This window comes from Pithys albifrons, chromosome 6 (assembly GCF_047495875.1).
Source record: "Pithys albifrons albifrons isolate INPA30051 chromosome 6, PitAlb_v1, whole genome shotgun sequence".
Lineage (NCBI taxonomy): Eukaryota > Metazoa > Chordata > Aves > Passeriformes > Thamnophilidae > Pithys > Pithys albifrons.
Genome location: NC_092463.1, coordinates 11,244,886 through 11,366,781, shown reverse-complemented (window position 1 = coordinate 11,366,781; position 121,896 = coordinate 11,244,886). Strand labels below are relative to the sequence as shown.

At 45.2% G+C, this 121,896-nt stretch overlaps 1 protein-coding gene across 1 annotated transcript; it reads left to right on the top strand.

Moving 5' to 3' along the window:
- Positions 1–1,222: 1,222 nt before the first annotated feature.
- Positions 1,223–92,259, top strand: RCOR1 (REST corepressor 1). The gene is made up of 12 exons (XM_071557479.1): positions 1,223–1,615; positions 1,711–1,770; positions 43,778–43,861; positions 61,000–61,052; positions 65,086–65,247; positions 67,837–67,955; positions 77,982–78,060; positions 82,547–82,741; positions 83,695–83,772; positions 84,463–84,520; positions 85,065–85,294; positions 87,868–92,259. The coding sequence occupies exons 1-12, from the start codon at positions 1,429–1,431 to the stop codon at positions 87,907–87,909; spliced, it is 1,347 nt and encodes a 448-aa protein (XP_071413580.1). The 5' UTR covers positions 1,223–1,428; the 3' UTR covers positions 87,910–92,259.
- The last annotated feature ends 29,637 nt before the right edge of the window (positions 92,260–121,896 follow it).

The window sequence follows — 121,896 nt, the reverse complement described above, 5'->3', positions numbered from 1 at the left end:
TGCATTGTGTTGCCTTACTCTGATGCACAGTCCGCGTCGCAAACAGCGGCGAGCGCTCGGTCTGCCCGTACTTTGGTTGCCCATTTAGCCAGGGCGGGGCTGAATCCGCCGCTCCCGCCCGTCCCTCCGCCCCCAGCAGCTCTCCCGGCCGCGTGCGGGTTTTCCCGGCAGGAGCCTCATGTGCCGAGGGAAGGGAAAGCGGTGCCGCTGCCCCTTTTGTTCCGTCGCTCGCCCCCTCCCGCTCCCGGGGCGCTGCCGGCGGCGGGGCAGCCGCTCGCTGCCGGGACAGCCCGGGGAACCTCCGGCCGTGGGACGCGGCCGCCCCCGGGAGGGATCCCTGATCCTCGATCCCCGCCGGCTCCTCCTCCGCGGCCGCGTGGGGACCGGGCGCGCCGCTGGGAATGGGGGCGCGGATCTGTTGCTCGGCCGAACCCTGAGCTCAGCACAGGAGAGCGAACTCGGAGTTCCTTAGCGGACCTCGGGCGCGGCCCGGAGCGGGGGCGGCAGCGGCTCCTGGGCGCCGTGCCAGCCCCCCGGAGGACAGTCCTGCCCCGGGACAGCGCCCTGCGGTGGGGCTGCACCGCCGCGCCCCTCCGTGCGGAGCCGCTTCCCGGCGGGCGGCCCTGCCCTGGGGGCAGCGGCAGCGCCCCCGGCCCCGTCCCGCAACCTCGGCACCGCTCCGGCCCGGCCGCCCCCTCCGCCCCTCTCAGGCCGCTCCCGGCCGCCGGGACGCCGCTGCCTCGGTGGGCTGCGGGTGCCGGCATGAGCCGTCCCGGACAAACACACGGACCCAGACCGGGCCGGGCTGCCCCGAGCTTTGTACGGCATCCCATTCAAACCACGCCGTAACCTTCCGCCGCGGGGGGAGGCGGTGTAGGGGGGTAAAGTAGTCCCTCGCCACGCTCCTCACGGAGCTGAGTGCGCGGCGGGGCCGGGCCGGGGGAGCCGCCGAGGAGCGGCCGCCCAGCGAAGACTGCGGGCCCGCCTCTGTCCCGCTCGCTCGGAGCACAGGAGCGGGGAGCAGGAGGTATCGCTGGGCGGAGAGATCACGGCTCCCGCACACGCACGGCCCAGCGAACGGAAGCGCCGAGCTGCCGCGATGGACAGGCGGCGGCGGCCAATGGGCGGGCGGGATGGCCTCCCAAAATGTAGGTTCAGCCAATGGGAGCGGGCGGAGGCGGGGCGGGCCGCGGGCAGCAGCGCAGGTTGAACGGAGTCCCAGCGCAGGGCTGGGATGAGCCTCAAAGTTCGGGGCGATCGCGGTGGGGGATGTAGCAGCGCCGCCACCGCCGCGCACCGGCCCGGCCCGCCCCGGCTCCCGCCCGCCCTTGGCGCCTCCCACAGCCCCCCCCCCCGCAGTTTTTAAACTCTGATCCCCCCCCCCCTTCCCTTCTTCTCCACACCCCCCCCCTCCCCTTCCTCCCCTAAATGCCAGCCATGATCGAGAAGGGCCCGGAGGTCTCGGGGAAACGGCGGGGCAGGAACCACAACGCCGCCGGGGCGAATAATAACAACAACGGCGGCAGTAAAAGTTTATCCGCCGCCCCCAACGGCAACAGCAGCGGGAACTCCTGGGAGGAGGGGAGCTCGGGGTCCTCCAGCGATGAGGAGCACGGTGAGGAGCGGGAGGGGGGGTGGTTTTTTTGGGGGGGTGGGTGCAGGGGCCGCCTGGGCCCACGCGGATAACGCCTCTCCCTCTGCCTCCCTCAGCTGGCGGCGGAATGAGGGTCGGGCCGCAGTACCAGGCGGTGGTCCCTGATTTCGACCCCGGTAAGTCTTTATTACATTTTATGGGGGGCAACTCCTCCCCCTCATCCAGTGCTCTGGACCCCTCCCGAGGAGCGGAGCCCTGGAGGGCGGTGGGGAGGGTACCCGGGGCTCCGCTCCTCGGGAGGGGTCCAGAAATAATCCTTTTAATTCTAGTCTCAAACACCCGGAGCAAGAACAAGGACCCCCCCCTTCCTCCCCCCTTCCCCAGCGCACACGGTTGATAAAAGAAGTCTCGATGCTTTCCAGAGGGCGCTTTGCAGGCAGGGAGGAACAGGGAAGCTGGCAGGGCTGGAGGAGGCAGGAGATGGCAGTTGGGTGGGTTTTTTTTCTTCTTCTTCTTTCTTTCTTTCTTCCCTCCTGCCTTTTTTTCTGTTTTTTTCTCTTTCCTTTTTTTTTTTTTTTGTTCTATCCTCTCCTGAACTCGTGTTTCTGTGGTCTCAGTGATAGGGGTGGAACTAGAAGACATCAAGTTACAAATATAATTTTTTTCGAATGTATTTAGAAGTGACTTGAGTCTGTATTTTAATTATCTCTCTTCTTAAGAAGCTGCTCGACCCCCTCCTCCAAAAAAATTATTGTTTCACGTTCCAGCTATTCCGCTGCGGTTCTTTGTAAGCTAATTTAAAGTGGTATGGAAGCAAATTTTGAGCAAACAAAGGAATTGGGGCTGTGCTGAAAGGCAGGTGCTGGAAGCACGTTAGTACTGATGTATCCCCGTGAATAAAAAGACAGGCTGTTGACCTCCTTAGTTTGAAATCTAAGCTTTTTTTTTTTTTTTTTTTTTGGTATTGTTCCTTTGTAAGTAGAGGCTGAAGCGAAAACCCTCCTCCAGTCTGGAGATACTGGCGCTTGGAGTTGTCCCTTTGCCCAGCCCAAACTTAATTGAATCCTCTGTACCTCTTGCCTTAAAACAAAAAGATTAGTGTGGAAAGCCACGGTGTCTTCTTATCGAATAATCCTGAGAGTTGCTATTGTATGGGTTCGGGAAAAAGGTTTCTTGTGGGTGATCCTCAGACTGTGCACCAATGTTGGATACCTTTTTTATTATTAAATATGTTTGTTCTTAACTGTTCATGTCTCAGGGTGGGGGAAGGGTGAACAGGATTTTTTTTTCTTAAGTTCAGTATTACTTGTATTTATTTACAGTATAATTTTTCCCCATCCCTTCCCCCATTCGTTTTCTTGACAAAATAACATACAAGGTCTTGGCACATGGGAGCTCCATTTCTTGGTTGACCAGGAGGAAAAAGGGGGCGGGCAGGGGAGGGTGGGGGGAGGAGGAGGAGAACTGGGGGAGGAGGGAGGGGGAGCTGTTAGTTAGGCAGCAGTTGACACTGGTTTTCAATCTGTAGGTCAAACGCAACATTTCTGTAACATAACGTGCATCACACTGGCCATCGGCCACATATCACAAACAATACTTGGGCTTTTCGGTCATCCTGGAGAATTATGCTCTTTTGTGCAATTCATTTCTCTTAATATAATAGATGGAGGGGAAAAAACCCTGCAAGCCCCTTCCTCAGTTCTGTGCTCAGCTGCACATTGTTCTGGTTTAAACTTAGAGACATACAGTGACCTATACAGAGGTGATTGCTTCATGTGCTGTGTTGAGTGGGAGGGAGGGGGAAGTATGTGATGTGAAGAAACAAATTTTTTTCTGAGTAATATGTACCCTAACACAGAATCAGCAGACACTTGTGTTTGAGTACCCAGTGTAATACAGCAAGCTCAAAGTAGGTTCAGCTGAAGTAAATGACCAGTCTTCTGATGACCTGAATGGACATCAGATCCTCTTGTACTGGTATCTATTTTTTTCCCGTTTCTTAAAAGTATATTTGCTAGTTAAGAAGTTTGGGGTGAACTTTTGTGTGCTTGTGTACTGAAGAGTTGATTTGCTGGCTTGTGGAATTACCCAGGAATGATTTTGCAATGCCAGGTTGTTCCCTGAATTTTGTCATCTCTTCTTCGTCCTAAAGGCTACATTGTGTTCATCTGTTAATGTGTGTTTGGTTTCTCTCTTAAAGAAAGAAAACCCTAAATAAGCTAACATGCTGTGCAAAGCCTGTTTGACTGACACTGTTACATTGTCCTGTCTCGCTGGTAATTTCCAAAGTCAGATCCATGGAATGTTGTTGTAAGAGTGCACAGGCTGTGTCTATTTCTCACTAGAAATTTTAGGGCCTGGTTGACCAAAGCATCCCAAGACTTTTGAAGATTGATTGTTCTTGAGTTGTGGAGGCTTTCACCTTCAGGTTATCTGGCTGGGAAAATGTGGTGTGCTCATGCCTCTCTAGCTGTGTCTGAGGAGAAAATAACACAGACCAGGCCTTGTGTGTATTTCTTTTTTTAAAACTTAATATTCAGCTTTACTTTGGGTTTGGCTGAGGTGCATCTGTAACTGCTGGTTCTGACGTGGGTGTTCCTCTGTCCCCATGCAGAGGGACAGAGAAAGCATTTAATGTTGTTTCACTTCTCAGCCACATGTGAGCTGCTGCAAAGAGCAATGAAATTAGGAAAGCTTTTCTGAAATCCTTTTCTGTGAAGTTACATGAGAAAAGAGAGGTAGAGCAAGGCAGGCTGTTGATCTGGGTTTCATGAGTGAAATAGCCAGATAAGAGCAAAAAAGTACTATGTAGTATGGCCTGAAAGTGGAGTGTGTTCTCAGTGATTGCTTAAGTTTAGAGTTAGCATGGAGAAGGATGGAAAGTGCTTGTCTTTCTCTTGTTTGAGCAGGGTAAGAGGAAAATGGTCAAGTGTTGGACTTCTTTGTTTTTGCTTTATCCTTGGAACCAGAAAATGACAAATTCACATTCTGGATTAAAATGCCTTGGTGTGAGTTTTTATTATTCCTTGTGGCTAAAACTTGCTGTGGCAGTGGCTTGATGTGATTCTTTGACTGTAAAAATGCTTGTGGCTGGAATGCTCTCTAAGAGGTGGTTCTTACTTGCAGCTCCCTTAGTAAATGTCTTTACAGTGGTAAGGCCTATTCCATGTGCTGGCAGAGCCTGTAGGTTCTTTGCCAAAGTTAATGTTGCTGTCTTTTTTACCTATCCAAGTTTCTCCTTACTTTGGGAGAGTAAATTCTGACTGCATTGATCCCATGTCTTCTGGTCTCTCAAAAACTTACACCTTTATTACTATTCTTACAATACTTACACCTCTGTTATTATTTGTATAATAAGAATAGCTGTGATGTAAAGACAGGGCTTTTGTAGAGGCAATGTGTATATTAAACAAGCCAATTCAACTTGAGAGAAGATCAGGCAAAACTTTTTGGGCTGAAAATCCCATGCTCACTAAACTCAGTAAAACTTGCACTTCTGCTGTGTTTCACTGTTTGGCCTTGAGTTCACATATGTGATGTGAAAAATTGTTGTTTTGTCTGCTATTTCTTTTCTTTTTAGAGCTCAGAGTCAAATACTTGCCAGCCGAAAATTCTGTGTGTTAAACAAAGGCTGATATTGGTAGGTCAGCATTTCTTGGGAGTTCTGAAACTGAGACACAGAAGGTTTTGAAGGGGGAAAACTATTATGATTCTTTTAATCCATACAAATGAAACCCACATGTCCTGTTAATGGAAAAACTCAGTGAAAGGAAACATTGTATATCCTAAAGCTAAAAAAATATCTTTTGTATAGGGAAGCTCTGATATTGTTGTACTTGGCCGTTTTATTTGTTGCTTATTAATTTATGCTATTGAAACACTGAAAATAGGAGGAAGAAAGCATTAGTGAGCACTTGAACACAGCCAGTAAATTTAACTAAAGATTAAAGCTGCCATAATTTTGAGGAGTGTTAAGTAATTCCCTTAAGAGAACAGTTACTCCTAAATTTTCACTTGTGTTGAAGGAAGATCAGCTTTTTTTCCTCAGTTGTAGCATTACAACTTCACATTTCCTTATTTGTTGCAATAGCAGTAAAAATACGTGCCACATCTCATATCTTTGGACATGGGTTGTGTGGGTCATTTTTGGAAAGCATCTTCTGGGTCTCTTTCCAGTGGAAATAGATGAGGAGAAGCAGGTTTGACTCAACAACATCTTGTAGAAATGCAAATTTGGGATGTGTGTCAGTTGGGAGACTTCAATCCCTCGTTTGCCATGCTGCTGTTTTCCCACTTTTTTGTACTTGTTGTTGTACCATAAGAATTAAAGTAAATTGGTGAAAGGAAGTACTCTGTAGTGCTTTCACCTCTCAGTTCAGGAAAGCTCACTGGAAGGTGCTCACTGCCAGAAGGTCACTAATCCTTGAGGAGCTCATGTTTGGGTGCTCACTGTTAGCTGTACTCTGTGTGCTCCTGGACCAACAGTGGATATTCCAGGCCTTTCATGGCCAAGACTGTGTTGTTTCAGGGTTACCAAAAAATGAAGGGGAAAAAAAAAGGAAACCAGCAACCCTTTTCAATGTAGTGAGAAACTCTGTCAGTGCAGTTGTGTCAAAGAAGGGTTAAAAGAACCCCTTCAACATAGTCTTCTGTCTCTGATGTGGAGTGCTTGATCACTGTGGGGAAGTGGTGGCATGGCCATGTCCTACAGGAGGAAGCTCATCCATCCATCCATCCATCCATCCATCCATCCATCCATCCATCCATCCATCCATCCATCCATCCATCCATCCATCCATCTCTGGATGTTAAAATGTGCCCTTGCTCTGCCTATTTAGGATGAAAAGTTGAAAGCTATAGTACTGGGACAGTCCCCTGGGTGGCTGATTCCCCTGGAGTTGTTGTATTGCTCTGGTGGTTACAAAGGCCATGTTTTGTTAGGTTGTATCATCAGCTACTTCACGGGGTTCTGGGCAGAAGCACCTGTTGGCCTAAGCCATTGGCACTGTAGCCCTTTAACAAGGGGTTTTTAAAATCCACCTTATGACTTCCTCTTGACAAGTCCAGCAGCTTATTCTGTTTTCAGCTAGTCCTGTTCCTCACAGTCCTAATAGTTTGTGAATAGTCTGAGTACCCAATGGCTGTAAGAGAAAATGATGTTTATTTGAATAGACTCAGAAAGGGAATGAGAGGGAAAAAAAGTGCTTTTCAGGTAAGACTTTGGGATTTCCATGTAAGTGAGTGGAAGAGTCAAAACCAAACTCCTGAAACTGGAAATACTGGTATCCTGGAAAGCTATCTCATCTCCTCAAATGACTGTGCTTTAAACACAACAGGCAGGAACTCCCTTAGTGCAACAGTCCCTTTGGAAAAGAAGGAAGAGTTATGAGGATGTTTGATCTAATCAGAAATACCAAACCATAACATACTAATGCCTAATGTGCTTGGGCTGACAGAGGCTGCCTGGTGTCTTTGGTAAGCTCATGTGCACCTCGAGTCTTTCCCTGTTGTTTGAGATATGCGTCATCCCCAACAAGAGTGTGTTTTCAAAATTAGGTGGTGGAAAATCCTGCAGGATTTCTCTTAAACTGGTGGGAGAGGAGGAGTTTTCCCCCCGAGCTGTAGTCTGCTCAGCCCCATACTTCCTCATGGACTATATTTGTCTTGCTGTCCTTCCCAGAGGTCGCAGCCTCTCTGTATGTGCTGCTGGGAAGGTTCTCAACAGGCACTCCACTGGAAGCTGTTGCCAAACCCTTGGTTCTTCATCTTAACCCCATAGGCATTTTGGTACAGTTGAAGGGGTTTCTCAAGGTCAGGCTGGTCCCCAGCAGCCTTGGGGAAGGGGGAAGGTGACTCCTGCTGCCTCCTTACTGTGCTGGCAACTGTGCTGGTGTGTGGGTGAGTCTGTCTCATCTCGTTCTGTCAGTGGCACGTGCTGCTGGTCCAGTCACCGTGGCAGGAGGGGGTGCGCTCCCGCTACTACGTTAGGAGAGCGGAGCTGACATGGAGATGCTGACACTTCAGCTCATTCTCTGTTTTTCAAATCCACCCTGGAGAAAAAGAAGAGTACTGCTCAAGTTGGAAACTTTATTATCCATATCCCTGGCACCTCAGCAGGAGTATAGCTGTTGATTTGGTGCCGTATCTTTTTTCCCTCTGGGCTGCTCACCTGAGGGATACCATTTTTAAGCCTATGTTATTCTGTAGTCAGCTTTCACCCAGCCTGTTCACTCATGGTCTGAAGGGATGCAGAGGCTGCTGGTGGTGAGCACAGCTCCCACTCCAGCATATTTCAAGGCATGGCTTTGGAGCTTCTCATTATTCAAATAGTACCAAGAACATCCTTCTCAAACCTTAATGCTGTAGTAAACAAACAAGTCTTGATGTAGCCAAAGCCTGTGGCTTCCTTCCCTGCCTGGCACATGCAGTGTTTGTATGTGGAGGTAATAGCTGTCTCATGTACTGACAAATGTATTAATGGCTGGACTGGAATTAATACTAGGTAGAGTGACTGCTTTGTTTTTCATAGCTGGTTCCTGCTGCTTAATGAGGTGCTCTTAAAACTCTTGTTTTCAGTCCTGGTTAGGTCTGTGACTTGGCCAAGTGAAGGCTTAGAGCTCCCTGTGATTAGTCATTATAATTAGCTCGGAAATCTTTGCCTGTGTGATCAAGGCACACTGTATAATGCGGCTTATAGTGTGCTCTAGTCCTGTCACATACCTTCAGAGTATAGATGGCAATGCTTTGTTGGACATCTGGATGTGTTTGACTGTGTTGTAAATTTAATATGTAATTTTTTAATATGTGCCAGGCATATATGCCAGGCATATGTCTGAAGTAACTGGCTCCTCAGACACTTGTGGTTAGTGCCAGTGCCTGCTTGCCTCACACAGGACAGTTTCTGGTTGTGGCCAAGGCTTACCATACCCATTCCAAGTGTAGGTAAGATTGAGATAGGGTGACTTGTAGCTGATTGAGTCTAGTGACACAATTAAAAAGAAAATTTTGGTGTAGTTAGAGCATGCCCCATTCCTAGGAAGTCTGTACCTCTTTCTGCACTGGATGACCTTGTCTTCTGGGGCTTTGACTTGACACTGTAACAAGATGAGCAATCAATCCCACATTAAGTGTTTAAACTTGAAACAGCAGTTTGAAATTCAGTTCTTAAAAATATAAAGTTGATTTGTAAACTAAACTTGATCTTAATACTTTTTAAGAAATGCTGGATAAGGTGTCTCTTTCTTTAAACTTTAGAAGCTTTTAATTTATTGTTCCATATGAAACTTTTGACGACTTGGTGCTCTTTGAAAGTGCAAGAGGATGTGTTCAGCCTTAGTGAAGGCAGTGAAAGTTTCTCCAGCATATTGGAGAACTGGGCTGCTTTTGTGGTCCTTGCACTGTTTGTTTTGAAATGCAACAGATTGTGATGGGATTGCCTTTAAGTATTGTAGGTCAAATTCAATAAATTTACTTCTCTTGTAAGGTTTCGAGGTGAAAGAAGTGAATTTAACCTACCTTTCCCAGTATTTTCAGTAATTCAGCTCTATGCAGCAACTTGCTCTTTGAACTTCATAAAGGAAGTATTGGTAAATGTTGCCTCTCTGGGGGGAGGAGGCTGCAGCAGTGTGATAAAATTGCAAAAATCCCCTTCTGGGAGGAAATTCTAATGTATGCTTCCCCCTTCAGCCTTGTCCTTGTATCATGCAGGTGTGTCTAGGGGACATCAGTAGGGTCTCAAGGTACTTTGTGTGTGCAGCCAGGTGTGTCTCTAGAAAAATATCCCCCTGGCCCATTACAGGCAGGAGTTCAGGGTTGTGACATTTTGGCCTTAAAGTTATTTTGTCTTCCTTGCTGCCTCCCTTATCTCTGTACTCTTCACCTGAGTGGATTTTACAAAACCTGAGAGAGCCAACACTTGTTTTTGCAGTGCTGTTTTCTAATTAGAGGGGTCTAACCACGTGGCTGTCCATTGCAGCTTTTCAGTTCTGCTGTCTGTGATAACCTGTCATGATCACCTGTGAATGTACTTTCAGATGACTGGATGTCTTACCAAGTTGGGCTTTAGGTCATATAGAGACTTTGATTTGAAAGTTTGGTATTGAGTATAACTTTTAGCATACATGACCTTGAACTGATGTCCTTCTAGGCTTTATAACCCTGGTGTGAATGCACAATGTAACAAATGTGTAATTGTAGTTGTGGCTTCTGGGTTTGGAAATCCCTAAAGAAGAATCCACACAAACAAGGCTTGCACGCAGGGGTGCAGTGCCTGCCCTCCCTTTTAACTGGTCCCTCGGGAGGGCACAGAGAGATTCTAGTAACACTGGGGGATTGGGGATGTGTAAAAACTAAGAAAAGCCTTTCTTGAGTAGGAAATTATCTTCCCTTCAGAAGAACTAAAGTGTCAGGACTAGAAAAATCTGGTCTACATTAGAGCATTGCTTTTGAAACAGCTTTTTACTTGTGGTGTGCATGGAAATGTGGAGTTTTTTCTCTTCCCTCTGACTTCCCACCTTTGGGTGCCTAAACTCATTCCTCTGTTCCCCCCAGTAACATTGGTTTGAGTTTGGGCTGCGTGAGTGGGGACAGGGGGGCATTTTTCAGCCACTCCCTGCCCTGTGTTGAGAGCTTGCTACTCCGTGTAGCTGGCGCTGTTGGCTGGACTTGCGCATGGTTTGCATTTAGGTTGCTGACAGCTGTGTGAGAAGCTAAAAGTGCCGCATCTGTAACCCAAGCTTTTTTGTTCCAAACAGTGTAAAATGATCAGCAGATACCAGTGTGCACATCTATGCCTATGGCTAACATCCCTCCATCCTTAGGAGGGAGCTGGTGTGGGTGCTTTGGGGAGGAGTAAAGGGCTGTAAAGGCAGGCAGGCATACCAGGTGTAGTACTTTCTTGGTATTGTTTTCTGTCTGGGAATCTTAAAGATGTCCCTCCTGGGACCCTTGTGCTGATTTGTGCAGCTGCCACCACACTGTTCATGACAGTAGCCATGGGAACACAAGTAGGATGATACAAGTTTAAAACTCTAACTTGTTGCTAGGCAGACCCAGCTCAGTGTGTGGATTAAGTAGTCTTAACAACAAAAAACCTCACTGTAGATATTTACTTTTGTGAGGGAAGACAACTTGGCTGGCCCCAAATTCTGAGTCTTTGTCTTTAGGCTGGCAGAATGAAACCAGCCCCAAAAGAGTCACCAGCCAACCTTGGGGGAAAATCCCTCTTGCATATCTGATTCATGAACACGTGGTGTCTGGGGGGTGGGAGTTTCAGCAGGTAGGTTTGGAAACAACCTTTTCTAAAAAAACAGGTGCTGCTAGTAAAGTGATGTGCCCCTCAATGCAAAATGGTTGTGCCACTCAGACTAAAAGTTTTAGCCTGCATTAAAATAGATACTGCTCAAAGTGACATACACTCTAAACAAAGGTCACGGGCTTAAAATATCACAAGATCCCTTCTAAACTCTGGCTGTAAAAACTTAAAATTATGACGAAGGCAAGGTAAACACCTTCAAAAGTTGCACTGCTTTTGCCTACTCTTGGTGTGGCTGCTAAGGTGTGCTGGATGAACTGGTGTAGGTGTTTTAACTTGTTGATAAGTCGCTTTGTCCCAAGCTTGTGTTCTGGCAGTTGGTGCTCAAGAAACAAGGGCAGCCCGTTCCCTCATGTTGTTTTTGTTGTTGATGCCTGACAAGAGATGTGTGGCAAATTATAGGAGCTGGAAGGGAACTAGACTCCCAAACTTTTAAGGGAGGGATGGGCCCGGTTTGCTTCTTGAGGGCTGAGCTCCAGAGTGCCTTTGTCCCTGCAGCCTTTGCTTCCTGTGTCACAGCAGTGATCAGTTATGCTCTGGCCACTCGTTTAATCAGATCTTTTTTATTTTATAAACATTTGCTGTGCAGTAACTGTCATTCCTGTTGTAATAAGGCCATTTATAGAGATGCTCCCAATTACCACCTGCTCTTTTTCTTTCTAAGCAAAATACACTCTTACCTAACTTAACCTCCCACAGAAACTGCTTTGAAGTTGTTTTCTCTTTGCACTGTGGCTCACTGCTATCTGTTTTCCCTCTGACCACCCTAACAAACTGCAGTTGTCCCTGCTTGTCCTTTCAAAAATTACCTACTTCTGGGGAGAAAGCCTAATTGCTTGGTTTGCCCCAAATGTTTTTGTAGTCAACTCTTAACAAGAAAAGATTTTTTTTCCTGTAGTATGGCTCAGCCCTTTTTTTATTTCCTAAGTTGCTGTTTGTGGTTCTCCCACTTTCATTAGAGTTTTGGTACAGTTTCTACATCCTATCTGTCCACGCTCTTACGAAACCAGGCCTGCTTGGATTTCTATGCTCCTGAGCCCTCTTTTTTAGTACTTTGTCCCTCCACAAGAGACACCTGTGTCTGAACTTCATTGTAGTTGTTGTCTCAAGTTCCCTCTCGTGTTGGAAGAAAGTAGTCATGATTTTCACTTTGCTACAATTTTACTCTAAAAGAGCAGAAAATGTATCAGAACTCTGTCCCTTAAACTCTTTTACAACTTGCATACCTCTCAGGATACGGTGTTTGCCTGCTCTTCAGCATTTTTGTAGCAGTAATGTTTTTGTCTTTTCAGGCTCTTTAAGGCCTTTTTTTCTTTTGCATCACTGAAGAATTTCTGCCTCAGCTTCTCTTATGGAGCCCTCAAGGTGCTGCTTGCTCTTGTAGGAGCTGTTGTTCCCCCCACTTCAGCTGGTAGAGCGTGTCTCTCTGGACAGTAGTGTTACTCTTCTGACCTGTTGCTGCTGTGAGCAAACAGATGTTGAGAAAGGTGAGAGAGCTGATCTTCCCTGCAGCCAGGGCTAACCTGGGAATAGGCTGAATGCTTGTCTGGAACCTCTATCCGGCCCATGCCTGCTGGGCACTGAGACTGAGTTGCTGAGAGTAGCTCTGAAGTCTCTCCTGTGAATTTGGAGAGGATAGAGGGGAGGTCTCCTTGCCTGTTTTGTGAATAAAGCAAACCTTGAGTTTGCTGCTGACTTAAATCTGCAAACAGTGAGCTTTGATGCAGTGAGGACATGCAAGTGCTCTGAAGAGCTTTTTGCTGTAGTCTCAGCTTTGGGCTCATTGCTGTGTGTGCTGAGGGGAGCTGGGAGGGGGTACAGCTGGATCTCATCTGAAGCTCTCATCCCTTCTCTTCTCCTGTTAAACTTTACACAACTATCAAACCTGGGAGAGGGACTTCCTGGTGGGACTTTGGTGGCAAGGGGGTGATTTTTCAGAGCTGTTCTCTGGATTTCAGCCCAAGAGCTGAGTTGCTTGGCAAATTGTTCCCTCCTGTGTGTACTGGCTCTGAGAAGTGGGTCTGCTCTCTGGGAAACTGCTGCATTGTGTTCTAGCTCTTTCCTGTGGGTTTGTAGTCCTCTTGGTTTGGTTCTTAAGATAATTTCCCCTGAGATTTGCTTGGGATTGTGAGTGCATGGGGTCAGTTTCTTTTCTTGGGCAATTTCAGGTGAAACAGCAAGCTGTCCTCCACATGCAGGTCAGGCACAGTCCTTGTGGTGCAAACAGGGCAGGCACAAATCCAACCATCCTGCCAGCAGGCTGAAAATTGGCACGGGTTTAGTAGTGTACTTGTAGATTCGGGTGAAAAATGACTTTTTCTACTGGAGCAGAAGCAAAGGTGATTGAAATTGGGAGATCTTGCAGTTTGCTCTGGTGAAGCTGGTGACTGAGGAACATCCATGTGCTGGTCCAGTGTGGAAATGGGCAGCATTTGTTTTCCCTGATGGTCTGAGTCCAGATGCTGCTGGTTTGAAAGGGTGGATGTAGATTGAGAAGGCCTTTATAAATGTTGAAGCTGTTTAAAGTGTGTGTGCGAGTAGTTACATCAGGCAGATTGATGTCTTCTGTTGTACTCACCTTGCTGAAGTTATTTTGAAGGAGGGAGGAGAAATAAAGACAGAACCTCTTAAACCCCAAATAATATTTGCAGAGATCATAAAAACAAACAAATGAGGTGTTGGGGAATTGGGCTTGGAAGCAGTCCCTATTGCTCTGAAGCGTGCTGGAAAGGGGGCTGTTTCATGCCCCCTTACCTGAGCCCGTGTGAAAGAGGCTCTGGGAGCAGACACCAGGCTCCTCTTGGAACCAGCCATCTCCAGCTCAGTTCCATGGAATGCTGCCCTGTCTGGTTATTGGTCACTGCTGTGGCTGCTCTGTTGTCCACAGCAGTACCTCTGTAGCAGCAGCTTGTCCTTTTGTTTCAGCTCAAGAGAAGGAAACTACTGGGTGCAGAAATTATTTCAGTGTCTGCTGGTGAGGAGGTGGGAGGAGATACAGTCGGGGCTCTGAGAGAGTTTGGTATGGGAAACCTTCCCAGTGACTATGTAGCACCTATATTAATACAGGCAGCAGATCTAATTCCTGCTGCCAGGGCTGGGACAAAGCTTAGAGCAGGTGTGCACCCAGAGCTTGCTTAAGTTGAATAGATGCCTGCTGAAATGTTTATCAAACATGAGAATAAAAGGAAAAAGGTTGTATTTATCCTTTTTGTGATGATGCATTTTAAAAATAGCTTAGGTTTCTCAAGTCAGCAGCAGTTACAACTGGGGTTTGAAAAATGGCCTTGACACTTGCCAGCCACAGTGGAAACACCTGTGCCACACCACGCCCTGCAGCAGGAAGGGATAACATGGCTGGGTGCAGCTCGTGTGCTGTGGTGTTTGTTGGCTGTTGCAGCGGGGCTGTCCTTGTGTGCTATGGTTGCCTTCACTCTTACTGCTACTCTTCTTGCACTTTCATCAGTAGAAAGAATTTGGCTGGGTACTGATATTCACTGCTGTAGAAGTGATTCTGAGCCTCTGGAGTAGAAAAGAAGGCATCTAGTTAGTCTTAGCTCAGGTTTAGCCCTATGGCATGCAGTTGAGGCACTGATGCTGCATCCAAACTAAGGAAGACACTACTGCACTAATGTGCTAATTTTATACTCTTACTTGGCAGGTTGCCTTTGTAATCAAAGGGCTGGAAATTTTTCACTTTGAACAAAATGTTCTAAGTAGCTGTGCTCTAGGTGGAAACGAATTTGATAGGGGATACTGCCTTCAAAAGAAATCCATCTTTCCATATCTTTCTGGGCATAATCATTCTAAGTAAAATTTGATTTCCTAACTAAGTGAAGCCGTAGCCAAGACCTGAGTAAGGCTTACCTGTCTTAGCAGTCTCTGCATCTCATGGGAATGGGGAGAAGTGAATGTTTTCAGAAAGTACATGGAAGCTTTAGGAATGACAGTTGCAACGAATTTCAACAGAACTATCCTGTTGAATGTAATTTTCTCCCTGTTTTGGTAATAACTTTTTTGTGGGCTTGATGGAGAACATGCCCAAAATACAAAAGCATTTTTGAGGAAGTTTAAAAGAGAATTTTGTGGTGAGTTGTACAGTATTTGATACATGGAGATTATGTATTAGGGAGTAAATACCTGATTCTTACCAATAGTGGGAAGTAATTAGAAGCATCTTTTGATGCCCTTGGGTTTTTTGACCCCTTTTTTTTAGACAATCAGTGAGCACTTAGAGAACATACGTATTCAGACTTACTTAGTTTTTCCAACAAAAATGTCCACAGAAGCAGAACAATCACAGAGCAGTCATATATTTCTAAAGTGGTTTGAAATGAAATGTTAACTCAAAGGCCATGTTATGATACTGAAGAGCTTAAAACAAATGGCAGAATTGCTTTCAGGCTGTATGAAATATGCCTCTCTCTTGCCTTTGATATCTTTTTGAAAAGTAGCTTCCAGTGTTCATTAATCTAATACAGAAATTTTCATACACTATTTTCTAATGAGTCTAACATTTCTCCTTCTGCAATACTGTAATGAGAGCTGGCTGCTAAACTTTGCTGCTTTGAGTTTAAGATGAAACAAAACTCTGTGTACCATATGTTAAAAGGACAAGCTGACTTGACAACAAGAATGTGTTTTATCTTCTGCGTTTTGGCAAGACACTGTAGTCTTGGAAGGCAACTGTAAGGAGAGAGGAATCAGTGAGGATTCAAGAATGATGTGAGAAGGACTTGGGAGGTCAGCAGAGCTGGAAGCTGAGTGTCATAGATGGGAGGCGGGGAATAGGAAGAAAACCAACCAAGAACAGCTAGAAAGTGGCAGTGGGCAAAATCTTAACCAAAAAAATCTCATGCTTTTAGTGTCCTTTTCTAAAGATACTTGGCTAGTCTTTCTGTTGTTTTGCCATTTGATGAATTAAACATATAGTTATTAGTTCAAGTGAGTGCAAATCTTCTCTTCCTACGCTTTGGGGAATATGGTCTTGAATGGAATTCCTGAGACTGGGAGACAGCCAGACTGGTGGGGCAGTGGTGGAAGGGAAACTACATTCATGACAGTATCAAACTAGGCAAAGGCTGCTATGTCTGAGGGCCTGACACATCCACATTGAGCTGAGCTACTGCTTCTGCCCACAGCAGCTGTTCTTGTCTGTGTTAGGGGCTTACGTACGTGGCTGGGTACTGCTCTGGCATCCTGGGCAGATATGCAGCGTGGCTGGTGATGGGAGAGCCAGAGCAGGCCTGTCCTTCCTTTCTCTCCTCGGGATGCAGAGCTGTGGCTTTCTCTGCTCACATGCTCTCTGCCAGACCTGCAGCTGCTCAGGCCATTCAGCTCAAACTCCTCCTTGCTGTGACTTTTGTTCTACCCTTCGCAGAAGCAGCTTGCTTGGAAGTTGAGGACTTAACACAGGGGGATTCACGTTGTGTTCAGCACCTGCTGTTGTTGCTGTCACTTGCGATTTCCTGTGACCATCAGCAAAGTGTGATGTCACCACAGCACTGTTTACTTGGCCCTGCTGTGCTGGGCTTAGTCACCATGGAGCTGATGACTTGCTTACCATAACCTGCAATGAAGGTGTGTGTGGGATTGCAAGTGTGTGTTTGTGCTGTCCTGTGTCAGTGTATTTTACTCTACTGTTGGTTGTCCTGCTGCCCTTTGAAGCCAGGGAGCATCTCTTTGTGCTGCTCTCAGGGATTGGGGACTTCATGTATGATTATCTGACTGTATCAAGCTGCTGGAAGTGTGAGCGAACCAGTGAACTGCTGCTCTGGGGAATGTGCCCGAGCCAGATGCACCAAGAGCCAGGCTAGCTCTTGGCAGAATATTCATCTGAGTGTAGTTGCAAGGCATGTGCTCTGCAGGGTCTGAAGTCTGAATTCAACTCTGAGTGGTTTTTCTAAAGTCTTCTTACTTCTGTTCAGGCTCGAGCTTTGCCATACAGGTCTTGTTCCTCCATCTCTGTGTTTTACTCCATATATATTCTTGGATAGATACTTGTTTGAGTTAAGGGGCCCTTATGGCTTTCTCTCTTTCCACCTCATACCTCCCTTCTTTCCAGGCTCCTCCCTTCATCCCTGTGCCGCACAAAGCACCGTATCATTTTCAGAGGTGGAAATATCTTTACTACCTGCATTCTTAGACCTCTCAGAGGCTGGGACAGACATTGTCTAACTCGAATCTTGTAGGTCATGCCAGTTCCTGTTCCTTGTGCTTTGTGACAGCTGCACTTCCACCTCCTGAAAAACAAGCAGTATTGCAGTCACTCATCCACAGTTCTGTGCCACATCTTCAGAGCAGAACCCTCTTCTGCCATTGGGCTGTCCTTGCTCCAGCAGGTGGTTATTCCGGTGCTGAATTTTGGTCAGGCATGCCCAGGGCCCTGTTCATTAAGAGCAGGCTTTGTGCTGGTGCTGTGGTTATACAGGCAGGAGACCCCTGTTGTACAGGGATCACAGAACGCTTACACCCTGTTGTTTCACAGACCCGCTCATGTCACACAGCTGTAGAATGACAAAGGTCTTCCTGCCAGAGCAGATGTTTAAGTGGCTATTTAAGTTACATTGTAATGCACTATCTTCTTGGAACTACAAGTGAGTGGAGTAGGTGTATGGGCTGGCATTGAGGGAGGTGGTGGGAACACTGCCTCCAAATAGCCATAAATTAGTAGTCTTTGGTTGTGGCCAAGCACAGCTAGAATGTTAGTGAGGGAGTGAAGTAATGATGGTGGACAGACCCGGAATGAATTGGATGGGGTAAGCTGTCAGCACACCAGAAATGGCCCTTCTGTGCAGATGTCTGACTAATTGGCAGTGATGGGAGAAAGAGCACGTAGAGTGCTGGGATTTGACACGAGCCTCTGAAGGCTCTCAGGCATATCTGACCACTGGAAGTGGCTTGTGAAGCTGACGGATAGGTTCCTTCCAGGGTTTGGATGCGTAGTGACAAGGGGTGGGCAGTGACAAGGGAAAAAAAACTTGTTCCCCTCTTCCAGCCATTTGATCTGTAAGAGTACGAGCTTGTGCTGGGGTTGGGAAAATGAATGTTATTGCCTGCAGTGTTTGTGGCTCTTGGTACTTACTTCCATTCACACGGAAGAGCTTGGGACATTTGTGTGCCGCAAGAAATGCAGAAACTGTTCCTGTTCAGGAAAGAACCTTCAGTGCACAGTTAATCCAGGCAGTAGGATCAGTAATTAGCACCTCTACTCTGCATTTATGTTCTCCATAGCTAAGCCTTCATCAAGTTCTTAAGTTTTGCATTCTGCCAGCCCCCAGCTGGTCACCTCTCTTTTCACAGTGGAGGCTGGACTTGAACGAATGAGAAACCAGTCAGGAGGTGAGCCAACCTAGTATGCAGATAATGTGGTGATATTTCTTCCCCCTTTTGGCCCATGGCTCAAACATTGATCTGAAAAAGAATCCTTCAGTTGATTTTTCAAATGGAGGAACAGACAAGTCTCCCTCTAATAATGGATGATAAGCTTGGTTTAGGGTGCACTGTTCTGCAGCAAAGAATACTGACATCAGAAGGTAAGAGGTGGTAGTGGGGAGAAGACTCCAAAAAGAATTTGGTTTCATTAAGCAAAGTAATCTAAAATCCTGACATGTGAGAATCATTTCCACTTGATGTAGATTGTGACAGGTGTTTCACCATAGGAAACTCATTGCTTGACTTCCAGTATGACCTTGGACAGAAAGCTGAACCTTTTAGCTTTCTCTGTTTTATGTTGAAGCTACCTGTGTTGTTCAATATGGGGATGAGAGTGGAGTGGACAAATGTGTGTGAATCTAGAAACATCAGAGAAGAAATCAGCAGCCTGAGAAGAGCTGGTGCATTATGAGGCAGGGCTGGAATCCCCCTTGTCTGATCTGGTGACAAGTGAGATGGGAAGAGGAGATTTCAGTGACTGTGGTCTGTCGTATTAACAGAATTGATGCATCTGAAGTCTGGTCTGACCACAACAGACTAATTCATGTTCTGGAGGTAGAACAGGAAGAAATCTTCCTTTTTAATCTGTCTTCCAAAAGTCAAAAGTGTTTCTGGCTGCAGGGTAACTGAGGTGCATTAACTATTCCACTGTGAATTCCTTTTGGAGACAGTGTGCTTCCTCTGGCTTTACTGCAAAGCAAAGCAGGTGCAGCCAGTGCTCGGCTTGCCTGGCCATCTCGGGGAGGAGCCTGCGTTTCTGCACTGATGGGGAAGGAGAGATGTCTAACAGGGAAGGCAGAAGCTAAATTTACACATTTCTCTTTAGGCTGCCTGGATGAAAGAGAAATATATAGTAAATAAATGTGTGTTGGGGTTAGACTCTGATGTGCCAGACCTGTTCTGTGCCTCATGAGTAGCTTTGACATGTCTCAACATTTAACTCCTTCCCCTCTGCCTGTAATGGACTGATGAGGCACTGGAAGGTTTTCTGGACTGTCCAGTGCTGCTCCTGTAAGGCCACATTTCTCTGAGTTACCTTAACTTTCTAGTTCATAGTGCTGCCTCTCTTGCTTGCTCATGCAGGGAAAACTGCTCCCAGGGACCACTGGAGTTGGGGAGTTCTCTGCTCTTGACTGCTTTGGCGTTGTCCCTCTTTCTGAATGTCACTTTAGTGGGTGAAGCCTGGCATGGTGAAGCAGCCACAACCCTGGGTCAGGTGGATTTCACTGACTCAGGAGAAACCATCTCACCCGTTACACAAAGGTTTGAGAGGTGTTTCTTGGCAGTTTCTGTTTTATATTTTTTTCTGCCACTGTTTCAACAAAGAGTTTGTGAGAATCTGGAGGCCTGTACCCTGAAAATCTGTAAGGGGAATAAAAGACACCAGAGAAGGTAGGATGACTCTTGAGACAGTGTGTTCTAGCATGATGGATTGAAGCAAGTGCCTGAAGCCCAGAATTTCTGATACTCAGAGGCCTCATCTACTGTAAAAGCTGGAAAAGGGAATGTCAAGTGATGCTAATAGAAGCATGTTCAGTTCTTTCGGACTTCTCTCTAGCTGCCTGCTTAAATAAACACCCTCTACACCAGTCACACCATTCATTGTCTTATGCCTCTGAGCTATCCTACTTTTCCCCATGATGATGTAAAACAGGAAACAAATTCAAAATCTTTATTAAATGACAACTACAGAACTATTACCTGCTAAGTGATGAGAGGACAGCTGCAGAGTCACCACAGCATTTGTCACTTGGCCATGTGCAAGGTAGCCAGAGGGTGCTGAGTGTCTGCCACATCTATCAAAAGCCCCTGGTAGTGGAGCTCAGGTTTGTTCCAGCCCACTCTGTGCAAGGTGTGTCAGCACAACATGCCTGTTATTTGGAAATGTTAACAGAACATGTGTTCAGTTGGCTCATGGAAGGGGAGAGATTAAAAGGAGGTCCTAAATATGTCTGCTGTGGTCTGTGAAAACCACGGTCTGTTGGATAGTGAAATTATCTTCTTGGACTCAGTTATAATGGAGCCTTAGGGCATCCTGAGGGGAATAAGCTCTTGTTACTCTGATGCGGAGGCATAATTTAAGGAGGCCCCTCTCAAGGTTCAAGGCCTCCTGGGGACCTGCTTTACCATGAAGAGATGCTACTGTAACATGGACAAGCAGGAGCTGGTCCAAGGCTATGACCAAGTACACCAGGCTGCAGTTTTGACACGTGTGTTTTGACAGATGGGCACACAGGTGAGCCAAGAAGAGGGCAAGAGGTCAGAGTAGCTAGAAGAGCTTCTCTTGGATCTTGCAGCCAAACAGACCTTGTCCTAATCAGCACCTTGTGAGAATGGCTTGTAGAGAGAAGGATGAAACAAACACTGGCTCATCAACCTCCCTGCTAGTGTGCACCTGGGCGTCTTGAAAATGTGTTTCTGTAGGGTGTGTTGCCAGCTCTGTGTCTCAGACAAATTGGTTTGTAGCTGTTCCTTGGCTATCATAAGACTTTTTGCTGGGTATGTTTATCATGCAAAGATAAATCATCCATCCATCTAGTGACAAAATTCCTTGCTACTTATTCCTGGAATCTTGCTTTTGAATTGTCAGAGTGTGAACCCTTTGCTGGGCTAAGCAGTAAGTCTGAAGTGTGTCGTGCTGGCTTGGTCCCTGCTTGGTGCAGTATGTGCAGAGGAATGCACACGGAGCCTCTGGGTGCAGGAGCAGTTTCTGGAAGCCTGGCTGCCTGCTACTTGTGTCTTCTCAGCTCTGTGAAATTTTAGACTTTAAAGTGAATGATCTTTCTCAGTAATTGGTCCAGGGGCTTGGAAGAAAGAAGTGTGCGGCACAATGTTCTGCGGTAGAGCTGCTTGCAGGGGAGCACAGAGCAATGTTGCTGGTATTTTGAGAGCAGTCCTTGAGGCCCATCGTTCTTAAGTACACTGTGACTGGCTCTGATGAAGGGCTTGCAGGCTGGCTCCGTCACTATGCAAAGCTCTTTCCTCATGGTTTCATTTAAAAATAAACTTGGAATTATTGGCTGTGTGCAGGCTTGGGATGATGGGATCTGCTGTAGGTTCATCTTTGAGATGGAGGTGTGGTCAGCTAGTGGCAGGCAGAAATCTCTGATGCAGGTCCTGTGTGACCAGCAAATGCACCCTTCTACGGCAGAACTTCCTGGGACTTGATTTGGTGTGATGGTACAAAGCACAGCTCTGCCGATGTAGCAGGATACACACTGGGAATGCTTTAGGGATGCTTTTGTGCTTAACTGCTATGGAGTGAATCCATGAACTCCAGAGTGCAAATACCATGAATCAAAGCCCAGCTAGGTCAGTGGAACAAGTCCCTCTGGGTTGGGGGACTGCAGGCTGCGCCTTGTATTGCTATTTATCCTCTTCCCCAATGTATCATGGGAAAGAATTGGGGTTTCCCCCCCCTTATATCACTTTTATGTAGTTGGTTTTAATCCACAGTGTTGTCTTACCCTGTCACCTGTGATTCTCCTCAACTGCAATTCAGCAAGAGACTTGATTAAAGCTTAACAATATATTAAAATATTTTTTAGTACTTCAGGAGCTTTTACAATAAGAACAAGAAGGTGCCTAGAACCTAAACGTTGTCTTCATTTGTTTAGCTTTTTACTAGCTGTCTCCAGTGATCATTTTTAGGCAGTTCACTTGGTGCTGAGGTAAGACTTGCTGTTCTGAACTTTTCAGAATCATTTCTGCCCACCTGCCTCCCAAAGGTGTTCTGCACTTGGCTCCGCGGTGTTGCAGGGCCTGGTTAGAATAAGCTGATGTGGCACATAAGGAAGAATGGACTGGGGAAGCAGTGGAGAAGACTTGTGTCTGAAACTGCAGAGGCATAGATAGCCTCCTTTGTTATGGCTAGTAGCTTGCTTTTCTTTCTAGTTCATTAACTTATTACTTCATTTTCCTGCACATTAGTCTTTGAAATACTGCTAGAAAAGAATAGGCATAGATGCAGTTTCCTCTGTTCTGAAGTCTTAACAGAGATAGATCATTAGCTTCTCTGTAACTAACTTATCCTCCTTAACTACTGCTCTTTGTTCCTGGGTTTTCCAGAAGAACTTGCTGACTTGCATCAAAACAGGAAGTCTGCAATGCTGTAAATAACTGGGTGGTTCAGTCTGATTTTTTTCCATCCAACACTTTACCAGAGTTAAAATTCCTTTTTATTGGCATCAATCATCCTGAGCTAGGGCTGGACTTTCTCTTGGTATGTAATAACCTATCATGTTTCGTTATGGAGAAGTGTGGGATTTGAGGGAGAGTGGGGTTGGTCCTGCCTTGCCCTTCTGTTGTATTTTGGCAATATTTCCTACAAAGGTACTGTATGTGAAGACATTGCAGAATGTCAGAGCATCCTTGGACTCGGCCTGAAGGCTGTGATTTGTCTTAACCTGACTGCAGGAAAAGAAGGTTTACTTCAGCAGCCTCTGAGAAGTGCACCAGATGGGCACAGAGGATTTTGGCTTCCTGGGGAAGTTCTGCTGCTGAATTGATACAATCATACCAGTATAACCATGGAGCAACCTCCCTCCACTGCAGGAGTGGGCATGATGTGGTGCAACTCCCTTTTGAGTGATAGCTGCTCAGTTTAACTTGCTCTCATCTTCCATATTTGTACAGGGATTTGCATTATGTCATGACTGCCCCTTCTTGGGGTAGCAGCTCTGGGTAGATTAAGCTGCTGTAGCACATCTCTGACTACAGATATGCACAGGGTTCTGCCTTACTCTTTGTCCATACTAAAAAGCTTTTTCTGTATGAGCTGAACTAGGGTATGAATTTAATCTGCTGTTGTTAAGGCTTTATAACCCTTACAGAGGAACTCCACTCACTTTTTATTATCTTGCTTTCCCCTTCCTTTCTTCTTTCCCAGTGCGGTCTCCTGTTTAGAAAGGGGTCTTGTGAAACCTTTAAATGTTATTTAGGAAGTTGCAGACTTTCCTAGGTAGGCAAGGCATCTCAAATCCTACTAGATTTCATTCTGAGGTCTGTGAGCCCAAAGACACTTTTTCTTTGTCTTGCTGGAGTGAATGGTTTCTGCTCTTGCTTTTCTGCCTCAGGCCAGGAACCATTTTATGTTGCTCTCTGATATCTCGATTCCTGGAAAGGCCTGTGTCTGAAGCAAAAGGAACAAAGCTACCAAGAGACTTGCCCAGGTAACTGGCCCGACACTGGTGTCTGCTCTCATTAGCACTGGAACTGGATGTGCAACTGCTGGTGGTGTCTGCACTGGAAAAGTTAGGACATAATTGGGGATGTGAGTGCAAAGTGTGGTGGCTCTCCTGCAGGACTCTACTTTTCTTGGATTTTTTTTTCTTCTTTCTCCTCAGAAAAGACATTTTTATAGTTCAGTCTACTGTGGAAGTTGTTCTTCAGCAGGCACAGTAATCTGCCTGTGCTGATAAGCTGCTACCAGTGGGCGATTCATTCTCTGGGTGTGATGGATGCTGTGGCCACCAGGAGGTAACTTGAATTGACTTTCTGTGGTCTTCTCACTTTGAACTGCATTGTGGTAAAAATTCCCCCAACGTCAGTCCTTGTCTGGCTCGTGCATGTGCAGCAATTCTGTCTGCCATGGAGTGTGGGACACTGTCCTGATCATGGGCTTTAGACTTTCTATCCATCTGCATGTAGTCTGCAAAGTGCTGAATGTCACTGTGCACTGAAGGCAGGAGCAAATTGAGGCACTGAGGTAAAATGACTTACTTCTGCTCCAGGGAACAAAACATGGTTTTCCAATAGCATCCCTGTTCCATGTTCAGTCACTTTCTGTGGCAGTCAGAGATAAATCCGTTTTTATACAGCTCCTTCTTCAGAACTGCAATCCATAAGCATTCTAGTAGGCAATCTAAGCTTTTATAGTGGTGCTTGAGAGGGGAAAGCGTGGGGCTTCTGGCTGCAAAGCAACTCAGCGGGGTAAGGTCTTCATGAATCAGTAATGAAATGCAGGGAGTCCCATTCCAAGGATCAGATCTTTTAGGCCTATAAGAAGAAAATAATACCTTCAGGTTTTTTGTTTGTTTTAATAAATGAATAAAGTGATTTTATGAGTGTCTTGCGAACTCTGGGCTCAAAGTCAGAAGGTCAGATTAACACATATCCTCATAACTAGAAGTAGATGATACCTAGGGCTGGTTCATGGAGGATAGTGTTGTGGCTCATGAAGGCCAGATAGTTCTCTAGGGCAAGATTCAGTGCATGAAATAACTCCTAATCTCTGTGGAAGAGTCATGGATGCAATGTACTCAATGTAAGCACTTGATGGGGAAAAAGAGTAAGTCATTAGCTCTCAGAGTCCACTTTCCCCTCCCCAAGTCTAGTGTGGAAAAATCAGAAGAGATATTCTTCAGATTTATTTAATTTTAAAAGTCAAAAGCTTTAAATTAAAATGACCCCTGTAATTAAGTTATTCTAAATGTTTTCTGTCACTAATGAATTTGAACATTTGCTTCATTAAAAAAAAGAAAATTGGTACCTATGAATTTAATTAGTGATAACACAGGATCAGATTTATTTTTTGTCCTTGCTGTTTTCATGTCACAGTGAAGGACACTTTTGTGTAGACTGGGATGTTGTATTTGTTTCTTTATGTTTACATTATGACACTAGGTCTTTATTTACTACCGTTTCAGAACCCCCAGGATATTTAACCTTCTGTTTGAGTTAACAGTATTGATACTTCCTATTTCTGACACTTTTCCTCCCTCCTTTGTCTCATTTTCGAGATATACCAACTGGCAAAAATACACTTACTACTGTGGTGTGCTGTGATGTTCTGTTCTCTCTTCTGAACAGTGATAAATGTACCCTGTATTAAAGAGCTTTATTTGAAAGCATACCTGGTGGAAGCATGACATGTTCCTAGTTGAGGAAATGAAATTCCAAGTTCCTACAGCTGACTTCTCTGAAAATTTCTAGGAAAGGTAGAAAGAAAAAGGTAGTTTTCACTCCCCATGTTTCAAAACTTCAGGAAACATTGCACTTCTGGGTGATGCATGAGGTGAACAAGACTGATCATCTTTGCATTAGGAAGTAATGAGATGGGATATGGCATGAACATTTTCTTCTATCCCCTGCACATATACCTTGTTCTACCAGGGTTTAGATGGCTGGGGAAGTTCCCCTTCCAATTCACAAATGTTATTTTTAGTGGCAGTGCTGAGAATGATACTGAAATCACCCAAACAAAAGAAATGGGAGGAACAAGGGAACCTCGCCATGTTTTTTGAACAATGGCAGAAGTGGTAGGGTTGTGTGATGGTTTCAACCGAGTTTTATACAGAAGAGCCAAGAAGCCTAGAAATAGATTGTTAGGATAGCTAAATGGCAAACCCAGGGATGATAATTGCTGCTTCTATTTATAAATAAAAAAGAAGGTATTTTTCCCCTTGTGTCATCGTTTCTAGTGGCCAAAATTGATGGGTTCTGTAGGAACAGCAGAGGAAGTGCTTCTGAAAGCACAAAAATCCGCTTTCCTAGCAATGTTGGTTGCATGTCCTTGGCTGATATATTTGAATTGAAAGCTCTGTTTAGGAAGGTTACAGGGCAAAGTTGGACATGACCAATCATAAACTTGATGAGGGAGCAACAACTGACCAGCCAGCATGTGTACATATGGGGAGATCTACTCGGCAGGATTCTGTGAGGAGGTGGCTGTAAGAGACAAAAGCTTGCATTATGTTTCTATACACCAATGCCTGATATGTTTCCTGTTACTGTTGTCTCTTCCCTACTCCTGCAGGGGAAATTTCATGTGCAGTGGGGCAGCAGAGCAAAGGCACAGTGCTCTTGCCTTACAGTGTAAGCTGCAGGGCACTGGCTGACCCTGCTGCCATCTGACTTGCAGTTTCAGGAATCAAGAAGCAACCTTAGAAGCTCGTTGTGAAAGCTTTAGTTTTCCAGTAGTATCAGCTCAGCAGAATGAGGCTGTGGGAAAAAGGTGTAGTTACTCTTCCTGTAGGTCAGTGGGTGTGATCTTCAGCAGGGCTTTGCTCTCTTCAGGCTGCGAGGGAGGGAAGTTGCATCACCAGTGTCAGACAGAAACCAGTTTTCAGCCCTACTGACTCTGCACAGAAAGAACTGTTCAAGGGCAGTAAGCCAGAGATGTGGAAACTGTGGTGCTCTGGTGTCATCTTTCCTAGAAATTGCTGCAGAGTTCTCTACTGGAGCCAGCACAGATATTTAAACAAACTGTGTAGAGGGAGTGATGTTTTTTTTGGTGTACTGCTATAGTGTCAAGGGAGCAAGGATTCTCAAACAGATAGAGCCCAGGAATCCGATTAGGCATTGCTTAATTATCACTCCTTTTTCTTGTGCAGGAATAACTTTAAACCTGCTCTCCCAGCATCTGTGCTAGTCTCATGTGACTCTTCTGCATACAGACTGGGCAGTTGCATAAGGAGATGCTGAGGATGTCAAACATGCCAAAATTCTGGAACTTGTTACTGGACTGTTCCTGGACTGATCCTGTATTTTGGTGAACCTGTTTAGCCTGTGTAGTTGAATTGTTGTGTTCAGGGAGGGAGGAGGGGGGAGAAGGGAGAAACAGAGGCTTTTGAAGGAAACTCTGCAGATTTAGACTCAGCTCAGCAGCAACAATCATCTACACTTTCCTGCGTGTAAGCTGATGTCTGTGGTTCAGGACAGGATCAGATGCAATAGGATTGTCTTGTTCTGCAAGTCTGGAACAGCTGGCAATGGATCTGGAGCACTACTATGAGAAAGTGATCTTTTAAGGAGTCTTGTAAGCCACTTCATCCTATCTTTTTCAGTGGGGGCAGGGAAACAAGTAAGGCCATGCAGTCAGTAGCTTGGCATTATGAGGTACTGTGCCAAAGGTGGCTACAGGTGTAAAACTGATATTGTTAGGACTGGTTTCTGGAGGCCATATGAGTTGATCTAGCATGTACCTTACCAGCCTGGACAGAATGCTTGGTACCTGTGATAATCTTGACTTTGAAGAAAAGAACACCCCAAATTTCAAAGACTTGCAAGCACTGCTGGTGTTCAGGCCTAACTGGAGCAGAAGAGCTGATGTTTGTAGTTTATGCTGGATATACCAGAAAAATATACTCGCTGGGGTGTGAAGATCCAGCATTCAGCTGTTGAAAAAGCTTGGACTGTATTCCTGCCGAATGACTGTGAAGATGGGACTTGTTTCAGGCTTCAAGGAGTCTCATTTGGCTGCTGCTTCTGTGTCTTGCACAGCAGGACTTGTTCACTGCTCCTGCAGGAAGCTCCCACAGCTGTTGCAGTACAATGGAGGAGTCTAAGGAGGTGTAAGAGGGTGGAGCATGTCAGTGCTGCAGCAGGATGCCCTCACAGAGGGCTCTGCAGGTGGAGATATGTTGACAAGAGTGAGCTTGGAGTCTTGCACTTGGGTCCAGTACAGCCTTCTGTGGGCATTGCTTTGGTGGGATCTTAGAAATGAGTAGAGTAAGACATTCTTGTTGTTCTGCCCAGTAAATGCATGCTGCAGAAATCTGCTATTGAAAAGAGCTTTAGTTGTCTTGTTCAGTGAAGCTGATTTAGTCTTGAGTGTTTTTAAGTGAAGCTGGGTATCTTTTACAGGCTGTGGGCTCTTCTTCCTTTGCTGTAATATATTCAGTCTAGGTATTAGTAGTTATACCAAGAATCACTGCCAGCATCATGAATATCTGACTACAAATAGCTTTATCATTAGAAAGTCAGACCAATCGGAGCATGTCTTCAGGAAGCTGAGGCTCTCAGCAGGGTCCCTGGCCATGCTAACAAGTATTGGTTTAATGTGTGCAAAGCTCTTGCCGAGGGGCTGTGTGTGTGCAAGGGGGGAGGTGAGACTGAGGGATTTTCTGAGATAGAAGGAAGAGAGAAGCCTGTGGAGTCAGTGTACCCTGAATTATTTTAACAGTTGTTCTTTCCACATAGTTATAACTGGACTTGTAGCAGCAATTTGTATCTGAGTGGTGGCACAGAGCAGAAGACTTAAGACTTCTGTATGTGCGCAAGGTTGCAGCAGTACCTATAGCCCCTAGTTGCCCATCAGAGCTCAGTTGCAGTAAGAATAGTGGTTGTTACTCTGTTTCATGGTACCATCTTGTAGTCTATTCTTTAAAGTAACAAACATTTATTGAAATAGCCTGTGAAAATTCAGTTGTCAGGGAAAATGGTTGTCTTTCAGTAAATGCAATACATTGTTCTGGGGAAGTTATAAAAGGGTATGCAGGCCAGGATAGAAGTGAAGAGGATATGCAGCTTTTCTGCTGAGGAAGATACAAGTGTCTCAAAATGCCTGAGAGAGCCTCTCACAGGTAAATGGTATGGATTCTCTGTCCTGTCTTGCCTTGTAGTTTTCTTTGACAGTCTGTTTTCCTCTCTGGTGCCAGCATGTCTCAGCTTTTTTTCTGCTCCAGCGTGTACATGCACCTGTAAGGGTGTTCTGTTCTCCAAGATGCTCTGCATGTTTTGTCCCCCTCTTTTGAAGCATGGTTTAGCTTCTCAGTCTCTAATAACTCTGCTCTTCTAAATACTGTCCCTCCCCTGAGGCTCCCTGTCCTCTTTATGTCCCTGTGTGTTTTGTTTCCCTTGCTGCCTTGTTCTTTTTGCTGCTCCCTTTTTTTAACTTCTGTATGGATATGTACAAGGCCCATTAAGCACTTCTCTACAAGACAGGGAGCTGAGGTTGGGAGTTGAATAACCTGGTGGCAGAACTGGACACTGCTTTGGGTCAGTGATGCTCCAAGGGTGATAGTGTGGAGACACTGTTCCAGAGTGGCCAAGGTGATGCTACTGCATGTAGGAGGACAGAGACAATTGCTTAACTCCTCTTCGGGTGTCTGGAGCTCATTATGATGGCTTGTGGAGAGCTGTTCTTTGCTTTTATAGAGTTATCCAGTAGTCACTGGATAAACACAATGAACTTGGAAGCCATGTTTGGAATTTTTCCAGAGCAGTGTGGGGCAGCATAATTGATGTACAAGGAGGCACATCTGTATTCCTATCAAACAACTACCAGGGGATGGCCGCTGCCTTTTTTTTTTCCATTATATAATTTGTGGGAAGGGAAAACAAGACCTCTGGGCTCTTAATTCATGCAGGGTCGCTCTGGTTGCTTTCACGATGATGAAGGTTTTTTGGAAAGAAAGGAAGGAGGGGATGTTTTGCCCTGAGCATGAATTATGCCTAAAAGATATTCCCCCTGCCCCCCAAACTGGAGAAAACAGAAGAATTTTCAGCCTCAATAACGAGGCATTTATGTGCCGAATAGGATCTTATTCTTCAAATTGGAAAGACTAATGGCCCTGAACACGGTAAAATTAAGTTAATTTTGTAGCTGTGTATCTGTGTGAGGAGGGCTGTGCTGCAGCATGTGCGGTGAGAGGGGACGTGCTACAGGGCAGGTGAGTGCTGTGCAAACTGCCCTCCTCTGCCTCGCCAGGCAGCGCCTCCTCCTTCCTCTCCCGGGGCAGTGCCAAGCCGGGTTCCTCCCTCAGCTCTCTACCAAACCACACTCTTCTCCTTCCAGCAGGATCTTGGCTCCTCAGTTTATCTGCACTGCCAGGCTGGCATTCTCCTTATCAGCTTGGCCTCGCTGTCCCCTTTGTGCTTGCTTCCTCGTGGCGTTGGCTGGAGAATAAGGCTGGGTCTCCCCTTCCCCCGTCTCCCGGCTGCCGAGGCTTTCCCAGCCTTCTCCCCAGGCTCCTGCTGCTTCCCGGCTCTTTGTGTGAGCTCTGCTCCTGATGCTCGCCACGTGGTGGTTGCGTTTGAGAGCTGTAGAGGCCCCGCGCCTGCAAACTTCTGTCCCCTTTGTTAAACGGGGTGGGGAAGGGAATCGTGTTGGAGACGTGGATAAGCCGTAACCGGTTTGCTTTCCCCTGAAGCATCTGAGCAGAAAGCCACGAGCTTTTCTGCAGGGTGCCCCAAAGTGCTACCGGCCTCTTCTGCGTGTTCACCTCCAGGCTTGTGTCCCGATTGATTTCTTTGTAAATATGCTGTGGTATGCAAATGCTGGCACTGCAGAAAGAGCATTTGTAATCCTAAAGCAGAGGCAGCTCAGGAAAATCCAACATCTTTGCAGGGCTCTGCCCCTGTTTAGTCCCTCTGGGCTGCAAGTGTACTTGGTGCTGCTTATTGCTGAGAGCCTGTCTCTCCAGGGCTGGGTTCCCTGTTCCTCAGCATCTTTTAGGGTCAGTTATTTTCAGTAGGAAGTGGGAATGTGGGCACAACAGCTGTGCAGAGTGAGTGCAGGGCAGTGCTTGGTGTGCAACACTGATGAATGTTTAGCCTCTCTGGTAGTTACCATACTACGTTCTTGCTCTGAAACTATTAATGTAGATGCAAGACAAACTAGTTCTGAAATTCTTTGAAGGCAGGAGAAGTAGAGAAGCCAGATAACTTGTTTTGGATAGCCTTGTAATAAAAGTTGAATGTTAAAATCAAACTGTTAAGATTTGCTGTGATTGTTAGCTGCATTTTAAATATAGTCCTTACTGTACGTCTGAGTTTGACAGAAATGGGGAAAAAACTAAGTTGTGAAATCTGTCGGAAAATTGTGAACCAGGAGCTGCCTGCATTTTTCAAGGGCATGTTAATCTGACTGTGTGTTTTTGGGTATGGTTATTATCCTAACAGCACCCTGTTGAGCTGGGCCCTGTGCAGGCAGAAGGAGGACTGTCTGTACCTTGGGGAATTTGTGAGATAATGAATGCACCAGTCATCTGCAAGGAGAACTGGAAGCAGCCTTGAGTTTTCAAGATCTGATCTGAAATATTAGAAATGTGTTATTTATGGATTCCCATTTGATTTCAGAATTTCTGAGAGTGGGGTGATGAGGAAGGATGACCCATAGTCAGGGCTCTAACATGGGATCTGGGAAACCTCAACCCCTGCAAAGCCTGGCAGTCAGCGCCTTGCATGTGTGTGTGTTGATAAAAGCTCTCATCTGCTGGTAGGGGTGCTGTGAGGATAAGGACCTGGAAGACTGTCATGGATGGGGGTGAGAGGAGGATATGCAACTGTCGCAGACGTTGAGAAGTCGGATTTGTGTGGGTTAAACTGGGCATGCTCGCAGCCTGTTGATTGCAGTTGCACACCACATCGGTGCATGACTCAGTGCTGGGTGGGATTTGATATATAAGCTTCTTGTGCACTCGGTTGGCCTGAGGACAGGTGTCGCTGCTGGAGATGGCTGTGCTGGGAGAGGAAGCTGTGCCCTCTTTTCAGAACCTGCTGTCCCTGCAGCTCTGCCAGCCAGGCCACTCTTGTAACCTCTGTGAAACCAGCTTTGGGTAGAAGTGGCTGAGTTAGTTTAGGTGACTTTGGCACAGAGGTGAGGCCTCTCCTGAACACACTGGCAGGGCCTATTTCTGCTGCTGTTGGAGGGCACTGCCTCTAGCAGGGAGGTGTCATGGTGGTACCTTTCTTGGATGTTCAGCCTGTTTAAAGCATCCATCTGGGTTTGGAAGGTGTGTCTGCCACTGCTATATGATGGTCTTTTCCATTTATGGCCTTGAAAAGTGTTGGTGTTGACTCAGGTTTTAAAGAATATCAATGTGACAAAGCTTTCCTGTCTTTCAGAGCTGACTGTGCTTGATTGATTCATTCGACTGTGTAAAATTATTTGGTACTGCAAGAGTAGAGTAACATGGAATTTCTCACTCACTTGACCTTTTTAGTGGGCTCTTGTCTGAATGGGGACACCAGTGTGTCGTGTCTCCAAGCCCCTCACGGTACTACCTTGCCAAGCAGTAACACATTTGCCCAGCAGCCTTAGTTTGTAAGCCATGGAACATTAGCTGATTATTTTACTTATTCTGATCTCCTGAGATGTGGGGTGAGAAGTGCCCACATCCCATCCTCTTTGGAGACTGAGTTCTAGTTAGTCAGATTTGTTCCTGACTCTTGGCAAGGGTTTTTGAAGCCTGGTGTCAAAAATAAGCCAGTTATTCTCTGTTAACCAAGAATCTACATTTTATATCACTGGTGCTATCTAAGCTCTTGTACTTCCACTAATCACTTTAAGCTTTCTCAAAAGGATGCTGTTGTGAACTTTTGATGGGTGGGAAGAGGTGTTGCTAAAAATACCAAAAAGTAATCTCTGCTTAGTGAACACTTGAGATTGACTTTTGTTCTTTCTTCTTGCATTGGGCAATAGAAACAGGCCAGCTGGTCCTTAGTGTGTGGGAAAGATGAGTAAAATGCTGCTTGTTTGGGTTGCCAGGGAATGAAGAAAGTGCACTGGAGCTGAGGAGTGGTGGCTGCTTGGATGGGTGGTCTGAGCAGCATTGCTGTTCAACACGAAAGGGAATAGAGGAAGCTCCAAGGTCTGAGAAATGCTCTGTTGTCTTCTTGCTCCTTGTGTCGCTTCTCCTGGGGGAAGAAGCCTGGGGAAGCCAGAAGTGTCCTGCAGCTGAGGGCTGGACAGGAGTCACTGTGCACTTCTCACTCTCCAATTTACGCAGCACTTGAGTATTCCCCATTTCAAATTGCACACCTTTTGTTTATCACCTTTTTTTATTACTGACAGGTGGATTGTCCTTTTGTCAGTAAAAGACAGTATGTGAATAGGAGGAAGGGGCAGCAAGGGGAGTGCAGACATCTGCTGAATGGAGGGAATGGGCAACCTGTTCAGTCTTGTGACAGGTGAAACTTGTTATGTGCTGACAAATATTGAGGGGGGTAGGGTGGAACAGCCCTTAACTGTATGTGTGCAGTAGTGGTCTCTAAATAAGGTGTTACCTTCCCAGATAAAGATCTTGGGGAGTCATAGTTTTTCATCAGCTTAAGGATAATAATGAAAAGGCAAGTGTATTGTTAAAAGCTGTTATGAAAGCCTCTGAGAACAAAATAGAACCTCATTATGGCATGTTTTATAAATCCTGTGGTGTACCCTCTCTTCGAACTCCACATTCAGTTCTGGTTGTGCCCCATTCTCATCCCTCCCTGGTGAATACATGCTGCTCAGAGCTGTAAGATAACTAGATAAAATAAAGGAATTATTCTTGTTTCCCATCTCCATAAGCAGAGAAGCAGAAAGGCCCAGACTGTTCAGCTTGGAAAGGAGATGACTGAGAGGAGTGTAGTAGAAGATCTGTAAAACAGCAAGAGACATGGAGGAGGTGAACAGGGTGCAGTTATTCTCTGCTCCTCCTAAGGCAGGAAATGGGGCCACCAAATGAAATGCCTGGGTAGCAGCTTTGGAGTAGAGAAGGGAGTGTGTGCAGGGGCTTTCTTTGTTCTCCTTCAGACAACAAACATATAATTAGATTGAAGCAGTCTGCCACAGGATATTGTAGATGCCAAAATTACAAATGGGTTCAAAAAGGATTAGACTATTTGATGGATTTTTTTTTCTTCATTCCCTTCTCCCATGAAGGGCCATTAAATCCAATGATGCAGATACAGTACCAGGCTCAGGAAGTCTGTCTGCTGGTCCTGGTCTTGTTATTCCTGAGTGCTGCCTGTGAATAATGGGCAGGACTGGGCCCAAGCACCTGCTCCTGTGCTTAAGGGAACACAACAGAGGACCCCATTCAATGGGTGGGAAGAGCTGAGGGCTGGCTTAGTAAAGAAATGAAAGGCTGTATGAATGTGAATCTGTGCATGTAGGAGTTGCTGATTGTCAAAGATCAGGGGAGGCAGCAGAATCAAGATCTGTGATGGAAAGAGAGGATGTGTTCGCTTATCTTTGCTTCCTCATCAGTAGGTTGTTTGGCTTCACATAGATTTGGCAGAGTCTAGATATTTGTCAGCAGAACGAGACCTGGCACTTGAGGGAACTGTGCAATGTTATTGTTGTTTCTTTTCTGTGTAATAAATTCTATATGTGGATCTTACACGCTTGTGTGTAGGCATGCCTGTGTGACTTTTTGGTCACTGGAATGGAAGTGAAAGGAAAATAGTGTGGAGGGAAAGAAGGAAGGAAGGAAGGAAGTGTCATCTTGTTAGGGCAGTGTTTGGGGAGGTTGAACAGAAAGGTTATTGTAGCTTGGCTGTCGGAACCAACTGCATACATTTACCTATTTTTAACAAACTCTAAAATAGTTCACTGTGGCTCTGTGGAGATCCTGCATTGTTGTTTTTTTTAATAGGGTTGTGAATGTGCTGGGGTTCCCAAGGTTACTGGCAGGATGTGGGTCCCAGTATGGCAGCCATGGGTTATGGGGTGGTATCCGTAGGGTGCAAGGGCCTCCTGAGGCCCGGTGTGTGGTGCTTGCTTTTGTTGGTACTGACTGGTGCAGTGGAACAGGTCCAGTCCCATCCCAGCCCTCCTGATGGAGCTTTGGAGCTGCTGGTGCTCTGAAATGCAGCTGGGGAGGCCAGGGATGCTCTCTGGGATGTGGAGGTGGGAGAAGTGTGCTTGGGAGGGCAGGTGAGCCTCGTTGGTCCAACTGGAGGCGTGTGCTGAAAGTTTTGGCTTTGTCTGGTTGCCTGCTGTCTGGGTGTGAATTCAGGATCTCTGTGCTGTATTTACCAGCCCCTCTCCTTTAAAAAACAAGTGGATAATGTTTTGAAAAGGCTTGCAGGTAATCTGTATTATAACCTTGATCAAATGTGCATTTTCTCATCTTAATTTTATACTTAGCTCTCTCTTTAAACAAACTCTAGCCCTCTCATGTTTCAGTACAAAACCCCAGCCATGTCTGAACAAAAGCCTGTTGTGATTAGCAGAGGTGTGCTGGTCCATGCTGAGCGAGCATGGGGGTATATTTGTGTTTCTGATGTGGTAATGTATTTCCTGCCCCTGGATCTCAGGGGTCGTGGATGCAGAACTCGCCCAAGAGCTCAGGCTGGAATTGCACGTGTGTAAAGAATTTTACACACTCAGAGTGTATATTGAAAGGCTGTTTGCTTGTATAGTTATTCAGACCCTCATCTATGGCTGCACATTGGTGCCACCTGCTTGTAGGAGAGAATGAGCAGACGCGTATTATTCAGGAAAAAAAAATACAAGGCGAGGAGGCCTCAACATCTGTTCTGCCTTTTTTGTTTGGTCTGGCCTGGGCTGTGGGCAAAATGTAGGCCACAGCTTTTGTGTTGCTGCTGCTCTTAAACTGAAAAGGCATCTTGAATCAGATGTATTCTTAAAATGTTAAAAAAATAAAATACAAAGACGTGAAGTTCAAACTTATAGTGGGATTGAACTTGATTACTTTAAAGCAAAGGGAACTGTATTGCCATCTATGCTTTTTCTGGTTTTCTCTTTCAGTTCTTCTAATGGTAATAATTTTTATCACTGCAAAGTGACCTTTGTAATCATTGCTGGATGATTAATCTTTAACTGGGTAATTTTTAAAGCAATATCTTGCACACTCTTGTAATGTGTGAAACTGTGGGGTTTTGTATCGCAGCACCTACAGTTATTTTGAGGCAGTAGGGCCCTTTCAGCCTGCATTTCCAGTGGTGCTGCTCTGTACAGAAACCCAAATAGTCACCTTTGTTTCCCCAGGCAGATACAAAATTGCCCTCAGAACTTTATTTGCATATAGATTACAGTGGTGCCCTGGTGTAGTCATGTATAGGAAGAGCTAACTACTGCTTAATTTATAACTTTTTAATTAAAAAGTGTTCATCAGCTTTTAGGATTCCAGTCTAAAACCTTCTGCTGCATTTAATGCTGCTGTAGTGTGTACAAAGATGGTATTTCTGTGAGGTGCCAGCTGCTATAACTGGGTAGTCCTTGGAAAACACAAATGAAAGGGGATCACACACGTTATCTGCTGACTCAGGGAGAAGTCACATGCAGAAGGAAGTGGAGATGAGCAGCAAAGTTCTTCAAATGTCTTTGAGTTGTTGCTTGGGACATCAGTGTCAGCAGTGGGGAAGGAAGGTGAATGAAGCTTCTCTTCTGACTCTCGATTATGTTTGAAGTCTCTTGTGCCACAAAGGTGTTGTGCTATTGTATCGCAGCTGTGCATTTACAATGACACCATGAGCCTGAGTAATATCCATGAGCCCCTGAGAGAGAGTTTGTTATACTATGGGAGCCTGTGCCTCCCTTGTCTTATTTTGTTTAACAGTCATCATGGGTACAGTAAATGGGATTTTACCCTATGCAATAAATTGAAGGTCTATATTTATAAAAAAAAAAAAACAAACAACCAACAGGGTTGGGAATGGAAGCACTTGTTTAATCTCACTTCATTAGAAATCAATACATTTAGGCTTGGTCCAAAACTGCTTTAAGAGGCATTCAACAACTAAGTTATTAAATGGCAGCTCCAGCTTTTCCTAAACAATAAAAACACCTGTTGACCTTTGGATATTATGCAATGCATATTTTATGTTTAATGCATATTGAAAGGAAGAGATGTTTCTTACTCTTTAAACCTGCAATGTGTCTTTTAAAAATGAGTTAGTATCAGATGAGGGGGATTGGCAAATGCTGTTAGAAAAGCAGTAGCTTTGCCATCCTGTACCTTGGGGATTTCAGTTGCTGTCGTGTAAACTTTATTAACTTTTTGAAATACATTGTTCAGATCTGGAAATCTCTTCTTACCTATTGTTTTGCAAAAGATCAGTACCTGAAGAACTCCCTGTAGTTCTATGGCTTTTTTTAAACTTTGGTTTAAGGCTCTTGTTTGCTTTCCAGGGAAGGTACAGAAGTATGTAACTGTATACCTGACAGTGTGCCTACTTTTCTGAGTTACTTTTTGTGGATTCTAAGTAGCAAAAGAAGCAGACTATCTTCAGGGTCACACTCTGGTGTGTTGCAGTGCTCTCACATGTGTTGGTGTGCTTTGCTTTGAAATCCAGAGGGTTTCAATAGCTCTGAAATGCCTTGTGCAAACACTAAAACCATCAGAGATTATTGAAAGGGATATGGAGAATGGAAAATGCTGGAGGCCTCCTGGCAGAGCCTCACTCGGATTTGGGCATAATGGAACTGGGAGCAAAGTGTGTTTTGGCTTGTGCAGGAGATGAGTATCATCTCTCGCAGGGGTCAGTACAGGTGGCAAAAGCAAAGTGTAAAGCTCTCAAATGGATCACAGCTGTGTCTGGATAGTGCAGCATCCTTGGGGAGAGCTGTCAGATGGAGCAGGTCCCTGAAGTGCAGGGACTCAAGTGGGAACTGGCACTGCTGCCTTGCACAGAAGCAAAATAACAGACAACAGAGTGATTGGTGGCTCTTTGAGAGGCCTCGGCCCCCACTGAGTTTATTCTGGTGTGTTTCTTCTCTAACTTGGAGAAGAAAAACAAAACATGATGTGTCGGGCTGGAGCTGAGCAGTGCTGTGCTCCTGCTGGCTGCAGGCTCTGCCTTTCTGCATGCTCTTTGTGCAAGGTGTCCATTCCACTAGTGGTCCTTAAGGCAGTCCAGACTGGTGCTGTGATTGAGGGAGGTGTCCTGGCTGTGCCTGCTTCCTTACTCTCCTTCCTTGTTTCTTAGGATATGTGGTAAAAAAATAGGACTGGTGTTGAGTTAAAACTAACAGCTTTTTTGTTGGATTTCTTTCTAAAAAAAACCCAAAAACCCAAACCTAAACAAAAACTTGGATAGATCCCCTACTTTGGTTTGTCAGGTAGGTGGTGATGGTGTGGAAGGGGAAAAAACTTTCCACCTTCTCTTTTGCAGTGGTGCTGCTGAACCACTGTGTTGGGGTGAAGGCAGAGTTCCCCATCCACATGGATCTGCCACTCCCAATGCACCCTCTCAGCTGATTTGAATTAATAGCTGGGGAAAATGCTGTTTGCTTCCTATTTTGCCAGGTTACTTTTAGCAATTGTGGTTGGCTTGGAGGGATAAATACCAGAGTCAACATAGGATGGGGGAAGGGGAGGCAGAGAATGCGTCAGGAGGGCAGAGAAATGCTGGCTGAGCAGGATCTCCTTTACCTTCAGAGAGATGGGGGATCATGGACTCAAGCTGTGAGGTGCAAGTTTCACCCTTTGACCTTTTGACACGGCTCTTCAGGGGCTTGTAGTTCATCTCACCAAAAGGAGAATTAGGTGGGATGAAGGGAGTGGTGTTACTGCCAGGCACAACTTTCCTTCTGTACTGATGCCAGTTACTCTGTGGCTGATTTGAAATTGGGGAAGGGTCAGAAGAACAGGGAGGGCACTCTCTGACCTGTAGAGGGGACATGATGTGTGCAGTACAGCGACCTTTGGTAGTTTCTGTTTGGAGACACGCCCGTTTCCCTTTCCCTATCAGGTGTCCTGACTTCAGAGCACCCAGGTAGAGGTGGGATGAGAAGCAGCCCCTTGTTTCTCTCAGCCCTACTTTTTGGTCCCTTTGCAGCAACTCTGCCAAGCGTGGTGGCTGAGGAGATTGCAGGACACATGTGCATGTCTTGACTCTCTTGGAACATTCTGAAGAGAGCCAGAGCAGAGATCTGTGGTCTCATGTCCCCATTATTCATGATGACAAACTCTGTGGCGTGTTCCAACACTGAGCTCCTTAATACAGTCCTCATTCCAACACTGGTGCAACTTTGGTTTGCCTAAGAGCAAATATGAAGTTACAATATCTGCAGAAGAATTCCCAGGATGTGAGGAGATAAAATGCATATTTCTTGGTGTAGGAGGGGATCTAGATCCAGGGTTTATGTTAATAGACACATCTGGGGACTTGCAAGGGTAGTTATGGCTAGGTGTCCTTTAAGAAGTTCCTTTCAAGAAACTTGGAAATTCCACCTTTCTCCTCTGTTTCTGCAGAGGGTCCTGGCAGAGCTGACCATCTGCCCTCTGATTTGGAGTAAATTCGGCAGAAGAGGGGGGCTCTGGGAGGAAGGGAGTAGGTTTTTAGAGTTTTGGTTCTATTTTTCTTTTGTGTGTGTGTGTGTTGGTTTTTTGTTTGTTTTTCTTTGGTATTGACAAAAAATAATTTTGCTTTCACTTCCACCTTTGTTCTTTCCTTTATGAGCTGAGATAGATCCTTTATGGTCTGACATGGATTTACCCCTGAGAATTTAAACTTTGTAGGTGATAGAGGGAGAGCAGGACCTACATCTTTCTGTATGCAAGTGAAAATTGGACAGATAGACACTGGAGAGTGAGACTGCCCTATGTAGTAACCTTCACAGCAGGGAAAACATGTAGACACAAAATACCTTTTTTTTTTTTAAATCAGCCTAATGTCAGTTGGAGTCTGAACTGACTACTTGTGCTGTTTGGAGCCTCATCTTGTTTCTCTGTGCAGCAGTCTTGTAGCAGCTTTCCAAAAGCTGGGGAAGAGCCTTAGCTACTGTGGATCAGGGTTGCACATCTTGGAAGGTGCTGGTCTGGTAACATGCCAGGACTGGGCCTTAGCTCAGGGAACCCCCAGGGATGGAAACCCTCAGCTTAGCGCCAGAAATGATGAGAACTTCAGTGGTGGTATTGTTTGTCTGCTGTGCAAATCAGTGTATTTCTACACACTGGTGTTGAGATGTGTCCTCACAGCTTCAGGGGAAAGACAAAAAAAGCTCCCACAAGTTTTAGAATGATGTTGGTATGTGGGAGTTCTGCCCTGCCTCATCTCACCTCCCTTGCACTGTAGAACTGTTCAGGCTTTTGCAGTAAACTACTATAAAAATAACATTTTCTTCACAAAGTGAGTTTTATGCTAGGTTGGTCCTCTCCTGTGTTTCAGCATTAGTCTGTGGAGCAGGGAATATATTCTAGAGGTGAGAGAAGAGAAGGGGATGGGAACTGCTGTGGAAAAAGCAACATGATACTGTGCCTGGTTGGGACTGCACTTCTGTGCTTGGGTAAAAGCAATGGCAGTTTGCATCCCATGTGAATTTTGGCAGTGAAAAGAAATTTAGTGTGTGCTGCTTTGTAGTAGAAATTCTTCCTCTTGGGGATGGAGGAAACATCCCTGATTCCTGACAGACTTGGGGCAAGTGGGAAAGTGCTTAAAGTGTTTGCTCTCACAACAGTTGTGATAGGGAACTAATGGCTGTGGCAGAGACTTTACAAATATCTGGTGGGTAGCCTAGATGAAAGTGCAGGATTACCTGAAATGTCAGATCATCTTATCTGCCGTTGTACAGCTTCTTTAAATGCAGGTTGCACTGGTTTAACTGCAGCTGCTTAAACAAGCAAACTCCATTGATCCTAAATTGATCTGTTCCCCTAAAAAAGAGTAACCCTTGCCCTTCTTACGTGGCTATTTTTATATGATGGATGTAACAGATTAAATTGAATTATCTTTTTGGCTTTGTCACTGAAGTGCAGAGTGTTAGCATTCCCCCTGGAACGCTGTGTCAGAAGCAGGGGACAGGGGAAGGAATGCCACTGTGATGGTAAGTCTTGCAGCTGTGCTTGGAGTGGTGCAGGAAAGGGATATTACAGCCGCTCTGCTCTAAGCCCTGTCTTCTGCTCTTAGGGCTGCTGCTCTGAAGAAATCATTTCACTGTGCTTCCAAATTCTGAGCAAGCCCTTAAATTGCTCCTTGTTACATCACTTAAGAAGAGTGCCTATGCTGTTTGTATTTATGATTGGGCTGACACTGGACTCAGAAGAATGCCTGTCATGCCTGCCTTGTGTGTGAGGGACAGTAATTGTGGGGGGCTCCTGGGCTTGAGAAGGGTATTGGGGAGGATGTGGTGCTGAAAGATGAAGGAGCTGGGTGACCAGTACCTGGGATGTTAGGGAGGGAATCTCGGCCTCTGTGGGTGTTTGAGGAACATGCCCACCCCACCCTCCTATGTGTGTTGGCCTTTAGGTGCCTCTGACCTTTGCAGAGAAGCACGAGTTTTGCCCTGACCCTACTGTGTGTGCCTTGAACTGGCCTGTACATCTGTCAAGGAACAAGGCCTGAGGGTGGGTAGGTGTGGGCTTGGGTAAGGAGGCAGCAGGAGGTGTGTTTGGGAATAGTGGAGCTGCTGCTGGGCACCCATTCACATGTGCAGTATAACTTGGCTGGTTGTTGCCACTGAGGGGCTGGAGGGGGCAGAGGGGAAGAAGCTGGGCTGTGGCACTCCCTCTGCAATGCTCCAAAGCGTAACTTGGGGTTTTAACTTCTGACTGTGAGCGAGTTGAGCTAGTGGTGCTCTGCTCCTGACAGGGGCAGCCGGGCTTGGACACGTGCCTGACGTGTTGGGGTGGGGAGGTGAGGCAAGGAGAGAAGGTTCAGCCTGCAAAACTAGGAGGAAACTTTTTTCTTTTCCTGAGTTAGGTGGGTTTCCCAGTTCACCCAGTGACATTGTGGTAAAGCCCAGCTGACATTGCCTAATGTTACACCACCTCCCTGGCAGAGTTTGGGCATCAGGCTCCTGAGTGAACTGCAGGGGGTTACTGGAGGTGCATTGGTATTTGGGTGAAACGTGTTTAAATTCCTGTAGACCTGATTGTTTCTGTCTTCGAGAATGTGCTTTTCAGTGTAGTGCAAAGTGAGGAGAGAGACTTTTTTCCCCTTTCTGTGTTTTGAACCCTGTGCTAGACTCTAGTAGGACAGGGCCATTCTGGATTGGGAGAGTGAGGAGCAAAATCTGAGAAAAGGGAGGTTTAAGGTTGCCTCTCTTTGCATTCCTGACCTAGACCTAAAATGAGGGAGAAAGTAAAATTTAATGCCTGATGTTTCAGGACTTGTAATTTTAATTTCAGACACTCTTTGTGTTCTGCCCTGGTGACCAACCCCTGTCTCTTGCCACCAGAGGCTGTTGTCTCACTCCTTTTTTGCCTGGTATAAAAAGTAATGAACACGCAGTGTCTGCAAAATATCTTCGATGTGCAGTTGCTAACCTTATTTTAAAAAGCTCAACAAACTGTGTGAAAGATAATCATGGTGTTTGTCATGAAAAAGCCTGTTAGTTCAGTGTAAATATGTTGCTGACAGCTGGTTGTTTTTAAGACATGCTCTTTGTGCTTTAAATTGAATGTTCAAGTATTTTTGTTATCTAAACCATGACTGTTCTTAGTTGAGCAGATTTCAGGTTAAAAACAGTAGTCAAGCCATGACTGTTCGTAGCACTGTAATGTAATTTTGTGTTACTAGTTTTTTTCTGACCTGTTTTAATGCATCATGAAGTGGCGGTTATATGTCTAATTGCACAGCACAGAGAAAACAAAATTGTGTTGAAATACTGCATAAAACTTGAGTGTTACATTGTTTTGTAGTGGAAGAGCTACTGTAGGCACTCATTCATAACAAGACCTGCAAGTTTCTTCCTCCCAGGGCGGGTGGTTGAGCTGGCTGTGCTGACTCAACAGAGTGAGTTTCTCTTCTCATCCTCTTCTTCCTCCTCCTCCTCCTCCTCTTTTGACTGCTTGTGACTGAACATCAGCAGATTCACAAGAGCGCACTCTTGAAACATACCTTAGTTTGAGGTTGCTTTTTGAAACTGTGCAGCTGTGGGTCTTCACTTGAGACTCTCAGAGCTTTCATGCCAGCCAGGTGTTCAGCTGGTTAAAAACAGACTTGCCTTCTGAGCGTGGATATGTGTGCGCAGTGTGGCTGTGAATGCACATGGGTTTCTCTGGAGCAGCTGAGGAGAGAGAGGGCCTCATTCTGATCTGGAGGACCCAGTGTCACCTGGGTGGGCATTGCTGACTCGGGGTGGAGGCAGAGATGGGCTGCCTGGGCAGGGCAGGAGGTGCTCAGAAGTGAAATCTGAGAGGCTTGTGCATGTGTGTACCCTGAAATGTTAATGCAGTTTGGGTCACTGCAATATAAGAAAGGTATTGAGCTGCTAAGAGAGTGTCCAAAGGAGGGCAGTGAGGATGGTGAAGGGCCTTGAGGAGGAGCCACATGAGGAGCAGTTGGGAGCACTTGGTCTGTTCTGCCTGGAGGAAACTGAGGGGAGACTTCATTGCAGTGTACAACTTCCTCATGAAGGAACAGACTCTACAGACTCTTTTCCATGGTGATCAGTGACAAAACCTGAGGGAATGGCCTGAAGTTTTGTCAAGAGAAGTTTAGGTTGGGTATTGAAAAGAGGTTCTTCACCCACAGTGTGACGGGGCACTCACTGGAATAGGCTCCCCAGGAGAGTGGTCAGAGCACCAAGGCTGACAGAGTTCAAGAAGCATTTGAACAGCACTCTTGGGCACATGGTAGGACTCTTAAGGATGGTCCTGTGTGGGGCCTCAATGATTTTTGTATGTCACTTCCAACTCATCATGTTCTGTGGTTCTGTAGCTGCTCAGTACAGTCTCATGATGTCCAGGGCTTGGAGCCTGAGTCTAACTCCTCCCTTTTTCATTTAGCGATGGCTGGAAGAAAAATAATCAAGTATGCTGGAAGAGAAACATTAATTAACTTTTAATTTAGATCTAATGTGTGCTGCTTAGTGCACTACAGGAAAGAGTGAGAGTGCCGGATCTGTCATGTTATATAGAGGGTGATGCATTGAAGAAACAAGGAAAAGCCTCAGGTCTGAATGGGAAGATGAGGTTTTAACTCTGTGGATGGGTTTTGTATCTTGATTAAAAGCTGCAGATGTGTGATAAGTTGCTTTTGTATCCATTTTGCATCTGAAATTACTTTCTCTGTAACGTGGTTTGTATCTGTTTTCTCTTCAGCCAAACTTGCAAGGAGAAGTCAGGAGAGAGAGAATCTCGGCATGCTGGTCTGGTCACCTAACCAGAATCTGTCTGAAGCAAAATGTAAGTCTCTTCAAATACTGTTATTCCCTTCTTTCCTTACATGTGTCACTTCAAGAATGCAAAGTTGCCACTTTTAGTAGAGAGGTTATGTCTGTACCTTTCCATTATGATAAAATATATATTTGAAAAAGAGAAGCCTACAAAGAAATCCCCCAGATCATCTTTGTTCCCCACTGGGCAGCTGCTCAGGGCATCAAATCCACGGAGGCAGGGAAAGCAAGAGAAATGTGATACACATTCTGCCATGATATGAATTCTTTAAGGTACTTATCCTTGGGCCTACACAAGCTGCTTTTTTGCTGTTGGTGCTGTAGAAGATGACTGGGGAGAGCAAAATGAAAAGTATTGGGAGGGGGATAATGAAATATTTGGTAATTAGTAGTACCTTTTTCTCCACAAAGGCGCAAATAAAACCCACATCTGGAGCCCACGGAGGTTTTAAATGCCAGAACAATTGCAGTGCCTTGGAATTCCACGTGAGGGCAATTAACAGCACTCTGTATGTGTCTGGGAACAAGTCTCAGTGCTGCTGCCAGATGGCAGAACTAGTATTTGAAAGGTTTGTCTAGCTACAGTTCTCCTCATGAATAAGTAGGACTCCTTGATTAAAGGGCTGCTGTTTGAATGCAGTAACTAAACCTAAGTGCTTTTGGGGGAGGGAGGGAGCTGAAAAGTGCTATTTTTGACTTTGTGCTCGTACTTTTTTTTTTTAATCCTTTCTGATTCTGGGACCAAGAATGAGAATCTGGTATTCCTGTTCCTCTACAGTTTATATGGTGGCACTATTGATACCTGGTTTTTCCCTAGATCCAAGGGCTAGGATGCATCACAAGGCACTTTGTGAGGATGTGGTGGCATTTGCAAATTAAGGCACCAGAGATTGTGCACAAACTGGCTCTGTCATAAAAGGCCTGTGCTCTGCCCTGGGGCGTTGGTCCCACTGAGCAAAGTTGCCCCTTAAATTACAGAAGGAAGATGGTACTGCGATCTACAGATAAAAAGGGCTTTGCAAGGATCATGTCTGCCTTCTCTCCTTCCTACCAGCAGTGTCTTGTCTGCCTCTTGTTGGCTATTGCATCCTGAACTAAATAAGACTGAGGAGAAGAGGAATATGTTTGACAGTTATGTACAGCTAGAAACCTCTTAAAAGGTACAAGAACAAGAAATTGTTGCTGCCACCAAAAGGAATGACTGTTCGTGGGCTGCCTGTAACACAGAGGATTCCTCTCAAGTCTGAGTGTCTTGAATCTCAGCTCAGCTTTGGAACATTTAACTCCTGCCTGATAGGAAACAAGTCTCTTTAAGAGGGAAGAGAGAATGGAGGAGGAAAAGGAGGGAAGATATGTGGAATTAACAAATATGATCTGTGACTGAGTATTTTGTGGCAATTGGCACAAAAATATGCTCATATTATAGAGCATAGCAAGGGTATATCACCTACCTAAGAGGTAATTAAAAAAGTGGGATGACATTGATGAATAAAAACAGAGAGTTTGTTGGTCATTGCTTTGTCTTATGTCAATTTGAGCTGATCCTGCTGAAAGGTATCAGTTATCCCTGTCTCTGTCTGGCATTACTTAAAAATGAACTGTGAAAAGCAAATTCTGCTGTAGGGTAGGTGCTTTTGTTTTTTGGAAACTAGAAATGGATTGATTGGTAGAAATAAGTTTATTGCTCTAATGTATTCAAGCCAGCTATTAGGCACTGATTGCCTGAAAGCTGATTCAGTCCCCCTTCCTTTCAAAAGATGGGAACCTCCTCCAAAACACCAGTGCTCTGCAATGGCTGTAGAGCACTTACTAAATATATTACAAGCAGAGTTCCCTAATCTTCTGTATGGTTTATGATGAAAGAACATCAGGGAACAGGAGGGTCACTTCAGCATCTCTTGAATTCACTGACAGGTCTTGGCATCATTCATAGTGAATCCTAATTAAATGGGGTCCGTGGGGATGTGTGAGAGGACCAGTGATCAACATTTCCATCAGTGACGTGGGAATTGATATGAAATTGTGGATGACCCATAGTCTGACAGGATGGTAAATAAAATTCATGCTACCAGCAGTCTTGTAGAGTGCTTTGGGTCTTTTCCTAACTTGGACTGCTGCCAATGCAATGGGCTCTTAATGACCCAACTGCAGGGTTGTGAATCTCAGTACTGAAAGCCCTGGCCTTCTGTATCAGGGCTGTGTACTGAAAGAAATGGCTTAGAGAGCAATTTTGGGGAAACAGTGGGCAGATAATTCAGCAAAGGTTTGTGCGGTCCTGGTTGACCCAGAGGATGATGTGGGTGTAAAGAGTGAAATCGTCACGGATATAGTTTGCTGCCTTTGCACCCCGCAGCTTTCAGGAAAATGAACCTCAGAATAGTGGTGTTAGTTTAAAAACTGGGAAAAGGATGGAGACAGGAGATACTGAAACATTTTGGAATCTGAAGATGAAGCAAACTCCATCCATTTAGCTTACTGAGAAGAGGCTGAAAGGGGACTATTGTCAATTATTCTCTGAAATGGAAAATTTGACATAGTAAGAGACATGCATAATAGAAATAGATGACTGCAAAATAAGTCAGCATAGACTAAAGTTAAATGCCTGAGTGTGAGGGGGTTTTTTTGTGATTGACTACTGGAAGTTATTCAGGGAAGTGATGGATTGTCTGTTTCTTGATGCCTTTTTAAACAATGGATTTTTGTGATGTATGTATTATTCTTGGTGAGAGAGATCATTCATTGGCAGTGTGAAATTGCAAGTGGAAGGAGGGGTGGTCTCCAGGAGGTTGGTGTAGCCCCTTGGGCAGTAAGTATTGTGAGTCCTATGTAGCACATCCATTCTTAATTCAGGTTGAAGTGTGGGTGAGCAAATCCTTCCAATCAGCAGCGTGTTGGTACCTGTGATTATTTTGGAGTGTACTCCAAAGCCTTTAATCCATTCAATGCCTGTAGGTCACAGGACTCTTCTCTGTTCCTGTGGCTGGGGCACAGTGAACTGGTAGCTCTTGTGAGCAGGAGAGTTCAGTGCAATCACTGGAATTCGTGGAAGCCATCTCGGTAAAAGGTGAATTTGTGCTAAAACCCACAGCAGATTCTGTGATAATGCTCAGAGCAGTGCACTTTATGGGTTTGGCAGAAGGCTGGCCAAACTGGTGGAGGTTATGGGAGGGTCTGTGTAAGCTGCTCAAAGGAACCCCAGAAAGACCAGTGTGTCGGCCAAGACCTGGTGGATATCTGCATACCTGATTCTCCAGGCTCACAGTTAAAGCTTGTTTGGGTCCCATGCCCCTGTGTGCTGAAGCAATGTTTTAATCACAATGGAGAAACCTTTTGCCTGGATGCCTTGAAATGATGGATGTAACATAGAAGAGAAAACCAAAAGTATGTGTTGGCACATTGTTAATTTATTTTATCCTGTGTCTTGTTAACCATTAACCCTGGACACAAACCACTTACTGCCTTGCCCATATTAACATCAAAGTTGAATGCTGCCAGCATGGTTCATATCCACTGCCAGAATTCTGCCTTTGAGGGGTCACTTGCACAGCAGTGCCAACATTACTGAGTAGGTCACAAAGTTAGCTCAAAGCTAGAAGTTTGTCCTATGTCTTTTGAAGAAGAAAGAAAGAAGGAACATTGTGAAGTAACTGAACATTTGGACTTAAAATAACTGTGCTGCCCTTCCAGCTCTGCTCCAAATGCCCTATGGCTGGTGTCACACCTCTTACAGAGAGCTTGCTCTCCAAGTGAGACTCCTGAGGGGCTGTCTGTAGACTTGGTGTTGTGGAGGGCAACTCTTCTGGCTGTGGTGGGACTCTGTCCAAGGGGATGAGGAAGGAGACAGGGAGAAGAGGAAGAATGATGCCTTGAGCAAGGTGACATTGAGGAGTAGGAACAGCTAGGTGGAAGACAGACATCTGCTCTCTGAGTGGCACGTGGTGAAGGAGGAGGGGGAATAGTAAAAAATGCATTGTAACGATGCTGTGGAAGCCCTGCACAGGGTAGAGCTGGGCCAGCATGAAGCTATTAATAAAACAGCAGTGTCTTTCTCTGTGCCAAGCCCGCCAGTGAGTGGAACCATAGAGATGACTTTGAGTTAGTTTAGAAAGGAGCAAGTGCTGGCATGGTGCTGCTGCCTGGGAGTGAGGGATGGACACCAGGCGAGAGGGTAGGATGCAATGATTGCTTTCATGCATCTGTAGTTCAAAGGTGAACTACAAGAGGGAAATATGCATTGTTTTGCCAGTGATAAGCTCTACTTTGGAAGTAATTATTCTGCTCTCTTTCTGACAGAATACGTGTGCTGCTAGGTGGGAGTTTTGTTTTCTCACTGATGTCTTGGTGGATGTTTCCAGTGGATTTGCAGGTGGCGCCACTGAACAGGCTTGCACTGTCCCTGATGCCCATGGGACAATGGTCTGTGGATGGCAGCTGGGTCTTCTGGTCTTGCAGTGCTGCTTCTGCTTGACCTGATAGTTGGTTGGCAGTGCCAACTTTGAACATTCACCAGTCCCTTTCTCCATTACTCTGTAGCACCTCTTCAAGGCTGCAGCTGGCTCCCTGCTTTACATCATACCTGCCTTGGTGCAATGGAGAGAATTCATATACCCTTCTTCCCCCTATGGAGGGGAAGTAGAAAAGCCCAGGGGACATGGGAATAGAGAAATTCCAGAATTGAGTGAAACAGCTGAGTGCTCTGACATTCCCTAATGTGCTTGGCCAAATCTTGTGGCTGGGGGAAAGTGAAGGGTCCCTAAATGTGCTGCAAAAGCTGATGCTGGGAAGGCAGTAATGTGCCAGATGAGGCTCTGATGGAGGAAAAAGTGCTGGTTGCTATGGTTACTAAGGATCTTAACCCTGTGGTGTTTGGCAAGGATTAGGTAACTGTGCCACAGGCTGGGTAACTGTTTGGGAGTGTGTGCTGCTCCACCCTAAGAAGCTCTGAGTTGGCATTCAGGATCTCAAAAGCCGTGTTTCTGATTCTTAGTGTCTTAACAGCCTTATTTGGGTGAGTGAGTTTTGCTAGCTGTCCTCTGTTGTGATGGTGAGGTGAATCCCAAAATATCTGAGGGCAGGTTGCAATTTTAAGTGGCCGGAGTCCATCTCCAGCTCTAGTCCAAAGGATAATTTTTTGCGTAAAATGGATTCTGAATTACTCTTTAATTTTTCTTCTAAAAGGAAAATTAAACAAACTTGGAATTCTATTTTCTCTGAATTTTCTAACTCAAAGTGACTGCCAGAGAAAAGGACATGAAAATGTCTTCTAAGGTTGCTGCATGTGCCTGATCATGATTTGTATGGCTGGTCTCTGGTTTTGGTGTGTAACTGAGTCATAGCTGTTTTACAAAGAGCTTTTGCTTTGATATAACCTTTCCCCCTTGGCTCACTTATTTTGGCCTGTGAGTTCTGTGGACATGGATCTCCATCAACTATCATCATTAGCTCTCATTTTCCATGGGTTGTAGAGTGCCCTAACAATAAATAAATGTGAACAGAAAACCACAAATTGGAGAGAGTAGACTGGAGAAAGTGTTGATCTTAAAATCTCCCTTTTAGAAAACGAAGCCCTTATTTAACAGGATGCATTTGAAATGGAAGGCATTAACACTTCAGAGCTATTGGGGAGCCACCCTCTCCCCGGCACACAGGCACCCCTCTGCAGGGAGCAGCACTGAGACAGAGGATATAGTCTGGTGTGTAGTCAGCTGCTTTATAAGTCTCTCCTCTCTATCATGCTCTAAACAGGATCCTTGAAACACTTGGAATTGTTGTTTTATTTTTAGTCCCCTCTCCCCTCCAACCCCCGTTGTCTCTGTGACCTGGTTTATAACATAACTCTACAAAACATTGTGGTGATGCTCAGTAAGAGTGTGCAGCCACCTTGGTCAGGGATGGGACAGTGGGAGCTGCTTAGGCTTTGTCACCAGAAAGAAAAAAGTATTGTTGAGCTCTTAGCTGAGCTCCTCCTTGGGTTTTTTGTTGGCTGGCTAAGTGCTGGGTGAGGTTGTGAAAGAAGCACACATATTGTGCTTCTCTTGTTTGGAGTTCTTCTGCTTGGTTGTGTCCAAGGTATTGCTTGTTGAGGTGCTGAGGATTTTTTAGTAGTAGTAGAAGTATTAGCTTTCAAAAAGAGCTGTCAGGTAGAGCCAAGCCTTCCAGGTCTCTGAGGGCTGAACTTCAGGGGTTGTGATTGTCTCCTGAAGGTAGGTGCTGACCTTTTGTGTCTCAAGTGAAGATAGAAAAAACCCCAAACTTAGATTCATGCTGTTTGTATATGCTCCTTCCCTAGAAATACCAGTTTGTTGTCTGTCCCAACGACAGCAAAAAGGATTAATGGAAAAGCAGAATTGGATTTTTGTGTATCCCTAATCCAAATTTGGTATTATGCAGTGAACCTGGCAGCTGTGAAGCTTGGATGCAAATACAGGAGCTGAAGAATGCAACTCCATGAATTTAGAAATGAGAGAACAAGTGTTTAATTTAAGATTCTGCTTGAGTTTAGCTGTAGAAATAATAGTCATGGCCACTTCTCCCAGCAGCTGCAGTTGCTGCACTTCAGAAAATGCTCAAAAGACAAAGGTGAAGGAATGCAGTGTTTCATTTTCACTAAGGCAACTTTTGATGCTGATAGTAGCGATATTGTGAACAGCAAAAAGAAGATACCAGGCTTCAAAGGCTATGGGTGTATCCCAGAAATGGCTGAGTTGCCTCAAACTTAGCTGCAGTTTCCCCTTTGTTTGTCATCTGCTGTGCTAGTTGCTGTTGCAATGCTGTGTGGAAATCTCAGAGCAGCTCTTTCATCATTATTGCTGCAGGTTGATATTTCTGGATTCTGAATGCATATTTAAATTAAGATGAAATTTTAACCCTTTCACAGTAGTGGAGTCAGGAAAGCCATTTAGTTTCAGAGAACTAGGTTATGTGTTTATGATGGATTTTACCCAAGGTACAGTGGGTTGTGGCCTGTGGGCTTTTTTGTGTTGTCGTGTTTGTTTTGGGTTTTTTTTTAAAGCTTCCAAACAAACAAAAAAACCCAGACCTGAAGGAGAGAGAATGTGCTGGAGAGTATCCAGGAAAAGGATGTCTTATCTAAGGTAGCTGTGTTCTCCTGAAGGAATTTTTGCTGCTGTACTGGGAGGGGGAGTAGTCACTGGTTTCTTCATGTGCCTTGTTCTCTCCTGCCACCTGTTTGTTCCTCCTTTTCACTGCACTGTGATCCAGGCCTTCTCCAAACGTGTCAGGATGACCCACTTTGAAGACGCTGACTGGCACTACTGTGGCTGCTGCGGGATTGAACTGGTGCTGGCACTAGGGAGAAGCTTTTTTCCTAAGAGAAGTTTAGAGACAAGATGAGGTGGATGTAATGGAGTGATGATAGCTGCGTTGAGAGTTACTCTGGCAGTGAGCCTTGATCTGAAATGCGTTTGGAAGCAGCCTTAGCCAGCCTCGTCGGCGCTGTGTGAGTTGTAGGACCAGTATGACAAGAACTAGCAGGCTGCAGCTCCTTCGTGCTGCTTGGGCCCAGCCCTGGGACAGGCTGAGTGTGCTCCAGTCTTGCTGGTCTTGGTGAGAACGGTAGGGTTGGGGTGTTTTTGGAGGACTAGGTCCTTTTTTCTAGCCTCTTGTCTCTTACTGTAGCTGTGAGTGAAAATAAGAAGGGTCAGGGAACTGGAGGGTAATCTTCTAAATTTTTTTTTTGTTTTAATTTTTCCTTAAAGCAAAGTTAGTCAGCAAGTACATGTTTGTAGGTATGTGATGGGAGCTGTGGACAGGCAGGGAGGAGCTCTAGTGGGGGATGGTTCCACTGAGGAATGCTTGAGGAGGTCATGGCCATAACAGCTTGCTATGATGCCAAGTGTGACCTTTACAGAGGTGCTAGTACAGGAGGCAGAGCAGCCAAGTTTTCTCAAGGACATGTGCCAGAGCTTCCCTCATCATAATGTGCTTGTTGTGGTATTGTTTGCTCTAGTTACGAACCACTCCCACTGGTTAATTTTCCCGTACTCTTGTTTTTGCACTCCATGTGAAGTTACTTTCCTGATCATGTGCTTGCTGTGCAGATTCATATTATGGTAGGATAGTAGTGAATTTTCTAGCACTCCAAGGATTTGTAGTAATACATAATAACTTCTCAGTAAGGGCTAGGCTTCTAAATCCTGGCTAAAAGTGTGACCACCCACCACTGATACTCCAGGGTCTATTTAGTGACATTGAGCAGAAAAGCCTATGATAAACCAGTCTCTTTAGCTTGGTCTTGAAGGCTGAGGGCCTGTATGTAATCCATGCTTCAGCAGGTGCTGCATGAAATTGTAACTTAATTTTTTTCTAAATTGACTTAATTTTATGGGGTTTTTAATACTTTAATATAAGTAAACATAACACATACTTTGGTTTGGAGGCCACTGTAAGGATGATGCTGTCCAAGATCTGGAAACTTGCTGTCTCTGCATGGACTTCTTGGAGAGGTCAGAAACATCTTCACACTTCTTTTTTTTTCGAAGCCTACGGCAAGTGAGCAAGTGCAAGAATGGATGCATTGGGTGTTAGTGTCTCCTGAAGGCTGACCTGTCTGTAGTAGGGTGATCCACATCTGCTGAGGGCAGCAACTCCATGTGACTCACACTTGTCACCTCCCTTTTGCTGCCTGCTGGCTTGTCCGATGCTTCCTTTCTGCCCAAGTGACATCCCTCAAGGATGTAGCTGGGGGACAAATTGAGCATTTCTTTTGCTTTTGTGTCCAATATAAAGGGAGTCAGCGTGGCTTCTACTCTCTTGTCACAGGCTTTATTATTGGTAACAATAATAATGAGCTGTAATTTAACCTGATGGCTATTCTACTCCTGCATACCCCTTGTGTGTGTGCCCTCGTGCTGCACAAAGACCCTGCGTTGTGGGGAAGGGGAGTCACACATGCTGTTCAGGACGCCTGGCTCTGCCACGGGGCCTTCATTAGTCTGCATTCCTCCAACAGTGGAGAATGAAACAGTTCTGGTATTAGACAGGACCTTTCAAAATCTTACTGAGAGTTGGAATATGGATCTCGTGGAAGATTTCACTGTCTTTAGAGGGTTTGGGGTCTGGATACTCCTTTGTGGCTTTTGAAGCTGTTTAGCAGCAGGTTGCTTGTCGAAGCTTAATGGTAGTCTTGCTGTTTTGCAGACCAAGAATTTCAGCGTATACAGCATGATGTGGATGAAGAGCTGAGAATGTGCCCAGGCAGGGTACTGAAACCTTGTATTGGACTGCTAGTACTCTGAATCTGTGATCTTCCATATTGATTCTGTCATTAGTGTGTGCCAAACTTTTTTTCCAACTAGTGAATCTGGCTTTTGGAAAGGATGCACTGGATCAGGCATTCTCAAGGAGTGAGAATAGTAATTTCCACAAGATCATCTTTGTGAGGGAGGTTTCTTCTGACCCAAGTTAGTATCCCCTACACTGAACAATATGATGAATTTTCTTTTTCAATAATCTACCTCTTGTTGCAACTGTATTGATAATGTGGCTACTTGCATTGCTTGGGCATGTTGCTGCCTGTACTTGAAGTGTATAATCCAAAGCTATAACCTCCCAGTAGAATGAACTCAAGCCATAGTTTGACAGCAGAATAAATCTGGCTTTAGGGCTTCTCAGACTGAATTGAGAGCACTGTACTGAATAATGCAAAAAGCTGTTCTGCTATAAACTTGCTTTGTTGTTTAGGAGTGTGCTGTGTGACTTTATCTTGTCTGTAACTTCCTGTCTGTCTCTTGGAAGGTCATACATTGGAACAAGCATTCCCTCCCTGCCAGCAGCTAGTGTGTGCTGGTTTTGTGTCCTTACATGGGCTCTAAACCCAGTATCAGTTGTTCTGGCTAATTACATGTAATACAGTCCAGTGTCTGTGTCTGATTGGGGCTCAGGTTTTCACTGCTAAATGATGGGCTTGCTCAGATCCTGTATGATCACACTTTGGGTCCCTGGGTGATCTGATGTGGCACTCCCTGTTCTGTGCTGGGTGCTAGACATGGTGTTTCCTCTGTTATTGCCTAGTCAGATCTCCCTCAGCCTCTTCTGTGCAATGGTTTATGTAGCAATCTCTGGACTCATGGTACCCAGGCTCTGTAGATACTTAAACCTGTGCCATCCCTCCAGTAGAATTGTGTTCAGTGCCACAGTGGAGCCAGTTTATAACTGAACGTTGAACATGATGGATGTATAAGAAGCAGTCTTTCTTCTCAGAGGGTCCTCCATGGATGTCCTTAAAATGGGCATCCACATGGCCTTTCTGAGGGAGAACAGCAGCAGAGAGCAAGAGAGCATCAGCCGTTTGGCCTTTCCTTATTAATGATCCTCATTAATACACCACTCCATGGATATACACGGTGTCTTAGGCCTTTCTTTGATGTGGTGGTGTCAGCTGAGGAACGAACACATGTTGGTAAAAGCTTTAAAAGTAGCACATGTCTATTAGAGGAAGGCCTTTCCTGATAAAGAGTTTAATATAGTTTTGGTGATAAACAAAAACCCTGGTAATTTGTCAGTACACCTGTGTCTGTAGTACAGCCTGCTAGCTGCAAAATATAAAGGCAGATGAGCTGATCTTTACCCATCACTGGGGTTTCAATTTTAACTTGCCCTTGGATGCATACTATGGAAAGAGAGGTATGAAAGTAATTAAAATTGGGAGTAGGAAATATGATGCTTCTTTTTAGCTTATTAGTTGGGCACTGCCTGGGGATTTGGTTGCCTTTGTGTGGACAGAGGAAGCTTTTTGTTAGGTGTATTAGACCTTTTAAAAGGTATTAGATTTCCTAGCAGTGGAACACTCCATTTTATTCCTTGATATTTTTTCTCGAGGGCTGCACTTTCCAGACTCCAGGTGCAGTTTTGTGAGCAACTTTTTCCTTACCAGTGCAAATTTACATAGCCATGCCTGTTCCTACCCACCTGCTCATCCCTGCCACTGTGCTGGGGCAGGGAATGCATTGCACTTTTGGCTTGTCCCAGCCTCATCCCTTGCTGGAACTAAGGGGGCTCATCTCTTCTCAGGCTTGTATCATCTCCCAACAAAGTGATTTGTATGTGGTCTGCAACATGGTATAAACTTATAAAGAGTGTAAAGCACTGGAGCTGGTGCAGAACAAGAGGGCAGCCTGGGTAGGTAGGGCTGATGACATGAGGGTCTGGGACTCTCTTCTGGGAGGTGAGAGCATCTCCCTGCTTTCAGCTACCCCTCAATGCTTTTACGGCTTCTACTGCTGCCTGAGTGAGGAAACTGATGTGCTGGGAGTGGGTTTTTCAGGTGGAATAGTTTGCCAGTCTGGTTCCCTGGGAGTGCAGATGAGTGTTTGTGCTCCCAGGTGGAAAGAGTTGGATGGAGGACAGGGGTGCTTAATCTGGCCCTACTGCCAAAGGAGACTTCTGATGTCACCCTGTGGTCCTTCATGTGTGGACAGGAGGTGCTGTACAAGTGAAATCTGAGCAACAGGGAGGTAAGTGGGTGGGAGGTTGGTACATCCTGTGCAATTGTCATGCCTTGCTACGGATATTATCTCTTGCTCCTATTCGAGTAAGCTTTTCCAGGTAAGGTAGGTTTTCCTTTGCCTTGTAGTTGCCTCCAGACTTTTTCCTCACCTGCTGCTGATGTAGTGGAGTTGAGGCCTAAATCCTCTTGTACCTTCAGTTGCATGAAGTGATTTTTATGTTGCCCTTGTGTCTGTAACTAGCACTCTTGTGTTCTTAGCCACAGTGTGAAAGAAGGCTGTGTGCCTGCCCAAGGGGTGCAGCACAGGACACAAAGCACGTCTGTGCTTTGTCTCTCTGCTCCTCTCCTGCCTGTTACACACATCATATCGTACCAAGAAGAGGAAATAGTTTTTCCAAGGCAAAAACCCTTTTTGAATAGACGTGTAGAATGAATAAGGTTAGAAAGACTTCTAGGATCAGGTGGCTTTGTTTTCTTTTGTGTGATTTTGTTCATTCTTTCATCTCTGCCTGCTTTCTCTGCTCCCAGTTGCAGCTAACTTTAGGGAGACAGTTGTCCAAACTCGTGTGCTTTTGGCAGCTTCCTCTCCTGAGCTGAGACCACAAGGTGGCAGGAGTGTTCCACCAGTGCGGCCAGGGCAGCGGGACGGCAATGCAGCTGCTCATTTTTTATAGTCAAGGCAAAAACTGTGCTTACTTGTTTGTGTACCAATGTAATTGTGTTTTGAAATGTGAAAAAATTTCACATGTGTGTCTACATGTCCTTATTTTCTTTATATAGTATTGTTTTGGTTTGGGTCTTGACTTTTTTGCTTTTTTTAAATGCTTTTCTTTTTTGTGTGTGTTTCTGTTCTCAGGGGAGATGGAGGGGAGGGAGAGATGTATAGCAACATCCAGAATTCCTTGCAGGTTCCAACATTGATCAAACCCTGTGAAGCACACTAGTGAGGCTGCGAAGGATGCTGCTTTTGTCCTCATTTCACCCTGTTCTGTCAGGGTATTGCATCACGTAATATGCAAAGTGTTCACAGCTCCTGCAGTACCCTAGTAATGGGGGTGAACTGAGGTTGCAGCAACAGCCCTACCTCTGCATTCCTGTTGCTTTCTATAAGCTTTAGCACACTCACTTATGCTACAAACCCTCCTTGGGGTCACTGAGTCCACTGAACATGATGTGATCCTTGTGGGGCCATTAAGAAGCAATTTGGGTGTGGGGGGAGAAATTCTTCAGTAAGATCCACTCAGAAAAATTGTAATGTGATCAAATGGTGATGAGTAGAGTCATTATTTTGAGGCATTTATCTTTTCAGAGTTCAGCTACCCCGTGAAATTAATGTTCCTGTTTTACACATCTCTCAATTCACTGTTCAAGGATGCGGGACTGAAAATCAGCAATGCAGTTGTTTGCTCTTGTTCCTCCTTCCCTCTGTCATCCAAGCCAGTCCTCTTTCTTTTGCCTCTGGTGAGAAATTCTTTCAGTGAGATGGTTAGCAGAAGAGAAGTGTTTGTGAGAAAGGTGGCTGGAAACAGGAACAAAAAATTCAGGGAGTTGGTGCCACTATTTTGGTCAAACTCTCCTCTCTGGATGGCAGGGGAGTGGAAACATCTTTCTCTGCTTCCTTTCCCACTCTCTTCCATTTCCCTTATCTCTTCGACTACGTCAGTACTACACCCAGGGTCCTTTGGTCATCTCATATGTTTGGGAGAGGTGTGTTTTAGCATCTGAGCACTCTGTGCCTCTTTGCTGGTCAGAGTGTGTATGTGAGGCTCTGTTCCCTTTGTGTCCCTGCCTTTTGTGCCTCTGCTGCCTCCCTGAGCGTGACTGGCTGTAGGAAAGGGCTCTTTGGGCCAGTGCGTGCTCCATTTTGGGTGTGGGCTGGACAGGGGGATGCTGCTCTCTCCCACACAGCTAAAATGCATGCAAGAGAAGAAATGTAGCCAAGTAGGTAAAGAAATACCAGTTTATGGTTCTTTCTGTCCCTCCCCTCATCTGGTTTCTAGTAGCAACAAGAGCCTTCACAGGAGGCAATGCATCTCCCGTGTCACATAACTGTTTCTATTCAAGTATCATTGTATTTTTGGCCTGGTCTGTTGAAATATCTTTCTGGCATAGGGACATGAGTTGGATGGAAGGAAAAATACTCCTGTCTGCCCTGTTTGGGGAAAAGTTATGCTGGTAGAAAGAATGCATAGGGATGTATTTTGTGCTGGGGAAATGGGATGGGGTTACTTTGCTGCTCTAGCTTTTTCTGGTTTGGAAAGCACTGAAGAGCTGTGCTGGCAAACTGTCTCTTCTGGTGTAAGCAGGGCTCTGCCCCAGGCTCCTCTGGCTCTGAACCGTGGTGTCTAAACAGATTGCTGGGTTGCACACTGAGCGTGACTGAATGCCACTGAAATGCAGCAGAGCAGAATTTCATGTGCCTGCTGCCCTGTGCTTGCTAGAGGTGCGTGGGGAAGGCAGAGATGGAAGAGGGCACTTGTTTATCTGGTGTGGCATGTAAAACATTAAGCTGTGACAATTCCAGGCTCTACTGGTATGGGAGACTAAAGAGATCTTGTGACTCAGATGGTGCCATGCTCTTCCTTGCTTACTTCATACGGAGGGGGTTGGTAAAGAAAGAGCAATCAGAAGGATTGCTCAAGGGTCTGTCATACCTCTCAGATGGTGCAAGCATCAAAGTAAGTGAGCCCACAATTAGCCAAGAAAGGTCAAGCAGAATGGACTATATTGTCAGTAGGTAGGCAGAAAACAAGCCAAGAGGAGAATACAATGGTGTACTCCTTGTCCTTCCTTCACCCACACTCACTCTCCTGGTGTATAGAAAGATCGTTGCTGTGTGCTCTTGGTCAATTTGCTGTCTCATTGCCTTTTTCTTATTTTTCTTTTCTCTTCTTCCACTGTAACAATGAGATCTAATACTGATGTGTTACAGAACCTACTGGGACAGAAAAAGCACCTTGCCTCCTTTCATGGTGGCCAGTCACTCATAATCTACTGTTTGGCTCAGTGGTGTATTGACTTGATTGTAGAGAAATCCTATTGATATTTGGGCACCTTGCTAATATTCTTGCTCACTTAGGAGAGAAAATGCTGTAATGATTTTCTGGGGGGCTGAAGAGCAAGTATGTTTCCATTACTTGCAACATCTGGCATAAAAATGGTAATATGCTGGAAAGGAGAACGACCTCATCTCTTCTCTGTATATATTAAAGGATAAGATGCTGAAGTCAAATGAGGAACCGTAGATCTTGCCATGGTGAAAGCGAGGTAGTTAATGCAGCAGTACTTAGCATTCAGGAGCTTAATTCAGCCTTGGACTTCAGAGAATTCAGCTCCTTTCCCTCCTTCTCTCACCTCCTTAGAGAAAATATGTTACACTGCATGTGCAATATCTGTTTTAAGGAAGCTGAGAGCATTTAGCTGAAGTACAGGGAAATGCTGCACGGAGGGTTTCCTGGCAGCCTCTGTTTTCGTTGTGATTTTATAACCATCTATAACTCCAGAAGCACCTGAAATTGCTCTTCTGCTCACATCTTACTGATGTTCCCTGCTGTATTTGGCATATGGAGGGAAGGGATGGTGTGTATCTGAGGCAGTTCCCCTCTCTGTCCCTGTTTACCCTGTGTGGCCTTCCTGGATCATGTTCGCCCCATTGGGATGTGGTTTTGCAAGTTGGTTTTTTTTCCCCGTGGCAAAGCTGATTTCAAGGTTTGTCCTAGCTTTTGATAGCCCTCAGGATGTTCTATTAGGCAACGCAGCACATTCAGCCTAGGATGTTTCTGTTACTGTCCCAATCACCTCCACTGCCTCTGCAACTATTTTATTATGTTTGCCTTATGCAAGAAACAGTTGTTTGCAATAAGGGATGGTTTTCATCCCAGCTCAGCATGGTCCTTAGAAACAATTTGACTTGAAGAAACAGATGTGTTTGTGCTGCAGCAGTGCAAATGAATTGTTGTGGCTACACCTTTTTCCAAAGGGCTGATAAAACTTTTGCTGAATCTATCCAGATCATGGACCAACAAACAAGTTCATCAGCCCTGTGGGAATTGCCATTTGGTGCAGGTGGCAGCTTAGAAGAACAAGAACCTCATGGAGTGTCCTTGCTGATGTGGAACTGTGCCTGTGTTTATTGCATCCCACAATGTGGGACTGTATCAATACTCTCACATCCTTTTCCATGGCACTTAACAAAGCCCTCTTGTGAAAGTTAATAAATGCTTTTCCTTTCTTTATGAAGGTCTGGCACTGTTACCACATGTTATTGACTAGTCTAAAGATGGGATGTCTACTTTTAAGTACCTAGATTTTAAGTCTTAATGACAAGCTGAAAATAAGAGGCTACAGCTCTCCTGCTGTGTTTTTCTGATGTATCCTTTCTATTTTGCAAGTTCTTTTTGAGTTTATTGGTTAGTTTGCATAGCTGAAGGAAGAATTGAGGACTGTCTCAGCTTGAAGGAAAAGCTCTTAGAAGTGCCATCCTATTCCATGAGAGTGGAAATCAGAAAAAATCAGAAAACATGGGAGAAGCTCATTTGAGAGCTGAAGTTAATTGTGAGGCCCAAGCCATGTGGCTTCCTTAGCTGCAGAGTGCACAGAATCTTTCCTTCTGGAGTGCTTTGCATGCTATCCATGAGTTTGGTGCTCAGTACAGGAATTTGCTTCCATCCCTCCCTGGGTATCTGTATGAAAGGAAGGGAGAATGATTTTTGAGTTCATTGTGACCCATCATGAAGTCCAAAATTTGTAGAAGAATGAGAACTCTGGCTGAGTGTATTTGTTGCAAATCAGAGTGCTAACACATTGCAGATCTACAGACAACTATTATCTTTCACTCCATTAGGTAAAGTAGGAGTCTCACCTTTCAGACTCAGTTTTTATTTTCAAGGGTGTTATCATTACAGTGTGGTTAATAATGACCAAGCACAAGGGCGCAGACTTCAGAACACCACCTCTGGTACTGACTTTCACCCAGTCCTCTCAAGTGGCTTCTGTGGGATATAACGTAAGCTCAATCACTGACAGTGAAAGAGATATTGGGGGTTTAGTCCCATCTATACAGAATATGATTCCTCAGGGCATCTTCACATTGTAAAGGTTAAAAGTTTTTGGGAGCCTAATAAGACCTAGAGGTGGGATTTGGTCCAAGGTGAAAATTGCTGAGGCCTGGGAGTTGAAAAATTTTCCAAGATACCTGCAGTGGTTGTGCATCACTAGGGAGTCTGGCAGTACTGGAAGGTATGGATTGTGTTTGGGGATATTTTTCCTTAAGAAAACAACTACTTTTGGGGTTTAAAAATCCCCACAAACCAATCAACAAAAAACCCACAACAAAACAAACACCCCCCCCTCCCAAAAGTGGCTGATGCAGTCATGTCTACAGTTTTGGTGAACAAGTTCTGAAATAGGTGTGCTGTGTTTCAGAAGTACTGGAATTGGATTGGATATCAAGCATCATTTAGACTTGTTAAGGAAAATATGTAGTAGTTTGTTTGGTGACTGGTTTTTTTTCTTTTGTTTCCTTTCTTTCCTGAAGTGTTGGAAACAGCAGCTGTTCTTGAGAGTTCTCTGTTGAGGACTGAAATCAGAGCTGCAAATATGGGTTTTAGACTGGGAAGGGCAAGGGAAGAGGAGATGAGATCATTATATGAAATGTTTTTTTTACTTTCTCTGTTTTTCAGTGGATGAATATATTGCCATTGCTAAAGAGAAGCATGGATACAACATGGAGCAGGTAACAACCCTTTGAATACTTACTTAATTTTAAAATGTTTTTCAGCTTGTATTATAACATTACTTGAAGTGACTGCCTACACTGCTACTTCCATACTGACTGTGTTTTCTCCCCTCCTACTTGTCCCCAAACTGACTGTTCCTAATAGCAACTGTGCTCTGGGGATACGGAGTTCACCTGTAGTTTTTTCTGGGGATGTGGAGTTCCCCCCTAGTTTTACATGAAGAGTCAAAAGAAGAGAAGCAAAACCATTGTAGTTTCTAACAGTCTGGCCATAAGTGTTATGCTTCCTCTGGTGAATACCTCTTGAACACTTTCTGAACCCCTAAACAGCATTAAAAAGATTGGCTTGTCTTTGGACAGCTGCCTGATTGCATTGCAGTTTCCAGCTGACTGCTTCATCTCTGCTTCATGGATGTCTTGGCAGTTATTAATGACCTATTGAACCATCATAGGCTTTTCTGAGGCAAACCAATATCCACAGTTATTTACCTTAAAACTGTGTGGCAAATCATTTTGTATTTCATAGATGAGCACCTTGGCTGTTGGTGCAATAACGGTGGATTAACTTTCCCAGCTGTCGCTGACTTAGCCAGTAGCTGTAGCCTAGGGGTGGGAAACTGGTCTGAGGAACAGACCTCCCCTTTACTCCCTGTGGTCTAGGGTTGTGTACTAATCTTTTCTTTGTTAAGTAACGTTGATTTCAACACATTTTGGGGAGATGAGTAGATCTGTGCCTGGGAAACTTTTCTGAATTCTCTGGAGTTTCCTTATGCACTAATACTTGCCCGGAAAGGGAAGGCAGGGGATCTCATGACTTACTGTCTTGTCAAATCACATACTGTCTCTATGGTAAAGGGATTCTATGAAAACTTGAAAGTTTGTGAAATTGTTCAATCAGAGACCATGAGCATAGAAACTAATGATTTGGATGGGTAAGGGCTTCTGTTTGAATGATTCTGCTGTCATCTTTGAGTCAGACTTTCAGTGGTTGATACTCATACTCAAAAAGACTTCTTGCTGAACAAGAACATCAAAATTGAGCTAGCCAGTAAAATTTCCAGCAAACCCAGGAATGATTAGACTTGATAATTGTAGTTTTTAAGAGCAGAAAATAGCAATAAGAGGAACATGAAGGCATCAAAAAGCTGTGAACTTTAAATGAACATAGAGATGGTAACTCTCTTCTGCCGATATGGGTATACTCTAATATTGGATATTGTGAGTAATATTTGCCAAGAGGGATGGTCTTGAAGTAATAGAGATGGGTTTCATTATTTTAGTGGAGAAGTAATGTTTGGAATGTATAGACTGATACAAAAGGCTGATCAAAATGAAGCTTGAAAATTTTAAAAAACCCCACTGAATTCTTGTCATTTGGAAAACTTAAATTTAGCTAGCAGAGATTTGTGTTCATTTTGATGTTGGAAATACAGACTTCCCACTTGTTCCTTGAAGTATTTTTCTCCGTTTTTCTCTTCTCTATGTACAGAAGTGGAAGTTGCAGGACTTGCCACACCAGGATGTAAAGTGGCTGAACAACTTGTAAAAATGTCCCTACTTTAAAAATTTCTTCGTTCCTTCTACAGTACTCTCACATAATACTCTTGAGTTAAACATGTTTCCCAGGTCCTTTGGGATTTCCTAGACAGCTACACTAGACACTTTCAGGAAATAACTAGAGAGGATCTATCTTGTATTGCTCTGGAAGGCAGGTATTCATTTTGTATTATAGGGTCAAGTGTCCAATGCTTTCAAATCAGGATGATTTGTTGTGTCACCATGGGACACACAATCTTCAGCAGGTATCATCAGAGTTGCTGTTGACTGGATAACTGTGGGCAAGCTGATACAGATTCCCTTGAAGCCAGTCAGAGCTTGCTTTAGCCATTGGTCAGTCTCTGGGCTTTACTGGCCAAGGCAGCTCTCTCCCACGTGCACATCCCCCCAACAGCCAGTCTCTTTGGACCTCTGTCCGGGTGGCTTGGCTGACAGTCATTACTCAGAGATTCCCATTCTTCCACCTGTGCCCACTGCCCAAAGCCTCCCTTTGCGGACTGGGAGGTGCCAGTCAGCTGAAGGGCATGGTGAGCTGCTGGCAGAGGGTGCTGAGGTGTGTGCTGGCCCTCCCCTCCCAGCAGTGTTCCCGTCCAGCTGGCCACATCTGCCCCACGTGCAGCTCCTGGCGCTGTTCCTTCCCTCCCCTTGCCTGTGGCCCAGTGCCCTGTTGTTGGCTCTGCTGCTGTTGGATGATGGCTGGAGGCTCAGGGGTGTGCTGGTGGGAGTCCCTGCAGCCTGGCCAGTGGAAGGACAGGCAAAGGACAGGCTACCACAGGCCAGCGAGCTCTGGGAGGGCAAGACCACGTCATCTGGTGGTGCAAACAGCTGTTGGGGGTTGTGCTGAGCTGTAGCAGTCACTGGCTTTTGAAAGCACTACAGTAGGTCTGACTGTGAGCTGTGCTTTCCTGCCGGCCTGGGACAAAGGAGTCTGGGAAAGCTGTGTACTCACCTGTGCACGAGTGCAGACTTCTTCTAGGGCAATACAGGATGAAGGAGGAATATTGCTCTCCTGTTAAAACAAGCCTGTAAAGAAAATCTTTTTGTTTACCTTTTGCTTTGTGTAAGCAGCTGTCCTCTTAGCCCTTGCTAGCATCTCAGTGCTATTTAATGCTACTCTGCCTTCCCAAAATGTCTTGCTCTTTAGTTTTTTTCTTGCTTCCTCACAGGGATATTTGGTACAGTTTGTGTCTGAAGCTGAAAAGTATGGCAGGGGAGAGAAACCTCAGTCCTTCATGATTGCAAAATACTTTCTTTGGCCCCCTGCTTACTGGAGTGGTTGTGTGGCTCCTGTGACATCTCGAGTGCCTGTGATGCAGTCAAGACTACTCCTTGTTCTGCATGATGGCAAAAGGGAGGAGAGGGTGTCTGGGAAGCACTGAGTGGCCAGTAAGGTCCAGGCAAGACCTTGGATAACACTAACATTTATATGCATGCTCTCTGCAAAATCTCAAGGGTGCAAGATCCCATAAAGGAACTGCTTTTTGCATAGCAAACCATAATGGGGAAACCCCAGATCTGCAGGGATTTTGTAATGCTGAGCAGCCAGGGCGAAACTACTAGAAGAGGGTAACTATGGCTGTGAAACCTGAACTGAGTTTGCATATGATGAGCAGGTTACTCTTATGTTTTACTCAGCATGTTAGGGATTGTTTTCACTTCACAGCCATTGTGAAAGGCTGTTTTTTAGCTCTGCAGAGTCAGGCCTTCCCAAAATGACTCGCAGTGGTTGCTGGCATGCCAGAGGTAGTGATGTGTCATAAAACACAGGGGCTGTGCACCCCTGGGAGCTGTGGGGGGTGCACATGAGCCTCTTGGAGGCAGCAGAAGGAGAATGGTTTGCAGGTGCTGAAGTGCAGGACATGCACTTTGTCTCTGGAACTGACATGAGATTACAGCAGTGAAACAAGGTGTCTTGCAAGGGGAAAAATGAACAGCCCCCCAAATTGAGTGGAATTTACTCCTTTGGGCCAGGGGCACTTTAGCAGCAAGTCAGGGTTGTGCCTTTCCTTCTTCCAGTTCTCCCATCCTCTTCCCCTTTTCCCTGTGCCCCTCAGAAAGAATTCCCTAAGCAACCATAAAAACCCCATGTCAACTAAACCATCCTCCTGATTGCCAGGAAATAAGAGTTCAGCACTGGCAAGAAACTGCCTTTTGTCCTGCTTGGTTTTTAGGTAGACATCTCAAGTCTTTGCCTAGCTTTTATGTGCATACCATGATCAGTCAAGTTGGAGTAATTTCTTTTCTTCTTCCATCTTTCTGTTGCTGCTCTCCTATGATTACCTGTGTAGTCTTCACAGCCTAGGTGGGGGTCAGATTGCAGGTTTCTTGTACTCCCAAAAGCGTCTGATGTAGCTGAGAATTAAAATTAAGCCTAATATATTGCCTGATAAAAATGTTGTAGCTCTCCCTTTCCATTTTCCAGTAATCTTTCTTTTGATTACAGTTGTCCTCTTGGTGTCTGTGTTATTTCTAGGCTCTTGGGATGCTGTTTTGGCACAAGCACAACATTGAGAAGTCTTTGGCAGATCTGCCAAACTTCACTCCGTTCCCAGATGAGTGGACAGTGGAAGACAAGGTCTTGTTTGAACAGGCCTTCAGTTTCCATGGGAAAACCTTTCACAGGATCCAGCAGATGGTAAGTGGTGTCACAGAGTTGAACAGTAGAACAGACGGCTGAACCATCATCTTCAGTGCTGATTGTACTGAAGGCACGTCTAATGCTCCTGGGAGAGGCCAAAGGGGTTGTTAGAGGGAAGATACTACTGTGAACAAGGAGAAACAATATTGTTTCCAGAGTCTCTGTAGAAGTGTTTTCCTGAAGTGCTTTACTGGTACAGAATAAACTTTGACTGTGCATTTTTTTTGGTTGGAAATTATGGAAATTACAGTTTTCAGTTCCCTGTGTGCTATGGTAGTGTTTGTCTCAGCTGGAGCTCAGGCACGGTCTATACACACGTGCCCACACACACACACAGAGTAAAGATCATCTCTGTGCAAAGTTGATTACCTTTCTTACAGCCTGCTTTTTAGGAACTAATTTTATTTAACTATGAAGTCTGTGCTTAATGTGATTTGGGACTATCAGTGGATGCTGTGGTGGAGGTTGATACATCATTGCAAGCATTCAGTCCCTTGCTTTTGGTTGGTAGGGATATTGTTTTAAACTGTGATTGAAAACTTCAGGGGTAGGTTTCTGCCTGAAAGGGAGGTACTAGGATGTGTGCAATTTTCTTTTGAAAAAGGGAGAGTATAGGATGTAAAAAGTTTTTTATTAATTGTATCTTGAGAGTGTCTTCAAGTTCATCACCTGGGTGAGAACCAGACTTTGTTCTTTGCTCTCCTTCAGTAAAGTGCCTCTCAAGTGTTCCAGCAGGACCCAGTTACATTGGCTGTAACACTTTGAAGTGAGTGTATGCTGTTGCAGTCTGGCTGTTCAGCCTCTTTGAAAGCACACCTGAAGGTCCATGTTGCTGATCCTGCTGAGAAGCGAAAGGTGACTTGCCTTCCAAGGATGAAGGAAAATTGCCATGTCCCTTTTCAAGAGGGTGACAGGATGAGACTCATTCTCCTCATGCCCTCCTTCACTGACATTAATTTCCAAAAGTTCTTTGAGTCCTAGGGTCTCCCTCTCCCTTTGGTTAGATGACATGGCTTGCCCAGACTATAGGCAGTCTGGAGAATTGTGGAACTGCTGAAGAATGAAGCTTCTTTATCCCTCTTTGTTTATATAGCGGAGAGGGGAAAGAGGGGAGGAATGTCCTTGGGGAAAAAAAGAACTTGAAGCCCATCCTGTTGCTTGGTTAAATGGTAAACCAAGAAATTTGCCATTCAGTTTATGTGCAGGAGCGTGACTGTCCCTGAGTGAAATGCATTCAAGTACAGGGATGGCAAGTTAATGCACTGTTCCTGAGGTAATGATACTTTTTCACTGTTGCTCCCAGGAAAGCCATCTTGCATGAAAGGAATTAAAGGGCATGAAGCTTTGTGTTTAGCAGGGGACAGGAATCAATGGCTTGGGAGCACGTTAGTTGTTAGTTTATGTATGGTGTCCCATTAGCACCAGGACAGTTTTGAACTGAGGGAAGAAATCATCAAAGCCAGAGAATGAAGAGCAAGTTACGTTACTTACTGAAGCTGATTCTGATATTTTTGGCACACTCAGCATGGGTTTGTAGCCAAATGGATGTCAGCCTTTTCCCTGAGTTTGTTCTGTGGAACTCTTAATTTCAGCATACAGCCTGTTGCATGGCTATTGGCAACACTTCGACACAGCACCTGTGCTTTGCCAGCACAGATGGATTTCTGCCTGTGTGCAGCTGTGGGCCGGGAGGGGTGGTTCTGGTGTGATCCATTATTAGGGCATAAAGTCAATCTGCAGTTTGAGAACCAGGCTTATCACAAGTGAAGACTTAAACTGCAGTATCTGAACAAGAGACATCTGGCTCTTGCTCACAGTTTTAAGCCCCACCCATTCTGCCCTCCAAGCTGAATCGGACACTTAACTAAAACATATTTTATTCAGCAAAGAAATGTTGGACTTTTACCTTTTAGAAGTCCTCTGTAAGAACATCCCTGCAGAGTACTTCAGAAGTAGAGAATTAGTCATAATGTTGTTTTATGCTTTTTGGAGGCAGACTTTTTATTCATAGCTACAGGGTAATGGCATTAGTGTAAGAGGACAAAAAACCGTAATTCTGAGACTTGTGTTTTTCTGTATCCTCAGTATCACCATCCAGTAACAATTCACCTTTTGAGAACATCCTTTGTTGAGACCTTTGAACAGACTTCATCATGTGAATGGTGTGAATAAACCTATTTAATCAAACATCAAAGATATGCTTGGGACTGCAATTCAGCAGTTCCTGTGGTTGTTTGCATGTGTCTGTGTTGGCTTTTAAAACTGTTATCTCAGTTTCAAGGCCTCATTTTGGATTTGCTCTTCCTATGTTCCTCTGTTTTGAAGGGAACCAGCTCCTTGGCTGGTGAGTGGAGGCTTGCTGAGATGCTCTTCAGAGATTTTGATGTCCTGAAAAGTAGGCACTAACCTGAAACACTCCTCTATAGCTCGTTTTTGGAAAGGCTGCAGAATTGCCTTGCCTGAGCCTTTGAGACAATCCAACATGGAGAGATCAGATGTTCCTTGACAAAACCAGACCAATTGTATGTGAACTTCTGGGGTTACTTTACATATAAACATATAAAAGGATACATGTTTAATTTACAGCTTCCTGACAAATCAATAGCCAGCCTGGTGAAATTTTACTACTCCTGGAAGAAGACAAGGACTAAAACTAGTGTGATGGACCGTCATGCTCGTAAACAAAAAAGGGAACGTGAGGAAAGGTAGGTTTGCAAGCAGAAAGGCTGTGTATTGCCACACACTCATTTCTTTAGATTATCCCAGAGATTCCTGTTAGCTTGTAAAAAACTAGATGTAGGATTTTCCCCAAAATGTTTCCTGGTGCCACACCTTTCCCCACCCCTCTTCCCTGCTGTGCATGTTTTGTTTTGCTTAAAGCCAAAAGGAATCTGCTGGTAATTAGGTGTGCTCCCTTTTTCAACACTGCAATTTCTGATTGTCTCTGATGCACTGGTTACCATCCCATCATTCTAGAACCTTTTCTCTGATACTGCTTGAGGGTGGAGAAAATGAAATTAAAACTGTTTACAGTCTGATTGGCACTGTTGTCAGCAGCACCAGAAAAGCTGATAAGCAGGACAGTAAAAGGAAGTAATGAAAGAGCTAGAAATCTGCCTTTATTTCCTCCCTGTGATGCTCAGTAGAGTGAGAATGTGCACCTGATATGGGGAACAGGCTCCAGTGCAGGACCCCTCAGCCTGTATGTATATGCACATAGACCCTTCCCTTGCCTCTTAGAAAACTCTAACCAGGGTAAGGCTGTCAGGCCAAGCTCTGTTCCCTGAGAAAGATGAAGTTATGGCTCTGTTTTGAGTGATTGAGACGAGGGTAGCACAGGGAACTTAGGATGAGGTCAGTGGCAGAGGTGTCCCAAGGAGTGCTGGGTGCATTAAGATTTGGGTGAGTCAGGTGGTGTTCAGGAGGTCATCAGCTACTGAGCTTTAACAGATGAGCTTGACTCCTGCTTTTTCTGAAACTCCACCCTCCTGGATAACCATGGAAGCTCTTGAAGGTAAGGCAGCCAGTGGCCCTGTGTGTAATTGCTGTAAATATCTGTACAGTTGGAACTGCCACTTGGTGACTTTGCCTAGTTCTGGAGCTGACAGAGCCTCAGAAATGCAGAGGCCTGAGGTGTCTATGGGGGAAATAACCCTCTGAACAGCAGCAACTCCATCTGCTCAATGTGAGTGCTTCTCAACCTGCTCTAAAATGCTGCTGATGTCTTTGCAGACCAAACTTGAGGTGTACCTGCCTTTGGAAGACTTTAACATAATTGGTCAAAATTCTGCAAAACCTTTTCCCTCAAAGGAGCTGCTGCACTTCCCAAGGAGCCACTTGCTGGCCCCAGTTTGTATGAACAAACTCTGTTTGGGAAGGGGGAACAAATTTGTTTCTAGGGTTGAGCTGTTCTACACCGATGACTCACTCAACCTCTCCCAATCTCTCCATTGGGTCAACAATACTTGCTTAACAGGCAGGGCCAGGGAGAATACTGCCAGCCAGTTTGTCCAGTACTTGGTTGTCTTTCTTTGGCTTGAGTCTCTTTTTCCACTCTGTTGCTTTCTCTTCTCTGCAACGACTGTCTCTTTTTCTTCTCCCCATTGTGGTGGTATTTATTTATTTAGAATCGAATCATAGAATCGATCGATTGGGCTGGAAAAGACCTCCAAGATCATCGAGTCCAACCCTTGGTCCAACTCTAGCTCATTTACTAGATCATGGCACCCAGCGCCACGTCCAATCTGCATTTAAAGATCTCTAGGGATGGTGAATCCACCACCTCTCCGGGCAGCCCATTCCAATGCCTGATTACTCTCTCTGTAAAAAATTTTTTCTGATATCCAACTTAAATTTCCCCTGGCAGAGCTTAAGCCCATGCCCCCTTGTTCTATTGCTGAGTGCCTGGGAGAAGAGACCAGCCCCCACCTGGCTATAACTTCCCTTCAGGTAGTTATAGACAGTGATGAGGTCACCTCTGAGCCTCCTCTTCTCCAGGCTAAACAACCCCAGCTCCCTCAGCCTCTCCCCATAGGACTTGTGCTCCAGTCCCTTCACCAGCCTTGTTGCTCTTCTCTGGACCCGCTCCAGCATCTCAATATCCTTTCTGAACTGAGGGGCCCAGAACTGAACACAGTACTCAAGGTGTGGCCTCACCAATGCAGAGTACAGGGGAAGGATCACTTCCCTGGTCCTGCTGGCCACACTATTTTTGATACAGGACAGGATCCCATTGGCCTTCTTGGCCACCTGGGCACACTGTTGACTCATGTTGAGCTTCCTGTCAATTAGTACTCCAAGGTCCTTTTCTGCCTGGCTGCTCTCCAGCCACTCTGTGCCCAGCCTGTAGCGCTGCAGGGGGTTGTTGTGGCCAAAGTGCAGGACCCGGCACTTGGCCTTGTTGAACTTCATCCCATTGGAATCAGCCCATCTCTCAAGTCTATCCAGATCCCTCTGCAGAGCCCTCCTGCCTTCCAGCAGGTCGACACTCCCTCCCAACTTGGTGTCATCAGCAAATTTGCTGATGATGGACTCAATCCCCTCATCTAAATCATCAATAAAGATGTTAAACAGGACTGGACCCAACACAGACCCCTGGGGAACACCACTGGTGACTGGCCGCCAGCTGGATGCAGCTCCGTTCACCAGCACTCTCTGGGCCCGACCCTCCAGCCAGCTCTTAATCCAGGAGAGGCTACACTTGTCTAAGCCATGGGCTACCAGCTTTTTCAGGAGTATATTATGGGAGACCGTGTCAAAGGCCTTGCTGAAGTCCAGATAGACCACATCCACAGCCTTCCCCTCATCCACCAGGTGGGTCACCTGATCGTAGAAAGAGATCAGGTTGGTCAGACAGGACCTGCCCCTCCTAAACCCATGCTGGCTGGGTCTAATCCCTTGTCCACCCTGAAGGTGCTGTGTGATTGCACTCAGGATGAACTGCTCCATAACCCTGCCAGGCACAGAGGTCAGGCTGACAGGCCTGTAGTTGCCAGGGTCCTGCTTGCAGCCCTTTTTGTGGATTGGGGTGACATTGGCCAACCTCCAATCATCTGGGACCTCCCCAGAGAGCCAGGACTGTTGGAAGATGATGGAGAGCGGTTTGGCAAGCTCTTCTGCCAGCTCCTTCATCACCCTGGGATGGATCCCGTCTGGTCCCATAGACTTGTTAGGATCCAGCTGGCTCAGTAAGTCGGTCACTATTTCCTCCTGGAATACAGGAGGGGTATTCAGCTCCCTCTCCCTGTCTACCAGCTCCAGAGGCCAGTTGTCTTGAGGGCCACCTGTCTTACTGGTGAAAACTGAGGCAAAGTAGGTGTTAAGTACCTCAGCCTTCTCCTCATCTTCCTTAACTATATTTCCCTCCAAGTCCAACAGAGAATGGAGGTTTTCCTTGCCCCTCTTTTTGTTATTAATGTATTTATAAAAGGACTTTTTGTTATCCCTAACTGAAATAGCCAAATTTACTTCAAATTCCACTTTTCTTTCCCTAATTTTTTTCCTGCATGACCTAGCTCTATCTGTAAATTCTTCATAAGTAGCCAGCCCTTTTTTCCATAGTCTGTAAACTTTCTTTTTATCCCTGATTTCTTGCAGAATCTCCCTATTTAACCAAGCTGGCTGTCTTCCCCTCCGGCTGGCCTTTCGGCACACTGGGACAGCCTGTTGCTGTGCATTCAAAATCTCCCTCTTAAAACATGTCCATCCCTCCTGGACCCCCTTACCTTTAAGGGTTGTTTCCCAGGGTATGCTCTGAATCAGTTCTTTGAATAGGCCAAAATCTGCTCTCCGAAAGTCCAAGGTAGAGGTTTTAATGGTGACTCTCCTTACATCCCTGAGGACTGAAAATTCTATTATTTCATGGTCACTATGCCCCAGGCGGCCTCCAACCACTACATCATCTACCAGCCCCTCTCTGTTTGTAAACAGTAGGTCTAGCAGGGCCTTCCCCCTGGTAGGCTCATTTACCAGTTGATGAAGGAAATTGTCCTCTATACACTCCAGGAACCTCCTTGACTGCCTCTTCTCTGCAGTATGAAGCTCCCAGCAGATATCTGGCAGGTTAAAGTCACCCACAAGAACAAGGGCTGGAGATTTTGAGACATCTGCCAGCTGCTTGTAGAATAATTCATCCCCTTCATCATCCTGGTTGGGTGGTCTGTAACAGACACCCACAAGGGTGTCAGCCTTGTTGGCCTTGCCCCTGATTCTGGCCCACAGGCACTCAACCTTGTCACTGCTGACCTCAACTTCAACAGAGTCAAGAGACTCTCTAACATATAAAGCCACCCCTCCACCTCTCCTTCCCTGCCTGTCTTTTCTGAAGAGCTTGTAGCCCCCCATAGCAGCACTCCAGTCATGTGATTCATCCCACCACGTTTCTGTGACAGCAACTATGTCATAGTTTTCCTGCTGCACTATGGCTTCCAGCTCCTCTTGTTTGTTTCCCATACTGCGCGCATTGGTGTACATGCACTTCAGCTGGGCCATTGATTTCATTCTCAACTCAGGCTCTATGCTCTTAGGCCTGTCTCTGGAGAGCCCAGTTGCCGTCCCTTTCCCCTTCAAACCTAGTTTAAAGCCCTCCTAACTAACCCTGCCAACTTATGGGCTACAGTTCTTTTGCCCTCCCTAGATAAATGAAGCCCATCTGCTTTGATGAGACTGGGCAACACGGAGTTCGCGCCATGATCAAAAAACCCAAAATTTTGACGATAGCACCATCCCCTAAGCCACCTGTTGGTAAGCTGGGCTTTCCTAAACCTCTCCTCATTCATCCCAGCTAGCACAGGAACTGAGGCAATTACTACCTGTGCTCCTGTCCCCTGAAGAGATCGGGCCAGTGCCTTGAAATCTTTTTTAATTACTCTGGTACTCCTTTTATTAATGTCATCACTTCCAACCTGGACAACCAACAGTGGGTAATAGTCTGAGGGTTGGATAAGTTTAGGAAGTTTTTTGGTAATATCCCTCACCCTGGCCCCAGGAAGGCAGCAAACTTCCCTGTGGGACGGGTCTGGCCGACATATAGGGCCCTCAGTTCCTCTCAGAAGGGAGTCACCTATTACAACAACCCTTCTCTTTTTTCTCTTACCTGTAGTCGTAACCCGTCCGGTAGGCTGGGGGTAACCAGAAGATCTTGTAGATAGATCCTCCTCCTGACTGTCCTCCAACAGACTGCCCGAGTCCAGGGCCATATACCTGTTTTTTAAGGGCACCCTGGCAGGTGAAAGGGGTCGAGAGGGGGTGTTTTTGCCTCTCTGACCAGGCACCTGTTTCCATTCATCCCCAACCCTATGGTTTGTTCCGTCTGCCTGATGGCAGGAGGGGCTGGGCTTCACCACCTCCTGCTGGGCTTCCTTAGGGGTGGAAAGGGTGTGACTCCACCAGTCAATTTCCCTTTCACTCTCCCTTATGTTTCTGAGCCTATCAACCTCTTCCTTTAGCTCTGCCACCAGACCCAGCAAATCGTTCACCTGCTCACATCGTATGCAGGCACTTCTCATACTGTCCTCTGGTAGTAGGTCCAGGCTCAGACAGTCTATGCAGCCGGAGGCCTGAGTGGCTGCATCCTTTTTAGAGGGTTCTGTCTGTATTGACACCCCTCTACTGGTAACAGGAGCAACAGCTTTCACTTTTCTGGGAGGCATGACTGCCTTAAGCTGGGGGGAAAGGTAGAAAGAGACAAAGAAACAAATGAACAGAGGAGAGAAAAGAAAAGAAAAAAAAAAAAAAAAAAAAAAAAAAAAAGCTGCAGAAATACCTAGGCTTCTGCCCTGCCTGTTTGCCCTGCCTGTGCGAACTGCCGTGCAAACTGCCGTGCCACGCCCTCACAGACGTGCCACGCCCCTGTTTGCCCGCTCCTGTTCGCCGCGCTCCGGGTCGCTTGCGCTCCCTAGAGATGTTCTTAAAGCCTTCTCACTCTCCTGCTAACGAGCAAGCCCCGCCTCCAACTCCCCTCTGAGTCACCTGCTGATAGCTGAAGGAGCAGCAAACAAAGCCTGCCAGGGAATGAGCCAAGCAGCTCCCTTCCCTCCCTTTAAAGCCTTCTCACTCTCCTGCTAACGAGCAAGCCCCGCCTCCAACTCCCCTCTGAGTCACCTGCTGATAGCTGAAGGAGCAGCAAACAAAGCCTGCCAGGGAATGAGCCAAGCAGCTCCCTTCCCTCCCTTTAAAGCCTTCTCACTCTCCTGCTAACGAGCAAGCCCCGCCTCCAACTCCCCTCTGAGTCACCTGCTGATAGCTGAAGGAGCAGCAAACAAAGCCTGCCAGGGAATGAGCCAAGCAGCTCCCTTCCCTCCCTTTAAAGCCTTCTCACTCTCCTGCTAACGAGCAAGCCCCGCCTCCAACTCCCCTCTGAGTCACCTGCTGATAGCTGAAGGAGCAGCAAACAAAGCCTGCCAGGGAATGAGCCAAGCAGCTCCCTTCCCTCCCTTTAAAGCCTTCTCACTCTCCTGCTAACGAGCAAGCCCCGCCTCCAACTCCCCTCTGAGTCACCTGCTGATAGCTGAAGGAGCAGCAAACAAAGCCTGCCAGGGAATGAGCCAAGCAGCTCCCTTCCCTCCCTTTAAAGCCTTCTCACTCTCCTGCTAACGAGCAAGCCCCGCCTCCAACTCCCCTCTGAGTCACCTGCTGATAGCTGAAGGAGCAGCAAACAAAGCCTGCCAGGGAATGAGCCAAGCAGCTCCCTTCCCTCCCTTTAAAGCCTTCTCACTCTCCTGCTAACGAGCAAGCACCGCCTCCAACTCCCCTCTGAGTCACCTGCTGATAGCTGAAGGAGCAGCAAACAAAGCCTGCCAGGGAATGAGCCAAGCAGCTCCCTTCCCTCCCTTTAAAGCCTTCTCACTCTCCTGCTAACGAGCAAGCCCCGCCTCCAACTCCCCTCTGAGTCACCTGCTGATAGCTGAAGGAGCAGCAAACAAAGCCTGCCAGGGAATGAGCCAAGCAGCTCCCTTCCCTCCCTTTAAAGCCTTCTCACTCTCCTGCTAACGAGCAAGCCCCGCCTCCAACTCCCCTCTGAGTCACCTGCTGATAGCTGAAGGAGCAGCAAACAAAGCCTGCCAGGGAATGAGCCAAGCAGCTCCCTTCCCTCCCTTTAAAGCCTTCTCACTCTCCTGCTAACGAGCAAGCCCCGCCTCCAACTCCCCTCTGAGTCACCTGCTGATAGCTGAAGGAGCAGCAAACAAAGCCTGCCAGGGAATGAGCCAAGCAGCTCCCTTCCCTCCCTTTAAAGCCTTCTCACTCTCCTGCTAACGAGCAAGCACCGCCTCCAACTCCCCTCTGAGTCACCTGCTGATAGCTGAAGGAGCAGCAAACAAAGCCTGCCAGGGAATGAGCCAAGCAGCTCCCTTCCCTCCCTTTAAAGCCTTCTCACTCTCCTGCTAACGAGCAAGCACCGCCTCCAACTCCCCTCTGAGTCACCTGCTGATAGCTGAAGGAGCAGCAAACAAAGCCTGCCAGGGAATGAGCCAAGCAGCTCCCTTCCCTCCCTTTAAAGCCTTCTCACTCTCCTGCTAACGAGCAAGCCCCGCCTCCAACTCCCCTCTGAGTCACCTGCTGATAGCTGAAGGAGCAGCAAACAAAGCCTGCCAGGGAATGAGCCAAGCAGCTCCCTTCCCTCCCTTTAAAGCCTTCTCACTCTCCTGCTAACGAGCAAGCCCCGCCTCCAACTCCCCTCTGAGTCACCTGCTGATAGCTGAAGGAGCAGCAAACAAAGCCTGCCAGGGAATGAGCCAAGCAGCTCCCTTCCCTCCCTTTAAAGCCTTCTCACTCTCCTGCTAACGAGCAAGCCCCGCCTCCAACTCCCCTCTGAGTCACCTGCTGATAGCTGAAGGAGCAGCAAACAAAGCCTGCCAGGGAATGAGCCAAGCAGCTCCCTTCCCTCCCTTTAAAGCCTTCTCACTCTCCTGCTAACGAGCAAGCACCGCCTCCAACTCCCCTCTGAGTCACCTGCTGATAGCTGAAGGAGCAGCAAACAAAGCCTGCCAGGGAATGAGCCAAGCAGCTCCCTTCCCTCCCTTTAAAGCCTTCTCACTCTCCTGCTAACGAGCAAGCACCGCCTCCAACTCCCCTCTGAGTCACCTGCTGATAGCTGAAGGAGCAGCAAACAAAGCCTGCCAGGGAATGAGCCAAGCAGCTCCCTTCCCTCCCTTTAAAGCCTTCTCACTCTCCTGCTAACGAGCAAGCACCGCCTCCAACTCCCCTCTGAGTCACCTGCTGATAGCTGAAGGAGCAGCAAACAAAGCCTGCCAGGGAATGAGTTAGTTTAGTTTTGTTTTTTCAGTTTTCCTGTTAATTTATGGAGGGTATAGAATCTTTTATAAGGAGTATGTGTTTGTCTTGTACTAGGTAGTTTAGGGTCTTTTAATACTACCTCTATTTTTGTTCTGTGCTCATAAATGAAATTACTGCCATTTGGAAATACACCTCTCAGGTACTTGTGCCTGTTTGCTATGAAGAACAGCACCTCAGAACATCTGGTGATCGGGAAGGAACTGCATGGGCTGCCATGCACTGTGATTTTGTAACCTTTGAGGAAGGCAGCTGGATTGGAAATGCATAATTTGGTTTACATCTACAGCAAGCTAAGCACCAGGCCATCAGCTGGCTGTTTGATTTCCGTTCTTCCCCTCCATTATGTAAAATAGTCAAACCCTTACACCCCCAAAGGATTTGTCAGTGCAGCCACGCGGAGTGTGGAATCCACCCCGGGTGAGTTTAGGGTGCCTAGATTTTCAGGTTGTGCTGTGCCACTCTGTGCTGGCAGAACTTCAGAAGTGTTGTAGTGATCAGTGTCTAAAACTGCAGAAATGAGTGGGTGGGTTTTGATCTAGCTCATGTCTAGGGAACTTGCTAGAATACACGAGCAAACTATCATCACAGCAAAGGCTGAAATCTGAACCAAGCTGAGAACATAGGGAAGACTTTTTGGAGATGGGCTTAAGAGAAGAGGCAGTCTGAGGTATCTCAGTTGAATACCTCTTTTTCTCTTCTGTGGCTAGGCAGGGAAATTCCCCAACTCCTCAGATTGTCACTAAAATAACTCCCAGTGCATTTGAAACCAGGTTTTCAGTAGCTGTTCTTAGCTGTGTGCAAGGGCCCTTGAGTATGCAGCTCTGGGAGGGAATACTTGGGTGTTTGTTCCCTAGGATTGTGATCACTGAGACTAAGTGTCCTGTGAATCAGCTGGTGAGCCAGGAGGTTTGGGAGAGCAGAATTAGCTTGTACAAGTGCTTGCTCTTGTGGAGATGGATGCCAGCCCAAGCCACCTGGCAGTCCCTTCCTTCTTGGGATGTGGCTGCAACAGGGAGCCAGCCACGAGCTGTAGGGTGTTAGGCCCAGCACTGTAGCACAGCCCTGCCCTGAACTGAAGCTGTGGCATATGTGTTGCAGCTGGTGGTTCCTCAGCCCAGGCTTTAAAGTTTGACATGACAAAGCAGTGTGGTTTTTAATTAAAAAAAAATAGAAGCTTGATTAGATCAGCATATTTCTTTGGTTTCTGGGCATAACTTCAAATGGTGCAATTAACTTTAGTTGTGTATAGTACAAAGATTCTGAATGGTGAAAATACATTTGATTTAACATGTGATTAAAATTCCAATGAGGCTAAACTGGACAGGTGTGCCATGGTCACTTTCGATGTGACCCCAATTTCACACCTATTATTATTCTGTAACTGATAGTCTTTTTCTTTTCCAGGCAAAAATAAAACGTGACTGTCACTGAAAAACAAACAAAAAAACCCCCAACAAACCAACCAAACATTTTTTATGCTTTTTCATGAGGGAGTTCATCTTGTCCATGTCTGTTTTGCTAAATGTTAAGGAATTGTACAAAATCCATGTTTTAACTACTTGCTGCATTTCTCAGTCTTTCTTTTTGTCTCTATTTGCCTAAAGTTAAAATGCTCAATGTTCCATGTTCTTTAAAAAATAACTTGTGGAATTAATCTTGTATCTCTTGCCTTCATCTGTGCAGACTTATTTTGCCTAAGTACATTATTGAGTAGTCTTCCTCTGTGTAGTGTCTTCACAACTAAGAATTTACTGACTTAAACCAAAAACAAATAAAACAATAAATCCTCCAACGCCCTACAAAAAAGCACATCCTGAGAATAAAACTGGGGAAAACTGTTTGACTTGATATTACATCCATGCATTTGTTTTAGCATGCTACTTATAGAAAAAGAGGACCTCACAAACTAATAAGTACTGTTTGCTTTTGTCTTCTAGTGAGGATGAAATGGAAGAAGCAAATGGAAATAACCCTATTGACATTGAAGTTGAACAAAACAAGGAGAGCAAAAAGGAGGTATAATTCTTTTTCTTATTTCTGTACAAATGAAGTGTTTACTTACTAGCTACTTCATGGAGAAGCTGACAGCATGTAATTTGCTTTTTGTGCTTTGTGTAGTTGTCACACAAGAAAAGAAGAATTGTCTTCAGAATTATTCTTAGATCAAGACAAGTATAGATAAGTTGTTATGGATGGAGCTGGGAAGATTTAAGACTTTATCATCCCATGATAGTCTAGTCTGTGATTGTTTCTACTCTTTTTGATTCTCTCTTTGGGTGCGTTAGCTTAAACTACCTTCAGTGATGGTTTAAATCAACTTAACTGTGTGGAGATGGGGTAGAAGCAAATCTCCCTACAGAGATGGCTTGATGGAGGGGAATACATCCTTTTGTTCTGGGTAGACCATCAAGAGCAGATTTGTCTACAGCTTAGACTCTGAGGTAAATTCCTGATGGACTGAAATCCCCAGCAGTAGTTCTGAGCATTTCAGTGGCACCAGGATTGAAACTCCATTGGTGAAGAGAAAAGGAAATTTTTTTGTGACCAGTTCCTTTTGTCTGGTAGAGGGGCCTTAACCTGTTCTGTGCAGAATATTTCATCTCCTTAAAATGTAGTACTTGCATCTCACTTCAACTTCTTCATTTTAAGTGGGCATAGAGTTCTGGATGAAAATAGCCACACAAAAATGACAGTTTTGAAAACTTTAACTGTGATGCTTAACAAGAAAGCATATACTTCATATGTATAACCTGCAGGTTTATCTGCTACTAAATAAAAGCACCTTGCCATTCAGCAGCAGCGTGGGTTGTATGTGTGAGTGAGGAAGATGCTTACCCTAAGGCCTTCTCTCCTTGAAGTAGCTCCCTTTCCTGATTTCTTGTAGCCTAATTTCTCTCCCAAAGATATTTTATTTCATTTTTTGAATTCGTTTAAGGGTTATATGTAGGGAAAACACACCAGAAGTATTTTAAAACATGATCTAACAGAGGCAAAACAAAGTCCTAGAGCAGCTGTTTTGTCAGCCACTGTCAGTGAGATTGATTTCTCCAACAAATTATTTTTAATGGAAATAACTGAAAAATCGCAACCTTCCCATCTGTTCTTCACCCATGCCAGAGTGCTCTCTAAACTTTCCAGAAAAGCCTAGCAGTTGCTTCCACTGAGGGAACCAGCACCCTTGATGTCTTCGTAGGAGCAGAGTGGATGTGAATCCATTTATATTCATCCTTACAAGAAACTGAGTTATCAGAAGCCTCAGCAAGAGCCAAGCAGGAAGGGTTCTCACTTGGCTAAGTTGCAGCTGCATATTGCAGCTCTCCAGTGTCTTTTAAATAATGCTATTTTCTCATTTCCCATTATTTTAACAAATTTTCAAGTTTAGATTTCTCTGTAAGCTCTTAGAAAGCTTGCATCTGTAAAAGAGCTCCCTTCAATCCCCTCAGTTTCTTCCTTCCCTACCTATGCTGACATGCTCTGAACTTCCTGTGGAAGGTTGTTCTTTGCCACCCTGGCTGCATCTGTTGTAAGGCCAAATCAGATCAAATGGCTGATAGTTACCATCAAGACATTTCTGTGGAAAATCTTGTGTGGGAGGAGACTCTGTGCCCTCCCTGTCACACTGACACAGGCCATGGCACTCCAACTGATCTGAAACGTGCAGTGTGGCTGTGTGTGCAGTGTCAGGCAGCCTTTTGGGGGCTCTTCTGGACAGGGATTGTACTGGAGGGCAAAATGAAGCTGACAGCCTTCATAGCCTGTGCAGTGTTCAGCTGGGGTTGTTTAGCCTGGAGGAGAGGAGGCCCAGGGGAGATCTTATCACTCTCCACAGCTATAAGGTGGGGGGGTTGGCCTCTTCTCCCAGACAACTAGTGACAGGACAAGAGGGCATAGCCTCAGGCTACACCTGGGGAGGTTCAGGCTAGACATCAGGAAGAATTTTTCCATTGAAAGGTTGTTAAGCATTGAAGTGGGTTGCCCAGGGAGGTAGTGGAGTCGCCAGCCCTGGAAGTGTTCACAAAACAACTGGACGTGGCACTTAGTGCTGTGATTTGGTTGGCATGGTAGTGTTTGGCCAAAGGTTGGGCTTTCCTGGAGATCTTTTCCAATGTTAATGATTTTGATTCTGATTTTACAGTGCCTGCACCCAGGGCTGATGGAAATGCCGAGAGAGGGAGAGCAGGTACCCCGGAGGGGGATACGTTCATTCTTGATCATTATATTTCTTTTAATGACGTGGTCAGACCCGCAGGGGTGGTGTTGTGCCCGCAGCCCAGGACTCTTACCGTAAAGAACTTCCCTCTCCCAGCCGGGCAGAGATGGTTATTTTGGCTCTGAGATGTGTTGGTTGCTATCTGACTTGCCCAGTAATACTGGGATTTCTCAGAGTATCTGAAATCTCTCATTTGTTTCCTCTTTTGGGGATCATTGGAGGAGGAATCTTCCCTTTTTACTTTCAGTGTTAGTGCAGTTGTTCAGATTTTCTCAGATAGTGACTCTGTAATACTGAGGTCATGACCTAGAACTGCTTTCTCCATATCTTCCCTGTTCCTGGAAATGCCTCCCATTTCATCCTCTGCTTTCACATGGCTTGAGATAGCTTGGTCTTCTTACAGAGTGAAATCTGAGGAAGGGAACTTTGTATTAAGAGGGTTTATAAGACTGAAGTGCACTGGAGAGCAGTATAATAAATAAACAGGGGAACACTGCTAAATCCCTGTATTTTAATTCTCTCCAGTTTTCATGGATTTATTTAATTCTAGACAGAGATGTGTGTGGCCTGGAAAGCAAGAGTTTCCAAGACAGAGATGTTCAAATTTTTGCTGGGGCCTAGAGGCATTTGGAGCTGTCAAAAACTATTCTGCTGGAACTCTGTCTTCTTGTCCACAACACAAAAAGCTTTGCATTTTTTGAATCATGTAAAACAGTAATTTAAAACTGCTTTCATTTTTCCTTAATGTTGATGCTTCTGGGATGTTTGCACTGTGGGAATTGCATGTTGGTCAACTTAGAGTCTGAACCTGTAGTGAGGTATTGTTGCATGGTCCTGGGAAGTTGTGTATGTAAATGAAATAGTAGAAGACCTAAAATTCCGATCCATGCTGAATAATTTACTTGGCTCAGTTATTAAAGGGCTCACTTCTGAAGCAGAGTGCAGAGCTTACCTCACTTGTCCATAGATAAACCAGTTTGGTTTCTCCTGCTCACCACTCCCTTCTGCAACACAAAATAGGGGTATCCATCCCGCAATGGCAGTAGTTACCTCTTGCTTCTGGGCTTGCCTTAGGCATCATATATCTTGGAATACTTTGCACTAATGGGCTGAAGAAAAAGGCTGAGAACAGGCAGTTGTCCACCTTAATGGTGTTATGTGGCTCTGGCCATTTTGCCCATGAAGAGGGTGCAAGCTTTTGTCTGCCAGCAGCTGTGCTGGAGTCCTCTGATCTTTGGTAATCAGAACCTCATGCTTACCTGGTATTTTGTGCTCACCCTTGTGTGATTGCAAGTGCAGGCATTTAATGCTCACTAATGGGCAAATGTCACAAACTGTGTAGAAACTGCATGTAGCTGCAAATTAGGAGGGAAACAATAGCACTAAGAGAAACCAATGTACTTAAAGCTGGCAGTGATCAAGTAGAGGATTCAGATGTACAGCCTCCCCTTTCTGCTTTTTCTCTCCTTGCCACTATTCTTCTGTTCTGTGTTCTTGGCCAGGCCCCAGTCAGTGGGTAATAAATCTTGAGTATGAGTTGCTTGCTGAAAATAACTTCTGGAAGAAATGGTTTTGGTTTTTAGAATCAGATGTGCTCCTGACAGATCTGTAGTATAGTGTCCCGACTAATCCACCTGTTAGAGGTGTCTGCTAAATTCTTTGCTTTAAATCTCAGGGTAAAAATAAGTGGTCTGTGAAATACTTGTTTTTTTTCCAAAAGAGACTAAAATTTTATTTTAGACAACACTGCATCAGTTTAATGGAATAGTTGGTATACAAGTGCTATGCAGGAAAACTTGACTTCCAAGAAATGTTGTAACAATCTGAGAAAATTCCTCTGTAGTCATCTCTCCTTCATCCCTTGCCTTTAAATAAGTTTGGTTTATTCCAAGTCTCAGTAAACTGTTCTAGTTGTGTTCTTGCCCTGTCTACAAACTCCGTTTTGTTTCCTTCTGGTCTTCAATTAAATTGGTGAGCTCAAGCCTGGTGTTGAAAGCAGGAAGGGAGGTTTCAAAATAACCAGAGCATATAACTGCTGCAGAATTGGCCATCTGTCTCCCAAAATGAGAATGGGCAGTATCTCGGTAAACACTGAAAGCTCCCTGGAAGAAATGAGAGATTTGTACAAGACTGTATGACATGCCACTTAAAGCAAAAAATGTCTTCCTCTCTGCAAACTAGCTTTGTTCTCCAGTTTTTGATGGCTAAAATTCAATAGAATCACAAGATGGTTTGAGCTAGAAGGGACCTGTCAAGATCATCCTTTTTTGTAAAATGATTGCTGTTTGCCAGGTGCCGCCTGCTGAAACTGTCCCTCAGGTGAAGAAGGAGAAGCACAGTACACAGGCCAAAAACAGAGCAAAGAGGAAACCTCCCAAAGGAATGTTCCTTTCCCAGGAAGATGTGGAGGCTGTTTCTGCCAATGCAACAGCTGCTACCACTGTACTCAGACAACTGGACATGGAGTTAGTCTCAATCAAACGACAGGTATGGATGGGATAGGATGGGCTGGTTTTGGTGGAGAGCCTGTTGCAGTCTGCAGTGTTGGCAGGAATTGGTAGCTTGGCAGTGATAATGTGCACTGTTATGTGGCTTAGTTGACAAGCTGCTAGTCTTGAACTATTGCAGCCCTGGGTTTTACACCTCTTATGTTTTAGTTCTATGGGGAAGCTTATTTTATACCTCAGGTGAAACAAGGAAAAGTTCATAATGAAGGAACATTTTGCTGTTTCTTGCAGTTCAGAGTTCCTTTGGTTTTAACTGTGAACTTTCCTTAGGTGCCATTGGTTTCAGCAGTATCCTGTTTCCATCTGCAGCAGCTGGTTTCCTCTTCCTTTTCATATGGTACTTCTAGAAGAGGCAGATATGTTTGATTTAGTCTTTCTTAGACAGGCATCATACAAATCTTCCTATGTACCTTTTCCTTCCCTCATGGATCTGCCTTTTAAACAAGTGTTTTTCAAATATCTGTGATTAAAGACAGGTTTACTACATGAGTCTGTTGCCTAGATCTGAGCATTTTCACACTTTCTAAAGCAGAGATCTGTCTCAAGCTCTTTATTAAACTTAATAGAATTGGTATTTTGGCCTGAAGCCTTTTTTTTGGCACTCTGGGAGAAGTAGAGCTCTCTAGCAGTCTTTGATTCATTACTTGCTGCAAGCAGGGTCTTTCTTCTTATGCTGGGCTTTATGCACACCTCAAAGTTGGGGCAGTTCTTGTTCTGAATAACTCACAGACAACAGAGAATAAATTAAATGGGATCTCCAAATTCGCCAGCTGCTCCTGCGTTCCAATATATCAAGCTTCCTTTTTGGAAAAGGGAGGCTGTGAGAAAAGCTGGAAGGCTGAGTTTTGTGGTGTTCCTGCCGAGGCTGCTTGAAAGAGGTGTGTCCAAAACCATGTTTTAAACCTTGTTACAGGAATGAAACTTTCGTTTCAGATTCAGAATATTAAACAGACAAACAGCGCGCTCAAAGAAAAACTTGAAGGTGGTATAGAACAATACAGACTTCCAGAGGTAAGGTAATTTTCTGACCCTTGTTTATTGTGAAGATAAGTGCTAATCTATGTTTACATGCCAGGGCTATTGATTTCCACTAAACTAGGACCAGTGTCCTACTGGTTGTCAATGTAACTCCAGTCCATTACCATAATCACTGATGTATAATGGAAATGGGAGATGAAAAGAAAGTAAGAGCAGTGTTTAAGTTGAAACTTGTGAAAGTTGTTTCTGACAGAAGTACAGGTAACCCAGATAGATCATATTTTGTCAATGTTATATCTGTATGAGAGAAGTAGTTGCTTTGCTCTAAATGCTGAGAAATGTGGAAGAAGGATGTGAATGGCCCATCTCTCCTGGCGCTTTTGCTGTTTTCCTTCCCATGCTGGTATCTCATGGTGGAAATAATTTGGTCAAGATTACAGAAGGTGTCTGTGATAAAAACAAGTAGGTGCTTTGGAAGAATGTGGCTCTTAGTTATCTGCTCAGACCTATCTTGTGTTACAATGACTTGCAGGCACAGTGTATGTCACAGTTAACTGAGTGAATGCCATATGCAGTTCTTATGCTGAAAACGTCATTGCTACTAAAGGAATGATATACTTTGACTAACAATTCTTTGCTGCGCTTTTGAGAGGTTTTTATGAGCTCAGATACCATTGAAAGTATATAAATGAAGTTACTTAATATTTGGTTTTTGCTGTCTAGGTTGTCCAGAAATTCAATGCACGTTGGACCACAGATGAGCAGCTTCTTGCTGTGCAAGGTATGACATTAAAAGTTTATTTATACTTCAGTTGTTGATAGTCAAAAGTCTGCATTTCAGGGCTGTTTCCTTTTGGTGGCTAATGAAGGACTTTGACATTGTTGTGTACTAATGCCCAAAAAGTGTATTTGAACAAGGAAACAATATTCCCCCTTCTCCTCCCTGGGAAGTATAAATAGCATCATATGAATGTTTGCAAATAATGTCTGCTTGTCCAAGCTTTCAGACAGTGAAACTCCGCTGGAGTCACTGCTGTGCTCTTTTTCTGTGTGACTTCTCAAGTAGTACAGGCAGAGTTACACAGGTCTTGTAGATTTGACTCTGCCCATCTTTTACTACACCTTTATTTTCTTTTCTTCTCCAGGGTTAGTCTTAGCTGTGTCTCTTAACCCATTTAGACATTTTCTTTCCCTGAGTTAATCTCAAAAAGGCTTGAAACCTTGACAGAAGTTAAGCTTTGGATCCTTATGCTGTGACTTGAGCCTGATTTGTGGTCTTAGTGGAAATAACACTTCACTTTTGTTTTTCTTTTTGTTGTTTTTAGCAATCAGAAAATACGGCCGAGACTTTCAGGCAATCTCTGACGTAATTGGAAACAAATCTGTGGTGCAAGTGAAAAACTTTTTTGTAAATTATCGACGTCGCTTCAACATAGATGAAGTTCTACAGGAGTGGGAGGCAGAGCACGGCAAAGAGGAGACAAATGGAACCAATAGCCAGAAGCCTGTAAAATCCCCTGAGAATTCCACTAAGATGTCCGAAGAGGAAGATGAGGTAAATGCAGTTTAAAAGTCATGTAAAATTCCCAATCTGAGCTCAGTTCAGATAGATGTATATATATACATATATAGACACACACACACACAAACACACACCCCTATACACACATTCTTTGTGAGGGCCATTTTTGACAATCTTCAATCTGAGCATATATCACTACCACCAGATATACAGATTCCAGTACTGATTTTGGGAATTGGGAATTCCAGACCTGTATGAATGTAGAAAAGGAACGGTTGGTTTGCAGCCCTCTGACAGTATCTGTATCTCATCAGAACATGGGTGTTTTAATGCCTCTTGCTGCTGAAACCCCATTCATCTTTATCTCACTTGGATGGTTTTCCTACACTCAATTCTCCCAGCTGTTCTAGGTTTGTGGGATTGTACAGGCTTCTGAGCCAAAACTTGCTCTCTTATTTTTGATGATGGAGTGGCTTCACTCGAGGGAAGAGAAAAAAGCTATAAACAAGATGAGTGTGTGAAACTGTTCACTCTGGAATTACCTAAAGGCAAAGCTTCCCAGATTTTTACAGCAGTTTCTGTGAAGTCAGACGTTCCAGAAACAGCCTCTCCTGGATGGAGCTTCATGGACTTAACACTTTTCCAAAGGCCATGTATGTTTAAAGTTAACTAAGAGACTGTAGAGTCTTTAAATATGAAAGTGAGTTACTAAATGTAGTACTAACACAGTCTTGCAAAAGAAAACCTCAGTAGAGGTTTGTGTGTGAAAAATGTCTGATCAAGGACTTCCTTTGGCCTAATTTTTAAGACAACTTGGTACAAAAGCTGTGTCTTCTAAATGCAAGCACCGTCAACAGCCTAAGGCAAATTTTTGTCTTGCATGGACTAAAGACTTCCCAGTGTATTGCATATTTTTGTTGGTCTGATTAGTGTTAGGTCACTTGTACTTTGTCCTTCAGACATTCAAACAGCAGAACTCCACTGCTTGACAAATCCTAATAACATGTAATACAAAAGTGCTTATATTTAGGAACTAGATCCAAAGGTATGACAGATAAACTAAAATGAAAATCAGAAAACTTGCCTTCTCACAAGGGTGTGGGTGAAATTGTCCCATTCTTCCAGAACTGAGAGGTAGAGCAAAGAAGCAATGGTAGTAGTATGTAGCCACCAATTTGAAAGATAGGTGGCTCATGTCACTGCCTTTTCCCATGACCAGTAGAGTTTATCTGTTGGCTGTGCAGAGCTTTTATTCTCTGAGCCCTCTGAGATTTTTGCTAGCTTCAAGTACACTCCTGAAAGCTGAGGCCAAACAGAGGAGTCTCACTCACATAGGAAAAAATGACTGCAAAAAAAAAAAGTGAGCTGATGTGGCCAAGTGTGTGGGTACTGGAACAAAGAGGATCCCAAATGAGTTAGCAGAGAAGGAGCAAGGAGAGTAGACGCATGACAGCAAGGTCTGGTAAAATTGCTGCCAGAGCAGCAGTTGTGATCCCCAAACTAGTGATGGAAAGTGCCCAGTCTGGAACAGACCAACTGCTGAGTGGTGGGAACCTGGACCAAAACAATAGTCTGGTGGAAATGGTTGCAAAGCTTGGAGAAATGGCAGCTGTTGTGAGAGTCAGGTGCTTCAGTGCCCTGCAGTACAGTGGGGATGAGGGCAGAGCCTGCCTGCACGAGGCTGACACAGACAGGAGCCAGGCAGAGTGGCAGTGAGCTGCCAGCTGTGACAGACTGCATATGCCTTGCACCATGTGGCTTGTGGGTCTTGTTGAAGCCCACATCAGGAGAACTGATGTGTCACTGCTGGGAGCAGGAGGGTGCTGGCAGCATGGAGGGGATTTTAACTAGCAAGCCCACAGCTTTTAGTGGAAGGGCATATGGAAGGGACAAAAAGCTGTCCCACAGTGGAAATCTAGTGGCCACTATGCTCTCTGAGCACATCAAACCTGGCCTCTCAGGCTGGCTGTGAATGTGGTGCTCCTCCCTTCAGAGGTAACATTAGCACAGTGCTGACAAGCCTCTCTGAGCAGTTGTGGGGGCAAAGTGGAATGGCACTGGGATTATCACATAAGTGGTCTGTATGGGCTAGGAGCTGGTTTCCTGGTCCCTCCTGACCTGCACAGTACGATGTGCCTGATGCCTGCTCTTAGGGGCACTTGCACAGGTGGTGTCTGGTCAAGTTAGGTGGACTCTGCAGTAGCCAGGAGAAGATTTTGCTGGCCTAATGCTGAAGCCCCCAGCTGCTCTGTCCTCTGGCACACCTTGCTGTCTGGCCACCAGCCTAGTGAAAGCTTCGTCAGCCCTCTGAGGGCTCTGGGCTTTTCCATAGCAAGTGGCCACAGTTCCCTTTTTCGAAGGGAGAGGTGAGACTGCTGGTTATAAAACAGCCTCAACTCCAGTCTTAATTCCTGTATGTTTACATTGCCAATAAAAAAATCCCAGTGTGCCTTAGAATAGGGAAAGTTGCTGCGATTCTTCCTGTGTGCCAGGTTTGTCCATTTTGTTGCTTTCAGTACCATGGATCTGGGGTGAAGTTTGGAGATGCAAGAAAGCTTGTATGTACTCATTTTAAACTGTCTCCTTTTTCTCCCCCTTTCCTCCAGGCTACTTCTGTTCTTGATGTCAGATATGCATCTGCTTCGTGAGAAGGTGCTGTAGCCTAGAACAATTTGTGTTGACTACTGTGTTATCCAGGATATCAGGTATTAGCAAACCTCAGACAGCCATCTGCATCATATCTGTGGACAAGCAGCTATTACCAAAAAAAAGGCAAACGCTTCCAGTCCTGTGCTACATCTGCCTTAATCTCCCCTCATTCCTCCATACTGCCTCCACTTTCTTTCAAAAGCACCCAGGTAGCTCAGCTCTCCATTTCATCAACATCATGCTTAAGCATGGGGACTTCTAGAACCAGTAACACCTGTCTATAAATTTTGACCGACCTGCAAACAAGGAGCTCCTTAGCAGCCCCACAGTAACTAACTGTACACGTTAGGAGTTCTTAAAATACTTGGTCCATAGGGTATAAGTATGTATTGCTGCATGGCCTTGTGGTCTCCGCTTCCTGTGTATTCTTACGATGACACTATTATTAGTGAGCTTTCTATAAAGGAGAGGCCTGTGCACATGCCAGCGGTGTCAGGTTTGTTCTACCATGACAGAACATATTAACAAGCAATCTTGAATAATGCAGAGTGATAGGAAATGTTATTTCTAAGGTTTGGTCAGTCCAAGGTTGTAGATGTAACTCATTGCACGTCTGGTTTGTGCAATTCCTTCCACTGTATTTGTGTGTTCTTGCTTCATAGAAAGCTCCCTAATTGAGCATTTTATTCCTGTATATTTTAATTGCTTTTATTTAGTGCAAAAGGGAATACGTAACCTGAAACTGTTTGATACGCTATTTAACCCCTGGCATTCAGCATTTGCATTGTAACTTGTTAAATGAGTGCTACACAACTTTCTTTTTCCTGATCCTCTGTGGGATTAAGTCAAAACAACTTTCTCTGGTGCCTCTCTTGTGGGGAATATGTGCCTTTTTACATTTGGCTACCATAGGTCACTTTCTGTCCCAGTGTCTCATTTCTCTTCAGAGCGCTGTTTGCCAAAGACATCAATCTGCTTCTCCCACTGGAAGTTTGGACGAGGGTTGGAACACAAAATTCAACCTTCAAGAGTTTTTGGTCTCTTGGAAGTTTAATGGAGAAGAACTGGGTTAATTTTCATTGGCCATTTTAACCCTTCTGAAGCACACATCGCTTTCATGTTCTGAACCAAAATATGCAATTTAAAATCTAAGAGGTGCTTTTCCAAATACTTGGTGCATGCAGCTTTCAAATCTCAGCCCTCTGCTCGGATGACCTGTGCTGTGGCCTGTCTACCTGGCTTGAACTGGAGCTGTTCTTGGAAGTCCCGTGTGAGGACTTTGCACCTTGAACAAGGTGTAGTTGCTGACTGCCGAGCAGACAGTGTTCAGAGAAGCTAGAAAGCAGCATTACTTCTTGTCCAGTGGAAAGCTGCAAAATAACACTAGTCACAAAGCATTTAAAAATGGTTAATTTAATGATGTTGGAAGAAACCACTAGGTGTCTTTGCAGGTGGGAAAAAAGGATCTTCTTTGCCTCTCTTCCTCTCCAGAGGGTTCAAGCCAAGGTGGCACACAGTGATGTACAGCACCAGCCTTTCCCAATGCAACCTGAAATGAGCTAGTCCATGGCCTGTCCTGCAGCTGAGGTGCTGCAGCTTGGAGTTGAGCCCTGAACCTGGTGCTGATGTTTAGCTGCTGGGCTGTGCCGTGTTGTGTGCCGTAGTGGCTCTGCTTTCTCTGTACCCAAGCCAGGCAGGCTAATGTCAGCTGGGTAATTGAGTCAAGCTGTGTGCACCTCCTGCAGGGTGGACACAGCCCAGGGAAAGGCCTTGCCCTTGGCCCTTGTGTGAGGAAAGTAATTCAACATCAGAAACTGAGCAATGACACACAGGCACAGAGCAGGTAGGGATTTCCTAGGGCAAGCTGGAACGTGGGGCCCAAAAAGGGCCTGTTTCAGAAACTTGGCAGCTGTTTCTGAGCAGTTCCATTCTAGTAGCTCCAGAGAGATTCTGCAAGGTGATGGGAGGGTGGAATCCTCTGTATTGGTGTTTGTGTCTCTACAGCTGTTGTTGTGAACTGGCAGCTCTGATGGTGGTTCAGATGTTCCTTCAGACCTGTGCCAGTTGGAGCTGGGAGCCTCCTGTGGGAAAGGACACTAGTTATTAGCCAGTGTGTGAATTAGGAATAAAAGCCGGGCAAATAGCACTGTGAATCCAGTTGACAGTTGTGTAAAGCAATGCTGCTCATTAGAAACACTCTAGTATTAAACCTCCTGCTGGTACCAATGCATGGAGGCAGGTCCTCGCCAGTGTGGGGGCGTTGTGGGAGCCTGTGTCCCAGCTGGAGGAACTCCTCAGGAGAGGCTTCTGCTGGAGAGTTAGTTACCTGTGAGGACTTTCCATCAGTTTTTGCCCTCAAATCTGTCCATCTTATGATCAGAAAAGTTGTGTTTTGGCTTCATCCCCAAGGGGTAGGGGGAAACATGTATAATTCGTGATATTAGGAAGAAAAAAGTTGTTTCATTACTTTTCAGTTGACTGCTATCTTATTGTAGTTGATAAATGCAATATAGTAGCACTGTATTTTAAACGTTTAGTTTTTTACATTCTCTTGAACTATGTTTTTAAATGCGATAAAATCATTTTATCTTTTGAAATGGTTTCATCTTGTTTAGGTGAAGACCCTCTTTTTCTTTTTCTAAATGGGTCAAGCATTAGAAACATCAACTGGTTGCATTCTGACTAGAAGGGTCCACAAAGATAACTGCATAACATAGAATATTCACTTAAATTTTGTTTCTTAAACTATCAATGTGAATGTCATAATTATATATATTTTGTGGAAAATGGGAAATTATTTCTCCTAAGTATAAGTTATTGTGCAAAATATGGTATCGTTAAAGAAAATGATAGTTTAAGTTTTAGTTTTAGAAATCTTAAAGATATGAAAGTGTATTGCATATGCATAAACAAATTTCATTTGTTCTATTTAATTTTTATGTAGTTGTGTAAAGTGCTAGGTAACTTCTTTTTTCACGTATCCATTAAAATAACCTTGTTACTTGAATATTCGTGTTTAACTGGTTTGAAACAGTGATCAATTTTTGTAATATAATCTTATAACCAAGGGAAAAAAATACACGCCTCAGTTGTGCTTAACAGTATAGCAACAATGTACAATCAGATGCTTAAGACCATAGTAGCCATAACTGGTAATGCAGCCACAAGGGTTGTGTCTCCATACATCTAATACCACTGGGGATAATGATTTCTTAATATATTTTTGCAAGTTTGCAACCAGAAAGACCCCATAAATATCCACTAGAACACTTTTTTAATAGTTAAAATGAGTGAAACTCTTACTCTCTGAAAGCAATGTCCTGGCAAACATTTTTATTTCCTGTACAAACACATCAGAAACATTATGTATTGAATTATGCTCATTGTCACTTTAAAGTTCAGTTTTTATCCTATGAAATTGCTAATATGCTGTTGGTATTCTTGCACACCAAATATGAGCCAAACAGTGCATTACACTAACTTGATCATTGGATTTGTGAACAAAAATCTCCAAGTCAATGAAATGCAAAAATACCGTAGGAGATTTTTTTTTTTATAATACATGTTTTTCCAATTGGTATAGTTGTGCACAGCCCATTCAGCCATGAGTGGCCTGATACTTACTCTCTACAAAAAAAAGAAAAAAGAGAAAAATTATTTTATTAGCTCCAGCTTGTCTTCAGCAAGTGAAAATCTAGTGATCTTGTGCAATGCCCCTAAAGCAAATACTTTCTGCCACTCCCTGGATTAATGCAGCTTTTCCTGTTGATAGTAAAGCACAATTGCAGTGAAAGTTACAGTTCAGAAGATGGAAGGTCAGTATAGTCTATGCATGTTGTATAATAATGAGTGTTTACATTCATATTCTCCTAAAATAAAATTTATACTGGAGTGTATAGTATTCCATTATGTAGATTTTATCAATTTTGTTAACTGCTTATAGATTGCTTAAAAGAAGTTTTTTCAAGATTTTAAAAGATGTATAAGGTTAAGTTTGCAAATATAATGGAAATGCTGTATAGCTTTTGAAGTGATGAAATACTCGTTGGGATTTTAAAGAAAGTATGTTGTAATAATGCTGTTGTAAGTAATATTTTAAATGTCTTTTTTGCCTGTTTTCTATTATTCAGCACACTTACTGTGATGAATGTTCATAGCATTATAAAATTGCTTAGCCACTGAAAAGTAACATTTGGTTTTGGATTATTTTACTGTATGAGGAATTATAGTGGGGTAAATTCCTTTGTGAAATTCTACATAATTCATTTTTCTATGATTTCCAATGTTTGCTGACATCAAATAAAATTTTTTCAAGCCATTGATGTAATAAAATGTGTAGTAAAATGTTATTGACGTGAAGTGTGGTTCTGATGTGTAATTGATGCCCCTACCGTTCAAATTTCGATCTGGAGACACAACCAGGGTTGGCCCCTTCCTGTGTTGCAGTGTCTGTGGAGGTGTTACTGGAGTGTGGGTTCCCTGGAGGGAGGGCCGGAGTCCTGGGCTCTTGGGGAGCTCCAGCAGCCCTTCGTACGGCGCTGCCAGCTGGCCCTGCAGAGACGGCTGCTCCCTTTCTGGCAGGGTGGCACGTTCCTCTCCTTGGCCACCTTCCAGGCAGCTGCTCTCGTGTTTGGGAGGCAGTGGGACTGGAGTGACAGCTGGTTTTGAAGGGATAGAGCTGGAGCCTGGCTCATAGGATATGGACTGAACGTAGTAGACAGCGTCATCTGTAATAGAAGGAAACCTGGAGAATAAACTGCTTCCTCTGCTGCATGCAAAGAGCACTTGGCTGTACAACTTAGCAAGATTTTTCATCTTTGTCCTACAATGAAAGAAATGCATTTAAAATACATAGAAAAAGGCAACCCTTGCCCTCAAAGCTTGGCAGTGCATAAATGTTGCTATTGAAGATGCTCCAAAGGGTGGGACATTTTGCACTTTGAGATTTCAGGAAGGTCATGTGTTCTCATCATATGCTGGATACTACTAAGCACTAAATGCAGAAGCACAGACAAGACTTCATGGGGCAGTTTGGAGGAAACTGCTCTATATTGTCTTGTTACACTCAACAGGCAGGTACCAACAGTGCCCTGTGGGCCTGGGTGTTAGTGCAGGACAGGTGACAAGAAGTTCTCTGCAACAGAACTAGTACAGCAGGATACTGTGGTGACTTCCAATGCTGCAGTGGATGGAGGGCAAGAATTAGTCATGCCTTTCTATACTGTAAAGCAAGGGGGTGGGGAGGGAGATGGGCTTGGGGTTTTGGAAGAACAGAAAGCATTTTTAAGAGCTGAGAGTGTTTCCTTTCTGGAAAGCATCCTTGTAATTTTCCTCCTGGTAGAGGATATGGTACCAATATTGTGTTGTAGCAATCGGGGAGTTGTTTGACATGAAGCTCCTTCAACCCTTCAACTTTCAATACAAACCAGCTCTTCTTACTCAGGTGCCCCCCCCAACCCCAAAGTAAAACAAAGAGAAACAATTAAAAAAGAAGGAACTTCCTCTCCTTTCGCTCAGAGAACATAAAGAGCTGAGGAAATGGGGATTTCCTCTGCCCAAACACATACCCTAGGAGTCTCCTGAGGAGTCCAGAAGCAAAGGTAAAAAGTGGTAATACGACTGGGTTTGAAAACAGGTGCTGTGTTTCTACCTAGTATGTATTTGTAAATGGGAATATAGTGGTGAATTAAGCTGTACACACTGTTCCTGGTAATCTGTCCTACATAAACAAATTGGAATCTGATAATTTCCAGTATTGAAATCATAAGGCATCAGCACTCCAGCAACTTCTGGTTTTTGGACAGCCTTAGCTTTGGACCTTAACTAAGAATGGATATGTGTATATGGGGAAACCTTAGTTTCCAAAGCATGTATGGAGTATGAGCAACAAGGCAGCACAGAATACTTCTCCCTTAGGGAAGGAACTGCCTTGCAGGATGCAGTGTGAGCTGGAGTTCAGGCTGAAAGGAAGAGTTCAGTATTGGTGCTGTTTTTGTGCTGAGATCCTAATCAAATCCCCAAGTATCAGCTTTATGAAATAACAGTATAAGCTTGGTTTTCATTTCATAAACCATCTTAAAGTGTGAAAGATGCGGTGTGATGTTTGAGAAAGAAAACAGGTATGAAACCCATTATATCCTTCTCCTCTAAACCATGCTCTGGCTTATCCACCCATATGGTCTTCAAGGTAATAAGAGCAAATGTAATTTCTAGTCTTGCTTTTACCCTGTCAACAAATTGTGTTTGTAAAAAAACCCAGAACCAAACGAAAGCAAAACCAAAACACTCCTGCTGACAGTGGTAGAGAAATTGTTTTCTTTTGCTGCAGAAGGACTAAGGAGAAAATCACTGTAAAATATTAAGGGAACTAGTTTCTGAAGTCATCGAAAAGGGAATTCTTGATAACAGTAGCATACAAGAGGTCTGAATTTAGATAAAAGTTGAAGAAATCACCTGGAAGTTTTCCCTACTAAAAGGGGAGAAGTTTGCATGGAGGAAGACTGTAGGCCTACCCTGATAAGGGCAGCAGAGGGCAGGGATTTCTGAGATGGGGGAAAACACTGACCAGCCAAGAAATTTACACTGGGGAAGCTGGGAAGTGGAAATAAGAGAACTGACACATCGTGCTGACTTCTGCTTGTATCCTGCTGGGGACAAGGTTTGAGTGAGAGATGAGGTGTTTGTTCTGATTCTGGACATGTGCTCAGTTTTCATGAAGGTAGTTTGCAACAGGAGAAGACGTGTGGAACCATGGAAATAAAACATGCATGTGTGAACTGGAAGGTGCTTTTCCCTACCTGCACACTTTGCAGGAACAGACATAATTAATCTGACACCCCAGCTTATGCGACTGTTTGGCTTAGCAAGACCTGAATAAGCTTTTGAAATAGAAGATGAGACTGTGTGACAAAACTGAACTGATTTCTAAAAGAAAAAGATGAATAGGAAATGTAGGCAGCTGCAGACTTCTTGATGATGCCTTGTGTATTCAAGGTTTAGAATAAGCCATGATGGAAAAGAGAATTAGATGAATTAATGAAATAGAAGAATGGGTGCAGTGGGTTTGCTGGAGAGAGACGTGTACCTAACTAGTCTATCACAAGGTGCAGGATTCATCAGTGGATAAGCTCACTGCCTGAGCTCGCTGTCCAGAATCCCTTAGAGAGAAATAAGCTTTTCTAGGGTATAATTAATTTAATCCTAAATTAGATGTTGAAAACTGATCTAATGTATTACATGGTGGAAGTGCTTTTTCCTTTCCTTATTATAGATTAAGATAGAGCCTAGGGCTCTGTCTCGGTTGTGGAAGCTGAACATCAAGCATTAACTGGTTCTATGGCTGCCTGGGCTTTACCTCAGGAGGGGGCAAGGACTTAGACCCCTCACTGCAGCACTGGGTATTGTACTTGTAGCTGCACAAAGACATATTGATGCCTCATACCAATGCTTTGGAAACTTCCTGTGGGGTATTTTGTACTGTCCTGGGTCATCCTCTGGAAGACCAGTCTGCCCGAGCAGATACGGAGATGAGAAGAAGGCACCTGTTCCTTCCTGCCTTGCTTGGGCAGGTGGAAGGGGGTCTGAGGGTTTTGCCTGTTCTCTGTAAATGACACCTGGATGTCACATGTTATGATAAAGGCAGTGCTGATGGGAGTCAAACTAGGCTGTCCAGAACCTTAGTAAGGTGATGCTTCCAAGTTTGGGGACGAACATCTCCATTAATCCTAAACTCTGAAAATGTGTGAAGGAGTTGCTGTGGTTACTGAACCGAACTTGGTTCTACAGAAGATTCTTCCCAGTTCCCTGCTTCCTGATACAGAAGAGTGTTGAGCAAGCTCTGGTTTGCCGGTTAGGTCCACCCTTTCTTCCAGCTGCTTTTCCAGGAGAGCAGTTGCATTGAATCCCAGGGATTTGTCCTCTTGGCAGGATTTTGGCTTCTGGTGGAAGAGTGTTCCAGGAGACATACCTACCTCTGACTGTATTTGGAGTCATCCCCTGTCCAGGCTCTTGGCTGCCTGCAGCTGGGCAGTGGTTGCAGAGGCTGAGCAGCTCTGCTGTGGAAGGTGAGGAGAGATGCTGTGACTGCGTAGGAGTGTGCTGGCTGTGGATTTGGACTCCAGGCTTGCACCAGGATGAAGCTGCTGGCTGACAGCGGTGTGGGTGAGAGCAGGGCATGGGGGGCTCCCTGCAGTTGTCATGTCCATGGCTATGCTCTGTGTGCTGTCTGCGGGGTGGGATAAATGGCTTTGGGATAGGGGAAGACTAAGAGATGAGCCCCTGGGTAAGTAAAGGTTGTATTGTGGCACTCGCCTGGATTTTGCCTGGGAATAGGAGCTGATGTGAAGAACCCTTGGCTCACTCCAGTTGCCTTGCCTGCCTTGGACCAAGCCCACAGCAGCCAGGACAGTTGCCACTGGGATGCAGTAGCTGCTCATTCTCCACATGCCAGACCCAGAACCTCACTACTGACAAAGGGAGGCTCAAGAAGGGTGTTCATGGGAGCACTAGCAGATTCCCAGAGATTGCTGCTGTGTTGCTTTGGGGATTTTGTGTTAGCTAATGTTTTCTTCTTCCTCATGTAAGAAGAATTGGGTTCCCTTTGGGAAAGACTGGCTTGAAGGATTCTTGTTTATTTTCATTTCAGTAGCTACTGGATGTTGAGTTTCTCCAAACTGCAGCATGGCATGTCCTACAGGCTTGTCTCCATCACTGGTATCTGAATCACTCATCCTGCTTCCCTGTAGGAAGGGTCCTTTCTCCTGTCCTGTGCTCTTTCCTCATGAAGGAGGATTAAACACATATGTCCTCCTCAAGATCCTAAATTTTCATTTTTTGTTGAAATATGCCTCTGATTACAGAACTAGCTCACCTGTGTCTTGGTACCTTTTAAGGACTCTAGAAATGTATCTGTGTTGTATGGAGCACCTCACTGCACCAAATTCCGTTCCTTTGGGCCCTGTGCCCCACTTGTCTTCAAGAGACAGCTCAGGTAAGAGATGCCATCCTGTGAAGAAGTGTCACTAATGTTGAAAATGTTATACTTGTATATTTTCTACCATTTTTAGCCTGTCCAGAACAACTTTAGGGACAGGTTTTCTGATGCCAACAGTAGCTTTGTGTCTCTCATCAACATGTTGTGCTGTTAATGTTCTCTCCTGAAAAAATAAATTAAAAACAACGATTAATAAACCAAACCCAAAAGCAGTCAATTGGATGTTCTCTTTTCAGCTAATTCCCCTGTGCTGCATGACTGCTTCTGCCCCTTGTATAGTCAAGTTTCACTGGTACAAATATTCTGAGAAGATAACTTTTAAGCTTAAACAAATTATCCTTTAAAAGTAATTGTATAAAGATTTGAGTTTCTGCAATTAATCAGTGGAGGCTGTGGGTTCAGTGCTGTGCCTTGCTTGGGAAGCAAACAATGCCTGAGCTCCATCACAAGCAGCCTCTTGCTTTGACTTTCAGTGAGTGACCCAGAACCACAGTGGGATTTAGCAGCAGAAAAATAATTTAAGAGAATTGTGCCATGCACACAAGGAAGATAAACTAGTCAAGCAATTTGTTATGAACAATGCCTTTAGCCCAAGGCATGGATGGATAACTTCTCCTCCTCCTGGTTTTATTTTAGTACATTGTTAGCAGTGAGTACTGGATCTGCCCAGGGCTCCAGATTTGTGCTTCAGAATTCAGTGTCAAGGAAAAGATCCATAACAAATAACAATGAACTGACTTGCATCTTCACTGCCCCCAGATGTGCACTGCCTACAGCCTCCATAATGAGAAATACACTGGGTCCCTTTCTGCCAGCTTGGCTCCTGGTGCAGAGAAAATCTCTTTCAATGAGAGGAGAAAACTTGATTTTTATATACATATATATAAATTAAAATTACTTACGACTCCTTGACTTCTGCTGGATTTCCCAAGATATTTTTGTATTAGTGCTTTAAACCACATGTCCCCCCCATGAGGGGGTGTAGTGAGGAGCCTGATCCAAGCCTTGTTATGTGCATTTACATAGTCTGCAGTAAGAGTTGGACCAGGTGGATAGTAAATAACTTCATAGTGTTAGAGCAAATGCAGTTTTAAATGATTACCTGTCAGCCTCTCATTAGTGTTGGGGCCAAGCAGAAGCTTGACAATGAAGGACATGCCTTGCTGATGGAGTATGTCAATGTGCTGTGAGAAGCAGCAAGATTTAGGCAATCCGTTATTGACTATAGAGAGCATCCAGCACCTCAAATTGCTTCCTTTTTGGTTGGTGAACCCATTTTGAGGACATGGAGGAGGGAATTATCTTGCATTCATGAAACTCTTTGCTTTTTACTGCGTCCACTGGAGATGGTAATTCCCTGGATCAATCTGGTTAATCTCAAGGATTTTGTGAGTAATTGTGTTAACAGAAGGCCAGTGAATGTGGTCCAGTTTTCTGTCCTTCTGCAATGTTTTGCTTTTGCTGTTTTATGAAAAGAAATAGTAATTATAAAATGAAGCAAAGAGGGTTCATATAATTTTTATTGCTGTTCTTGCATTTAAAAATTTCCAAAAAGCAGTGGAGTTATCTCTGCTTTTCATCTAAATGTGCATTTTTTTTATTTAGTAGCTCAGTCTTGTTTCTACAGCCTCTTGGGATGGAGAGGTCACAGTGCTGTATAAATGAAAGCTGAGTAATTGAGAAGGTTTTCAATGTTTTTACATTTTGCTAAAAAGTTTAATGTTTACTTAATGGCCTGTAAACCCTCCGGAGAATATGTCTTTGTTTAAAAATTCAGAACCTACTAAAGACTTCAAACAACTGCTGGTCACTTGGGGGGATTCACAGAACTGCTGTGGATTGTTAACATGCTCATGGAGGTGGAGCAAAACTGTAATTCCTGCTAATTTCTGTGAAACCTAAGTCAAAGTTAACTCACCTGTGAGCTCAGGGTAGAGTAATGTCAGTCTAATGCCTGCAGATGGGAAGCGTTAGGATGTGTCCTTCCTATGGATTTGTCAGTCCTAGAATAAGGTTATGTTAGGGCTTGGATTGCCAATCTGTGGGGGTTTGGAAGGTAAAACCCTTAGTTAATGTTTCACAGTTGTGGGTGAGCAATTACGTACCTAAGGAAGATGCATTTCTTAACCTTTTTGATCCTTGGCTACCAGAGGCCCCAGAATGTCACTTTAGGAAGTGTGCTCAAATGAGGGATCGTACAAGAGGTTTGTGGTGGATGTTGCTTAATAGCAAAGCATTATTTTTGGTTTGTGCGAGACAGGCCTTATGAAAAGTCAAAGGGGCTCTGAAAGGTGGGAAGGGGCTGCTTGAGCTGTGTGTGGCTGTGAATGTGTCCCTGTTGAAGGAGCATTGCAGAGGCTGGGGTCCTGTAGCAGACTGGAGGAATGGGTTCTTGGCTGGATGCAAGAAGCTTCTGGAGAGAGATGTCAGTGTGGACTTGCTTTCTGAAGGTTGAAGTTCTGCAATGCTAGAAGGATATTGCCCTGGGTGTTGGCTTGCTCCTTGGCAAGGATGGTATTTTTAGCATTTTTTTCTGGAAACTCCTAACCAGGCACTGTCAGAGCAGAGTAAAGTTGGAGAGCACAAGAAGAATGTCTTGATAATATACACAGCAACAAGATTGTTGGGCTGTGCTCCAGCCCACAGGCTAGTGTGGGCGTCTAGAAATCAGCACGATGGAACCTACACTGGGAACAGTGGAAGCACCATCACAGTCTGTGGGGGAGTTGGGCTTGGGACTGCTGCCATGGTCCCATCTCCAAGGCCATTCTTGAGTAATGGATGAAAAGTCTGGTTTGTTTTCCCTGCTGAGTCTTGCTGCACATCACAGGTTTCATTTTTCATGACAGCCTTTTATAGCATGTTGTTCCCCTAGAATAGCTGGGCTTTGGAGAACACTGTCCAAATTTCTTCAGTGAGTGACTTTTGTTCTAAATGAGTTGTTTTGTAGGCAGACCCCAAGGGCCACTTGCCTGGGTGGCTTTAGCTTGGCTTGGTTTGTTTTTTGTATACTAATTATTCCTTTGAGATTCGCTTTGTGATTTCTCTTCAGCTGTTCAGGTGTCTTAGATGTGAAGACAAAGTAACATGTCATTTAAGTAAATTGAACGTGAAGACTGTGTGTCCTGTCCTGAAGTGTTTTATAAATGCTTGCAGAAGCCTTTGGAAGCCATGTGTTTGTGGCTGGAAGCTGGGCAGTGTGTGTGTGTGTGTGTGTTGCTATCTTAAGTAGTTCTTACACTAGAAGCTGGGGGAGAAACTGTAGACTGTACAGGAGGAAGGGGCATGGATGTGTCCTTGTGGATGTGTCTTTTAAAGAGGTCTTTTGTGTGGGAAACTTGGCATAAGTCTTATTACACTGACCATTCAAAGATACTGAATCTGCTGGCAAAATATCCACCTGTTGTCTGTCCAGTGGTGAGGCAGAGGCTGCACAAGGGCGATGGCAGGGACATGAGGGGCTGGAGGGAAGTGGTGCAAGTCCTGGGGAATGGAAAGGAGGACTGAGTGTAGGCTATGCCCCCGGTGCAGGGAGCCCTGAGCTCAGAGCCCTGAACTGACAGGATTTATTTTTGCAGGAGATGGTTTCTGGCCAAGGAGGGTGGAGAGACAGCTGCTCCAGGCCAGACTGTGTGGTAGGGATAGAAATCAGCTCTTGACAAAGTCCTGAAAATGAGGTGGCAAAGGGAATTAATCATTAGCAGACCTGAGTGACAGATGTGCCGTGTTCTTTATAGCTGTGAAACTTTGAGTTTAGTTATCTGTCTACAGAAAACAGTTTCTCAACAGCCTGTGTTCAATGCAGGAGTGCCAGGTGGCACCTCCAGCCTGTACTTTGCCAGTCAGCAAAGCTCTGAGGAGGCAAGGATGGGGAAGGTGTTCCCAGTGGCTCTGAAAAGTGATTAGTCTTGTCAGATGACAGCCCAAGCAATACCTATTCCAAAGGATTGGGAACTGCTTCAATAAATTATGAATCACTAATTATTTATTTGGAGGATTTATCATAAGAAAAGTCTTGTTGAATATAATTTGAGGGGGAGGCACAAACTGTGCTGGGGTGCATGAAGGACCCACATGTCTAGTGAGAAATGATCAAGTGAGATGAATTGTAGGTTTTGAAGGCCAGAAAGCCAGGAATGGGTTTTAAACCTACAGCTGTCAGAATTCTGATGTACCATGGTAGGTTCTGGCTGTTGGATACCAGCTCAACACCCCCAGCTGAGGGCAGAGGCTCTCACAAAGCAGATCGGTCCCCATTTGCCCAGGTTAGCAGGACAGCAGTGGGAGCAGATGGTGCACATGGATCAGGTTTGGCATTTGATATCAGAGCAAGGATTGCTCTTCCAAGCCCAGCACTGTTGGTATTTACCTCAAGGGCCTCATCCAGCCTCCCAAACCAAGCAGTGCTCTTTTCTTCAGGAGGTGGTGTCTGAGGAGAACAAACCATAAATACAGGCAGTTGTGGGAGCTTGCCCTAATTATCCCTTTCTCCCCTTTCCTCTCCCACACACTTCAGCAGTTCCCACCAGGTGAGGAATACGAATTTATTCATAATGATATCCACTTGATGTGACTGTTTCCACAGCCTTTATCATATCTCTGCGCTTCCAGAACATCAGCTCTGTCACACCTGTAATTTATTCTTGAACTGTAACGTAGCACTTGGAAAGATGCCCAGTTTTGACTTCAAACAGTGATAAATTCACAAGGTCTCTAAGCAAGTTGCTTCAATTTTAAGTTACCTTTGCAGCCTTAATTTGCCCAGCATTTTTTTGTTGTTTTCTACTTGGGATACCTCATTGCATCGCCTTGTGCTGGGTTAAAGACCATGATAAGACACTTCTTCTCAGCCTGGTTTTTGATAAGGAGGCAGCTGCACTTCAGTCTTATTTTGGATAAACCAAGCGCTGTGAGTTTTCTGCTGCTCTCCTGAAAAGAAGGACTTCAGAGAATTTAAGTGCCCTCCAATCAAACCCATAATATCTGACACTGGTAACTTTAGGAGGTGAATCTCCCTTCCCTTATGTTTCCTGGAATAAATTATTGGATGGATATATCATCAGATGGGCTCCTGTTTCATAGCTGCATTGAAGACTGCATTGCTCTGTAAGTCAAGAAACCCATTTAACCTGATCCTACTATTTACAAGGTTAATCCTTTACAAAAGGAGATTTCCTCTCTTTGTGTCTGTCCTTGTGCATTGGTCACAACTTGCTTGGGAAATAAGCATATGCTTATATATGTGGCTGCTTTGCCTGTTTAAGGAATCTGGCCAGAGCCCATCTCTCAGCATGGCAGAGGATGCTGAGTGCAGAAACTGATTAAATGTTTGCCTAGCAAGTTGAGCAGCGTGTTTAGCTGCCTGGAGGAAAAGCAGGCTTGTGGGACTTGAGCTAAGCTCATTCATTTTCTGATCCCTGAACTAATCTAACTGAAGAAATGAAATACAAAATGAGAGTAATTCTGCAGTCTCTGCAACTCTGCCTCTAATTGGCAAAGTCCAGGCAAGGCCCCAGGTGTCCCTGAGAAAAAACAATGTGGTTTCCTCTGGAGGCCTTGGAGACACCAGGATCTCAAAGCAAACCAGTCCATGGGTCAGGGAGCTGGGCTGAGTTTCCTCTGGGAAGGACATGGTGGGGAGGCTCCAGCCCTTGTATCCTTCCTGGGGATACTGAGGGGCACAGTTAGCCAGGCATGCCACCTCCCTCTGTGGTGAGGAGCTTTCTAGATGTCACTCTTAACTAAGAGGTACTGCCAATGGAACTGTGCTCCCCGCAGTGCTGCCTCTCCTCTGCCGTAGGGAGATGGGGAAATGTTTTGCCAATGGAGGAGAGTCTTTGGCATGCCAGGCAGGTCAGCTTTGGTGTTACATTTAAAATGTTTTCTTCCTCTTCCCCTGTTTATCTCTGGTACTCATCTATTGCAAGTTCAATAAAAAAAGAGAAAAGGGTGAGATGAGGTTATCCATGCCCAGGAAAGGGGAACTTGGACCTTCACTCAGGGGTGTTGTCAGCAAATACTGAGGATGACCAGGGATTAATTTGTTAGAGCCTCATGGCTGACCATTTTCCTGTTGAGCAGAAAATGCCAGCCCCAGAAGTGTCATGGTATGGACACTTGTCACTGTGTAATAACTGACTGCACAAAACCAAGCATGTTTCTAAACTACTCATAAATCCTACCCCACCCATGGGACCTGTTGGGTTCCAGCTCAAGCCAAGAGCCTTCAGCTGAGGGAGAAAAGGGGCAGGGGGTGCTCACTTCCCCTTGGGAACAACTGATGAATCTGGATTGAGCCTTACTAAAGGTGTTTTTTCTCCCAGAGATAATGGCATTCAAGTCTCTCCTCCTGAAGAGGATTGCTTTGCACCTAAGTTGAGAAAGGCATCTCCAGCATCTGAAATAATGGGAAAGCTCTGAGATCTGTGGAAGAGTCTAAAGAAAGGATAAATGCAACTACTGAAATTGCCTCCCCCTAATGCAGTGCCAGCAGTGTTTTCACCCACTCAGTTAGGAGGAATGATTATGGAGATACTCAGTTCTGACCAAGTGGGATTTATTGGAGTCAGCCTGCTGCTGTTCATCAGCAATGGAGAAAAATTATGTGCTGTGCAGGGAGAGGAATTTGCAAACCCCACTACAAAATGAGTAATAAGGGTAAATCAATTGGAGATGCACCGTGCTTTTTCAGGGAACGGCAGAGTGAGCAGCACAGCATTTAGTTCAATTGAGAGTGTTAGATAAAATGCTGCATTTCATATGTAGGCATTTACTGGTATTGCTTTATTTTTAGAAATACTCTTGGCTTTTGGAATAACAATTCATTTTGGTATTGCAATAGTATTATTGGGAAGAGAAATAGCAGTGCAGATGCTGGGTTTCTTCTTGAGTGCTGTCCCCGTGTTTCTCCAGGTCTTGGAGGGAACTGGGGCCAAAGACCTGCCCAATGTACTGCAGTCTGGTTGGGTTACTTGACAAGGAGGTATCTGCATCCAGCATTCCTCTCCACTGCTGCTCCCATGGCAGGAGCCTTCCCCATATGCTTTTCAGCATTTGCTTTAGGGGCATGCCCCTCTTACCATGTGATCCCCCAGGCCTCTGCTTCCTGCAGGGAAAGCTCAGGTCACCTTTTCCCTAAACCTGTCTCTTCAGCTTCAGTGCACAATCTCTCCCTGTGTCTGCTGCAACAAGCCCAGAAGTGTTACAGCCCCCTGACAAATGTGCCACGCTCAGAGCTGTGCAACCAGCAGGTGCTTGCAAGAATACAAGGAGCTTTCTCCAAGCCAGTCAACCTCTCCAATGCTGTATCATAACTGTCTTTATAGTGGACAAGCTGAGCCTTCCACTTCTCCAGGAGTCACTGGTGTCCTCTCCTGCTGCTCCTCAGGCTCGGTCACTGTGGTACAGAAAGGAGACTTAAATGGCACAGGGAAGATGGCCTTCCTTTTCCTTTCCCACATTTCTGGGAGATGGATTAAAATGATCCTTGCTTCTCTTTTTCCTCCTCTCTAACAGAGAACTGTAATTAAATGTCTTTTTCCTTAATGTCTCCTGTGGTAATTTGAGACAACTTATTAAAGGCTCAATGGCTGTTACTGCTGCAGAGCTCTGCCGCCTCCCGCCCAGCACCCCGAGCAAGGTCAGGGGTCTGTTGTGTGAGATGGTGCACTAATACACAGCGAGATGTGACTCTTGCTTTAATGACCTACTTCTCAGTAGGTAGCTGGGACCTGTGAACCCCCAAAGGAGGCCTTTATTTTATTTTACTTTTTAAAGAAATGTTCCCTGAAATATATAGGAATGAGATGAATACCGTATTTCTCTGGGATTGCTTTTAAAGAGCAAGGGTAGGCCACTGAAAATATTACCCATGTCTTTGTCAATCCATGCTTAGGCATGTTGATGGGATGGACCAGAAGAAATGCAGCTTTGTTAAGTGAAACAGGGTTGCTCAGTAGGAAATTTCCTATATGAAAATGCCCCCAAGTAAGGGCAGCAGCACAGAGATTAAGTGACAACATGAAGCTTCAGCTGTGGAAAGGAAAATATATTATGGCTTTGAGGAGAAAATGGGGAGAAATTCAGCATGCTTTAACATGCGTACTCTGCTAAGACTTCTACCACTCAATCAGACTTCCTATCCTTTGAAAAAATAAAAAAAACTTCAGTAAATTAAAAATCAAATTATCCCATGTGTATGAGTTCAAGTGACTAGGCTGTTTTTTAAAAATGTTTACTTCATGTGCTTACACTAATTGAACTGCTAGTTATGTTGAATGAGTCTTTAAAAATGCCCTGGCCTCACTATATCCTGGCAAATGTCACAGGGAAAAGCATATATAATTATAGCCTGCTTCAGGAAAAAAAATAAAATCAAGATTAAATTAATACCAATGTCTGTTTGAAAAATATAATAAATGTTAGACTAGGTGAGGAAGCATGAACAATCATCTGTAGCTTTGCAGGATACCGCTTTTGCAAATTCATGGAAAATTAAAACCCATTAGCATCTTGAGTCCTTTGCAGAGAAATTTTAGCAGAAGCTGTAGCTGTTCTCCTGCCCTGCTGGCAGTGCCCTTGGTGGCTTGTGTGTGCTGCACACTCCAGGCAATGGCTGCCCTGGGCTTGTTCAGTTGGACCCTTCCTCCTAAAGGAGCCCCTGGCCAGGTGGAAGGAGGGTCGGCTGCCGTGCTATTGTCCTCCACTGGGAAGCAGGGTCTTGGTGGAGCTGTGGTGAAAGCAGATGCTGGTCTGGGACTCTGCAGCCTGGGGCAGCATCAAAAAGTCAGTGTGGGACAGGGAATGCAGGGGGTTTTGAACCTCAGTGAGAGCTGAGGCTGCAGGTTATGTGTGGCTCTTGGCCATCAGGAACACAAATTTGTTCCCTTCACAAGCACTGAAGCAATAAAACATACTGAAAGATCCATCCCAGAATGGCTGCCAGCCTTCAAATGAGTTTATACAGGAGCTGATGTGTAGCCAAAGTGGGAGGACTGACTGCCATTAGCAGATGTTGGTGGCTGATACTCTAAAAATGACCTTGGCTGTAATTCAGCTTTTCTACTTCTGCAGGATTACTTTTTTCTTTCTGTAGTTTTCACTGTGCTCAGGACAGCATTGAATTCTTCTCCATCACCCTCTCCCTCCTCCATCCTTTCTTTTGCCTCTGCCAAGAACATCGAGCTTGTAGCAGACCCTGAAGTTGCAGTGCTCTGGATACAGAGGAGCCACTGAAGACCCAGAAGGGCTGCAGTTCCAGCAGCAACTGCTCAGCCCCTGGGCAGTGCTGGCATCCATAGGACCAGCCCACCTTTCCCTCCACGTAGCTCAGCCATGGAGGTACAGCCACAGCATTGGGTGGAGGTGTCTAGCAGTTGGTTACAGCTTCTTCACACAAGCAGTACATGTAGGTGGAGGGCAGACAGTTGCCTGGCTGGGATAATGTCTTGGATGCAACTTAGTGTATCAGATAAATTAAAAAATATTCCTGCCAGCTTGAAGAAAGGCATCATCTGTTTGTCCCTGTCTGCAGACTCTTACTGTTCCCAAAACTGCCCTGACTGGGTTGCTCTGGGACACTGGAGTTCAGCCCCAGTGCCTGGAAGAAATGATAGACTTGCATAGCATTGAACAAGCAATTCAGCAGGACTGGGTTGTACCTGGTACTGGACTTCTCACTCTTGTGCACGCCAAGTGTCCCTGTGCTGACCCCTCACTCCGCTTCCAGGTCCAGCGAGCCTGGCCAGCCTCATCCTGCAACTTGGAGAACCAGAGCTGCCATCTCCCTTTTCCCTGGATGAACCTGATGAAGGGTTTCCTGTTTCTCTTACAGGTCCTGTCCCCTCTAGTAATCCTTTTGGAGGCACAAGGAGAGTGGAATTGCTTCCCAGCACACAGAATAGCACGTCATTATACATTTGTATCTCAGTGTGGGACAGTAGGCACTGCTTCCCATGAGGTAGATAAGCTGGAGAACTCAGACTGAGCCAAATCGCTTTGGGCTTCCGAGGATTTTACTCACAATAATTTCCCCCCCTCCCCGGAACACTTTAACTTGTAACAGACAAGCTGTGGTTTGTTATCTGTTGTTTCCGTATTGTTACACTGTGACCGCCAGATAGACTTTCAGACACATAGTTACTGGTTTGCAATCTTTAATCATGCTATTTTGGGATTCTAAGAACAATGATCCAAAATCAATATATATATTTTCCCAGCATAAGCAGGCCTGTGCCAGCCTTGGCCTGTGAATTTGGCTTCCTTTAGTGTGTTCAGAAACACTAGCTTAGGGGACTTTTTTCTATCTCTTTTTCATTTTACTTTAGAGGTATCTCTTTCTGCATTGCCTTCATCTGCTACTGGGAATTGGGCTTTTATTTTGGTTTTGTTCCCTTCTTTAATTCTGCTTCTCTTTATTTTTTTCTCTGCAAGCTCCTGTACTATGATACAAATTTTCCTTCACTTAGGTAAGATGAATCCCACCCTGGTTTCAGATGATAGTGACCAACCAGCTCATATGTAGATACCTATGTTGTAAAGCCCCCCTTTTTATATCTGTGGAGAAAAACACCCTATTCTAGGATACGGCTCATCTACTCCTAAGCTAGATCTCTAAACTAGCTGAGCTGAACTGCATCCCAGAGGTGTCTATTGTCCCTTTAACCCACAAGAGACCCTGGATTGTGGATGAAGTCTGGGCTGCTGGCAGCCTCAGCCTTGGCCTTGAGTGGGTTTAGCTGTGGCATGAGAAAGCAGAGAAGAGGGAAAACACCTGCAAAATAACAAGATGTGTTTTGAGAATTGCCAGCACGGAGAGAGATATCAGCCACCTATCAACACTTGAGCTAAAGGCTCATGAACAATGACTCTTAGCCGATTAAAAATTATATATGTGCACGTAGACAGTAGACAGAGACTACAAAGCGTTAAGGTTTCTCTTAAGGGTGGTTCTCAGGGCTCTCTGGCTCTTTGTGCTCTTTGGGCTTTGGGGCCTCTGGGCTTGCTTGCTTGGTACTCATAGTTTAGTTGTTAATAAAGTTGTTTGCCAGCAGTTGGAGTAAGCTTCTTCATACAGATCACCACACTAGACAGTGCGGGCACAGGTTTCCATCCAAGCTGAGGCAGTGCTGAAGCTTCAGATGTTCAGCTCTGGGATAGAAACTTGTTACTTGAAACAAACTGTTCAATATTTTGTTTTCCTCAGACCTGCAGCTTGGCTCTATCTATGACAGAAATGATATTCCACTGTGCTAGCTGAGGTCAGCAATGAGCTGGATCACATTTTTTTCCCAACCGTTTTATTGAACTTCTCTCTACCCGCCTGCAGAAGTGTTCAGTTTGCAAGAGACCCTCATGCTGATGTTTCACCTGCTGAATGCCTTGACTCCTTGAAAGATCCCCATGAGTGGTTCTCCTCCTCATCTCTGTAGCAAGCCCATCTGCTCCCTGTGGGATGGAGCTTAGAGGTTTCTTTCAAGGTATGTTTCTGTGGGTCCTCACTGTGTTCTTGTCAATGCAGCAGAGCTGCAGAAACCTAAAGTAAACAAACTTTCAGGGAGAGAAAGGACTTCACCAACAAGCTTATGAAGTTTATAGTGAAGACATTTTATTTCACACAGCACACAGTTTATATAGGGTTAGAGGTACATCTTATTGGCTAAAAGGGTCTCAACCCAACACCCTAGAACTTCTAATTGGTTAAAAGCCTATCTCTCACAAGTCCGGTGTTTATATTATCTCATCCCGATGTTTTGAGGTCCATGTCCGGAGATCAGGAAGGCAGCTGAGACGTTCTCATGAAAACACTTGCAAGGAGTGACCGTCGCCTACCGAACAAACAGCAGGTGTGTGTCCTTGCAGGCTGAAGTATCAGCGTGATTCTCACGGAGCTAAAGCAGTTTGGATTGCTCAGAAATTAACTTTTTGTGAGCAATCTCACAACAGAGGCCCACATGTACTTCCACACTGGATGGGAAAGCCCTTGTGCAAAGACACTGGGCTTTGCAAATCTTTTCTTGAGTCTTGCAATCCTGGCTCTGCATCCTCAGTCCCTGGGGCTGGGATGTGCTCACTCAGTCCACCCTGGCTTTCTGGCCAGGATTTGCAGCTGTGATCTACAGAAATAATGAATTCTCACTGGGTTTTTTTAGCAGGATCTTTCCAAGTTTTGTATCTCTGACAGCTCTTATAACCTAGCCTTAAATTAGGCATTTTACCAAACCAAGTTTGATGTAAATCTCCCATCTTAGATGTCATAGGTTTCTCTCTTTATATGTAAGTGATAACCCCCCAATAATTTTTTATAAGACTGCAGTGTTGTTCTCTTTCTTTTCTGGTGCCACTTAATTACCAGCTCTTCCCACTTAGTTGTAGACTACTGAGCAAGACTAATCTTTTTGACTGTGAAAAATGATATTTGTTTTAAAGCCATGCTTTGCTTGTCTTCTTTTTGAGCATGTCTTCATAAAAATAAAATCTTGCATGAGCCTTTATTAATGGTATTTCTGGTGGTAGGCACCTTCCTGTCTCCTATTTTCCAAATTCTCACAGGCAAGAGACAAGTGTTATAATCCATTATTTAATTTCATATTTCATTTCTCCTTTAGTCCTGTCAGTTTTATCCACCCAATGCCCTGTGTTCTCAAATCTCCATGAGTCCATGGGTAACTACTCTGCAGTAAAGGCAGGAAATTACTTTTTTTGAGGAAAAGCAGTGATTTTAGTAAGTCCCTTTGCCTTGGTCTTGCCGAGAGTATTGAGTTTTGCAGCCATAATACACCAGAGATGCAAATCCTGCCTGCACATCTAGTGTGGCTTTCCCACCCTGCAGCACAGGACTAACAAATTCAGCGCTGCCTCTGGGAAAGGAAGTGAGGCTGTGGCATCCTGAGATATCCGGGTGCTTGAGAAGACCAGAAGATTGCTCTTGACTAAAGAACCTCAGACCCAATTCTGCATTTTCAGAAATACAGGCATGCTGTTTTTTTGAAACACCCATTCTCACCCGACCTACTGAAAACAATAAACCCTGTGGTGCTGGTGTATCACTTTCCTCCTAGATGATTTCTGTGAGCTGCCTGGATGGGAATACAGTGATTCAAACTTGCAGCTGGATCTTCTGGTATACAAAAATCCTGAAATGAAAAATGAAGTTCTCAGAAACAGGTACAGTGTAATTCCAGAGCTGCTACAGAGCATTTTGTGTACATGCTGTTCCCCTGCCTGATTGCCCATTGTGGGTTATGATGGGCTTTCTTCCCCTCCCCTATTATGTGCAGTGAAAAAATGGATTACTCTGAGCATTTGAACAGATAGTTGCAGCCCTCCTAATCCACAGGAAAGGGAGGCTGTAATATTTATTAGTCTGTCAATAAGGATGCCTGGAGAGGAAAAAAAGGAGGTCTGCAATACAAACATGGAAAACAAACAAACATTTATATAGCTGATATATATTCCTCACAAATGAGCAAAGAGGAAGCAAACTGGTGTGTCTGTGGTGTAGAAATGGGCTGCTACTGTGAAAGCAAGAGGAACCTTATCACCTAAACCCTCACAAAAACTGCAAATCAACATTTTCTTAGCTGAGCCACTATAAAAGGGGCACCTCTGCATTCCATTTCTAAATTAATTTATATAAAAGCAAAAAACCCCAACCAACCCCAACCCACACATGCCAAAAGCCTGACAAATATACAGCCAGCTCCTGTTCCTGTTGCAGTGGAGATCATTACTAATTTTTCTGTAGGATGACTTGGTGCCAAACTGCTATCCCAATGCTTTTTACTTGGGCTAGAATTGTCTTGTAGCTCCTTTCTTCCCCTCTCTGCAAGCAAGAAAGAGCACTTATCCCCCACTCCCACCCTCCTCCCTGCCCCCATGATTGATTGTTTCACATCCCAGAAAATGGAAGAGAAGGCATCAGGTAAGGGGAAAACAGCAATTCCTTGTGATGCCAGAGACAAGGTCACAGATGCATCAGCAGCCAAGCATTTCTTCATGTTTGTTAGCAACAAATGAGAGTTTGTTGGGGGCTGCATGTTGGAGTAATGCCGAGTCCTGTGCTGCATTAGCAGCATGGATAAGGTGAGGAGTTTCTGGTGAGCATTTAATGAAATAAGTTCTTGCACTAAACTGCATCTGAAGAGTTTTGCCCTCGGTGGCATGGTGAAACTCTGGGAATGAAGGCTATAGGTGCCTCTAACCTAATCACTGTTAATGCCAGTTGACTTCAAGCAAGCTTTGACATTGAGTGGTGGAGGCACAGCATGGCGTGACAACATGAGCAGAGATGCCAGGTTGCGAGGAGAGAGCTGCAAGTCCAAACACAGCTGGACAGAGGGACAACCATGCCCATGTGCGCCCACAAGGGACCTGTGGATTTGGCATCAAAGCTCAGGCATCCACAGTCTCTGTTCTCATGATCCAGCCTGAGGCTCTCCTTTGTCACCAGGGACATCTTCTTGTAGTTTCCAAACAGGCTCACCCAATACAGCGTCATGACCCTGGGGACTGGTGAGGAAAAAGCTGTGTAGGGCAAATGGAGGTGTAGAGGTTAGGGACCAGTCTTAGTGGTGGAACTGATGATTCTTGCCCAAGAAAAACTACAGGTTATTTCAGTATTGGGGGCTGCAAATGTGAGAAGCTGAAACCACTGGGCTCCAGTGGGAACCAACGGTGGGTTTATTATCAAGGAGATAGGAGGAAGAAAACAGCAGGAAAAAGTAAAGAAGGAATGAAAGTGATAAAAGAAGAAAACACAGAATAGAGAGCAAAGCAGAAGGAAGATCCTCTCTCCTGCCTCTCACACCAGTCCCTCTGGTGCAGCTCTTCCTCCTGGTTGTGTGGCCACACTCTCCAACTTGGCTTGCCAGAGTGGATGCAGCTCTGAGCTGCCTTTGCTCAGTGGTGACAGCTGGATGCAGTTGGCCACATGAGAAAACACAGTGTTTCTCAGTGGTAAAACAGAAAATGAGAATGACACATGGGATATTGTGTTTTTTGGAGTCGCGTTGCAACCCCAACCTGGAGACCTTGGGGCTGGCAGGTGGTAGTTCCTCATGACAGTGTTGTGTTCAAAAGAGTATCTCAGGCTCCTGCAAGCACAGAGCTCTGGGTCTACCTTGGTAAATTGACCTGTTACTTGGAATTTGAACATACCACGTTGAGATCCTCTTAGACAGAAAACTATCTGCTATCTGGAACACCATCCAGGAGCCAACCAGCTGCCCAGTGGCATTAAGCCTCCACCCTGCCTGATTGTCCTTTGCAAAGGGAACCACAGAGGTTGTAGAAAGCAACCCCAGCCAAGAGGCTTTTGGCTGCAACTTGTGTTGGTCACTGCTGCCAAAGAAAGTGACTTCATGCCCTGGGCTGAGCAGTGCCTCCTTCATGGGGGAGAGCAGTGCCCACAGGGGCCCACAGATCCTGAGCACATCAGGTTAGTCAGAGGCACTGAGGTTTCCTGTCTTGAGCTCCTGGACAGCTCAGGAGTTTGCAGGTAAGTCTCTTGTCACACAATGATCTACAGCTTATTGCAATGCACACAGTACAGATCTGGCCTTCACAGGCAATGAAAAACGGGTATTTTAAGGGAACTGCTTCCTGATTTCATCCAGCACACTTTTGGGTACCGGTCATGAGTGTACCTATTCTGCCCATAGATAGAGTTCTATAGGTACAGCTACAGAAGGTGGACCTGTAGGTGTGAAGGGCTGTGGGACAGGGTCTCTGGCTTGTTTTGTAAGTGCCTGATGTCAGTTTTGCACAGTAAAGGCAAGTACTCTGTGCGAATACCAAGTGCCACAACTGCCTCTGCAGTGGCACATCATCAGGTACTCTGCTTATTCAAGTTCTGCGAACACTGCCTGCAGTGGGAGAAAATGCAGAGAGTAGGCAAATGAGATACCTGAAATGCATAATAGAGGGATACTGGGTTCCCCTCCCTCCTCATATATATATACAATTTCCACTAAGCCACTGTTCATTTTTGTGCATCTGCAGAGGATCTGTAACTTCTGGAGTGCTCCTTCCCTCTGCATGTGTAACAGAAGTTGTAAGTGATGTTAAGCAAGGCAGCCCATGAGTGAAATGCTAAAGCATTGCTTGAGCTGACTCCATTTCACTTGGGTGTCTTTCGCTTCTCAGTTCTGGACCAGCAGCCAACTGTGACTCGGGTTCCAGATAAGCAGCTACAGACAACAAGCCATGGCAGGCAGCTCCTCCTGCCTGCCCACTGCAGCTCTCAGAGCAGATGGTCCCAACAAACACATTTAATAACTTTACATGTTTAGGGTGCAGTGATCCAAGGCATTCTTTCTTCGGGCCAGGCAGGAATCCCTGGTCTTCCATTACTGTCTGCAACCCTGGAGATGACTGCACACATTTTTAACCTGGATGGCTGCATTGGTGCCCTGTGTGTGATGCCATGTAACTCACAAGTAGGTATCAACCTGAGCAGCTTAATTCATTAGCTGACATCATTAAAGTTTCCTCAAATTTTAAGCTACTATGCTGAGAGTTTTTAGACAGAGGCTTCAAATTCACTCTAGCTAACCAGGTAAGGGTTCATTTTGTTCATCCTGAGGTTGAGGGATGATTTTTTTTTCTTTCACATAAGATTTATCTCCTCATTTTTGGGCAAAGTAGCAGGAAATTACAAGTTAAAAATAAGCACAGCAAACAGTGGCAGACCTGTTTTCTGCTGAGATTTGGGGAGTGCTGGAACGTAGTGAGGGATGGAGATGCCAAGAAAGGCAGTGGCAGGGGTGAGGGTGAGTAGGTTGTGGAGTGGTGGGACAGAGCTGGGAAGTGACCTGAGCAGGAGGAGGTGGCAGAAGAGAGATGTGACATGTCCTAAGGGTCACCATGTGATATTTAGAAAATAAAGGTGTACTGAAGCAGCTCCCAGTACAAAAAGGAGGCAGGTAAATCTGCCTAAGGACAGAAAAACAGCCAGTAAAGCTGCCTGCGGACAGAAAAACAGCCATCCTACTCCACTATTTTTAAGAAAGGGGAACAAAGCATGTGCTGAAGCCCTGCGGACTTGAAAGGCAACATGTTATGTTTAAGACCAGTGGTAACTTCATTAGAGCTGTTATATTTAGTCTGTCCTATAAAGACTCTTATTTCTATGGAATATTACATAGAAACTGTTACTATGTACAACACAGTAGAAAAATGTGGTTTCTGTCCCACAGAGCTCACAATCTGCCTCTGCAAATTAACTTTGCTGACAAAGGTTAAATGGCAAAAGGTAGAATATTTGACTCTGTGAATTATCAAATATATGTATGGTGAGCTCAGATGGGAGGAGTAGGTCTAGCTAAGAGACTGTGTCCTGTCCTGATATGATGGTACCTCTGAGATGGTGCAGGCTCACAGGAGCAGAGCTGGACTGTGGCCAGGCAGAGGGTGACAGTTCTACACTGAAATGGAGATCTGGCGTAAGGGTGAGGGTGACCAGCTCTGCTCAGCTTAGATGACATTTTCAAATGTTGACTGAGATTAGATCCCAGCCTGTCTGGATGTTATGGATGTTAACATTGGTCAAACACGGGAACATGGCAACCAGAGAGGATGTAGCATCTCCACCCACAGAGACATAAAACACATGATCGAGCCTGACCCTACCCTGGCCCAGGGCATGCACGAAGGTCAGAGGGTTGATTGTGAGAAGCATGTGCCTTTGAAACTGGCACTGAAACTTTTCTCTCAGCTCTCTGCTCCCTTGGGAAGGTGTGCAGCTGCTGCTTCCCCTCACAACCCTGCCCTGCATCCCAGGGATGCCCCAGAGACCCCTTCTACCTGCCTGGCCTCCACCCAAACATCAGGTCATCTCTCCTCAAAGACGGTCTGAAAGTATTGGAAGGATGAGCTCCAGGCCCAGTTTGGGGCAGAGACAGTCCTCAGAAAGCTGCCCTGCAGGAGCTGGGTATGCTTGAGGAGGTGGGAGCACTGAGGTATCCATCCATCCATCCATCCATCCATCCATCCATCCATCCATCCATCCATCCATCCATCCATCCATCCTCCTAAACAGGTGAGAAACAGGTGCTCTGTGACAGAGGAAAGAGCCTGATGGATGTAGCTGCCCTCTGGGCTCTCTGCCCCACCCCCTCCCCCCCCCGAAAAAGGACTTTGCTGGTAGAAATCACAAGCCCTTTGGAGGTCATCTGCAGGAGCAATGCTCTGGTGAGGACCCATGTGCAGGGCTCAAGGAGTCACTTTCCACCCACTACTGCTTTTCAACCATGAGGTGCCTGTGGTCTTTCATGCACAAAGCCAGTGCTGGGGAAACCACCTGTGGGTGGCTTTCTTTTAAAAAGCAAGCAAGCATCACCTGGAGAGGTGCCAGGCAGCTGTGAGCTGAAGCAGCACCCTGGTCTGCTCACTGGAGGAAGGCTGGGTGCATTAGCAGTCTTCCTCACATGCTGTGGGAGCTGCACTGGGGACCCACTAGACTTGGTACAGAGGATGCTGTGGTGTTTCTTAAGGGAGGACTTTTGGGAACTCCTCAGCATTGATAACATCAGGAAGAGAGATGTACAACTCAGAGACTGATTCTGAGAACAAGGGGCCGTGCTTTAAGTAGGCAAAAGTTGCTCCCATCACTCAGCTGAAACAGAGGCATGCTGAAAGAGACATCACTGCTGCTTTAGCAACACGTTGCTGCTTGGTCCAGGCTGTGGGTGGGCAGGAGCCATTCAAGGTGTCAGGTGATGGCAAAGAGCTAAGAAAAACTGCAGGGAAATTATTAACCTTGCCTATAAATACTCTGTTAAATTGCCATTGCATGCAGTGGTAGCTTAAGATGATGCAAACAAATGGTCACTCATTCAACTACTGAGCAGGGCTCCTAAACCACAATTAACAAAAAAACGCTCTAGTTCACAAAGGCAGTTTTATCCTATCATTCTTTGTTCAGAGCATTACAATGCTGGAAGGTGTCTCAGCAGCTTTATAGCCCTTGCCCATAAAAAAGAACAAGTGTTTTCAGCCTATGTTATATGGAGCAGCTGCCTTGTTGTGTGTCCCCATCAGAATCTGAATGTTAGGGAGGAAAACTAACATGAGGGGGTTTCAGATGGTGCTTACTGAAATGAACAGATTTAGCGAATCAGTTGTACTTTGTATTCCATCTGGGCCATCATGGTACTGCAAACCTAATGAGAGGTGAGCCAGAGGAAGAAAGCTGGTTGGGAGAGGCTCAGGGCTCTGTTCCTTGGGGGAGTAGAGCTGCACACCTGGCTTCAGAGCAGCAGCTGACATTAAGCTGTCACTAGTTATACATGTATCCAGCAGTAGGTGATACCAGGGACTTCTTAGCTGGCAGCCTCATGTCTGGATGGCTGGTTTGGTTACCCCTCTCAAAAATCTGTTGGCTTTTTTCCAAGTCTCCCCTCAAATCATTGGTACCTGGTATGGGCTACAGGCCAGTACAATTCTCTACTTGCATTAGGTTATTACTTTGAATATTCTATTTCCCTGTTGTAGGCTGTGGTCACCCACATACAGTAATTAGAAAGTGGATCTTCAAAGCATGGACATTAAACAGAAGCCTCTTCGGATTCCTGCTGTGGATTTATCACAATAAGTTTGCACAATGAGTGGGGCATCTGCTTGATATACTTTGTACTGAAAGGCACCTTTACTGAGAGGAGCCTTCTTCAATTGATTTCCAGCAAGTATCTGATGGCACCCGGATTTGAGGAGGCCTTGATTTATGTGTGTCAATGCTTGGTTAGCTGGCAGCTCCAGGCTCTGTGTAGAGAAGCACCTCATCCTGAAAATGATTGTTTTAATTTCATTCTAAAGGTTGAGGATATTAGAACCCGAAGTCTTAATGGCTCACAATAAAATATGGAATAGCAACTAGCCATTACATTTGTTATTGTCTCTTTCTTCTGTAAATCAATATAATTGAATTTCTCCTAACTTCCCAGTATTGCATGCAGCCGCGTGCGATCACAGGGGACATTGCACTGAGATGAATAAGCACAATGCCGTTCCAAGCGAGCAAAGCACCCAGTAGCCTCTCTGAGAGATTTGTTTTGCAGCACGGTCACGTTCTCCTGAGCCAGCCTGGCACTGTCCTAAGGGGAAGACTCCTTTCCCTGCAGCAGCTGGGACTTTCTGCAATATTTAGAAGCAGCATATGGACTTCTCTCTGCCAGGAATGTCCCAGTCTCAGGAATGGATGAGTCCCTCTGCTGAAGAGACTTTTCAGTATCAGTGTATTGATTCCCAACTGAAGCTTGCCTCTGCCTTGGTTTCTCTAGCTGTGAGACTTCACCAGCCACCCAGTTTCTCATCTGAATTTCTTAATTTCTTTTCCTTCACCCAGGACTCCTGTTTTTATAACTAAAGGTCACGGAAAAAACAGGTGTTAAGGTCCTTTCTGCTGTTCCTGCTACACAGCTGACAGATCTACCTGCCCCTGTCCCCTTGCCTTTCCCAGGGCAGCAGTTGGGTGATGGCACTTGCAGTGCTTCCCCTCCCTGCCTATCAGAGTTCTCACCAGCAGGGTGGCTGCTAGACCATTTTATACAGAGGGAAACTGAGGCATGGAGCCAGGCATCTTGCACAGGATCATCTGGAGGCAGAGGTGGCACTGGAGGTAGAGACTATGTTTCCTGAACTGTAGGTCTGTGCTCTCACTTCTACTGCTTCTTGCTCAAGTGCCTTTTAGCCACATTAGTGCCAGGCTGGAGGCAGGGGAGGGGCAGAACCTCACAGTGAACACAGCTCCTCCAGGCTGCTGGAAGCCCTTGATGCAGAACCATGCTGCCTCCTCTGTCCCAGGGAGAGGAGGTTTTGCACTTCACAACATGCATTTGTAAATGCCCCAGAGCTTCTCAGGGACCCCAGGAGAAAAGAAATAGCATCTTAAATTCTGGGATTTCCCCAAAGGGGGTTCAAAGCTATGAGCTAAAATGCTGTGGTTTCTCTTTCCATACTGCTGTCACTGCAAGGCTGTCCCTCCTGATCCTGCTCACAGCAGCTGCCAGCAGCCAGCTCAGTTCTTCCTATCTGGACAACACACATCTCCTTAAACAGCAGCAGTTAGAGATTGAACCAGCTTTCCATCCTGAGCTAGTCTGTACTGAGGTGCAGGGCAAATCTGCTCGGATTTTGAACAGAGCCTGTACTTGAGCACTGTAAACCCTTCAGACCAGCTCTGACACGTAGCCTGTCACTGAGCCTCATCTTTAATTGCAGAAATGACAGAGGCGGGTCCTCTGCACTGGGCAAACATGGCTGGGGTCCACAGAAACCCATTCCAGGCACCTGCCCCAGGCAGGGGCAGAGAGCTCCTGTGAAATGCAGCTCCCCTCCAGCTGCGGGTCAGACTCGGGGGGAGCCAGGGCTGCTGCACTGCAGGAGGGGTGGCAATTCCAGCAGGACAATGTAGTTAGAACTCAGCTTGGCAGAGCATCATCGGGGAATCCAGCCCTGCACTTGGCTGAGCAGCAACCACAGTAGCTTTTGGGGGGGTTAACTACACTCCTGGGGTGTGCACCTGACCAAACCTCCTGCATGCACTGCCGGTGGTGCTGTCACCTCCAGATATTGCTGCATATTGAAATGTGCACATACTCCAACCTGGGTGGATTGTAGATTGTGGATTGTCTGTGAAGAGGGCTCTCCTGGGACTTGCTCTCCATGCTGTGCAGAAGGGCTTTACTCACTCAGCAGCCCAGGATGAGGGCACAGACTCTATTCAGCTGGCTGGCTGTGAAGCAGGCTAGTACACTTATCAGTCATTAAGCTCCTCCCCCATCGTCAAGAAACCCCCTAAAAATCCCAAACCACCATAAAAATGTGTTGGCAGAAAAGGAGCGAGTCATGCAGTGCTATTTGGAAAACATGATCTTGTTTTCAAAATAGATTAATGATGAATTTGGTGCCGGGGAGTCTGCCCTCCCCAACCCCCCCCTTAGAAAAGCACTGCAGGCAGGTCTGCAGTCCAGCAGTAGAACTTCCTAAAAAATAAATACAAGACTAGCTAATAATAACAGTGTCACTACTAGTACTACTAATAGTGTGCTTCTGGATGGCAAGGTCTGTGCCTTTACAGCCTGCTCTGAATGAGAGGAGCCAGGAATGGGGAGGTGACAAGCCAAATTAACTGGGATCCACCCAGTGGATTGGCAGGAGCAGTGGTTTCATCTGATGGAAACTTAATGGTGAGGTTAAATGGCTGCCCCACAGATCCTAATACAGTCCATGCTGCTCCAAGCAGGAGCTAATTTGTCAATTTGTGAGGCTTTTCCCTCGTGTCTTGCTGGAGGGCAGGCACTGGTGATCCCCCCAGAGCTGCACCAGCTGGAAATACAATGAGACTCAGCAGGTGCTTGAGAGAACAGTGATGGAAAAAACCTCCTTGGTTATGTTCTAAGCAGTTTTTTCCCTACTAGAGCTGCTTTGGGGTAAGGGTAGCAGAGGAAAGGTTGGATACATTTATCTGTCAGAAATTCACTTTTGCAGATGATCAGTGACTGCAGTCAGAGTACTTTGCTTGTGGATAGTCTGGTCTAGTTGTTCTGGTAAAACTTCACCTTCTAGCCCATACCCAAGTCATAGAATCAGGGAATGGCTTGGGTTGGAAGCAACCTTAAAGGTCATCCAGTTCCACTGAAGGGCACTTTCCACTAGACCAAGCTGCTCAAAGCCCCATGCAACCTGGCCTTGAATGCCTTCAGGGAAAGGGCATCCACAGCTTCTCTGGGCAACTTGTGCACAGTTAATTGTGTCAGTGCCCTACCAACCTCTGAGTAAAGAATTTCCTCCTAACATCTAGTCTAAATCTCCCTTTTAGTTTAAAACGTTTTATTCTGGCACAGTTGATCGCAGCACAGTCTGCCTGGTCCAAGCACAAGCACTGCTCTGAAGGATTGATGCTGTGTGTCTTACCCTGGAGGATTTCACTGGAGGCTCTCGGGGACGCAGGGCTGAGCGGGCTGGCGGCAGCCCCGGGGCCGGGGGATTGCAGTCACATGCTGCTACTGCAGGGCTGGAGGAGAATTAGTAAAATTTGCTGCAGGATTCCCACACCCTTGCAGCAGAGACTGGCATTGCATCCCGAGGGCCTCTGATTCAGCTCTTTCTCCCCTTGGTCTTGATTGCTAGCACTGTGGTGTTTATCAGATACTATGGACTATGAAGTGATTTTCCTAAAAGAAAATTCAGAGCAATTTCCCCCCACTTGATGCTATTATTTAATGAAATCAATACACAGTGTTGTTACATGTTATGTTGTTTGTAAGCTATAAGCTTTCAAGCTAGGAATTGGAACAACATTATTCAAAGCCTTTTCAATTTGCCATGCCTGCCAACTTATATGTTGATTGTGGTATTTTGCCCAAATAGCATCAACTTGCTAAACCGTAGCAAGAAATTTAGGTACGTTAACAAGAAGGATTAGAGTCTGTCATCAGGATTTACCTGCATGCCAGCAGAGATGCAGCTTCATATGCTTTGTTTCTCCTGCCTGTTCCTCAATTAGCTTGCATGCATGTGTAGCTATGGCACAGGCTCCCTCCAGGCACCATCAAACTGCACTATGCACAGATTGCTAAAATGAGAGCAAGGTACGAGCCTGAAGAGGCTCTGGAAGTTGCATCCAGGCTGTGACAGGTCTCCTCGAGCTCTTTGCTCTGCTGAAGCATCGTGATTGAAGCTGTAATGCTGTCAGCGTGTCCTCGCCCAGGGGAACCCACCTGGGTCACTGCAGCAAGGCTGGACTACGGCGGCTGCTGAAACAGCCCCTCAGCTTCACCTTGTTGAGCTTTTTTTAAACTGTAATTTTGCAGTTGCATTAGCGCAGAGCTCGGAATTGAACTTCGCTCCTTTTTCACAGGAGGGAGGTAGGAGGGCAAACGCTATTGACGAAATAGCCCCAACTCCCCCGTGAAGTTCACTGCTCAGTAAAGCGACGGGGCTGCAGCCGCGCTGCTGGATTTGGCGTCTCGCAGCAGTGCCCCTCACACCGAGCGGCAGCGCTGCAGCTCTCGCTGACAACAACATGTATCTTTTCCTGCATAGAGATCATTCAAAGCTATTCCCTTTGAAACCAAGGCTTTGTAGTTAGCTGTTGTCTGAGGAGACACTGTCGGGTTAGGGACTGAATGAGGTGATGAGTGATCGAGTGAATGAACTGATGTGCAGCATACAGCCCACGCTTCCCACAGGTCCTTTGGACTTGTTTACATGAAACATTTTGGCTTTATCCACATGAGATCCATATGAGTACATCCCTCTCCTTCCTGAGCAGAGCTAAAATGGTGTGTGTAAGTGATGGTGGAAGAAAGAGGGGCCAAGGAAGGGGGACAGAGACAGATGCTGTCAGGGATGCAATGGGCTGTGCTTCTGTTTTGCCAGCATCGTTATGCTGGTTGGAACAGTGGCTTTTCACCCTTCTCTTGCCAAAATATAGCTGTGCTGGCAAATGTCCCAGTGCTGATGCAGTCATATCACTTGAAAAGGACTTTGTTGGCATTGTTTGCTGAGAGCCAGTCTGAGATACTCCAGCTGAAGGAGGTTGCAATAAGCTGCATTTCCTTAAGCGTGTTTGATGTGGGATGTGATCTGTATCTGGAGAAGCTGGGATAGTCAGGAAGCAAAAGATATCCTTATGAAAACCTGAATGAACCAACCACTTGCTAATTCATATGCATTTCTGTTACCAAAACAAAATGAAGAAACAAACCCCAGGTTTCTGGGGTGTTCCCCTGCATGCTTTTTGTATCTCTGCAATTACTGTGAGAGCCAGAAAACTAAAAGCAGGAAAGGGGGAGTAGTTTTATGTAATTAATGAGAACAACTAAGCCACGGAGACCAAGGGCTTTGTCAGAAGATCTCCAGGAGGTCCCATGGTGGTGATTTGAAGCCTGAATGTCTCTATCTGACCACCACGGCCTTTGCTGGGTCTTGCTACTTGTGTAGCAGTGAATGGGAGTCCCTGTCATGGTTGCAAATTGTCCTCCTGAGGTTATTG

What these genes read in the sequence shown, in the direction of transcription:
- RCOR1 (XM_071557479.1), top strand. Translation starts at nt 1,429, where the DNA reads ATGCCAGCCATGATCGAGAAGGGCCCGGAGGTCTCGGGGAAACGGCGG. An exon ending in TTCACAGGATCCAGCAGATG is followed by an intron (nt 65,248 to 67,836) that starts GTAAGTGGTGTC and finishes TTTAATTTACAG; the next exon opens with CTTCCTGACAAATCAATAGC. An exon ending in GCAGCTTCTTGCTGTGCAAG is followed by an intron (nt 84,521 to 85,064) that starts GTATGACATTAA and finishes TGTTGTTTTTAG; the next exon opens with CAATCAGAAAATACGGCCGA.